This window comes from Harmonia axyridis, chromosome 1 (assembly GCF_914767665.1).
Source record: "Harmonia axyridis chromosome 1, icHarAxyr1.1, whole genome shotgun sequence".
Classification (NCBI taxonomy): Eukaryota; Metazoa; Arthropoda; class Insecta; order Coleoptera; family Coccinellidae; genus Harmonia; species Harmonia axyridis.
The window spans coordinates 50,854,155-50,998,333 of record NC_059501.1 but is presented as its reverse complement, the minus strand read 5'-3'; the positions used below and the strand labels follow the sequence as shown (position 1 = coordinate 50,998,333).

Sequence of the window (144,179 nt, the reverse complement as noted above, 5' to 3'; positions counted from 1 at the left end):
GCCATGGCCCCCCCTGCCCCCCCCCTGCGGGCGCCCATGCATAATCTGTATTTGGTTGCAAAAATGCGTCTATTAGGACGTTCTGGTTTCACCAACGACCCCTCGGTTTGCTCTGAATCGTTCGTTTATTACATCCAGATGTAGGAGGGTAAATATTCGCCGGACTCTTTGGGGGCTGGATATTTCAGTTTCAGTGCCACAGATGGATAATTGCACACACTTGCCGCATCGACAAGTTAGAGAGTATATTTTTTTCAGTTTCTTCTCGTACCGGTACCTCGTACAGTAACTACCCTACATCACAATTAGATTCGAACGCGCATTCGAATAAAATTAGTGCTTTTCGCATCCTTATTATTTTATTGTATTTCTCCTGAAAATTTTATAGTATTGGTGAGGTTTATTTTGAAGCGCTTTTCAGATACTGAGGTAAGAATAACTTTTATTTCGATTAAATATAACACTGAATAAAACCTAACTTATGGGCTTTTTCAGTTTCAAAATGAGCAAAAGACAGAGCACTCTAATAGGTTCCATCGGAACAAAGAAAACTTAAAAGCAATCCATCTGCTGCATCTTCATCCTCCGCTGTATCAGGTGAAGTAGGTGATATTCCAGGAATCGAAGTCCCCACAGCAAAAGCAAGCACTTCTTGTTGCAGTAGCACTAGCACTATGATCACCCCTGCAGAACCACTTTCGACTTTTCGATTTTTTTTTTTAGCCATAAGTTTAGGCTCATTTTAGGCTAATTTATCACCCTATTCAAAAATGTTTTGCTCCTGAATTGTCGGAGAAATCGCAGGTTATGCTAGCTTAACGTTAAGCTAGCAGAACCACCAAGCTAATCGATATCTTATGGAAAATCTGATTACACCATAATTTTAGGCTCACGTTTGAACCCATTACCAAATTTCTGAATTTAAGTTTTTTCAAAAAAACCTTGGGTTCTGCTAGCTTCACGGTTAAGCTAGCAGAACCCAATCGTAAATAAACACCTCAGAATAATTTGAATATCTTAATAATTTTATGCTCTATTCTAACCAATTAATTACCCTATTCCAAATTTTTTGCTCCTCAAATTACCGAGAACTCATAAGTACTTCTACTGCATTCATCCCATTCCGTCAGTACGTGAAAACAGCAAATCTCATATGAATATGGATAAAATGATTACGCCATGATTTTAGTCTCTATTCAAACTAATTAATTACCCTATTCCGAAATTTTTTGCTCCTCAGATTACCGAGATCTCATGAGTTCTACCACTACATTCATCCAATTCCGTCAGTACGTGAAAAATGCAAATCTCATATGAATATGGACAAAAATTATTACGGCATAATTTTAGGCTCTATTCAAACTAATTAATTACCCCATTCCGGAATTTTTTCCTCCTCAGATTACCGAGAACTGATGAGTACTTCTACTGCATTCATTCCATTCGGTCAGTACGTGAAAAGTGAAAATCTCATATGAATATGGAAAATAATTATAACGTAATAATTTTAGGATCTATTCAAACTAATTAATAACCCTATTCCGAAATTTTTTGCTCCTCAGATTACCGAGAACTCATGAGTACTTCTACTGCATTCATTCCATTCCGTCAGTACGTGAAAAGTGAAAATCTCATATGAATATGTAAACAATTATTACGGCATAATTTTGGGTTCTATTCAAACTAGGGCTATGGCCAGCATCTCCTTGAATTCTGAGACACGTAATGTTGATGTTGGACTTTATGTGGCCAACACAAGTATCAGTGAAGCCGAAACAATTATTTTGTTAAAAAACGCATGGGAGCTTCCAGATAATTTGACATATCCGTTCAGCTTTCACAGAAAAAACAACAATGTTATCTGTCAAATAAACATTTTGATCGATTTCGATGGCTTACATATTCATGTCATTTGCAGGGATTATTTTGTAAATTTTGTTTTTTATTTGCAAATCAAGGCGGTGTCTACAAACAAACAAATTTGAGCAAATTGGTTAAATCACCTTTACAGAAATATTCTAAACTTCTGGGCAAAGATGGGGATTCAGTTGAACACAATTGCCACAACTATCATAAGGAGGTAGCAGAGCAAGCGCAGTTGTTTAAAAAAAAATTAATAATCCTCAACAATCAATAGAAAATTTGTTAGATCAAAAAAGAAAACAGCAAGTTTTGGAAAATGGGGAAAGATCAAAACCTTTTATCCAGGACGTTATTTTATTAGGACAGCAAAACATTGCTTTCAGATTTCATCGCGGTGATGGTGTCCCTAGTTTAATTTTACTATTCCATATTATTCCTCTGTTTTTTGTCTCCTTGATGATAGCATAACGAGATTTCTTATTTTTGAAATTACATATTCTTTTTTTGTAATTTGGTTGTAAAAGCTATTTTCATTTTCAATTCTAAATGTTTCATGTATTAATTGTGTTATTTGTATTTTGATGTACGTATTTCGATTTCTTGATGTATTTTGATTTCTTTCTGCATTTTGATTGTGAAAAAATGTCTATTTCAAATTTTATTTGAAGGTATTGAAAAATGTTGTTTACCTGATATATTGGTTTCCCCTTTTTTGTTATCTTCTGGATAACGGGATTTTTATTTTTGACATTATTTGTTGTTTGTTACCTCGTTGTGTAAGATATTTCCATTTGTTTGTTTTTTTTACTATTATTACTATTTTTCTTATTATATTATTTACTTGTACATATTTTCTTTATCTTGCAAATTTTTTTTTAAAATTTTGAAAAAATTATGTTTCAAAATTTATCTGAGGTGATTAAATGTTGTGTACCTGATTTATTGGTTTTGAATCGTTACTACCCCCTCCATGAAAAAGAGCTATATCCGCCCTTGAGTTTGTTCATATCTTTTTGATGTCATCTGTTCATGGGTAGTTGGTCTCTCCCAACAGGGAGAGACCATCTACCCATGAAAGGAGGCTCCTTTCAAGAATTGTCTTCATCCATCAATAATCACCGCCTCTGAATATGACCTGTCCAATTCTACTTGCACTAGCTTTGCGCCTGATTGAATCGATTACTTCTGTTCTTCTTCGAATTTCAATATCCCAAACATTTATAACCTGTAATTTCCTGCTTGAGGTTTTCGTAAATGTTAAAAGATTCAGAAGATACATTAAGTCGAAACCTGGACGAGATAGTATCAAAATATAGGCAGCAACTGGCGTTAAAACCTTCTTATCTGTGTAACCTCCAAGTCTTCATTCGAAATATGGCAGATGTAGTAATAGAACGAAACCCATTTACGGAAGTTGGCGAGGTATCAAAACCGTCAACTTTTTTACAAGTGTTTCCATGACGCAATATTCATTATCTAAAAATCTTACTCTTCTCAGGACTTATCTTGTCGAAAAAACAAATTCGACTTTACACCACAGTTGAATCTTTGAATCTAGGATGTAGACCAGACAAATCTTCAATTTGTATTCACTCAAAATTTGACAATGATGATTTCTTATAAGCCAAAAAAACAATATGGTACACTTTCTTCCACTCAACATGATGATAACTGAGGTAAAAAAAACAGGAGTTAGCCATACATGATATAAGATTTTGATAATAATCTGAAGGTGATGTAGATAATGCTGATATGTTTATCAGAGAATACTCTTGCTGCAGGAAGACGCCCTGTTGCCATGTTGAGCCTACAGGATATTCGTGAACATATTGGAGGTTTTAAAATTCAGTGATCGTCTTCTCTAGCAAGGATGAACAATGCGGTATACCAATAAATTTTTTACAAAATTTCATGCAGTTAGCCTTTAGAGTTTCCGAGAACACCTCTGGACAGTTGAAGAACGAATTCGATTTTATTTAATTTTTGGATTTTACTTATTCAGATGAGTATAATTCAGAAAATTCCTCGACTACGACGAATCTTCCACCAGATATAGTCGTCCCCTGTTTTTTTGAAGTTTTACATGCTCAAAACTTAAAGTTCTTGAGATATTTCCATTTTTCATGAATTGACGGTCTTTCGAAAAACCCAATATCCTCGAAATGAATAAAATTATATTGATGAGATTTTGGAACGAATACCTACTTAAAGAGCGGAGGTAAGTATGTAATAACATATAGTTGTGAGTAGTTGAGAACAGATGTGCATCTTGCATTCTCTAGAAATTTTGGTTATCTCGACTATATAAAAACGATTTTAGCAATTGACTTTTTAGGATTTGAAACCGATTGTTGATTCCACTAATGATTTCTTAATTTCCATAATTGATCATAGACGGAACATCGGTAAATTGCAATTAGTGTTTATTCTTCATTAGTGAGAGGATTTCCATTGTCACAATACAGATAACAAACAGCTGGTTATTCCTGAAATATAAATCGAGCTGATAACTAAAGGGTTTCACACACTTCACGATAATATTGGTTCTACAAGCAAGCAATTCGGCAACTTGATAAATAATGGTGAATTAGCTAGTGAGTTAGTGAAGTTCAAGAAAGAGTATTTAATAGATATAATAATTACTAAGAAAGCTCCCGAAGGGGTGAATGTGACTCTAGGATTGCGTAAATTAATAGAAGAAAACTCCGAAGGAAATTTTTGTGAACCCACTAATAGTTGCCCGGATCCAAACAATGATGACCTCCAGTGTGAATAATCCTCGAACAATTTATATACGGGTGATAGCAGGCCATAATTGATGGAATTGGAAGTAGCATACTTGAAGAAGGTATTAAACACACAGCAACAAATGGTTAGTGACAATAAATTGATCATTGAGTTACTGAAAGAGAATCAACAGAATTTGAAAACATTTTCTCTTAATGACAAAGGCGACGTTGCCGTTGTTAACAAACAGGTGTTAGGCTTGACAAATGTCCCAGATAAGAAGAAGGGAAGCAAATAATATCGCAACAATTAAGTGACCACAAACGCAAGGAACTGACAAGCAATAAGTCTATCGAAAAGGAAGTAAATGCTGAACAACAACAAATAAAAGGGTATCTAAAAATCTAGTCTTCGTCATTCAGCGGTGCTCCAAAATATGCCGGAATACAAGTTGGCAGAGCTGGTCTGGAAACGGACGAGAACGGTGTCGAGAATCATCTGAAGTTTAAATTTCCTGATAAGAAATTTATTGGAGGAGGCTGCCACAGAGAAAAGGTGCAACTAGCCGCTATTTTTTCGAAATAAGCTTTTGCTTACAAAAAATTTTAAAAAATGTGTGTTCTCATCGTCATCTATTTTTTCATTAGAATCCCATTAACTTATGAACCGTTGAGTTCTTACCCAAGGTGTTCTGGGTGTGCTATTTGAAATAAGGAAATAGTAGTTTGTTTCCAGTATAACCGGAAGTTGTAGAGATCAAAAACTATTTCAGGGAGAAAGATCATTGTCTCAACCCTCAATATGCAAATTTTCAGCTCAAAATTATAAAAACGTCTAATAGGCAATCCCGGTGAATCACCCTGTATAACGCTCGAACATATCGGTTTTTTTGATATAATTAAATTAAACAACCGGATGATGCGAATGAACAATTATTTTAAATTCGAATTGATGTTACAGATATTCACGATGCAAAGATGTTTGAGATATGGTACTAAATTTGATTAAAAAAAGCAGTAGTGAAATTCATTCAAATCAAAGAAAATTACATAATTCGTTCTTCCAGTAATCCAGATTTCCCAGAAGAAGTGAATAATGCCGCCCCTCTACAGTGGGCCCTGCAGTTTCAGGTTCCTAGCTTAGTTTTTAGAAAAAGCTTGAAAATTTATTTTTTTTTGTTATGATTATCGAGTAAAACAATCGGATGATGCAGATGAACCATTATTCAATTCGAATGCGCCCATGCCCAACACTATTTTATTATCTGAAATAAAAAATGAAAAATATTATAATATAATGGAATGCGGTATAAAATAATGAAACTTCTTATAATTCTCAAAAAGGATCAGTTGGAGGTGATGAAATGATATCGTTCTCTCATATTTTGCATTCCATTCTGAGAAATCAACATTCTGATTAGGGAATTGAAAAGAAAATATTTCAGAACCCTAAGTGGCAATAAAATTCGGCAACGTAAAGCGAACGCCGACAAGCCTGATTAGTGCATGTGTTTTCTTTACCTTCAATAACTCGTAAACAGCACTATGAGGGGATCACGCCACATCTGGATATTTATATGTATAATGTATAATCCGGCACTTTTGATATTTTTTGATGTTAATAAAATTTGTCGGTATTCCTTCCTGTCGTTGCTGACTGAATTAAATTTCATTTGGTACTTTGAATTTCTACACATGTGATTTTTGTTGATCGAGCTTGAAATGCCGCCCTTAAATTTTGCCGTCCTAGGCGACCGCCTACCCTGCCTACCCCCTAGCGACGGCCCTGAATAAATAAATATAGTATAGTGAACATGTTACAAAAGAAAGAACCATTTTCAATAGCGAACATTTACTTGCGATCCATAAATATTAAAATTGACCTTTTCTTGAGTTTTCTCAATGATAATGAGTATGATTTGTGCTGTGTTAATGAGCATTGGGCAGATTGAGGATATTTTGAGTCGCATCAATATTGCAAATCACACAATAGCAGACTTTCATTCACGCTCAGGTGGCAACTTTAATAAAAAATACTATACATTATAATTAATTACAGAGATGAAACAGATATGCGCGAAATAGATGGTTTCAGATAGCTCAGGACCGAACAGAACAGCATGGAAGAACATGAAAGAGACCTACATCCAGGAGTGGATAAGGGAAGGCTGACGAAGAAGAAGAAGAAAACAAATGAGTATTGAAAATCATTTCGAGGTATCCGCTATAAGAATTCCTAGTAAACATTTAGTAAGTGTAACCATATACCTTCAGGCAAGTTCAATTTTTTCATATCAGGATTGTCCTCATGTTTGGATGAAATAACGAGAGGGACGTTACAGAAAATTTGTGTTGCAGTTTCAATGTTAATTTCCTGGAAGGTAATAAAAATTCAAATGAAATCTTGGAGTTGTTCGAGTCTTACGGTTTGTTTCCGGCTTTCAATGAGGCTAGCAGAGTTAATCTAAATACAGAAACGTGTATTGACAACATTTTTACGAACATATACAAGGACTCTTACAAATGTGGAACATACTACCCACACTTATCGGATCATTCAGTACAGGAATTGAAATTGATTGATGAGACACCTATAACAAAAAGGAAATATATAACTTAACAGAAAATAACGGAAGAAAATATCACTAAATTCGAAGAGAAACTGAACGATATTGACTGGGATTCTAAAAAAGTGTTGGGTATAACTGTAGATAACCGACTCACTCGGAACACCTATACAATACCACTCTTGAAAAGGCTTTCAACGGCATTTTTCACAATATGTAGTATGAGAGAGGTTCCAGTTTCTGACATATCTGTATTGACCTATTATGCCAATTTCCACCAAACGGTCACATACAGCATAATTTTATGGGGTCATAGTTCCGGCAAATAAAAAGAAGCTGTCAGAGCCATTTTTGGAGTCACAAGAACGATATCATGTTTGTCTTTTCATAGAATCCAAGCGTGGAGTAAATCACATGTAATCAGTTATATTTTCAAAGTGTTATAGAGATTTTAAGTACTCAAAGATTGGGAGTGCCAGTAGTTTTGCTTTCGGTGGTGTTGTCCTTTAGTATCTGTGAATCAGTGGATCCATAATATTTATGTTGTTCTGGTTGGTGATGAATTTTTTGATAATAATCTGAATAATGATCTTTTTCAAGCCTTCCTAGTATTGATTCTACTTCTGTAGTCTTATATGATTAGAAGGGTTGTGGAGTCGATTGTCTGGGTGTCTTAGTATTGTTATTTTTCTAAGGCAAGTTCTTGCGGCAACTTCTATTTTTTTCATTGTTGTCTTTGAGGTGTTCAAGAATGCTGTGTGTCCATACTTCAACAATGGCCAGAATATCATCTTATATATTTTGCTCGCTGTTTTGGTGCTGGAAATAGCTGTTCTCTTTCTTGTTATTAGGTGGGTTTTAAAATTAAAATATCGAGGTATTTATACATATTGTGCAATTTCCGAACAGAATCGTTTTGGAGTTGGGTTCAATTTTGTGGTAAAAAATCAAAAGTCTCGATTTCGTAGGGTTTGCTTGAATTCTCCAGCCTCTCATCCATGCTATATTGAGGTCTGTTAGTTTTTGTAGCTTTTCCATGCAGTTGTTAATCGCGGTACCATGTGTAATAAAGGTTGTATCCTCCACAAATTGCAGCATTGCTTGTTTATTGATATGGTATTCTGATTCTTGATTGTATATATCATGGCAGTACAAGTTATATAATAATGGAGAGAGTGGTGAACCTTGTGAAGTGTCTTGTAGTGGCACAAATGGAGCTGAAGTTTCTTTTTTCACTTCAACCTGAAAAGTTTTCCCGATAGAAATTTGGAAATGATTTTCAGGAGGTATATTAGGCATTGTAGTTGGCGTAGTTTGAATAAAAGTCCATTGTACCAGACACTGTCGAATGCTTTTTGGATGTAAATAAGTAGGGCTGCCGACTTTTTTTCCGTTTTTCTTATTACTTCGAATATTTGATGTTAAAATTGTTAGGGGGTGTGTTGTGGAGGTTTTTCCCAACGCTGGAAGTAATGTTATTGGTCTGTAGTTTTCTATTTTAGAGCGGTCTGTATTAGCTTTTGGTAGGGTGATGTTCCATTCATCGGGGAAATAAGAGTTGGTGATGTAGAAGCTGTAGTATATTTCAATTATATGGTTATGTATAAAGGGATTCAGTTTCCTCGATATCATTCTACATTGGTACATATTGGTACTTTGAATATGTATGGATTAAGTGTTGTCTTTCTTTTTAGGAGGTAGCTTGGGTTCTATACCTTCATTCTTCCGTTGTTTCCTTGTTACTGTTTGGAATTGATTATTTGCTTCCTCTTCCATTGCCGAAGTATCTTGTGTTGTTTCATCGCCTGTTTGTGACCTCTCCGAAGTATAGAATATCATGAAGTTGTCGGCGTTGACTGTTGGGTGATCAGAAATATTGTTTTTCGCAATTTTCAATTCACTTTCTACTCTTGAATAAATTCAATCTATACACCTAAAGCACGTGTGTGACTGTGAAATATGTATATATTTCTGTCTATATTTTTTGATACGCTTATTGGACGATGGGAGTATTCTTGTTCAATATCGTTTCTCATTTCTTTGGTTTGTGCCTCAATCTGGTCCGTTCAGTTTTTGTCCGCATTTCTTTCAAAAATGACTTCAAAGAGTCCAATAAGTGGTATCCATCTTGCAAATCCAAATAAGATGTTTGAAGTTTGGCAGAATCTTTGTCAAAGCGTTCTAGAATTGTTTCTCAAAAAACTGTGAGCATAGCTTTTTGATTAGTTTTTTGTATATTTGGCTTCCTTTCCATAATCTGTCTCTTTCATCCATGTAAATATATTTCAAAGCCTTCGAAATATTTTTATACTCAAACTTCAAAGTTTTAACAGCATCATAATAGGCACACAATCTGGTTATGCACAAAGATTTCAAGTTATATGTGAATTTGTCAATATTTTGTATTGACTCTGTCTGGTCACATATGGCACTATGGGTGTTCGCACCACACTACTTCGGCCCAGACGTATTTAAAGGGGTCGTAATCCCTCGAGAGAGGGCGCAACTACGATATTTGGCTCGGGAAAGACTCGCCAAAATTTAACCTGTGCTATTAAAAGACTGTAGTATTTAGAAATAATCTACGACTTCTTGAATCAACTCATCAGCTTCAGCTCCCACTAGGTTCAATGAATGTTCCGAACAAGGTATGAAATTTGCACAAGCTTAGCTAGACTTTAAACTATATTGCACTCCACTATAGCTGCCACTTATATTTGATGCATTGTCATAAGACATTTCTCGAATGTTCTTCATTTCCACTGTTACAGAAATTTATTGCAAACAGATAAAAAATAATGAAGACAACATACAGAAGTGGAACCTTTTTGATTTGATGTAAATTTTTTTACTGGCAGCTGAATTTTTGCTCTGGTTTTGACTGCGTTTCGTGTGATTGTGGCAATGTACACGTTATTCTTCTTTATTCAATTATTTTCTATTTTCACTTGCAGGACAAATTTTCATTGTGAAGAAAAGTTCATTCGATCGGAGGCCCCTGTGGACCACGGGGCCCTGCGTTTTAGCGTACCGGTTGATCCGATTCTGGTTCACTATTCCTATATGATTGCCCGATTTCTTTTTTTAAATATTCATAGATCGTGTTCTCGAACTCAGAGGATCAATCCAATGTGAGAACCAAAACCAATGCATAACATATTTATACGTTATGAAACTTCATTTCCATTCTGTACTTGAAGTAAAATGAGTACTTACCTGAAAGTACGCATTTTATAATAAAAAAAAAAACATTTTTTCGAAAATTGTTTTATTTCAATCCCTTCCTCAGAATTGAATTAATCGAAGAAGTTCATTGGAAAAACAACTATTGTTGATGTCTCTCATTGAATAGAAGAGGTCACTGCTCTTCGTTTTCAACCTTCAAATGTTCACTGGTCTACAATAGAAATCTAAGATCTGAGTGTACCTATTTATTTCTACCGAGCATCCTCTGACAACCAATCAGTGGAAGATGAAAAGAAACAGCAGAAGAATTGAGAAGAGAGAGAGATGACAATGAAAGTGTCGCAACATCTGCAATATACAAAATAAATGAATGAGGGGAAAGAAAAAGAAAGAACTAGGGTCCAGAAAGGCCGATCAGGTACTTATTGGCCTGTCAGGCTCCCAAACACAACTTAATCCTCACCGTCCACAAGATCTCTCAATAGCGCGCGAGCAACCGCTGAGGAAAGAGTGAACAGTGTGCTTTATCTCGATCGCAGTTACGAGAGTTATGTGTTAGTGTTTTGCGTGTCGTGAGGAATATTTAATCGACTCGACTATTCACTTGTGCTCTGTTGAACATCTCAAGGAATACTTTCTAATAACATGTAACTAGGCCTGGAAAACAAAAAAATCTAAGACGGTTCGTGTTATTTTATAATTACCTATTTTACTATACTTATGGTTTATTGTAATCTCTACAAAAATAACATTATTTTCACATCATATTAGATTATAATAATTATTTATGTAATATAGTCCTCTATTGATAATTGGCTTGCTAGGCAATACTTCTAGAGATATTTTTATTCACCGACCTAAAACTGTTATCCTGATAATTTTCATATGTGTCAAATGTTTCTAAAACATTTTGGTATTGACATTATCATTTATCACATGAAGAATAGAATCCCCGAACTCAGTTTTGCTAGAGTTAGTACCTACCTATTATATATTTATGAGATCTAAGTTTAACATGTCTTTGTTTTTGAACATCATTGAACGTACCTATTGATAATGTGGTAAGGTACAAAAATTGATATAACCCAACTGAAATTCAAGAATAAGAAGTGTGTATTCTGTATATGAGTTTTTTGTTTGGTAAAACTCCCTATACTCAGAATGCCGAACAATAGAAGGTCTCCATATAAATCTTGAAGCGCATTTGGTATATTATTCCAATAATAAATGAGTCAAGTAAAAAAAGATTTACTACCCCTGAAGTTTTCAGTTTACATTCTGGAGTGTAGAGCCGTAGAACCTAAAATAAAATTTAAAAAAATCCGTCCGTCCATCGTACGCCTTCTGCCATCTAGAGATCTAGAAATTATAGAAATTATTTGCATGAAATTTATCACAAAAATTACTAACCATAATAATAATAATAATAATAATAACTACTTTATTTCCCAAATTATCACATTAACATGACAAAGTTACGAAAATGGTCAAAATACAAAAATAACCTCCATACATAAGCTTATTGAAGAATCAAAGAAACGGACACAAGAGGCATAACTAAGTATTAACAAATTGCAAAAACTTAAAAATAAATTCATAAAGAATGCAACGAGTAACAAAAGTTTATCTTTTACAAAAATCAAAAAATTCTTCCATATTGTAAGGCTCACAATCAAGTATTAACTTATATACTAGCTTTTTAAATTCTTTATGTACACTTATTAGGTGCAAAGCTCTAGGTAAAGCATTGAACAACTTCAATGCAGCATACTCTGGATGTTTTTCAGTTAGCGATAGTGAATGTTTAGGGTAAAAATATGGTACTAGTCGTCTAGAGTTATTTGTATTCTTGTAGGAACTATAAAGATGTTGGTTTTTATCAAAAAACAAAAGTAATCTAAATATATACAGACCATAAATAGTCAGTATATTATTTTTCTTGAATATGCCTCTACAAGATTCCCTATATGCTAATCCAAACATATTCCTCAATATTCTTTTTTGTACAACGAAAATTGATCTTAGGTTAGTGCTTCCCCAGCAAATAATACCGTATGACATTATTGATTGTGCATTTGCATAATATATAATTTTGAGAATATTTTCACCTACTTGTTTTTTTACAACTTTTAAACTATAATCGACTGAGCACAGTCTCTTCAGGACATATTCTGTGTGTTCCTCCCATTTAAGCTGTGCATCCAACAATACACCCAAGAATTTGATACCACTGCTAAATTTTACTTCAACATCATTATAATGTAATCTTTGTGTGCAGCAATCCCGAGATCTAGGAGAAAACATTATGCATTCGGTTTTCTTGATGTTCAATGCTAGTTTATTGTGTGCAAACCATTGACTCACACAATTCAGAATCTCTTTGGTTGATTCGATTGACGAAGGTATATTGGCATTCTTTATCAAAATATTTGTATCATCCGCATACATTACTAGATGAGTTCGTGTAAAATCAAATACACCAGCAAAATCATTGATGTAAATAACGAATAAAAGGGGTCCAAGAATACTGCCCTGAGACACTCCCATCAGCAGTTGTCTCTCACCAGATACATATGTAGTGCCATCAATATTCAAAGTTGTTTTCTGCCTCCTACCACTCAAATAACTTCTTATCAGTTCGAGTTGATTATTCCTTATACCGCATTGTTCCATTTTACCTAGCAAAGTGGTGTGATCTACACAGTCAAAGGCTTTAGATAGATCGAGAAATAGACCTACTGGCACATAATAAAAGAGAACAAGGACAAATAAAAAAAATATCTCGGATTCTTATTTACACATACATGAAATTGAAAACTTATTTTATTCCTACAATGATGTTGAACACAATACTATTTACCGCTAGTATTAATAATTTTGGAGTTAGAAATTTTTGAATTGTTGATTCGTATTTCGAAACAATTAACCCCGGATTCAAATTCTGCCGTTGGAAAATCATTATTCATAATTATTTCATTTTTTTCTCATTGAAGGAGGAGTATTACAATTTTCTATAATTCAAGACAAAGCTGAGACTTCCTGGTTTACCTTTTTCTGGGTAGTTAAACATAAAAAATTAATAACATATATAATTCCACGTATGTACATTTCAATCCATTTATTCATTGACATTCATTGAGCCCATAATATGCAACATGCTGAAAATAACTTTCAATCAACACATTGGCTAGGTATACCTACATATAGCTCTGTTGAACTAACAATGTAAAAGTTTGATGCTGTATTTCTCCAATCTAATATTCATTATAGTATTAATTAGCCTAATTTTGTTTCAAAATACGTGTCTTGTGTTACATGCTCCTTCGCGCATTTAATATTTGCATAATTATATCCGGTAATTACTTTTTCTAATGAAACAAATATTCCTAGTTCTTCCATAAGGCAATTAATTACAAATATTTTTATAATCAGTTATATCATGATATTTAATATTTCACAATTCTAAAATTTAAAGGGGTAATGCTTTTTTGATTGAAAATCAGTTGTTCGACTGGTGGTTGACCAGTAGTGTGGTGAAATATTCAATTTTTCTGTTTAGATTATTTATATATGTAACCATTAACTTCACACCTATAAATATACTGTAATTTCGAAAAGAATTATAGGCATCTCCAGAAATTTCGGGGTTTTTATCACCAATATGAATTTCCAACATTTATATTGGTAAGCATTATGCCATTGGTACAGTTATTTCTTCCTTTTGTTAGAGATAATTTTCAACATTACAGTTTTCTATGGTATGGTATCTTTTCATTCTTAATGAAATTCCGTTGGCGAGAATGGCAAGGCTAGATTGATTGAAATCTTCTATTCTCTCTTAATTTTTCCCTTCTTTGAATCATTTTTACTAAAGTTACTGTATTGGTTCTTTGTTACGTTTTTATGGTTTCAGTGGATAGTGGATACCTATCTAATAGAATTCAATTATAACTTTGGAATACTTCAGTAATTTCTTTAATTTTTCTCATTTCAGAGTCGGTGAACAATCAAATCTATAAATTGCAATAAGTCATAGAGTGGCACCATCGCGCATCGTAAGAACAATTGTCAAGATTGATATTTATTATTTCGTTAAATGCGAGGTTAAATGTGTTTTTGAGAAGTTCTATCTTTCACCATAGTATAAGGAAGTATCCTTTCCTTATACTATGCTTTCACAATGGATTTGCTATATTCAACCATTCTCTTATTTTGTTAAACCATATATAAACGTTGAAAAATGTATTAGGTACATATTTTTTTCTTCCGAAAAATCACCAGCACTATTAAATGGACGGCTTTTATTAATAATTTTTGGTTCCTACAACAACCAAAACTTTTGCAGAAAAATGTTGTAGAACGTTATTAGTTAACCTTCAATTTCAAACGTTTATTATTGAAACTGAACAACAAACCATCCTCTCGTTGTATAATACGAAAATAAATTATATATTTGCAGATCCAAAGTAACGAGATTATGTCACCTGTAACAGTCCTTCTAATTATAAAGCTGTTGGAGTTTTTCGACCTCCAGCACGAAAATCCTATATTCAGATCTCCCGCTGGTTAACTTTACGTGTTGATCTTTTTCTTCACCGTTTTATTTTTTTGAATTTCGAACGTATTCGCTGTTCCGAGTTCGACATCCGAAATATATAGAATAAATTTTAGATGTCAACTCTAAAACTTGAAATGAGCGGAAACGGATATAATAAATTTCTGACGAAAACATTAAAATGTGTTTTTAATGGAGTTGCTCTGCTTGAAACGGATTACATTCAAAACTTTAGTTCCCATGTAGATATGTATGGTAGGTACCATTGGAGAGTTGTCAATTTTGGGATGATTTTTTCCAAATATTTTCTTGAAGTTATGGGATCTGTAGAACGCAAAAATCGAATGATGAAACTTGTTAATTTTTCCTTCGTCCGCCATTCAGATATTTTCCCAGAAACTATGAGATTTGGAAAAAATCTTATGTTATACCGGATAGGTCCTCCTAGGCAATAAAATCAAAGAATCAGAATAAGTTCACAAGCACATGAAATTTAAAATGTTTTTCACCGTACTGTTGAGGGCCGAAAGCCCGAAACGAGTGTCTACTCTTCTATTTTCTGCTTTTAAAATATTTTTCGATATTTTTCTCAGCACAGTTCTTACTCCCATCTCGACTCCCAAATCATCCAATTTTTGAATTCTCCTCTGTACATATACCAACAGGATACTTAATACGAGGAATAATATTGCAAACAAGCAGCGTCGAATCATGTTTATTCGAGTCCCGAGAGAAAATTATTTTTTTTAACTATAAAGCTTATCAGAATGCTGATTCTCCAAGAGAAGAAAATATTAAACCATGGTGTGGAATTTGCAGTGTTTTTTCTATTTGAAATATCTGGATCAGATTCAGATTATAATTTCAGAAAGAAACGTTTCAAATCTTCATAAAATCCCACATATTTTGTTTTGAAAAAAAACCGTTGGTAAAAATTTTTAAAAATCGAATCGAAAAAAATCTCTGAAAATTTCATAGTCAAAATTTTAAATGTTTATAATGTAAAACTTGAGAACTATTTGTGTGGAATTTGGTTTGAAAGGTTCCTATACTGTATCGATCTTTCAAGATCCAGAATCTCAAATATGAATTTTGAAGGTGATGATTTGTCAAATCAAAATATATTCATTTCTTGAAAACTGCACTTGGCAACATAATTCGGAATTAAAAACCCCAAGTTTGAATCGTGATAATTCGTTTTATGCATGAAATGTTTTTATCTATATATGGCACATTTCAAATCATCACTTATCAAAATATGAGGAATTGAAATTTTGATCACATTATTCATTTTAATGAATTATAATTCAAATTAGTCAACCCAAGTCACTGCAATTTCACAAAAAGGTTTGATAAAATTTCTCTTTCAAAGACCACTCGCTTATGGAACTAATCCATATTATTATACTACGAATATATCTGAATGTTTGTTACTTTTTTTCAATTAATTGGGTTATCCGATCGTCATCAAATTTACACACCTAACGGAGATAGTCATGAAGGCTGATGTTCGACTCAAAAATTTTCCCTAGAAGGATGAAAGGAGGTTGATTATTTAAAAATTTTAAGGAATTAATATTTGGTCATCTTATCAGGTGTTCAACGTACAAAGGAGTCGTCATCTTGAATAACTCAAAACTAACTATTTAGTTAGTATTGAGTTATTCAATGTCACTGCCTCGGCCACTGCATATATATGCAGTGGTCTCAAACTTCCTCCACTACTTAGCCCAAAACACCATTACTGTCTCATTGCAAACAATGCAAACTGCTGAAGAAGCTTCTTTCTTTTCAACACTAAAAACTACTAGCGTAAATATATGATAAAACTATGTTTTCGTTTGAACATTTCAAAACCTTTCAGTGTTCGAGAAATTTTAACATTTGATATAATGAAATTATGACCATAGGAATAGCTTATTTTACCTTATGTAAATTTCCACAAATTAAATTATTGTAATAAGAGGGTAAGAAAATGTTTGTTCACAAATTCACTATCGAGTTTACCATTCAATTTGTTTAGATCAGTTAGGAACATTGTATATTATAGCATTCCTCGTAGAATTCACTTATTAAATTTTTTATTCCTAAAATGTGAAAATTTTTAAGACATTGTGATTCATGGACATCCCCCTTTTTAAATGGTTTGATATTTACCATCTACATTTTAAGTTTATGTCGAAAATTTTGATTTTTTGTTATAATGCTTGATTGCGATGATCAATTAGATCGAAGACAATCTCTCGAGAAAAATGATTGTCTATTCAGAGATCAATACTTGACCGGATCTGCAGTTAAAATCTAATATTCTGTTTTTGGGGCACGATAACATGCCCTAAGAATGACACCTGAGGACTTGATCTATGCATGCGGCAATGTTCACAAACAACTACTAAATATTGCAAATGCAATACTTCGAAATTATTAATCACTAAAAATACGCATTGCATCATTGCGTTTCATGATCCTTTTTGAATATTAATAAGTATCAATTCCATTCCAATATGAGCCATCTTAATGTGGAGCTAGGAAAATGAAAATATAGTTTCCGCGAAAAAATGAATATTCAATTATGTTATTTTATTATTCATCCTGTTACCTGAATGATCTAATTCAGAACATATTATCTTCGATCCTTCCATATTTTTCTCAACAATTTCATTCTAAAATTTGAATCATAACGAAAGATTCTGAGCGTTTGTTCCCTGAACAAATTCATCATTCCTTAAAAATGTCTACTATTCAAATTTTCAACCCCAATTTTGTTTTCAATGTCCCATTCTGTTATTAGAACAGTAATTCCATGCAGAGAAAATCGAATAAAAAAAACGCCATGTTTCATATTGAAATTTTGCATATCCATGAAGAATAATAATTTCAAATTTCGTGTTCGCAGCCTCGTCAGAACCATAAAAATATTAGCAGAATATAGGAAAAAAGTTCAGGAACTTTTGAGCACTCGTCCATTAATACGCAAATTGCACCTTTGAATATACGTTTATACTGTTCTGTGGTCTCCACCATTACGCAGAAACAAGCCGTAGCTCAGAAGGTAATAATACTATTTAAGGAATAATGAGAAAATGTCAAATGATTTTCTTCATCAGTTAATTCCTCATTCTTAGCAAGAATGTTGTCTTTTCAGCATAATATGGTTATTTTTGAGTGCTCGTTTCCTGAACTGATTGCCCTATTTTTTCGATAATTATTACTGAATCCAAGAAGATTATTGAAAAATAAAAATACTCAACGTATTCATGATGACAGCTTTGAACTTCGTCCAAAATTTTGATTTTGTTGTAATATAACCATGAGAAATTCAAGCAGAAAAGCCCTGTCGTGAGGTCTTTGAGGGCTTGTTCTTCATTTTAAGATAATATGAAATTTTTACGATTCATTGACTTATTTCGAAGTGAAATCCATTGATATGAATTACCATTTCATCAACACTTCTTTTCATAATTACAATTAAAGCTTACCTTCAATTTAACATCATCGGATTGAAGCTTATCTCTCTACCAATAGCGATTTATTTGCATTTACTCTTTTTGATTTGGAACATGTTCAGTGTCACGTATACCTAAGCAAAATTCAAACAATCGAAAATCGCCAAATGCACTCCGGTAGGTAGTAGGTACGCATAGTTAAATGTTTGATAGTATAAACGTTTGGTGAATCTCGCACAGGATCTCGATTCAAATCAGTAAGTCCAATCTAGCATATGCAATTAGATAATAATCTGTTTGAATTTTCTATGGTTTTGACAACGTTTTCAAAATGAAATTCTGTTCGAACCTTGTAATTATTATTTTATACATTCACGCAAAATTTCTAACCGATCACATCTATTGTCAGGAAATATTGGTCTTTCTTTTCCAATGTTTTTATTGAATTTTCTACGTTATGCTAATGTGATCGGATTGAAATTTTGACGAAGCTTGAAAATATTATTTCATATGTAGGTACATTGAGAACTGAAATTTTTAATCTCTAATATAAAAATCGAGCTTTCTTCAAATCGGAGAATTTTAATACTACAATAAATATAATTCAGCCACAGGGTGACTCATTTCAAAAGATCCTCTGAGTCAAATTCCTAGATAAACATAATTTTTATTTTCTATTTGTCGTATGATCCAATTTGATACAGATATTCGGACCGGGCAGTATTCCATTTCACCATCTTTCAAATGCTTGCTCATGTAAAAACGTGAAATAATCGGGAAATCAATCTTTCGCGTTCTATAAGTCCGATATTTCATTAAAAATTTGGTATGAATATTCAGGTTGGGATATTGAATATTCTGAAGGAATTTCAGCCTTTTTTATGCGGTGATCGTATTTTTATTCCTATGAAGTTTCGAGTCAGACGTTCTCTCATTTATCTAGGTTAAATACCCCTCAAGATTTCTTCCTCCTTGTCGCTTGGTTTGGACAGTATTAGATTGTCTACGTATAACATATAAGAACTTAAAGTCAATCTCCCGAGTTGGTGTTTGATTTGAGTTGAGATCACTAGAATACTTTATTCGAATTCTTCTGACTTCTATGATCAAGTTCTTATTTACTTTGTATGAATTGCTCAACTCTCTACTTCTGTCCTTGTTTAAAGCTTTCATCAGGCTCAAAAAAAATATTTTCGATGATTTGCTTGATAGTGATAGTACTAGATGTGATTTTCTGTGCTTCTACGTTCAATGAATCCATTAGTTGTGATCCATCTAGGGATTTCTCCACAAATTCTCTTACTCGCTGTTCCATTACAAGTTCATAAGTCTTCAATGCAGTACTCACCAGAGTTATTCCTCAGAAATTACCGTTGTACTAATTACTACTCAATTTCTGTGAATAGGAGCAGGTGTATGCACGGTTTTCTAAGTTCGAGTATCTATTGGATGTTTCTGGAAAACTGGGCCTATTTGGAATCTGAAAATTGTGATTATGACTGAATCGATGTTCTCTACTAAGCTAAAGTATTTTTGCGGCCCAAGAAGCTTAGGTATTTGTCAACAAAACGCCGTCGGAATATTAGTCGATTTGTGTCTGTATCAACAAGTTATTCTCGATTGACCATGATTTTGAAGTCGAAGACTAGCATGGCGGTGGAAGAGAGAATGTTTTCGAAAATGCAGAATTGGAGGCATTACTTGATTAAGACTCGTGTCAAATGTAACAAAGAATTGGCAGGATCATTGGGAGTGACGCAACAAGACATTTCAAAACGCCTGAAAGTCATGAGAATGATCCAGAAACAAGTGGATTGGGTGCCGTACGAGATGCGTTTGTTTGCTTGTGAACAGCAGCTTGCAAAGCGAAGACGAAAGGGATTTCCACGTCGCATCATAACTGAAGACAAAACATGGGTTCATTACGATAATCCTAAGCGCAGAAAATCATAGAGATATCCAGGTAATGCTTCCAGGTCGACGGCCAAACCGAATATTCACAGTTCCAAGGTCATACTCAGTATTTGGTAGGACCAGCTCGGTGTAGTATAACATGAGTTTTTGAAACCGACTGAAACAATCACAGGCGATCGTTATCGAATGCAATTAATGCGTTTGAGCCGATCATTGAAAGACCAATGGCCACAATACAACGAGAGACATGATAAAGTAATTTTACAGCATGACAATGCTAAACCCCATATGGTCGAGACATACTTGGAAACGTTGAAATGGGAAGTCCTACCCCACCCGCTGTATTCTTCAGACGTTGCTCTATCAATTGTGTCGATCAGTGGCACACGGCCTGGCTGACTAGCACTTCCTGCCTTATGAGGAATTACAAAAAATTGTATCGATTCGTGGATCATCTTCAAAAGATAACTAGTTTTTTCAATGCAGGATTCATACACTGCCCGAAAGATGGGAGAAAGTATTGGCCAGCGATAGAAAATACTTTGAATAACCAGTTTTTTAGAATAAACCTTCGAATTTCGGCAAGAAACGGCGATAGCAGAGTTGTAAGCCTGTAGGTATCTATACTCATAAAGTGAACGAAAATAATTTTTCTGAAATGAAATTTTATTTCTTATTTTTTCTCTGATATGAATGATCTTCAATTCTATCTGATTTTTTGTTTCAACTGCTTCATTAGCCCGAATAGTTTTCAAGATATCGATAGATTTATTTTCAATATCCTATGCGTGAACCGCATTTCCGAAGGACCTAAAAGAATGTGGAAACGTCCTGACTCCTGAAACTTTTGAATTTAAGAAATATCCTCATAGGGTATTTCAAATATTGTATTGAAAATTGTGAAAAATATTTGACTTTACCTGTTTCTCAATCAGAACATTTTTTTCAATGATTGCATTGGATTATGCTAGGAATAGTAATATAAACCTTAAATCGAAGTTCTTCAATATGGTCTGAAATGTATTATGCGAGTGTAAATTTTGAAATCTGAGGCCCAAAATTTTGTTCATTCGAAAATGATCACTAAAAAGTTCATTAAATCATGTTTCTGCACTCATATAGTTGGTTGTTGATTCTTGAATGCTAATGGGAAAATAGGAGCTAGGTAAATCTAGATAAAAACTTCATAACGTAATCAAACACAACATATCTATTTTTGTATTTTAATTTCGATAGGTTGATTTATTCATTCGGAACTTTTATTTCTTCCATTCCAATGACATGAATAACAGAACTGCCATAAAAAACTCACAACATTGCAGTTCTATATCTCCGAAAACTAATCAATACTTTGTGATATGAAATAAATACTTCACATATTGTATTCACAATAAAAAATTTAATTCATTGTTTGAAATATCTGAATCTTATAATGCATAACAATAACTGTCATAAGTATTAGTGAGTAGGAAACATGATTGAAAAGTATAGCTTCATAATACAATTTACTTTGTATATTAGTCGTAATCTCCATGCAGCTCATATCCGTACATTGTGAATCAAATGATGAATGAATCTATTTAAAGTTATCAACTAACTCCTTCATGTCAAAATGTTGCTGAAGCTTAATTTACAATAGTATGAAAAAGAATGTTTACTATTGACATTAATTGGTACAGAAGTAAATATCTAGACGATATTATCGTTTTGATGTCCATTCACATATCGTGAGTAACTTTATAGTGTTTTTGAACCCTTTTACTCCAATGTCATCTATTTTTGAATTCTCTTCGAATGTCATGATATTCTGATATATGAATAGCGGCAGACTTGATAGGATGATGCACAAAACTCTTTTTATAGTAGGAGAGCTAGAGGCCGATTTAACTAAACAGTACACATACTGTAGGAAATACGTTACCAATCCAGTTCAGATGTGTTCAGAATGTGGTGCCCTATTTCATATCAGCTGTGTGAAAGGCGTAAAAGCCCGGGTCGTTATGAAAGATGATAAAATGTTATGTTCTGAATACCTGAACGATTACTCCGACAACTCTGATTCTGATAGAATAATCATCAATATCCTATTCGAGAGCCTGTTCAATGAATAATTTGTGTGTAAGCAAGATGACGATCTTACATCGTTGAAGGCAACACATTTTGTCTCCAAGGGCGCAATTAGTGCATAAATTAACGGACACTCAAAAACTCCTCACTTTTTTTGATATTCTACTTGAATTTTCTGTTCCGACTCCGCTAATATTGCGAAATTTGACACGAGGATATGAACGAAAAAGTGGAGAGATACTCACTGTCAGAATAATAAAAACTCCAATATTTTCATCTACAAAAAATAATCAAGAAATTGTTATTTGTTTTACCAGGAAGTAAAGAAGTAGATTGACGCGATTGATAGTTCATACTTTTCATAGCCGAGCGTAGCGAAAATCATTTTTGGGCACATATTATATTCTGTTTTCTCCCTTTTCATGAGTCATTGATTGTAACTTATTATTTATAAGCCTGAAGAAGGCCTAATATAGGCCGAAACGTTGTGAAGGAATAGAATAGATATTTTGTTTCCTGAATCAGATATTTCCCAACTTCAAATATTACTTGAAACGAGATTTTTTTACAATATTATTTTTGAATTTTATAAAGTTCTGATATGATGATCAGGTTTAAATCCTAAAATTATCATTTTTTTATCTTCATTCAAAATCAATCCGATGGAATTTTTTCGATATTATTCTTCAATTTACTCTGGTTCTGGTGACACAATCAACATCAGATGCATGGTGCTTAAAATCTTCATTTCAAATCTAAATGCTACATTTTAAACGAATCTGTTGTTTTGAAAATATCATGGAAGCAAAATACCTTGTCGGAATTTGCTCATTAACGAACCTAACCGCGGCGTTGGAGATCAGAACCATCCATGAAAATTTCAAATTTCTAGGTCCTTCCGTTCCAAGAGTAGGTATTCGCTAACAGTTATTTGAGACTATTCCTTGCTCAACATTCGAAAATTATAGACATTCTTACAAAATAAAAAATTATAGAATGATCGATTTGCAGAACGATCTCTCAAAAACAGTCAGGAATTTGAATGAGTTATATGTCTATTACATATTAAAATATCCAAATTATTCAGGGGTAGATTGAAATATAATGTCAAAATATTAATATAGCAGAGTATGATGTGATTTTGACAACTAAAATATGCCTTGATTCCTCGATCGGCGATGTCGAATAACAATTGTTTAATTACTATGATATTAAAAAGGAAATGTCTCATCTTTGGTGTTTGAAGGAAAGTGGAGGTGGGGTATGTTGAATAATAATGTTGAAGACTTGTTCGTTTCAGTTAATGGTAAACCTTGCATAATCCTTGAAACTGTTTCTATACTCCCAATTTCATGTTCTCAAAGCAGATTTCAGATTTATAAGAATCGTTGTGCCACCATAGAGCATGTTTCAGGTGATGTTGAGATTGAGCGAATTTTCATAGTTGGAGATAATAATTTGGGGAATGTCGATAGGAATGAAATGATGCCTTCTTAGGTGGCGTTTCTGACTATTGCGCTCTTGGTATTAGTGATTCTCTTAATTTTAACTACTTGCACTAGGAAAATTCAATAAAGAATGTGCATTGTCGTATGTAAGACCTTGTCATCTCTAGTGATTCCAATATAATTGCTGAACCTGCTATGGATGTTCTCTGTCGATTGAACATTTACCATTCTGCACTATGTTTACTCATTTTGTTGGCCAATTATACTAACAACTAACAAAGAAACTGCAACACCTAGAAGCAGCTGTTTAAATCTAAATTTTCTTTTGATAAAACAGAGATAGCAAGGAGTGAAGGGTTTACTATTTTTTTGATAAATTTGTTAATAATGGGTTTGTCCACCTTTATTATCTATATTATTATTTTTAAGAAATAATTAATGAATATTCATTCAGAAAACGGCATATTTTTCCAATCGTTTTTCAAATATAAACTCTCTTTTGAGAAATCTTCTATAAAAAGTTGGTTAATCGTTTGATATATACTCTAATCCAAAAGAAAATGTTATTAATAAATTTGAATTTATATGAAATAATCATAAACTTTCCTTTGACATTCTGTTTATTTTTCAGGTATGTGGTGGATCGTGATATCAGTGACCGTGATAGCAGGAGCAGTGGACGCTATGACATGCGAAGAAGCAAGAATGAAATGCGCTTACAGGGTTGGCTGCGGTAGAGCTCTGCAAATGTACGCCTTAGACTGTTCCACAGTTCTGCAAGGGCCGCAACCTGCACATTGCCCAGAGCTCTGCCAACATTCCCTTCTCGCGCTTCTATCTACGGAAGAAGGAGAGAATCTGATGACGGTGAGAATGCTCAGTTTTTCATTTACGATCTTCCTTCTAGACTCCACACAATTGTCTTCTCCACTAGATATTTACTAATATTTTAATATTTCTCTTCACACATATATACAGGATTAATCGACAGTGTTCGATCGGTGGATGAATCGATAAATTTTTGGCTAAGAGTATAATTCGAATTTTGGCGGAATGTTCTCTACTTTGCGCATAAGCAAATTAATTAAATTATTTTCGGTGATACATGATTATGTGAAAATTTCTTTCACGATCTCTGAAGTGTGGTTTTGTTGTTAACCTATGTATTTGATTGAAGAGGCTCTTTTTTGGGAATTTGAAATTTAGTTTACCCAATTTCTGCTCTTCTGTAATTAATCTTTGGATCTTTCGTGATAGGTTGGTTCTCGGGTTGGCATCAACTTGTCTTTCCAGCTGGTCATTTGAACATTGACATGCTTTTCCAAAAATCTTCTTTAATCTTCTCTTCAGGTAATCTGTGACAGTTTTCCATTATAAGACTCTGTGGATTTATTGCTTTCTTACGACGACATATCGATTGCAGCTCTTAACAATTTATTTTCTGACACTTATATCTTTATATGGCTTTAGCTAGATCCATGCTAATCATCCGTTTGTCTGTTGAAATACTGCAATTGACTTGATCATTCTTAGCTTCGTATTTGTACTTTATCTAGTGTTACACCTAGGCATTTGATTTCATTACCCCATTTAATCACTTCATAAATCCTTAGATTTGAGTTGATTTCTAGTATACTTTTCAATAGGCGAATAGTCTTACTCAAGGTGCAATTTATTTGAATCTTCCACTTATCATTCTGCAAAATGTCGTCGAACAAGAAAGTAGGTGTGAGCGAGTCTCTTCAAGTTATTATTCCCGAATGTGGTTATTGCAAGCGTACAATTGTGAAAAATAGTGCAAAGTGTAACATTTGTACTGAAGTATACCAACCTAGTTGTGCTAATTAAGCAAAAAGTGTTGTTATGAAGATATAACAGCTTCAGGAGATATATAGATTCTACTGATTTGTCCCCAATGACTGACAGTACAAATAAAAATATTAATAGTGAGTCCAACCTTCAGAAACTCTTCCTTAAAATAATCCATGAATTAAAAGTGAAAATTTCACTTCTCATGGAAAACAATTTACTGTTAAAATTCAAGATTTTCACTCTTGAATCAGAAATCATTAATAAAAATGATTCGTAATCTCACCACAAAAAAAGATGTCAACATAAATGCAAACATGCAAGTAGAATAAGTAGATAAACCGAAATTTCATAAAAATGTGAATATTAGCGTGTCAGAGGATACCACAAGTGTTGAATCTAGCGATGTTGAAAATGTTGGGGCTACTTCAACTGCCGGTCCTGTTCGGTCTGTTGTATTATAACCAGAAGAAAATCTGCTGGGGCGATGACTTTCAGCGCTCCCCTCAATAATGATGAACGTCGAACATCAGATACACCAACAAATTCAGCAAAAATCAATGAAAATAAAGAAATGGACTAGAATGTTGTTTCACGAAAGAAGTCAAATCGAAAACGAAATAGTAGATACGCTGGTCATGGGTACTAGCTCTGTGGAATCAGAATTTAAATTTTAGGGCATCCCACGTATCAAATTTAAAACCAGAACTTACTGCTGAAAATCTACAAAATTATCTCAGTAAAAATTTCAACAGCGTTAAATGTGAAAAACTAGTTTCGAGATATCCTGAGAGTTACTGTTCATGCAAGGTTCTCTTGTTGTCCAGTTCTGAGTTAAAGCCACCGACGGATCGAATTGGCCGAATAGGGCTAGTGTTCACCGTTTTTTTCGGCCGAAGCCCGTGAAGCAACCTCTCTATAAAACTAGAATATTGAGCCTAGAATGAAAAAAAAAATTAAAAGAAATGCATTTGCACGAAATTTTGTAACGATCGCTCGTTCATGGGCCAATTGTACACTTCACCACATTACAGTGCATCCCATTTTGGGTGAGACTGCCAGGTTTCTCGCTTGTTATTTAAGATAGAGCCTTGCGGTTTTCACGTTCCTTTCCTACTTTTTCGTGAAACTCAAGTTGGTCTAATCAGATTTTTCATAACTGATTCCGTTCAAGAGATACAGGGCGATTTTGGAAATTGATACTTTTCGGACCCCTCCTTTATCTCCGAAGTTATTAGAAATAATGCTGAGGTAAAAACTACGTCTGAATCAGAATTCTGCGTAGAATCCAGTGGCGTACTCAATTTTTTTTTTCGGGGTATGGTTTCGAAGATTCAACACAAACCTATATTTTTTTTAATGGAACACCCTATATATCATTACTTCGTTGAATTCGTTATTTTTTTCCCTTCAAAATGATGTATGATACTATATAGGTAGAATGGTCAGAAATGTTAAAAAAACACTAAAACATCAAATAATGATGATTTTTTGTTAATGAGCAATGGATTTCCCATATGAAAAAAAGATTCAATTGTATAATTTTAATTTGTGATTTTTATAAATGGTAGAGTAAGCAAACAAAGATAATACACTAATCACTAACATGGAAAACAAAACGTAGGTAGGTACCTACCTAATAGCAACAAATAAATAATACAAAAATTCATAAACATTGCATGATATCTTACAGTTTAAACTGTTCAAATTACTGTCCATTTTCCTCTAATACATAATTGACAAAACTTTTCAATACGCCTGAGTGCATTCAATATTATAAAAGGGCAGTTTTGTAAATCCTGGAAAACTGCCTCTCTTGATGCACGAAGTTCTTCGAGACTGTTATGTCTTTTACTGTAGTATATTATATGTATTAGGGAAAATGGACAGCAATTTGAACAGTTTAATCTGTAAGATATTATGCAATGTTTATGAATTTTTTTATTATTCATTTGTTGCTATTAGATAGGTACCTACGTTTTGTTTTTCGTATTAGTGATGAGTGTATTATATTTGTTTGCTTACTCTACTATTTATAAAAATCACAAATTAAAATTATCCAATTAATCCTTTTTTTCATATGGCAAATCCATTGCTCATTAACAAAAAATCATCATTATTTGATGTTTTAGTGTTTTTTTAACATTTCTGACCATCCTACCCATATAGTGTCATACATCATTTTGAAGGGAAAAAAATAACGAATTCAACGAAGTAATGATATATAGGGTGTTCCATTGAAAAAAATATAGGTTTATGTTGAATCTTCAAAACCATACCCCGAAAAAAAAAATTGAGTACGCCACTGGATTCTACGCAAAATTCTGATTCAGACGTAGTTTTTATCTCAGCATTATTTCCAATAACTTCGGAGATAAAGGAGGGGTCTGAAAAGTATCAATTTCCAAAATCGCCCTGTATCTCTTGAACGGAAACAGTTATGAAAAATCTGATTAGACCAACTTGAGTTTCACGAAAAAGTAGGACAGGAACGTGAAAACCGCAAGGCTCTATCTTAAATAACAAGCGAGAAACCTGGCAGTCTCACCCAAAATGGGATGCACTGTACATACTCTGTAATTTTGTAATGACAGAGGTGAGTCTTTGACTCGTTTATATACAGGGTCCGGGAAAATGTGGGAAATCTCTCGGATTCAGATAAAACATAAAAAAATAAGATGACAAGTTTCCATCATTTTTTTTTCCTAGCGGCCCTCCCTACGGAGATGCGCCCTCCTAAATGACGTCTCTAAAAATCCATTATCTGGAATAAATTTCAAACTACTTAATGTAATTTGAAGAATATTCGATATGATGAACAGTTGTAACTAGTAAGGTCCTCTTGAAATACAGCCTTAAATTTAAATTAGCTCTTTTAGTTTACCAAGATCGAACCAGGTTGTTAACTTCTTCTTCTGTGCCAAAACTGCATAGTTGAAAATCTTTGTGATTTTGTCGGATTCAATAATATAAACTAGAACTTTTTTGTTCCTTGAATAACTTTCGTATCACACTTTGTTACCGTTAATTATAATTCATGGTTCTTTTTAACAGAAAAAAAATATTATTCCTTTGTTATTTTGTTTTTCGAAAACGGTTCATTTGATCGATGATAAACAGGACCTTTTTTTAACTTAATGTTCAAGCTATCCAAATTTGTTTTTTTCTACTCTTTATCATACAGAATTTCAAGAGGTCCTTACTAGTTACTACTGTTCATCATATCGAATATTCTTCAAATTATATTAAATAGTTTGAAATTTATTCCACTAAAATGGATTTCCAGTGACATCATTTAGGAGGCCGTATCTCCGTAGGGAAGGCCGCTATGAAAAAAATGATGGGAACTTTTCATCTTATTTTTTTATGTTTTATTTGAATCCGAGAGATTTCCCACATTTTTCCAGATACCCTGTATATTTATTAACAGTAGATTCTTTAGGTCAAAAAGAAAACAAGTGAATATTCTGCTTCTTTCAACTCACTGAATTGCTTTTTCATTTGTTTTCACATCGAAAGAATTATGGCAGCTTTGAAAGTATGTCAATCATATGATACAGGGTGAGTTGATCGATTAGCAAATCTATAGGAGTAGGAGTAGGAGTCCGCTCTAGCGTTTCTGCTACCCTGGCAAAAATACAAGTCGAAGCCCTTGCAGGTTTGAGGTTTTATACTAAGCAAAAGCGGAGGGTTGATAAGTGAATTTGTATTCAGAGATTCAGTGTGGAAAATCTCATGATTTTTTCATGAAAAGTATTTTCACGAAATTAAATTAGAGAATATAAGTAATAATAAAAGAAATCTTATAATTAAGGCATAAAAAATTTGAAGGGCATACACTATTCATGTGCTCTACTGCATTCTAATGAATGAATGATGAGCTGTATCAATTGAATTTAACTTTCAGAATTATTCTGCTGACTTTCGAATATGAAACGCTGTTGGACATTCCGTTTTTTTTCAAGATGATTCAATAAAACAATCGGATGAACCATTATTCAAATGCGCTTAGACCCAACACTAAGTAAAAAAACAAACGAATACATGTTGCAGACATTCTTGATGAAAAGTATTTAAGATTAGTGAATTTGATAGAAACAATCATATGTGGAATTTGTTAATATTAATGGAAAATTATCAAATACATTCTCCTATGAATCCAGATTTCTCGGAAAAAGTAAAAAATTTCGCCCTTCAATACTTGCCGCCCTTCTAGAGAGGGTCCTGCGGTTTTAGCAGGTTTTTTTTCCTTAAAATTATTGATCAAAACAAGTAAAACAATCGGATGATGCCGATGAACCATTGTGTTGAATAATACATTATTTTAGCAATTCAGATTTATCGAAAAACATTGAAAATGATTCCCTCCAATAAGCGGGTTTGCCGGCCTCTAAGGCGGGCCCTGAATCACTTAAAATGTTTTTCAGTATATTGTAGTTGTATGTTTCAATGTAAGTTTGAATGAACTGAAAAAGAATACAGCAATGTGGGCTAAGAATATAGTAATGTGGGTTCTTCAGATCTCGTTGTCATTTCATAACAAGACTATTTTGTAAAAATTTCTTCAAACATGGGTTCGGAAGAGACCTGAATTCATCAAAAAAAAAATGTTATACTTGACATTTTGTTAGTGAGATATTGGCTAAATTGGACTATTATGCGAGAGGGGAATCATAACCAGTTGAACCATATCGACGTTTCGGACATTTATTATCTTAAATTTACATCTAAAATATTGAGGTTATCCTTAATCATGACTTAATTCAATTAAGATGCTGTTTATGTCACTCATAAAAGTGATAATGTTGTAGGTGTAATATCTGATATTAATTAACTCTAACTAACCGATCGCTAGTCTAACTGTCTTTCAAAATATCTCTCAAGTTTCACAAAATTTTTCATCACAATCAAAATTCAATCCTATGTCATACATAGGATGGATATGAAAAATCCTTCCAGTTACTGTAGAAGTAGAATTGCTTTATTCAAAAATTAGAAGAACTATTAAGATTCATATCAACTGAGTTTACACTCCAACAGATTCAATCGAAGATTAATTCAAACGTAGTACTTTCCTTCCATGGTTGCATGATGTGTAGGTACTGGTAGATCTTGATTTCCGTTTCCGTAATGAGGTGTATAATATAAATAATTCAAAACCCTCTACAGCTATTGAATTTGAAAGGAAATATATATAATTCTGGTTTTAGGTTGAATTTAAAGAGAATCGTATTGAAATCCCAAAACAATAATTCTTTTCTATTTCAATGGAAACAGAATTGAAGTGGTATAAAAAATGAACTAGTGGAACTGAAAATCTGTCAGATATGGCATTGACTGTACTAAAATTTTGCGATAAGTCCATATATCCGAAAGTTTACTTGGCACTAAATTGTATCCCTCCAATGCCTGCGAGTGTGGCGAGCTCTAAAAGAAGATTGTCAACTTCGAAAACTTGGCTCAGATCAACAATGGGTCAGGAAAGATGGGCAGGTCGTTTGGACTTATTTATCCATAAGGAAATTTAACTCGATATTGATTCTGTGATAGAAATGTTTGCCAATATGAAGAGGAGATTGTTGAAATTGGTATTATAAAAAACGCACTATATTACGAGGAAATGAGTTTATTTCCTTTCAACAACAATTTTTGCTTTTAAGTTATTAGTTTGTGGGCATGTTATAGTATTTGAGTTTCTTCAGTTTATTATAATCACAAATGACTTAAATTTTTTTATGCGAAATAAAATTTTTGGTGTCTTTGAAATATTCCTTGTTGTTTTATTTTTGATTGAATAATTGACTTGTTTCTTCAAAAAAAAAATATCTACGCTTTTGGTAATCATTCATAAATTGGTGCTCCTCTTCCAACGAATCTAACTATATTTTTTTTTTTTTCAGTGCGAATGCAGCGATGAATTCTGCGCAGATCAGAAACGTCGCACAGAGGTCTGCAAACCAATGGTTATGAGTCAAGCAAAAGAGCAAGTGCTGCCTTGTAGGGTCGCCCAGTGGATATGCGCCGCAGATGCCGAGTGTTCTATGGCTCTAGAATACTACAACCAATATTGTCGTTCGATGTTCCATGGAAAAAAGTGTACTTTGCGGTGTCATAATTCAATATCCATATTGATGAGACAAGAAAAAGCTGCAAAACTTACAAATTGTAAATGCGACGGATCCGAAGAGTACGATTGTCGCGCTATCCAAAAAAACATGCAGAGACTCTGTTTCCGTAAGCACAAACGACCTCGTCATCGTTTTAAAAATGAAAGTTCTATTATAGTACATCACCATGTTGACAATAATCATAAGGAGAAAACAGTGACTAAGCACAGGAAGACAACGACTATTTCTCCTATAGTGGTCGTGAGTGAAAAACCAAACCATTCAATGTGCTTTAACATCAACTTCTTTGTCTTATCTTTGAGTATTCTTGTTGTTTTCATGACGTGACATAGTAGTTGAAATGTTTAGAGAATTATTTAATTCATGATGGTTCCTTATTGTAACTAACCAAGGGTGAATGAGCCGGGTACAAATATTTATTAAACAGTTATATCGAGCCAAGGGTATTAGAAAATAGTTGAATATTTGAGTACTTATCTCTTTGCATTGAGTAAGTCTTTCTTCTAAGAATTATCTGTGATATAATTTCGAAAATTCAAAACTTGAGTTCTCAAATTGTCTATTCTTGCGGTTGACTGAAAATCGATCAATACAGAATTTTGTGAATTCATTCTTCATCATTTCATCCCTGTAAATAAATCTTATCAATCCAATTATACCGGGTGATTCAAAAGTACTCTGACAAACAACAGGAGGTGAATATGTCCGGAAACGCTTCGTTTACAAAATACGAGGTGTTGAAGTTTTATTTTTATTTAATTTTTTTTTCAATAACTTTCGTAATACTGCCCTTAATTAAACGAAAATTGATATTGAGAGGTTTTTTGTGGTGTCGAATTCGAACCTGATGTTATTATTGCTCTCATTCGTAGGGGCCACCTATACCTCTTTTTCTTTTATGAAGATCCATAACTTTTTTAAGCGTAACTTCTAGTACCTTTTTCAGTAAAATAATCAATTTCTCTATCATCTACATAAAAAAGCTTCACAAGTCGCTATTGGCAACCGTTTTCTAGATATTTGGACTTGAAAATTTCAAGCCTAATAATCGATGCGTGTTGAAGTTATTACCATTATTTTGCTTTTTTCACAAGAATGCTTGGGAAATGAATTTGACGTTAAAGTGAGTTGATTTTTTTGTTTTATAGGGGTCGCCACCTACCGTATCACTGTTTCCTCGATTGAAGAGGTCATTACTTTTGGATACGTCCATGTAAGACTTTAACACCTTGAATCTTGGAAACGAACATTTATTCATTTGGACAATTCGCATTAGAATATTTTGAGGAGTCGCCTCCTGAAGTTTGTACAACTACTTTTGAATCACCCTTTAGATCTTATCCATTTTCGAATCAAACAAAATAATCGCATAACTCGCCGGTATCTGGCTAAAAATAATAGATGTATATAATGAGATTTCTCCTAAGTTCACATTACTTCATTCCTATCCATGTCAACTTTAAGGTACTCAACAGATACATACCCGATGTCTCTTTGAAAACAAGCAATGGCCTATAACTTCCAAACTACGAAAAGTATTCCAAAATTCTTGAAAGGATTTCGATGTTAACGAGGGAATTTGAAATGAGGTTGATTTAATCCCTAACCTTGCAGATCCATTTATTTATATGTATATAAAAATGAACCTACCTAGCCCACAGATCTACTTTTTATTTTAAAATTTCATGAAAAACATAATATTATTCAATTTCAGAACCTATATTTTCACAAACCACGCACAGTGAAACCAAAAGAGATCTTACGCTTATCTTCGACCGAAACTCTATATACTTATCAAAATTGGATGAGAATTGAAGAGGTTGAAATTAGATGCAGATAGAGAGATAGAAAACCATAAATATCTTGATTGGTTGAAAATGAAATTTAGGAGCGAATATTTGAAATCTGATATCAAAAAATTTTGAAAATCGCTCATAATAAGGCTTCACTTCAATTTCGGTTGTCAATATTTATTGTTTAATGGAAACCGAAAGACCACACGATTATCATGTGTGAGTTGGCCAATATGAACTTTATCATTTTAAATGGAACACCCAGTATATTATTGGATATCCTGCAACGATTTTGCACGCTTCAATTCATGTTACGCTATTAGAATTTTCGAAGGCACGGTAATTTATCAATTCATCGAATGTCATTGGTCGGGATGCGGATGTGCATATCTAGAGAAGGGAACAGAGAGAATTTTCTGAAGGATTTGCAATAATTTTCGCGATTTCAGGAAAGATACATAACTTGTTTTAGATTTCAGCCATAACTAGTTTAATTTGAGATTTAGATTTTAATTTATCGGCGACAATTACAGAGAATCTTCTATACAACATGTTCCTAATGTGGAGGTACAAAGGAAAATAAGAGTTTTCTTAAAAAAAAAAAAAAATATGCAAACGCTTTGTTTTCGAGATATAGGATGTTTTTTGTAGTGGTACTTTTTTCTGATGGTTATACCCGTTTATACAATCTTCATTCATCTTCGCTACAGATGATTAATGAGTACCAAAATCTATAAATAATTAATTCATTATAGATTACTAGCTGGATATTTTTGATAATTTGGATTTTCCTGAGGATTAAGTACTTGGGAATTGTTTGGAATTTTCTATTCGAAATTGATAGCAGATAAGATAAAACTATAAGAAATCAAAAAGTGTAGTTCTGGACCGAAGTTTCTCTTTACATTTTTCTGAACTACCAGTCGTCCACCAAAAAATAGTTCTGGAGGAAAGAAGCGGGTACTGTTCCAGAAAAAACATCACCCTGTAGATTTGAATTCAAAATTAGCATTTCGCATGATGAAAACTTCAAATTGGAATATATATACCAGATTTTAGTTAAATATCTTGTGAAGGGAAAGTAATATGAGAAAAAAATTAAACTTGAACACCATGTATCTCGAAAACAAAGCGTTTGTGAGACCATGTTTATAGGACTTTTTTCCTTTATCAGGAATATGAGAGATTCCTGATAATTTCAAGGAAAATTTGCTACGTACCTCAAATTTATAATTTCATTTGTATCTATCTTGGGAGTATTTTAATGAGGAAAATGGAAGACAAATCGAAGATTACATTACGAACTGAAATTTTCCTCCTCTAACTACCCGGCGAAGACAATGATGATAATCGAAAAAAGGCCTCCCATACATACTAATTCCACCTTTCGCAGTTCCGTTTAAGCCGAAACAGCGCTCCCATTTAGCAAGAACCGCAAGACACCTTTTTGAGGAAAATCGATTTGTTCTTCAAGTTGAAGAATATTTATAAAAGAGCATCGTAACATCCCGTTTTCACCACAACGGTTTCGAGAATATCTTTTGTGGTTGTATATTTATAAAGCCCTTTGCTCGTTTTCAAATTGATACCCAATATATTCTTGTGAGACATGCGAATAACATCATTTCGCTTCTCTCTGTAATTTACTGTGGGGATGATTTGAAATAAAGGAATTTATTATTATTATAATAGATATATAAATGCCACACTCACACCTATTTGACTTTTTTAAACTTGGGCTTACAATTATCAGATATGCCGATAAATAGAGAGGGTTTCATTAAAAAATAAATTAAAACTATAAATTTTCTTCAATTCCCCCTTTATTTTTGTGAAATATATTGCATAATACTATTTTCTATGTAATATTATAACAGTACCAAAGAATGATCTTCAAGGGTATGTTCCTCCTTCGAAATTCAAGACACAAATATTTTCTCTCGTTTTTCATCAATTTCTATTCGCTCCTCATTTATAATTGTCACATTCCAGTTACAAGTTATTCAACTTGAGTACATATATAAGATCCTATGGAAATGTAAAAGATCTGAATTTTCATTATAAAAAACTGTTTCTTCTTTATGTAAAATATCTTCTGAGTATGTGAAATCATATCTACCTCGTATATAAAATGCAGTATTTATTAATTTATCGCTTTTTTCTTTTAATTCATATAATATAGCAACAATTTTTTGAATTATTAGCTTGTTTATGATGGAAGGCACATATAATTTTGAATTGAAATGGAAAGGTTATGGACCATTTCGATTCAAATTGTTTCAATAGTTTTGAGGCCATCAATGATAAAAAGGAGTGCAAGAACATGAGTGGACTATGGTATGTATTCATTATGTGTTTGAGGCAAAAAGCTCATGCTGTACCTCTCATTATAAGGTTTTAAGTTATTCAATGAGTTGCCTTCCGAACACTGCTAGTACACCAGCTACATCTTCAATTTTACCCAAATATATTTTGTAAATAATGCCATCCAGTGACTGAAAAAAATTGTTAATATTTCAAATTGTAAATATGTATCTATGATTCGTTGAGTATTATAGATATCAATAATTCATAATTAATCTCTTCGAAGTTGTATTAAATGTTGATTATTTGTATGAATTTTTATTTCATGTGTGTTCATCAATTTTGAACTTGATTTGATTTTTAATTGATTTTTTCAATGTAAAATCCTAATGTTATTTCTCATTGAATTCAATAAAATGTATTGTTGTTGAAGAAAACTGTCTCTCAATATCCAAATCTCCAGTATCAAAATGGTAAAATAAAAACTCTGCTATAGATGTAGTACAATACTTCTTCGTCCTCCTCTCGTCAATCTCCCAAGATGTTCTGATTAACGAATACAAACGCAAGCCTAGGCGAAGATGACAGCTCATCTTTCTATAGTAGTTGAACAATGAATTCCAAGTTCAACAATGAATTCGAGGAGTAGCTGTATTCCAAATATTTATATCAAACTACGGCCCAAACTGAATACCCATAATATATTCATATAAGTTTTAGTCCTCAAGTTTGTGAACACACAGGTAAACAGACACAAAAAGAAAGTTTTTCAGGTTGGTGTGAAATGCATTTAACTCGTGGAAATTTTAGATTCGAAGACCAATTTTTTTTCATCCCAAAAATGATCATAATTCTCCAACTTTATGTCATTGTTACGGCCTTCGCTCTACATCAGGCCGGAAGAATAGAACCAATTTAGACGTGTAAAGTCAAGGGCGTAGAAATGGGTGGGGTAATTAACCCCCACCATGATTTTCTATATATTAAATTTCAGAATTCTCGCAAAGATGAAGAACGAATTTTTTTTTATAAAATGAACCAATAATCATTTTCTTCGAAATCGCAGAAAAAAATCTAAACCTTTTACGATTTATGAGTTTATTACCGCTTTCAAGATTATTACTTTTATTGCATAACATGCACGTCTATGTCCGAGGTTTATTATTTTCCTTTATCCGCTTTGTCTCTTTTGCCCTCTGTGATTTCTGCTTTCGTCACCGGTATGCACTTACCCGTTGTTTTCAGTTTTTTGTATCATTTTCGTCACAAAATTACAATAGTCCTATTATCGAAGAACTTATTTGGATCGAAGAATTGTCTGTGTTGTGTTGTACAATTGAATGTGTTTCTTCACAAATTGCAATTTATTTATAAATTTTGAATGAGTTTTGAATTTACTATACAGGGTGTTACTGAATTGGAGGTATAAACGTGTCAGGTTCCTCAGATCATTTTAATAAAAAAGTCCTATGATATAGACCTGCAATCTCTTTGTTTTCGAGATACAGAGTGTAAAGGTTTGATTTTTTCAAGCTTTTTCTCATATTGCTCATCCTACAGGGTTATATTTTTTCTGGAAGAGTGCCCGCTTTTTTCCTCCAGAATTTGTTTTTCTTTTGGTGAATGGTAATTTGAAAAAATGTGTGGGTTTCTTGTAATTTTGACGTTTCTGCTACTGATTTCGAGGAAACATTTCAAACAGCTCTCTAGTAACCCTTAGGAAAAACCAATTAATTGTAAAGATCGAGTTGGTAAGGTATGATGAATAAATTGATTATAAGTTTCGGTAGCGAAGACTAATAAAAATTCGATAACTGGTATAAGCATAAAAGGACTACAACACTCTGTTACTCGAAAACGAAGCGTTTGCGGGACCATGTTTATAAGACTTTTTATTCTTGAAATTACCCAAGGAATTTCTCATTTTCGTTCGTACCTCCAATTTAGGAACACCCTGTCTAAATTAAGAATTAATACATCGTTGTGCATATGCCTTCATAATTTGTTAAGTATTGTCTTCCTAAAATTGTTTTTTCAATTTCAAATGTTAATTTTTGTATTTATATTTCACAGAGAAAATCTACGCTAGCTGAAAAAAATTTTATTGAAAAATTTCGAAACGTACGTCTGTTTTATGTTACTTTTATTATTTAATTCATCGAATTTTTCTCAATTTGTACTGTTTTGGATATTTCGATTTTTTTTCAATTGGTTATTAATATTTAGTCAATTCGGAAATGTATTTCAAGACAAAAAACGTATATATCATAAAATTATATCATATTGTGAAGGCTTGGGCACAATAATAATATAATAATAATAATAATATATAGTTTATTGAAAAAGTACAATTTGTATAAAAAATCAATAACATTTGAAATATTGTTTCAAATAAACCGCAAAAAACTCACTAAGGCAGATTGCCTGTGCGTGAGTTGTCAGGATTTAAGATATTGGCTGCTATACTAATACTAATTCTAATACAATGTTGTCGTTATCTTGATAATAATATAGAGAAAGACCTTGTTTGTAGCATAACATAGACAAGCTCGACAATGAGCATGTAAAAAAATTATGGATTATGTCCAACTATTCTTTTGACTTTCTCATACAATTTCTGTATTCTGATAAATCTGTAATTTGAAAGTTCTCTTAGCTTGAAGCGCCGTTGATTTCTCTCCGGCACATCCAATTTCGTACCCAACAACGACGTTTTTTTTCTAACTTCGTCTCTTATTTCTATTGATTCGCCAAATATGTCTCGTATGCATTTTGTAATTAACGCACAAACAACTGTCCTTGGAGTCATTTTTTAAATCAATACTAAATGACAATAATAAAATATGTATAGACACACCAACAATTGATTTCAGTTACTTGATGCAGTAACTTGCTTTAGCTACTTCACATATTTGCATTCGTCCTTAATCAAATAAAGAAAAACTTCTGTTACAATATGAATACATTCCTCGATGGATTAATGGATATCCGGATCGGGGTATGTATCGAAGATTTCTGAGTATTACATATGTCATTCGAAACCAATAGGCTACAGAATTAAAGTCCTTAAGTGCACACTTCCAAGAACTCAACCCATATCGTACATTTCAGTCTCAACAGGGGTCCCAGCTGCAAGGAATTTTAGCATCCAAAAGGGAAGAGGGGTTTTTTCATGAAATCACAGAATTGAGGAAATTTTTGAGATAACATCAAATTTCAATGAAGATTTATAAAAATCCTGGTATATACACTATTTAGATATATTTATTTGGATTTTGTTTCACATTTACTAGTCAACTATAGAAATAGCTAAGTCTTTAGCCTTAGCTAAGTGAGCAAAGAAAAAGAACCCAGCCTCGTAGTTGACAATTCTGACGATGGTGGTTTCTCAACTTCGACCTCTTTTATTTTTTCTGTCAATTTCAATAATTTTTTTTATAATATCTAATATATATATATATATATATATATATATAGATGTTATATGTAGATATTATGAAAAAAAAATATATATATATTTTTTTTTTCTTTCTTTTAATAATCACCATATAGGGTAGGAAACTCCTAGTGCCTGGCAGTTTTTTTTTCCAAAGCGCTTCAGAGGGACGTTAAGAACTTTCTCACAAGCCTCGTGTTTGCGAGGATCACTTCTTCCTGCGCTGTGCTTATAAGCTCTTTATCTAAGCCTATATATATATATATATATATATATATATATATATATATATATATATATATATATATAAGAATGTTAGGATGTTTCGATCTAGGAAATATAATTTTTTTATAATAGCTACATATAATACCTATATATCAATCTATCTATCTGTTAACCTATATACTTAGGTTAACAGGGATAGAACCTTCTGTGACTGAAACACTTTTCTAACTTTGCCAACGTTTAGTGGAAAAGGTCCTATCAACCCTGTTAACCGATATACATGTTTCACAAGGAGGACGTGAAATGTCTAATTCAAAATAAAGTATGTTCGTGTTTTTGTTTATATCTTGTTAGTGAGTAATTTGACAATTTTTGTCAATATAAGAGGTACAGGGAATTTTTGCTGTAAAATACATCAAATAGGAAATTTTTGGCATTCATTGAGGTAATTTTTATTTCAAAAGGTTGGTAACACTAAGTCTCAATCGTTTTCACAATCGTCAGCATCTTTGGTGGTCTGTGCTAAATTAAGAACGTTCAACTATTTCACACGGAAAATATAAAGCTTGACATGACCCGTCAGGGAGCGTTGAAGAAACGGTCCTGATGTCCTTCGAATTTGGCTACGTCCGGTTCAGAAAATGACGCGTAATTGTAGTAGTCTATTGTCAATTTCGGAGATTCGGTAGAAAGTTGTTCCTGCGCTATTATCAGGTTCATCCGCCAAATGGTTTTTAATGTTTTTGAGTCCCAAAATGATTGCTTCATTTTCGTCGTGCACCTATTTCCGTCCATTGATGAGGGTAAGATTCTTTCTGTTGAGGCAGCTGTCTCGAAGAGCCATTATCTTTCTAAAATCATTATTGAGATGTCAGTCACAACTGCTCTGAAATGTATATCTTATTTCAGTCCTGAAAAATTTTTCTCTAGAGCCACGTAGTTTCAAAAATGTGTATCTACTTATTGGAGAGTAGGTATTTCAAACCATTAATCTTTTTGGTTTATAATTTTAAATAATAAAATTTTGGAATAAAAAGCCTTCTTACAGTTATCGTATCGAAATGAGAAGAAGAAGGTATAACATCGAATGGGAGAAAAAATGTGCAAGTTTATGATTTGTTATATATGGTGATTGTTGCAGTAGAATGGAACACGTAGGTAGAGATTCACGACTTGACACGATATTCAAGCTAGTTAACTTGTCTCGGCATGAAATCAAGTCAAGTAGTACTTTTTCAATGTCGATTTATTTATCAAGTACTTGAAAATCAAGTAAAATCTATCAAGCTACTTGAATTTTAGGTAGCAGTTTTATTGTGTATTATGCACATCTTTAAAGAAATGATGGAATGAGAAGGAATCATACAAAAACACTTCTATTTATTCAACTTATCAATAATAATAATAATAAAGATACTACACCAAGAAATGGCAACAAAATTAACACTAATTCATTCTGAAGAAGTGCCATACTACAAGTACCGACCGGAAACCATCCTGGAAAACGAACGCTATAAACTGTACTGGGATCGTACAGTTTTGACTGATAAAGCAGTCCTTCACAACAGGCCAGATATATTGCTAGTTGATAAACATCAAAAGGCAGCAATACTCATCAACGTAGCAAAGAGGTCGAAAAAATTTCAAAATAAAGGGACCTCGAATTTCAAATAAAGCGCCAGTGGGGAATGATATCAACGAGAACTATTCCAATTATCATCTCAACAACAGGAATAGTACCCAAAAATCTCAAGAGAAATATCAAGCAACTAGGACTTAGTGAGTATATATATAATATAATGCAAAAAGCTGTTCTTTTAGGTACTGCAAGGACGGTGAGAAAATTCCTAGGAAGCGAAGGACAGGTCCAAGGATCGCGTGTAAGAGGACCAGAATTTCGACGAGAACCAGGGGGACCACAAGGATCGGACACGACCGAGCTCTACCCTTCAGATATTTTAAATATCTGGGATTGAGTGAATGTTCCTCTTGGCGAGTAGTGAGAAGCCGACGGCGAGGAGAAATCCTACGCGTATAGGCAAAAGTCGGGGATATTAATATTGTATAAAAGAACCAAAAATATCTACTATTTTGAAATAGAAACACAAATTAAATCTCTAACTCTAAATCATAACAAAATTAAGAATATAAAAAATACAAAAATAACTTTGAATATTCTCAAAAGCAGGGTATCGCTGATAAAAATGGACAACATAAAATAATGAAATACAAAATTCTTTGAACATGATTGTTCAAGGTACTAAATACAAGATACTTTTCGTAATTGCATCTGAAATACTATATAAAAAAACGTATCTCATGAATTACGGTAAAATTTTCAAAGATTTTTCGATTCTCAGAATAAGAATTGATCAATTCGATTCATGATAATCAATATTTTTGATGGTTTTTTTTATACCATTATGATTATTTCTTCAATAAAAATTCAACATTTACTCCAATAGTCCCATATTTCAAAATTATATGAGTATAAATAATTGAATTGATTGGGAATGCAAAGATATATAAAATTATCTGTAAAATACAAAAAAACGACTCTGTTATGTGAAATGAATATCTATAGCTCTGAAATATTTGGCCACTTTAATTCGTCAATGAAATTCCAGTTACATATTTCTTCACGTAATAGAATACCTGATGATGATATATTTTCAACTGCAATAATCACCATCTGTTTTTAATTAGGGGCTCTTCGTACATTTCATCACCCTTTGTATTTATTTTCAGCAGACAGCCACCAAAGTAGATTTTATTACGTTTGCGTACATTCTTCTAGAATCACGCAGAACCTCAATGAAGATGTAATTGATTCATGAGAACAGTCTAGACATCACAATTCCCAACCGTCTCTGTACGTTTCTCCGTCTCTGGAGCTGATGCCATGCTAAATTTCTAGAAATACCAAAATCCACCAAGAGATTTATGCCTAATAAAAATTCCATGGAAAACTACTAAAAAAGTCACACTGGTTATGGAGGACCGTCTAACCATTCACAATTGGGTAACCAATAAACAGTGTTGTGCCTTTATTGGTGAAGGGACTGTGTCCCTTCGCCAGCTTTGTAACTGTGTTACAAAGCTTACTCAAAATAAAACAGGTTGTTTTAATGCGTACAATCTCTCAGCTTTTGAGAGCTCTCCCAGTAGCCTTAGAAAGTCAGGAATCCCCCTTTTATCTCAAAATCAAGGGCATAGAAATGGAGGGGGGTACTGGGGGTAATTAACAACCCCCGTTTCCCTCAAGATTTTCAAATTATAAAATTTCAGAAACCACGCAGAGACGAAGAATGAATTGGCATAGATATTTCAATTTAAAGTTTTCATCATGCGATATCCTGAATTTTTTCTGGAAGGGTGCCCGCTTCTTTCCTCCAGAATTATTTTTTTGTGAACTATTGGTAATTAAGAAAAATTTAAAAAGGAACTCTGGTTCAGGACTAAACTTTTTGGTTTGTTTTAGTTTGATCGTAGCTGCAATCAATTTCGAGAAAAAAAGTCAAACAGCTCTCTATAGGAAATCTCAGGAAAATCCAAATTATTATAAAGATCCAGTTAGGTAGCTGTGATAAATAAATAAATTATAAGTTTTGGTACTTATTTACCAACTCTGTAGTGAAGATTAATAAAGATTCGATAAACTGGTTAAGCATAAAAAAAGTTGAACCACAAGAAACACCCTGTATCTCGAAAAAAAAAGCGTTGGCGGGCTCATGTTTATGGGCGTTGAATTGCCGTCGTGGTTGGGTGAAAGTCAACAAACTTTGTCGTTAGTTATCCTGTCACCACCTTATTTTGTGACCAATCGAATTTCAATAGATCAAAAAAAAACCCTTAAAATCGAAAGGATATGGGTGCCAGTTCTCAGAAACACAAAACCACCCCCTTTCAAGAGAAACCCGATCGAAGGTCAGATGAAAATTTCTGTAGCAGGAAGTAAGGAATCAAGTGCAAGTCCCGCCCACTGATCATGTGCAGGAGGTCTTCACGGACTGGTAGAGGGATCACGCAAAAAGATGAAAGAGATAATCGATTGGAAGATGGTGTCAATATCTACAAGAAGTTTCAAGAATTCTGCTTCTATGTTTTCTACTTTTCTATGCCTATTTAAGGTATACGGTTGGCATCGGTTACTCTTCTCTTTTTATCGTTTTGTTCGGTTTGTATATACTTTGTCAGTTCACGTGATATACCTTGGAAATATAGTCTTTTGTTAAAACACGTGTTCGATTATTTTGAAAACAGTTATCTTGCCATTTTGCTTCCACAAATTTTATCCACAACAGAAGAAGCGAATACATCCAAAGATTTTACAGTTTCAAAGAATAGATCGCACCTAAAATCTCGGAAAAGCATTAGCATATTTCAAAGAAACTCTCTGCACTGCCGTTACAGTCAGCAAGCGGTTTGTACTGGCATGTGAGCTAAGCTCTTCGCCAGTGTGTTATCTTTTAAAATCATCATTGTATCCCTTGGCGTACCCGCCTTGGAGCGAACAGAAAGGATGCTCACTGCGTACAGTGAGCGTCGTGGGTATGAATAGGATATTTTAGAAAAATCGAATTTTAAGAATTCAATGATTTTAGTGAACAATTTACTTTAAGAGGTAAAGACGTCTCATCCATTGCTGGGTGAGTCGCCAGGACTTTGGAACTCTTAGAAGAATGATACGGTTTGAAGTGAGCGTCTAACATTTTTGGTTTCTGACCGGAAAATCCACAACCGAATTGTCTCGCTTGGCACTTGTCTCAAGGAACTGGCTAGGTCTCGCATCGGCTGCAGGAGGATCACGTGCTGCTCTCGGTCGGCAAATCCGATTGCAGCTGCAGAGGCTTGTTGGTCTTAGATAGAAATCCTTAAACAAGTGCGTGGTTAGGCAACACTTATCGCTGGACCCATCACTGGACCAGCCTCTGTTGGGTTGTACAAGTCGTCGTAGTAAGTACCGCGGGCCCTTACGGCCCCTCGAACTCTGACAAGTAGCTGATATAGTGCAGGACACATCCCTGAATCCCGGCCATCCCCAAAACCGTTCATCAGGGGATGTGGGGAAGGCGGCACCGTTCTGTGATCCTTCCATACATGCCCTCTAGGAAAAGCAAGTACTTCCAGCAGAACGTTTTATGTGCGTTGTCCTAGAAATTGCCCCTGCCTAGAACAGGGTTTCGACAGCAATCTTCAGACGGGAAGGAGTTTGGATAATGGGTATATTAGACACTTTGACAAGACTTTATGTTTGATAAATAGAAATAAAAGATTTGACTTGACGTCTTTGTGTGTTTTAATTGCAATAATTAATTTAGTAGAATAAGGAAAGTGTGGGCCGTTCTTGGTTTGGCTGTTTCCCTCCTCCCTTTACAGTTCGGAGTTCCACAGTTACTTAAGCCCCCCCACCACGTCAAGGTGACGGCCCCAGGGGGTGCCGTTACAGTCAGTCGTCCTAACAAAGACGGACGATATCTTACCGTATCGTGAAACTGATATAAAAAAAATCGTGCATCAAGGTTAGCAGTACCCCAGCCGTTGAGGGAGAAATGAACAATGAAATCAAAAGCTACATTCTCTCATACTCCACCGATCAACCGACAATAGTCTATACAAAGCAGAAGCAATGGCTGACAACCTCAGACTTCAATGCAAACCTAAACTTTAACGATGTAGATCTAGACGATATGGATAAAGTGGGTAAATACGTGAAGATGATTCCAAGGGTACATCATAGATCTTAATACCACGAAGGAAAATCGAAACATCAGTTTGCAACTCAAAAAAAGAAAAGCCCCTGGACCCGATCCTATAAAACTTTGAAACGATTACCAGACAATGCCGTCGAAGTGTTTATAGAACTATAGCTATGTGTAATGATATAAAAAACTTTTTCCAGATAGATGGAAGAAAGCCACCGTGATTTTTATCCCGAATCCAGGAAAGGATAAGAAATCCCCGCAAAATCACTGACCGAGTAGTCTCCTGTCATTAAAAGAATCATCTACTTTCGCTTAATCGACATCATCAGGCTCAAGACCATACTCCTAGACAAATAGTTTGAATTTCGTCCCAAACATTCCATAACAGATCAGCTACTCACAGTCGTGGAAGATGCATCGACCGGTTTTGAATGGAAGGAGGTATAGTTCATTCAAAGTCACTTGGAGGAAGCCAGAATATTTCGACTTAACAAGGGTTGTCCAGGTTTCTAGAAATTCCTTTGGGGCCAGTGAATTTATCGCCTTACAATACTTTCAAATAAACCCCAGTATGTAGCGGATCGCAGTATCCACATCAAAGGGACATCTAGCCAAGCGTTTTTATGGACTAGTTCAAGTGACTTTGGATATACTATAACTGGTTCAATTTTCATCACCACATGGTATGAGTATTTCTCGTTTTCGAACTTCATAAAGCGAAAGTACCCCTTCCGATTGGTCAATTCGTCCACTTTTTTCTTCGAAATCTCACCATAAGTGGAAAAATCTCAAAAAACCCTCTGCCTATAGAGTTTTCAAAGCTAGGGTCCTCCATGATAGTGTCTGGTCTCTTCTGTATTCAGCATACATAGTCAACTTACCCATATTTGACCGAATTTTTCTAGTCCAATAAGGATATGACACCGCTATCATGGCCAGCTCAAAGCCTACCCATTAGCAAGATTCAAGACAACATAAGCAGTCTGGACGAATGGTGGAGCAAATGACTGAGAGTCAAACCGTTCGGCTACGTCCAAATAAATCGACGTGATATCTACTAGGAATCTTATCTGAAATACTTGGGAGTCATCAGAGAAATTCACGTTCAACCAGCACTGAACTATAGGTACCGTCCAAAAGCGTAAAATGAAGCATGCCAAATTTTCTTCGCTGCTCTGTAATGTGTACTTTCAAAAAGTCCACTAAAGTTGACAGCCAATCTGAATTTCCGCCATTCAACCCCTTTCAAATCGGGATAAAGCAGTCTATGACTACTAATGTACTCCAAACAAGAGTTGAGGTTTATTGAGTGAGAGTCTCACACCTTTCATAAGTTCGTCCATGAGGATTCCCCCTGCTTTAACAAAAATAAAGGTCAAACAGGTGGGACAACTAAGTGTAAGTAAAGTGAGTTGAAGCTCAAGAGTTATTAAGTTAAATTTTTAGTACTTTTCACCACTGCATTAGTATTCCCTAATCGAATAAGGCCACAATAAAATTTTTAAGTGATTATGAGTGGTATTGCGCCCCGAATCAGAAAAAGGAAAAGCAATGTAAAAATGAAGTAATCTTGAAATAATTATGGATTCAATATTTTTGATAATTCATTCTTAAAAGTCCTTTCAAACAACTTTCAGGTATCCAAGTTTTAAAAACTTCACTATTACGTTTAAAATTTGTGCAGTAAAACTGTCTGCGCGAAAATTTGAAGTACACGTCTCAGTTTAATTTTTAGTGGTGTTTCCGAATATTAAAACAGCTTTTCAACATTCCGATGTACAGGGTGTTGTTACGAGGATTCAAACGATTCATAATTTTTTGTTAACCCGGAGCTGGATTTTCGAGGCGGTTATTGCATGATACGTTTGGGCTCTCAATTAGAAATATATTTGACATATATGAAGAAAATATACCAGGTGGTTCGTTTGATATGGCCTCAGAAAGAAACGGGCAAAATTCATAAAACACCCTGTATCTCGGCTACGAAGACAGTAAGAGCCAATAAATGGGGTATCTCCAGAACCTCCTTGGTGCCAAATATGCACCTGTGAAGTATTTCCGTTTCCCAATGAAACACCCTGTATACATATAGAGGAAAGTTTTTTTTATGGGACAATCTATATATGACTTGATTATACGTACAATGAAATTAACAGAAAATTAATTAAATCTTGAAATAAAAATACATTATATTATATACAAGGTGAACTATCAAAAAATGGAGTTGAAAGGCTCAATATCTTTGAAACGGATAAAATTTTTGAAAACCCTGTAACAGGATGCTTTTCGGCAAATCTGCGGCTAAAAAACTGCGTTGGAAAATATAGGGTCCAACAAGCACCTACTCTCTTCTATATCTTTCCGGATTAAGCAATACACGTTATTAATCTTTTTTCTTCCTCCGGATTAAAATGAATGAAGAAATGATTATAGGAGGTATCATTTATACAAGATCTATATATTTCTCTCAGTCGGATGATGGCCAATATTAATGAAAAAAATTGTCAGGAAAATCCAAATTATTATAAAGATCCAGTTAGGTAGTTGTGATGAATGAATTAATTATAAGTTTCGGCACATATTTACCAACTCTGTAGCGAAGATTAATAAAGATTCGATAAACTAGTTACGCATCACAAAAAAGTATAGGACAAACAAATCGTTTGCGGGCTCATCTATGATCATGTTATTTTTAAAATTATCCAAGGGATCTTTCATTTTCCTTCGTAACTCCAATTCTGGAACACCCCGTATAAGATAAAAACAATCGAATAGGTAATAAAAAAAATTATAAAGAATAATTTGGTTCAAACTTCGTTATCAAACCTATTTTTCTCACATTATACCTAGATATGAGTAAACAATCTCGTCAAAAATTTTTTTTCGATTTCCCCCCCCCCCCCAAGAAAAAATAAGATCTACGCCCTTGTCCGAGACCTTGAGTCAGCAAAATATTTGATGATATGTTTCGAATAAGTAGAGAGCTCTCCTAACTACTACCAACGTAATGCCATACGTGACCTCAGGTCACCAGACACCCTGCATATGATAAAAATTCACTTCCGACATTTCCTTAAAACTATAAGGCCCCCAAGAACCGCCCCTGACATTGGGTGTATTTCCGGGGGCGAAGAGGACGAGGCGTAGCGCCACACACGACGCCAACTCCACGGCGGACCACCCAACTAGAACCCCAAAGCGAAGCGGGTACTCTCTAGTTCTTCGTCATTGAGGCACCGGCTATGCTTCAAGAAATCGCGAATATTCTATGTAATCACTGCTTGTGATTGTGGACTTGAACGGGCCACCCTTCTGTGATCAGCTGTTCGATCCATCCGCAACAACAAAGTAGCTGAGCTACGAGCACAGCATTGGAACTGCTGTTAGATTTGTATCAAAATACGGAGAGTAGGTACGTGTGATGACCTTTACAGGTACGGACTAGCTGTTTCCGCAGCTACGAAAATTCGAGAATATAGATCATTTAATCCTCTGAACAACAGGAAAAGAACGAATGAATAATTGAAAGTGATATTTGTAACTTGTAATGCTCTCCAAGGGCGTAGATCTTTTTTCTTTCTTGGGAGGAGTAATCGAAAAAAAATTTTTTTGATGATATGTACTCATATCTATAATGTGAGAAAAAGAGGTTTGAAGTTTGAACCAAATTACTCGAGATAATATTTTTATTATTACCGCAATTCGATTGTTCTTATCTTATACTGGGTGTTCCTGAAGTGGAGTCACGTAGGAAAATGGGGGATTTCTTGGATAATTTCAAAAATAAAATGGCCCATAAACATGAGCCCGCTAACGCTTTGTTTTCGAGATACAGGGTGTTTCTTGTAGTCCTACTTTTTTATGATGCTTCACCAGTTTATTGAATCTTTATTAATCTTTACTACACAGTTGGTAAATAAGTTCCAAAACTTATAACTGATTTATTTATCTTTTAATAATTTGGATTTTCCAGAGAATTACTATAGAGAGCTGTTTGATTTTTTTTTCTCGAAATCGATTGCAGATACGACAAAACTTCAACAAACCAAAAAGTGTAGTATGTATTGAACCAGTGTGTTTTTTTTAATTTTTCTAAATTACCAGTAATTCACAAAAAAAATAATTATGTAGGAAAAGAAGCGGATGCCCTTCCAGAAAAAATTCACCCCGAAGATTTGCATTCAAAATTAGGATATCACATGATGAAACTTTAAATTGGAATATATCTACGCCAATTAAAGTTAATTATCTTGTGAAGAAAAAGTTCTATTAGAGAAAAATTTTAACTTTAACACCTGTATCTCAAAAAAAAAGCGTTTGCGGACACATGTTCTATGCCTTTTTTTTCTTGAAATGATCCGAGAGTTCTGTCATTTCCATTTGTACCTCCAATTTAGAAACACCCAATAGATATAGTCAATTCAAAAATTCACGAATAAATTGCTATTTGAATGAATAACAATAAATTGTACAACACAGCCCAAACAATTTTTCGATGCGAATTACTCATTACAGTATTGAAATTTTGTGACGAGAATGATACAAAAAACCGGAAACAACGGGGAAGTGTATACCGATGACGAATGAAAAAATCACAGTTGGCAAATAAGGAGCGATGCCGATAAACCAGATAGATAAAGGGAAATAATACACCTCGGACAAATACGAGCTCGTAGTGCAATAAAAGTACTCATCTTGAAAGCGGTAATAAACTCATAAACCGTAAAGGTGTCCGATTTTCTACTGACGTGTCGATTTCAAAGGAAAGTAATTATTGGTTCATTTCATGGAGAAATTCTCGTTCTTCATCTTTGCGAGATTCCTGAAATTTTATAATTTGAAATTCTTGGGGGGGAGGGTTAATTACCCCCCAGTACCCTCCCCTCATTTCTACGCCCTTGATGTTCGCATTTTAGGTTTTAGAAATCATCAAAATTCAAAATTTTCATCTTCAGACATTGAAGACTTGACTTATGCAGATTCATGTAAAAGGGTTATAAAACGACAGAGAGACCTACTAAATTCGATGGAACTTTATTTTCAATCGAAATACCTAATCCCTGAGAGCAGTAGATGCAGTAGATATTCTTTATTCACTCGCAAAATCTCAACTCGATCGGATTTGTTATCACTGAAATATTGGGTTTTTGTTTCCATATTCTTCTTTAATTTTCTCCGGTTCATTAACGCGATCAACATGAAATTTAATTAATTAATTCAATATTAAAGAAAAATATCCGAACAAAAAACCCAATATTTCTATGATATCATACCGACCGAGTTGAAATTTTGCGAGTGAATATAATTATATGAATTATATTATATTATTATTCACTCGCAATATTCTTGCCAAATTCCGCTGAAATATTTTTCAGCGGAATTTTGCATGACGATTTCTAGCTATTGGAAAATTACATGTATAGTAACCACTAACCACTCTAATGTTTATGCCAAATTTCAATTGGATCCAACCTATCATCACAATTCCTAATTCAGACAACAATACATCAAAATAAATCATATCTCATACACCGTGTATACGGTGTATATGAATAGTTGCAAAAAAAAATTAGAAAACGATTTCTTGTCACGAAATAGAGTTGGTGGGTTTCTCATAAAATTTTTTTTATTTGCTTAGTTATAGCCTCCTGAAGACGGCGCTCGAAAATTAGTTTTTAATTTGTGAAAAGTATTTTTTTGTTGCATTTTTTTAATATTTGTACCAGTTCTCAATAAAAATATCGTTTTGACATCACCTATTGGATACATTTAAGGTTCAAAATAATTCCATCCTCCACAACAGAGACTACCTATTTCTAAAGTTTCTATTTTTTTGCAAATTTTTTTTTCAATATGAAAATTTGAATGTACATTATCATTCTTTTGTCCATTTCTTTTTGAGTTCTCAGTTTCAAGTGAAAATTTATTTTCAGTATTCGTAAAACAAAATCAGTTCTCTCAAAAAAATTGAGTTCACTAAAGAGTAGGGCCTCCACGAACATCAGCAATAGCCTGACAAAGCCTTCGCATTCTTTCGATCAGTTGTTGAAGTAGCGTTAATCAATTTCTCTATAGAGTTGCGGCAAAAGCCGTATGAGTTCTTGAATTGTATATAGAGGTGGTTAATGAGAATTCAAAGACTTGTTCAATGAGATTGAGATCTGACGACCGAGGGGGCAGGACTAAATGCGAAATACCATGGGTTTCCAGAGTTGCTCGCACGATGGGGTGGCGCATTATTGTACAAAAATAAAAATTTAGTTCGATAGCGACATAAAAAAAAACAAAGGAATTATATTGTCAATGACTTGCTCTATGTAAATTTTGCGCATTCATCAAGTACCGACAATTATATACGTCCATGAAACTAGTAGTGCCTCCCCAAACAGTAATTGTACCAACTCTGAACGGATGTACTTCCTTGTCCCTTCGTTAGGTCTACGATCGTAGAATATAATGACTTGTCATTAAATGACATATTGAATCGAATATTCACCGGGTTTATTGTGAATTTATTTTTGTTTATGTCTCTGCTTCAATGTTGAATCTTTTTTTTATCAAAATTTCCAAAAATCACACTGTGAAGAATAAAAACCTAAATATCCCTTTTTTCACACATTTATTGGCTTCTCGTCAATTTTGGGCAACAAACAAAAAACAATTATGAATATTTAAGAAAAAATGAATATTCTGATTTATGGACATAACAAGTAAAAAATATATTTTGTTCAATGAATAAAAAGTCATCGTGGGCATGGAAATTCCACTTGAAAATTGCTATTATTCCAAACAGTCAATACAAGTATCTACTGCATGTTCTTTGCATGCGTGTTTTCTGCATTGCACACAGATTTTTCTTGATAATTTCTTTGAGGACGTATATGACATCGTCCGACATCATTTTCTTGCCTTGGCAGATCAGGAGGAGGGTACTGTCGCATCAAGTCCAAGAAGAGTATAAGCGCTTGTTCCACGAAATAGTTTATTGCTGCATTTTTTCTCCACTCAGTTTCTTTATCTTTTTTCTATATAAGATATTATGATCACGTTCACATTGTGAAAAACCATACACTTTCATCTTCATCTTCGACTTCTTCTGAATTTGGGTTATGATTTTTTCCACTCAGTTTTTATTCTCGTCCAAGAATACATAAATATACCAAAATTTTGGGAATCATGAAATGAACTCGATTATATTTGCAATAATGCCAGAAAAACATAACTTACCAAATTTCTGACAGCACACATGCTTCCAAAAATCGTAACGTAGTTAGGCGCGTGGATTACAATGGTAGACCACTCGTATTCAGACGCTACTAAACTCCACCAAAAATATTTCTTATAGCTCATTGCATACTGAATCGTTAGAAGGAGGTATAATTGACAGCTACTGAGGGCCACGCTTATACAATGAATGAAATTAAAAAGTGGTCACTGGTCACTGTTGGAATAGTGGTGGTCTACGATCGTAGACCACGCGCCTAACAAAGGGTTAACTAATCAACGATTTCTGGACACCAAGGATGGGTCTATACCCGAAAACGCCGACTTTCCGAAAACCGTCCATATCTCTACTCATTCGTGAAGAATACAGACCTCCATTGTTAGTTCCAATTCACATGTTCATTGGCCCTTTTCAATTGAAATCGCATATGGTTAGAAGTTAGTGGAATCCTTCGCAAAAGTTGTCGAGAACGTAGACTAAAGTCTGGAAGTCTTCGACGAACTGTTTCAATCGAAACCAAAATACCAGAAGCGTTCAAAAGCCGCTGTTGTATGATTCGGCAAATACTCAAAGGTTCTCTTCGAGTAGAAATAGTCAGAAACCGACCTTGTGTAGGAGTGGTAGATCTTAGGTGTACTTTACTCGGTCTTTCGGTCCCGTTTCCAGTTTTTCTGTATTGAAGAACGAAAAGTGGAACTAAGTTTGCTCTAACTTAAGAGGAATACGTCTGATTACGTCCCACCTCGATCATAACAATAGCACTTAGTTTACGACTAGGCATTACTGGACAACAAATTTTCTGAATTTGATTGTGAGAACGTAAAACTATAACTGAATAATAATTCTTAGAAACGCAGACGGCAAAAGCTTGACTTAAACTAAAGAAATTATTGAACGAGGAGCAGAAAAGCCATTCAGATATAAGAGAGTGAACATTTGATTTCACATAAACGAACATTTGGTGGACACGAATTGGCAACTTTTGAAACACTCAAAAAATTTATGAACTTTTGTGGAGCAGTATATCAACTACTCAAACATTTCATCTTGAAAGTGAGCTATTCCCATTCGAAGGTTCGAAATTTGAAAATGAAACAATACCGACGAACCATCAAAAAGAGAAGAAAGACTTGACGACTTAATTCATTAGGAAAATCAGAAAAATGTCTGAAAACACACCTAAACAGCAAGAATATGACTTGAGCTTCAATACAAATATTTAATCCTAACATACTTTTACAGTATAATTCCATGGACATAAAGAGATATTGAAAACATGCAACGTAAAATGAGAGCTGTGATGACGAAATAAGCACCATCCGAAAAGCAATATCAAGAGGACAGTCCTTCCGAGACAGGAGTCTGCTATACAACAAGCAAACTATTGAGGAAACACCTTTTCACAGGATAGTAAACACAGAGTAGTTGAAGTAGAGGAAATTTGCCAGTGATAAACACCAAAGGAACCAATGATGAAGAAGTCAACCTAGTCCAAACTAGTAAGCGAGTGCAGAATATAAGCCAAGAACTCGATCCGTTAAAAAGTAGGTAGCATACTGTCGGTGTCGATGATATGGTGGATGCGCTTTCTGTTTGTGTTTGTCTCTATCTTATTGCATTTGTAAAAATCTGAATCAATTCAGTAGTGATTTGTAGTAAAATGAATCCATATATCCGTGACATAACTATCATTACTTTCACAATTTATTTGACCAACATTGCTTTTAATATCGATTGTGTGGTACTGACCAAGATATTTTCAATATTATAATTTGTTTCACAATGAAAATGAATTAAATCCAGATGATGATATCTTTCAATGAACAAGTCTAAAACAATTTGGAGAATTAAAAATGGATCGAGAATTAAAAAGTCAAAGAATATTACCCTACCTAGTGGTAACCCAGCAGGCAAAGCACAGAAATAAAAGTCATTTTATTGGCACACAGCCTGGAAGTGCTGAATCTCTCCCGAATAGATTTCCCAGATCGTTTTACATGTTATCGACAGATAAGGTGTTGACGGTTGTGGAACAACTAAAAAATAAGTCCTCAAGTGGATACGATGCAATCAATCAATCAATAAGTTTATTAAGACAATTGTCAATAAACATACAATTCGTTACAGAGGATTCCTAATGAATCCTGTGAGTAACATAAAAATGAAAAATTTCCTCAATTACTCCCCGCAAAAATTAAAGTACTTATGACCTATAACTATTCTATAATTTTCAACATTCACTAACTTAACCTTAACTCTAATATACACATTATGTGTAATCTCATTCCCCACAACTGTCGCAGCAGAGATCCCGCACCAGAGATGTTTGTACCTTCCGTATTTATTTTTTCGTTCATCATGTCTTTTTCCACTGTATTCATCCATCCAGTATACCTTTATGTTTTCTTAGATTTGTCGCTATCATTATCTTGTGTTCGTAATTAATCATTCCATCCTATTAGTCCATCGAGAATATGTTTGAGTGTCCCTTCGTTTTCAGGATCTTTTAACCATTCAGAAACTTTTTTTTTGAACGCTGAACAATTAATTGTGTATCTCAGATTACTCGGTACAACGGCAAAAATTCTAGGTGCCAAGTAAGAAGCAGATCTTTGACCAATTCTTTTATTAGATCTAATGGTTTTGTAGGCCTGATCTTTTTGGCGTGTGTTATGTAGGTAATCGACTTTATTTAATTTGATCTTGGAAGCATGCACATTGGTTAAAATCTTTAATACGTATAATTGTCTTATATCTAAGACTTGAGACAACTGGAACAGCTGATCAGACGGGTACGTTCTTTTTTTTTGTTATGAATAATCTTGAGGATCCATTTTTGTATGACGTTCAGATTTCTAATATGTCGTTCATATGCACCACCCCATCCTATGATACCGTAACGGATCTGAGACTGAACCAACGCATAATATATTATTTTAAGATACTTCCTATCTTTCAAATATGTTTCCAGTATTCTGAACTTATGAATAATACCTGTCAACATTATAAAAAAATCCATTCATACAATAGTCCAACCTCTTACTAACATCATCAACAGATGCTTCGCGGATGGCATATTTCCAAATTCATTCAAGCTGGCAGTCGTGAAGCCTATACATAATAAGGGTGAAGCAGATAACTGTGACAACTACAGACCAATAAGCATCCTCCCAGATTTTTCAAAGATTTTGAAAACATTTTAGCTAACAGGTTACTGAAGTTCTTCAGAAAAAGTTAATTTCTGAAGCTTAACATGTCCTTCTGCGAAGTAGATGTACGGACACTGCAATCTATGAGCTTATCAGGAAGATATTAATATTAATAATAATAATAATAATAATATATTGCTTGGGAATATTCCTCGACATGTCCAAGACCTTTGATTGCGTGGATCACGAGGCTCTCCTGCGGAAACTCGAACGATATGGCATTCAAAATGATCAGCTGATAAGAAACTACTGAACTGGTCGTAGGCAGAGAGTGGAGATAGCAGTGGATGGGGTAACCTCTGCTTCCACTGAGGTAATCATTACATGGGGTGTCCCTCAGGGAAGTATATTAGATCCCCTCCTATTTTTTATGTTTATTAATGATCTCCCGAAGGACGCCGGTAAGGTTAGCTCCCGGCCGGCCAGCTCCACGGGCACCATTCATTCCCCCACGGTCAAACACACTTTCGTCATTTTCGATATTTGAATTGAATTTCTAGATGCGTGAATGTAATAAATTTAGGTTCATCTTATAGAAAAATGAAAGATCTAGCGAGTAGTAATTTTTCGTTTACATAAGCTACATCTAGGGATCAATTTCAGGATGGAATTGAAGAATTTCATGCCGGCCGAAGAGATTTTCGTGATTTTTATATTTTCCGAATGAGCGGCCAAAGATGAAATTTAATCCATGTTATAAGGGATTGAAAAAGCCATAAATATTGAAATTTTCATTCACTTTGGTTACCCCTAAGGGCCCAGCTCCAAGACCTGAATAGTATGATATCGGGCCGGCCGGATAGTTTTTCGTGTTTTTCATGTTTTTCGAATATGTGGCCAAAGAAAAAATTTAGTCCATGGTATGAAGGATTGAAAAAGCCAAAAATATTGTTTTTTTCGTTCACATTGGGTACCTCTAAAGGCCCAGCTCTACGACTTGAATTGTATGATATCATGCCGGCCGGATAGTTTTTCGTGTTTTTCATGTTTTTCGAATGAGCGGCCAAAGATGAAATTTAGTCCATGTTATGAAGGATTGAAAAAGCCATAAATATCGAAATTTTCATTCACTTTGGTTGCCCCTAAGGGGCAGCTCCAAGACCTGAATAGTATGATATCGTGCCGGCCGGATAGTTTTTCGTGTTTTTTATTTTCTTCGAATATGCGACCAAAGATAAAATTTAGTCCATGGTATGAAGGATTGAAAAATCCATAAATATTGTTTTTTTGGTTCACAGTGGGTACCTCTAAAGGACCAGCTCCACGACTTGAATTGTATGATATCATGCCGGCCGGATAGTTTTTCGTGTTTTTCATGTTTTTCGAATGAGCGGCCAAAGATGAAATTTAGTCCATGGTATGAAGGATTGAGAAAGCCATAATTACTGTTTTTTTCGTTCACATTGGGTACCTCTAAAGGCCCAGCTCCACGACTTGAATTGTATGATATCATGCCGGCCGGATAGTTTTTCGTGTTTTTCATGTTTTTCGAATGAGCGGCCAGAGATGAAATTTAGTCCATGGTATGAAGGATTGAGAAAGCCATAATTATTGTTTTTTTCGTTCACATTGGGTACCTCTAAAGGCCCAGCTCCACGACTTGAATTGTATGATATCGTGCCGGCCGGATAGTTTTTCGTGTTTTTTATTTTCTTCGAATATGCGGCCAAAGATAAAATTTAGTCCATGGTATGAAGGATTGAAAAATCCATAAATATTGTTTTTTTGGTTCACAGTGGGTACCTCTAAAGGCCCAGCTCCACGACTTGAATTGTATGATATCATGCCGGCCGGATAGTTTTTCGTGTTCTTTATGTTCTTCGAATAAGCGGCCAAAAATGAAATTTAGGCCGTGTTATGAGGGATTGAAAAAGCCATAAATATTGTTTTTTCGTTCACATTGGGTACCTCTAAATGCCCAGCTCCACGACTTGAATTGTATGATATCATAACGGCCGGATAGTTTTTCGTGTTTTTCATGTTCTTCGAATAAGCGGCCAAAGATGAAATTTACTCCATGTTATGTAGGATTGAAAAAGCCATAAATATTGAAATTTTCGTTCACATTGGTTATCTCTAAAGGTCCAGCTCCACGACTTGAATTGTATGCTATCATGCCGGTCGGATAGTTTATCGTGTTTTTCATGTTTTTCGAATGAGCGGCCAAAGATGAAATTTAGTCTATGTTATGAAGGATTGAAAAAGCCATAACTATTGAAATTTTCATTCACTTTGGTTACCCCAAACGGCCCAGCTCCACGACCTGAATAGTATGATATCGTGCCGGCCGGATAGTTTTTCGTGTTTTTTATTTTCTTCGAATATGCGGCCAAAGATAAAATTCAATACTTATGGCTTTTTCAATCATTCATAACATGGACTAAATTTCATCTTTGGCTTCTCATTCGAAAAACATGAAAAACACGAAAAACTATCCGGCGGCGCGATATCATACTATTCAGGTCGTGGAGCTGGGGCCTTAGGGGTACCCAATGTGAACGAAAATTTCGATATTTATGGCTTTTACAATCCTTCATACCATGGATTAAATTTCATTTTTGGCCGCTTATTCGAAGAACATAAAAAACACGAAAGACTATCCGGCAGGCACGATATCATACTATTCAGGTCGTAGAGCTGGGGCCATAGGGTTAACCAATGCGAACGAAAATTTCAATATTTATGGCTTTTTCAATCCTTCATACCATGGACTAAATTTCATCTGTGGCCGCTCATTCGGAAAATATAAAAATTATGGAAATCTCTTCGGCCGGCATGAAATTCTTCAATTCCATCCTGAAATTGATCCCTATATGTAGCTTATGTAAACGAAAAATTACTACTCGCTAGATCTTTCATTTCTCTATAAGATGAACCTCAATTTATTATATTCACGCATCTAGAAATTCAATTCAAATATCGAAAATGACGAAAGTGTGTTTGACCGTGGTGGAATGAATGGTGCCCGTGGAGCTGGCCGGCCGGGAGCTAACCTTACCGGCGTTCCCGAAGGTATTACATAACAGCAACTAGCATGGAATCATGTATGCAGATGACACCAACATAGTCATAGATGCTTCAACTGTTCTGGTCTAAGCTGATGCTTTGTCCATGGTCAAAATATGTTGCAGGAAAAACGGCCTGCTACTTAATTAGAACAAAACGGAATATCTATCGTTTCGTACTGAACGATCTAGGCAACCCTTCCCCGATGTAATGAGATTAGATAGCACTGATACCTGCAGGAGAAAATCGAGATAACATCGAAATCATGGCGAATCAAAGAACTCGCATTCAGGTGAAATCTGTGGACCATTAAAAGAAAGTAACTACACAACTCGAAGCCATTAACGGTCATAAAAAAATTCGATATAAATAACGAGCTTTGGACGCTTATATATGGTTGAAGTTTGATCGTAGTCGAGGGATTCTCACTTCCACGATGACAGTCACTCATTATTCTCACCGTTTAACACTATCAGTTCGGGATGAAGGAACCTATGATACGTATATTCAAAACAAGTCAGGTTTAGGCATCTTTTTAACCATTTCAACATAGTTTTGAGCTTTATGTTGCCTAAAAAATTTTATACAACTGGAACAAATGATGTTCAAGCTTCTCGTTCAACTTGATTCATTGAATTTATGAAGGCAGGATCCTTAATTAATTGTCTAATTGGTGGGCCGTCAAATATCCCTGCTCTGAGTTTTTCTGTGCTCAACTGATGCATTTTTACCCTTATATATGCAAAACATGACCCATTCTTATCAAGACTCTTTACAAATTGCTTCATTAAGCTCAACTTTATATGTAACGGAGGAAGTATGATTTTTTCCCTTCCAACCAAAGCGTCGTTAATGACATTGCTTTCCCCAACGTCCATGTTTTCTCTCCGAGGCCAATATTTTCTAACTCAGCGGTGTGTTTTGTCCCTACTGTCCCAGAGGCACAAGAAACACGGATATTTCGTATAACCACTTTGCTGCCCAAGAAGAAAGTTTACCATTTTTGAGTCTACACAAATCATCCATTGATGTTCATTTTAGATATTTATTGCTTACCTTGTTATCAAGCTACTTGATATTACTTGAGCTTGATATGCACGCATATCTATATTTCTGCAATATCGTGTGCGCAAATAGACTAAATAAGGGGATTCCCCGAGCGTCGAGAGACTGAACCATTTGCCAGTGTGACTAATTTCTCACATTACTATAAAATAAATTAAAATTAAATGTTTAAAAAACCATTAAAATTAATGAGTTTTTTTTCAATATAAAAAAAAATCGGAAAAAAGAAGAAGAAAATTCGGAAAATATTACACACTTATATGTATTTAAATAAAAACTAAATGAATGGAGTTTTTCTCAGGAAAGAACAAGACGAATTTCGCCGAAGCGGCAAATATTGGAGGGCGGCATTTTTCACTTTTTCCGAAAAATCCGAATTCAATCCGAATTCCTAGAAGTACTTTTGTATTGAATAAATTTATTTCATTTCAAAGAAATTACCATATGATTTTTTATATCAAATAACTAGGGTTGGACATGGGCGCATTCGAATTTAAAATACGGTCTACTCAATCATCTTAAAGGAAACAAAACAGAATGTTCAAGCGTTTTATAAAATAAAAAAAAAAGCGGAAGAACGGCCGCTGAGCCCCCTCTAGAGAAGCGGCAAATATTGGAGGGTGACTTTTTCTACTTTTTCCTAGAAATCGGAATTCCTAGAAGAATGGATTGGAAAAATAGCTATACGTTTCACATATAGCCAAGTGTTTTATTTCGTTGATCAATATTGGAACTTTTTTAATTTCAACGAATTTCCCACACGATTTTTTGATCAAATTATTAACTAGTGTTGGCTGTGGACGCATTCGAATTCAATATAATGGTTCATCCGCATCAACCGATTGTTTTACGCTGTCAAAAAAAAGAACAAAATGTTCAAGCGTTTTATAAAGTAGAACCTAAGCAGAAGAACTTGAAACCGCAGGTTTTGCTCTAGAGGGGCGGCAAATATTAGAGAGAGGCATTATTATCTACTTTTGCCGAGAAATCGGGATTACTAATAATTGTATTAAATAATTTTTTCAGCGAATTTCACACATGATTTTCTCAATAAGTTTTATGGATCAATATATTATTTTTATTTTGTTATGATTTATAGTGATTCAATTTATGTTTCTAATTCGAAAAAGGTGATATGTTCGGTTCTTTTATACAAAAAATTTAATAAATAAAAGTGTTTTTTGCAAGGTTCCTTCTAATTTCATCATTTTTTATTGATGTGACACTACACAATAAAACGGCTAAAAATCCAGTAGCTTGATATGATTCAATTACTTGATAAATGAATACTTGACTCTACTTGAGATTGAAAAACTACTACACATAATTTGATTGATTACATTAGCTTCATTTTAATCGGACCAAGTGATGATCGTACCAATTATCACCCATTGATGATCACATGATCAGGAACATCCTGATTTCAACCAGGAAGAGTCACCCAGCGATTCCAATCATCGCACCAGGAATTGGTTTATTTTTCCTCAATAATATTTCTAACTTAGATATATTTCGAACTCTGTTCCACAAATCTCATCTCGACCTCCAGTTTTTTTGCACGTGTTTCAATTTGATAAAGTTCTGGAAGTGATGAGAAAGAAAATTGATTTTTTTTAATATAAATTTTGAATTAGATCATTTTTACAGGAAGAAAGTGGCAGACTTGTGCTGGACTTGATTTCAAGTCAAGTCAAGCCAAGTAACTTGAAAATCAAGCCAAGCCGTGAATCCCTATTTATGATACTTCTTCTCCAAGACTATGTGGTATTATATTCTTCTTTCATTTTCGTTGAGTGGGCTAGTGATATTGAACCGTATTTACTCAATTACAGATACAGACTGACAATAAAATCATTGTACCCAAATTAGTGAATAATTTTAGAACTCTCATATATACTCAAATACTCTCAAATATACTGAATGAAACCCACATTGGTAGATAACTTGATGTATCTAAAAAAGTAGAGCTGATAGAAAAAATGTAAAGATTTATCGTCCCAAATATAGTTGAAATCAACTCTAAAATCCCAGGCACCAAAAAAAAATTATTTTTGTTGCCCTGTCTTATTGATGAGCTTTGGAGCTCAGTTTCAGTGAATAGATGCCCAATTCATGAATACAGATGGCATTACAATAAATTTTTGTAATAGCTGACTATACCTTCGTGTTCAATATATCTAAATAATTTTGTTGATGAATATAACGGAATTTAATGAATGTATGAATAATAACAAATAAATATGTTTATTTCAATGACAATGGTAAAAACAAATACTCATTTTACGACTTTATTTCTAGACTTGTCATGAAGACAGATATGAATCTTTCGTATTGATGTCTTCTATATGATTTTTGATTATTTATTGAGAGTTTTTGTTTTGAGAAGGCAACTTTAATAAATCAGTTCCCAACAGAGGACAGATTTTTCCACATTAGTTTTTTGAATACTAGAATATTCAAAAATACAATGTTGAATCCAACGCAATATTGTCGCCAACAGTTCCTAGGTTTATTTAAGAAATTTATCCACTCAGGAAAAGCTTGAAATTGGATTGTAGTAGGTATATAGAGGTGAAGAAGATCATCGTCCGAAAATGAAGACATCAAGAAAGACAGGTGTTTGCCTGAGGCGGTTCAAGTCCCGTATCGAAGCAAATAGCAGTCGGAAGTTACCATTGGCGTGCAATAGCATTTTTCTTGTAGTCCATTTTCTACATTCTCAGGCTCAAAAAATTCGAGAAATTAATTATATAATATAATGGAGCATAGTGTTTGTTATAATGAAAAGTGGTTTAGCTCGAAAAAGTATAATAATTCAACTCCCAAAAGGTTGAAGATGTTTTGTTAGAATGTAGTGTGTTTAGTATAGAGGTCGTTAATGTTGATATCCAGCTTTCTTAACAGTAGAGAGTTATTGCAACGCACAAATAAGCGATCTTTTATTACAGGATCTCTTATTTTGACATGTACTCATGCGCATTGAGTCAGATATTAAGGATTGTTTAAATCTAAATACAGGCCTCCCTTACTTTATTTAAATACAGGCGACCAACTTTTATTTAAGGATCTTTTATTTTGATAGATATCTGTTTATGCCGAATATTTACCGTCGTTATTCAGCAAGAACTAACCTATAAATATTTGTAGCTGTTTAGGTAAACAAAGTAATGAAGTGAACTTTTTGAGAAATTTGCATTTTATTTCTTGATTTTGGGCATCTGTGGAAATTTCATTCGAGAAAAAAAATGTGCTCTCAATAACGAATTTTTCAAGAACTTATACGATTCTCAACGAAACATATTTAATTTGAACCTACATACTAAAAGAATTAAAAATAATACTGATAAATCCTGAATTTTATTAGAAATAAGAATTTTCCTATATGTGTAATGTAGTATTGTTAAAGCATAGTATAAGGAATTCCTTCTACTATGGTTAAAGAATGCTACTGCATACTGAATATTATTTTTTTTATATTGAATATAAATAATTCATTCTGTAATATGGACACACCAATGGGATTGTTTTGAAAGAAAAATAATAAACTTGTTACCTAAGTACTTTTTTATATATTGAATAAACATAGCATAAAAAAAGCAAATCACAATGCAAAACCAAATTAATTATCAGTAATGTTATTATAAAATTATACGTTACGTACACTTTTTTCAAAATTATTGTAGGAAAAAGTACAAAAATACATAACATAATTCTGTTAAACAAAATAATCTTCCAATACTGGTGGTTTCACATAAAAAGAAATACTTGATTGACTTCCATTCAAACTTGATGATACTTCGTCAACAAATTTCTCTAATAGTTCCATCGATAAAACCCCAGTAGTTTGGTACAGCTCCTCCCATATTACGAATTGGTAGACTAAAAACGAATTAAGGTAATATAATATATAATAATTTAAGTTTAATTCAGCTAATACCTGTACATATAGCTGATAACTATTTCTATAAAGCCACTTATGTGCATTCAAATTATCTTAGAAGTGTCCATGATTTTCCACAATGAAGATTGCAGTTATAAAAATAAACTTCGATAATGATTGCGATACTTGTAGTAAAAATTTTCCAAGTCAACTAGTCGATTTGTTTGAATTGGTTTTGATATATTTTCTACACCAACTGTATCTATTATGAAAAATCAATTCCTCAATAATGGTCCCAGCTAAAATTGCTAACGCTATTTGTTCTTTCATTTTCGATTTTGAACTTTTACCAAATGAATTATTTTATTTATCAGAATACAAAATAAAGGTGACAAAATATAAATATGTCAAATTTAAAGATCTGTCACTTTACTGACTTTCGTTAAAAGCACCTTGCAATAGTTCACTTTTAACGTCCACGATAGAGGATCCTTTATTACAGGATCCTTTAATAAAAGATCGCTTATTTGTGCGTTGCAATAACTCTCTATTTGACTCAATAAACCAACGTGGCGACAAACGTGGTCTCGTTTTTGATTGGCTGAGCCTAAATATGGCGACTTCTTCTTTACATTCTCCGATTACCTGATTTATGGTATTTATTCAAAATGTTAGGCCCATTTTATTAAGTCACTGTAGTATTCTTCAGTTGAATAAATCTAAGTATATATAAAACCGCTTGCACATATACGTCAAACTTTAAACGTAAAATCACAGCCCAAACGGGACCATCTAGAGCAAAAATGACAAGAATAAGACCCCCCTCGAAATCGTCTGGAGATCCCGGGAAAAATCCCAAACCTTCGACTCTCCCCGCGGTTTTCGAGTATACGGGGTGTTTCGGATCATTTTGACATTTCAAGTCCCATATTTCTGTGGTATCTGTGGACAATTTGGCTGTCAGTGTCATGTTAATAATAAATATTCCATTTCGATATATGAAAGTTCTTGAAAAAGTTTGCAGTTTCCAAAATTGTTATTCAATATTTAAATAAATGCCGACAGATAAAATGCAAAGTCTTCGGCGAATCGAAAATTCGATAGATATTTGTCAAAATTTGGAAATGAACATTTATAACATCGAATGCATTTTCCTCAATTCAGGTTTGTTTGAAGAGTTTGTATTATTTGGAATTAATTGGATGAATGTTACTTTATTTCAGGAATTTTTCGTTTATTTTCCACAATCTATAAAACTACATTCCCTTTCGTGAGAATTTGAATTTATTGCGACAGAAGATGGAACTACCAAAGAGAATAGAAGCTTCATTCATCAATTCAGTCTTGGATTGGAGTAAAAGTTATGCTACTATGAAACAGTATTAAACAGATAGAAAGACTCCTTATAGATAATTCACAATTGGCTTTATTACTGGAAAAAAAGAGCCAAGTTAGTCAGATAACAGTCAAAAGTTTCCATGAGTTTTTTGAATATCTAAAATATATCTAAGTATATATAAAACCGCTTGCACATATACGTCAAACTTTAAACGTAAAATCACAGCCCAAACGGGACCATCTAGAGCAAAAATGACAAGAATAAGACCCCCCTCAAAATCGTCTGGAGATCCCGGGAAAAATACCAAACCTTCGACTCTCCCCGCGGTTTTCGAGTATACGGGGTGTTTCGGATCATTTTGACATTTCAAGTCCCATATTTCTGTGGTATCTGTGGACAATTTGGCTGTCAGTGTCATGTTAATAATAAATATTCCATTTCGATATATGAAAGTTCTTGAAAAAGTTTGCAGTTTCCAAAATTGTTATTCAATATTTAAATAAATGCCGACAGATAAAATGCAAAGTCTTCGGCGAATCGAAAATTCGATAGATATTTGTCAAAATTTGGAAATGAACATTTATAACATCGAATGCATTTTCCTCAATTCAGGTTTGTTTGAAGAGTTTGTATTATTTGGAATTAATTGGATGAATGTTACTTTATTTCAGGAATTTTTCGTTTATTTTTCACAATCTATAAAACTACATTCCCTTTCGTGAGAATTTGAATTTATTGCGACAGAAGATGGAACTACCAAAGAGAATAGAAGCTTCATTCATCAATTCAGTCTTGGATTAGAGTAAAAGTTATGCTACTATGAAACAGTATTAAACAGATAGAAAGACTCCTTATAGATAATTCACAATTGGCTTTATTACTGGAAAAAAAGAGCCAAGTTAGTCAGATAACAGTCAAAAGTTTCCATGAGTTTTTTGAATATCTAAAATATACACTTTTACGACAGAGGAGTGCAAAAATATAAGTGACCACTCCGTTTTTGAAGAATTTGAGTGCAGTGCTGTTGAATTTATAATGAATAAGTCAAATCTTTCATACTAATAATTTCAATTATATATAGGTACCCTGTTATATTATTTTCCACTCAACTGAAACATGTATTAATAAGCCTTGGAAATTAGAGACTCTCAAACTTATAACCTGATTTCTCAAAAAGGTTTCACCAAGATAAGATATTGTAGGTAATTGCTTATGAGGTAACATAGGCCATGGGTATTTGAAAGGCAAGTCTATTCATTATGTCTCTTTTTAGTTGGTTTATTATAGCTATACTGAATATTTCTAAAAATAACATTCACTTCAGATGTGAATTAATTAAATTTGGACTTATGCATCATATCATATATGACTATGAAATTGAGAAAGACATATTCTTCTAAATTCCATTATAAGTCTTTCGAATAGTACTTTGAAGATATTGATTTCAATGACGTATGGAATATATCAGTTGAAATTCTAGTCAAAATGTTACGACAGAAATAAATTTTGAAGGATCATTCAGTATATGAAGAATTTTAACATGGCAGTCACTTTTGAAATTGGTATCAATTTTCCAGCAATTCAATGAAGGTATAAAATACTTTAAAAAGCAACTATTTATTGAAAATTTCCATGTCATGAATGAATGATCAAATTTGTATAAAAATGTAGATACCTACCTATTTGTTCACTAAAGTTTCCAATTTTTTAATCGTTATAGGAATAGGTGCTATATGGCCATTTCAAAAATGCTATCCTACTGATTTATTCATTGCTTTTCATTTTGGTAAGAATTAAATTATTCATTGATTCAGATCCAAAGTTAACATTTGAAAAAATCAAGTCAATGTAGTTATTCGAACCCACTAATATGGGTCAATAGTATTGGCCGATACAATTTTAGTACCGATTTCAAATACTCAGTTCCTTTTGACTGAAGTAAAAATTGAACAATGATCTTTGTATCTTGAAATGAGTTTTGCACTTTTCCAGTGTTCAACAATGAGATAATTATTAAATTGACTCAAGAAATTAACAGAGTATGCTATATCAGGACTAGTTAATACTGCTGAAGATATTAATAAACCTATTAATTTCTTATATGGTTCATCATTACAACTCTCTTTTGTTGAATCAAAATTCAATTTAGTTTTCACATGTTCACAATCAGACATGTTGAATTATTGCAATACATATTTGAAGAATATAATCGATAGCTTTACTACCTTTTCCATAATTTCTAGTAATATTCATCCCTAATCATTTTTTAGCTTCCCCTAATTTCTTTATCATAAAATTTTCTATCAGAAAATTCATTCAGAATTAACATTAGTTAAAACAAAAAAGTCATCCATGTACAATGCAACAATAGTAAGCCAGTTATTTTTTGATTTATGTAAATACTATGATCAATTGTTGATCTTTTGAAACTTTTATCTATCAAAATTTTATTTACTATATAGGACATAAATTGCCCTGTTTAATTCACCCAGAGCCACAAGTCTCGTTCTATAACATAGCATCAATACAATCTTCAGATACTAAAAAACTCCTTAGTTCGTCAGGAATTTTCAATAGGTCCTTCAAATTGTTGCAATTATATTGTATTTCTTCACAAAATATGGAATAGAAGAATAATTTGCTGCTCAACTGAAAAATGTATTGATAAACCTTGGAAATGAGGGACTTCTTATAACCTGATTTCTCAGATATGGGTATCCGAAAGGTAGATCTATTATTCATTCTGCCTCTTTTCAGTTTGTTCATTACAGCTATACTGAATATTCCTAAAAGAAAAATCTCACTGTAGGTCTTTTCATAGATCTTATCGACCGATTATGTAAATTCCATATTTGTCAAAACTGAAAATAAACATTGAATGCAATTTCTTTATTTCAGGTAGTATTTCTATTAATGAGTCAATTGAATAAATGTAACTTCATTTTAGGGCCCACAAGTAAATATCCAATGGAATGATAGCCCTTAAAATATATCTATTATTCATTTTGAATTGACTTACAAGAATATCAATATTTTCATCGGCAAGACATAAAACGACAAATTTTCTTTCAAAGTTGAAATTCAGAGAAAAATATGCTAATAATTGTCTATTGTAACTATCAAATAAACAAAAAAAAGGACCATAAAAAGGATTACAACTTAACTAACAAACATAAACTTTTTTTGTCAATTTTTCCCACCCAATCATCAATTAAATTTGGACTTATGCATCATACATGTCTCTATAAAGAAGAAATGTGCTAATTTAAAATCTTAATGTTGGGATTATATTATTATTCAATATTCTCTAAAAATTTTTTACAAACCTATACGCATGAATAACTTTCTTGAAAGACTGACGCTCACATTTTGATTATTCATTTCTCCCAAATTCTTCAAAGAAAGAAATTGCCATTTCTGGAAAAATGAGATCTGAGAATTTGGTTGATATCGGTTATTTTTTATTCATTATTAAAGAATACAATAAACGATTTATATTTCAACAAAATTTTAAGACATGCGTGTGACTGACAATTATGATCATAGAGAAATCTTTGTTTATGGTTATGACTGCGTTCGGCAAATCCATACTAGGGATGGGCAAAGGTCAGAAAACTATCGATATCTATATATTGTATCGATATTTTCTTACACTATCGAAATGTGTCGAAATATGTAAGAGTAAAATATCGATATATATCGCTGTGATATTTTGGTGTGAGAAATTCTTTGATTTGAATAAAGTTTTTCTATCATAGAGGATAATAATAATATTCAGATGACAAGATTCAGTGGAAAACGACATATTTAGTAGTTTGCTTCCATTTTTATGGAGTATTTTGTCCTCCTGAACATTTATAGGGACATTGATGTTGACGAGGACGCTGTGATTACAAGGTTTTCAAAGGGTTCAAAGTTTTAAAGACCAAATTAGATTTTGTGATGTAGTTGCCAATTGTCTTCTTTCTTTCATATCAAACAATCTAATTTTTTTTTAATTTCTACCTGAATGGTTAAAACCCTGATTAGTAAATAATGGTATTATAATACAACAAATACATAAGGGTACAACTTTTTCTGCGAAATTCGAGGCTTTATTGTAAAAAACTGGTTATACATTTATAATTCAAAGTATTGCCCATCGCTGGTCACTACTTTCTCCCATCTTTCGGACAGCGTACGAATTGAAAAAACTGGTCACCTTTTGAAGCGATCCACGAATCGATTCAAGTTTTTACTTCTTCATAAGATCGGAAGTGTTGGTCAGCCAGGCCGTGTGTTATTAATTGAAACAAGTGATAGTCCGTGGGAGCAACGTCTGGAGAATACGTCGGGTAGGGTTGTGGGGTAGGAATTCCCATTTTAACGTTTCCAAGTATATCTTGACTACTTTCGCAACATGGGGTCGAGCATTGTCATGCAGTAAAATCAATTCATCTTCTCTCTCGTTGTATTGCGGCGGTTTGTTTTTCAATGCTCGGTACAAACGCATTAATTGCGTTCGATAACGATCGCCTGTGATTCTTTCAGTCATAATACACTACGCCGAGCTGGTCCCACCAAATACTGAGCATGACCTTAGAACCGTGAATATTCGGTTTGGCCGTCGATGTGGAAGCATTGTCAGGATATCCTCATGATTTTATGCGCTTGGGATTATCGTAATGAATCCATTTTTCGTCTCCAGTCCCAATCCGATGCAGAAACCCCTTCCGTCTTTGTCTTACAAGCAGCTGTTCACAAGTAAATAAACGTCGTTCAAACACCTCGCGGCTTTAACTCGTACCGCACCCAATTTCCTTGTTTCTGAGTCATTCCTATGACTTTCAGGCGTTTTGAAATGGCTTTTAGTGACACTCCTATTGATCCTACAATTATTGTTGCGTTTGACATGAGTCTTGATCGATTATTGCCTCCAATTCTGCATCTTCAAAAAACTTCTCTCTTTCACCGCGATGCTGGTCTTCGACATCAAAATCACCATTCTTGAAGCGTTGAAACCACTCATCTATTTCTTTATTTATTTAATCAAACGGAACAAGCCATTTTACTGATGTACCAGAAAATAACTAAACCTAGACATAAACAATATCGTTGGTACGTTCTTCCACCAATATCGTTCTCACTATATATTTTAGTAGAAAATTGAAACCTCCCGCAAATGACGAGAATTTGGCTCGTAAGCTAACATGGTTGATCGTGAATAACTTTATGATGCAGACACAAATCGACTAACATGTCAATGGCGTTATGTTCACAAATACCTAAACTTATTGTATGACATCTACGATATATTTATTTCTACTACCACTTACCGTTACAGCCATCTATTGCAAAACGGCGGACGCAAAGTTGTACGCCTTATATAAATATTCATATGAATATCTAAATATAAATATTTTTGAGAGGTAAGGCTTGATATCGGTATAATCTGGGATTTGGTCCCATAGAAATACTCGAAGCTCATAACGGCGAACCCCCTCAAAATTTAAGGCTAGGACCGCCCTTGATATGTCGTCATGGAAAGTTATTTGCATCAAATATTTTCATGTGAGCAAGGGCCAAACGGTATGTTCTAGGAAAAAAAATCATATAGAATTCCACCCTAGAATCAGCATAGTATACCGAGTGAATCGTCTGAAATCAGCTAACGATACAAGGTTTCTGAAAAAAATCTTTTATTTTCTAGAGGGGTACCCAGTGAAGGATCTACCGGCATAGTGACGGGGTCCAAGGGGCGGAGCCCCTTCGGCGAGCAGAGCGAGTCTTACATATATAAAACCGCTTGTGACAGTTCGGCAAATTTTAAACGTAAAATCACTGCCCAAACGGGACCATCTAGAGCAAAAATGACAAGAATCAAAATCATCTCGAGATCCCAGGAAAAATCCAAAACCTTCGATTCTCCTCGCGGTTTTCGAGTATACGGGGTGTTTCGGATTATTTTGACATTTCAAGTCCCATATTTCTGTGGTATCTGTGGACAATTTGACTGTCAGTGTCATGTTAATAATAAATATTCCATTTCGATATATGAAAGTTCTTGAAAAAGTTTGCAGTTTCCAAAATTGTTATTCAATATTTAAATAATCTTTACTTTAACGCCCCCTCCCCAATTTTGATAATTTTTCGTATAGTGATTCGTTATGATGTTTTCATGCTATATTTCCAATAAGAGCACTGGCAAATAAATAGTTTCCGAGATAATCGATGAAGAAAATTGCTATTTCTAACACTTACTCAATACGGGCCTGATAATTTCTTTTTATGTTTCTATGAATATCTATGTTCATACTTTTCTCCATCAAATTTAGCACATAATACACATTCTAATTTGATAAATTCCTACGGTTTCAACACATTTTCACAAGAGAATCACCTTCAAACTACCAAAAAATCATCTCTCTTAAGATATTTTTTTCTCGGACAGTTTCGGCGACTTTATCTTATCAATCGTGGTGAAAGACTTCGATGTTAATTCAGGAAATTCAGGAGTCTCGGTACAAATCCTTCGTTGTTTTAGGGAATTCCTCAATCCGTTGTCCTGGCTTGACGGATTGAGTATTAGCGCTTATGCAAACAAGTGCCTTCGGTTGAAAGGATCCTGCATATATCAATGGTGTCTTTCTTGGGCGACACTTATAGGAATATATATATCTTCATTGGATATCCTTGAAATGTGATAGCAGATATGAAACCATGACTGTATGTCTTCCAACGTAATTTCAAAAAATTGGGATTTCAATTTCGGCTTTCATTTTGACATTATAGCTTTTATTGGTTATGGGTTGATGTTATTCTATGAATATATATATAAAGGAAAAGATATTGAGTTGGCCATCGCTTAATATTATCATTGCCTGGAAACGTTCTTTTGCTAGTAGCCATTTTAAAAAATGGGCTGAAATATATTCACAAGCAAACAAGATTTGTGTTTTTGAAGCTATTATTTGAAATGTAAGTAACTTACGAACATTTCTAACTTGAAATATTGTTCTTTCGGAAAAGTTCGCTTGAATTTTTTTTCAAATCATTTGCAGATTACAATGATTGATCTCCAGCCAGTAGTAAAGAGTTGTGGCTATAACGTCTGCAAAGAGAGTTCTTTCACACGAATATTGAGTTTAACCAGATGATTTTGAATAAAGTTGTGCAGCGGCAATTCCTTATAGCTCATGGGCTGTTGTCGTGTCACGCTTTTTGCGAAAAATGCCGGTCAAGAGTATCTGCGGACTTTGAAATCTTTTTAGATGCCGCTATTATTTAAAATGTAAGTAACTTACGAACTTTTATAACTTGAAATATTGTTCTTTCGGAAAAGTTCGCTTGGATTTTTTTTTCAATTCATTTGCAGATTACAATGGTTGATCTCCTGCCAGTAGTTAAGACTTGTGGCTATAACGTCTGCAAAGAGAGTTCTTTCACGAATATTGAGTTTAACCAGATGATTTTGAATAAAGTTGTGGAGCGGCAATTCCTTATAGCTCATGGGCTGTTGTCGTGTCACGCTTTTTGCGAAAAATGCCGGTCAAGAGTATCTGCGGAATTTGAAATCTTTTTAGATGCTGCAAAGTGATTTTTATGTCAGAGCATCTTTTGACATAAGGTATTAATTTTTTTTCATTTTGCTTAATTTATTTGTTTGGGAAAAAGAGTAATTTGCTCGTATAGAATGAATTGTTTTTGAGAATGTCATCAAACTCTACATGTTAGATATTTTTAAGAGTAAACGTGCTTTATAACGTTTCTTCAAAAATTCTTACCCATCCAGCTCCCCTGTTCACTCCCTATTCCGTACAACAAATCAGCAAAAATACTTGTTTTCTATCATTGATATTGTATTGGTGCTGGACGGTGAACTCATGTTGTGAGCTTCTTTTATTTTGTTGCTGAATTAAGGTTTAGGAATTATTTTGTGATGGTTATTAATGATTGCGAACTAGTTTTTATGCTGAATAACATTTACTTTAGATATTTTTTTCTTCAAATTTTTGAATTATTTCGTTTCTGAGAACAACGTCATCAAACTGCAGAATTACAGGTGTGTAGTTATATAAGGTTATGTTAGGTTACGTTCAAAACTTTTTGAATAAAATTGTAGAATTTTTTAAAATTGTTTTTGATAATGACGTCATCAATTTGCAGAATCACAGGTGTGCAGTTAAATAAGGTTTGGTTATGGCTATGTTAGGTTATGGTTATGTTAGGTTATGGTTATGTTAGGTTAAGGTTATGTTAGGTTATGGTTATGTTAGGTTATGGTTATGTTAGGTTACGTTTAAATATTTTTGAATAAAATTTTTAAAATTTTTTGAATTGTTTTTAAGAATGACGTCATCAAAATTTACATGTCAGATATTTTTAAGAGTAAACGTGCATAGAAATCACCATTTTCATAACGTTTCTTCAAAAATTCTTTCCCACCCAGCACCCCTGTTCACTCCATATCCCGTTCAACAAATCAGCAAAAATACTTACTTGCCATCATCGAAAACCATCAAGAATCATTGTAAAATGCACATTTTCAATGAAAAATAACAAAAAAGTGAAAAATACGAGGGGGCGTTAAAGTAAAGAATTACCATTATTTTTTATTCATTATTAAATAATACAATATACGATTTATATTTCAACAAAATTTTAAGACATGCGTCTGACTGACGATTATGATCATAAAGAAATCTTTGTTTATGGTTATGATGAAACCGTTACGCTTACTGACTGCGTTCGGAAAATCCACACTAGGGATGGGCAAAGGTCAGAAAACTATCGATATCTATATATTGTATCGATATTTTCTGACACTATCGAAATGAATCGAAATATGTAAGAGTAAAATATCGATATATATCGCTGTGATATTTTGGTGTGAGAAAATTCTGTTGATTTGAATAAAGTTTTTCTATCATAGAGGAGAATAATAAGATTCAGATGACAAGATTCAGTGGAAAACGACATATTTAGTAGTTTGCTTCTATTTTTATGGAGTATTTTGTCCTCCTGAACATTCATAGGGACATTGATGTTGACGAGGACGCTGTGATTACAAGGTTTTCAAAGGGTTCAAAGTTTTAAAGACCAAATTAGATTTTGTGATGTAGTTGCCAATTGTCTTCTTTCTTTCATATCAAACAATCTAATTTTTTTTTAATTTCTACCTGAATGGTTAAAACCCTGATTAGTAAATAATGGTATTATAATACAACAAATACATAAGGGTACAACTTTTTCTGCGAAATTCGAGGCTTTATTGTAAAAAACTGGTTATACATTTATAATTCAAAGTATTGCCCATCGCTGGTCACTACTTTCTCCCATCTTTCGGACAGCGTACGAATTGAAAAAACTGGTCACCTTTTGAAGCGATCCACGAATCGATTCAAGTTTTTACTTCTTCATAAGATCGGAAGTGTTGGTCAGCCAGGCCGTGTGTTATTAATTGAAACAAGTGATAGTCCGTGGGAGCAACGTCTGGAGAATACGTCGGGTAGGGTTGTGGGGTAGGAATTCCCATTTTAACGTTTCCAAGTATATCTTGACTACTTTCGCAACATGGGGTCGAGCATTGTCATGCAGTAAAATCAATTCATCTTCTCTCTCGTTGTATTGCGGCGGTTTGTTTTTCAATGCTCGGTACAAACGCATTAATTGCGTTCGATAACGATCGCCTGTGATTCTTTCAGTCATAATACACTACGCCGAGCTGGTCCCACCAAATACTGAGCATGACCTTAGAACCGTGAATATTCGGTTTGGCCGTCGATGTGGAAGCATGGTCGGGATATCCTCATGATTTTATGCGCTTGGGATTATCGTAATGAACCCATTTTTCGTCTCAAGTCTCAATCCGATGCAGAAAACCCTTCCGTCTTTGTCTTGCAAGCAGCTGTTCACAAGTAAATAAACGCCGTTCAAACACCTCGCGGCTTCAACTCGTACCGCACCCAATTTCCTTGTTTCTGAGACATTCCTATGACTTTCAGGCATTTTGAAATGGCTTTTAGTGTCACTCCTATTGATCCTACAATTATTGTTGCGTTTGACATGAGTCTTGATAAATTATTGCCTCCAATTCTGCATCTTCAAAAAACTTCTCTCTTCCACCGCGATGCTGGTCTTCGACATCAAAATCACCATTCTTGAAGCGTTGAAACCACTCTTCTATTTATTTATTTATTTAATCCAACGGAACAAGCCATTTTACAGATGTACCAGAAAATAACTAAACCTAGACATAAACAATATCGTTGGTACGTTCTTCCACCAATATCGTTCTCACTATATATATTTGAAAGCATTCGATGAACCTCAGCCGCGGATTTCTTCATATTTTAGTAGAAAATTGAAACCTCCCGCAAATGACGAGAATTTGGCTCGTAAGCTAACATAGTTAATCGTGAATAACTTTATGATGCAGACACAAATCGACTAACATGTCAATGGCGTTATGTTCACAAATACCTAAACTTATTGTATGACATCTAAGATATATTTATTTCTACTACCACTTACCGTTACAGCCATCAATTGCAAAACGGCGGACGCAAAGTTGTACGCCTTATATAAATATTCATATGAATATCTAAATATAAATATTTTTGCAAGGTAAGGCTTGATATCGGTATAATTTGGGATTTTGTCACATAGAAATACTCGAAGCCCATAACGGCGAACCCCCTCAAAATTTAAGGCTAGGACCGCCCTTGATTTGTCGTCATGGAAAGTTATTTGCATCAAATATTTTCATGTGAGCAAGGGCCAAACGGTTTGTTCTAGGAAAAAAATCATATAGAATTCCACCCTAGTATCAGCATAGTATACCGAGTGAATCGTCTGAAATCAGCTAACGATACAAGGTAAAAATCTTTTATTTTCAAGACGGATACCCAGTGAAGGATCTATCGGCATAGTGACGGGGTCCAAGGGGCGGAGCCCCTTCGGCGAGCAGAGCGAGTTTTTTCCTTATACAATCAAATACTATCAGACCCAATAATTTCAATTTTGACAGTGTCAGTTCAGTGCAGTCAATTGTAATCTCAATTTCTATGGTTGAGCCATATGGTTCGCCCTTTTTAGGCTCAATTTGAACGAATTGTAGCCAGTTAGATTTAAGTCACTGTAGCTCTCCTCTTATACAGTGACTTCATAAAACACAGTGGCGACAATACGTTCAAATTGAGCCTAAACGTTTTAGTGAAATACAAAAATTGCCAAACGCCAATTTTATTGAAATCGAATAGTCGCTTTCAATTAGTTATGAAAATACAAATAGGTTCTGAAATGTACCTTAAAAACTGCAATATTCTATATGCATTATGTTAATAATTGATTTCTCAGAATAAACTATTATTATTATAGCATTTTCAAACCATTCAGGGCGTTCTTTGAAAAAATCGACAAAATCTCCTTTGATAAAAAAAATCTGATGAGGTGATTTTTAGTTCTCAAATACGATTGCATATGCAACTGAAATGATGCCTGAAAGGAATATCAGAGGCTCCTCCAAAGAAAATCAGATAAGTTAGGCAAAACAGAGCGGCGAATTTTTTTGCCAGGACGCCAAAATTTCTGACGGTGGGCCTGCTCTGGGGTTGCATAAATTGACTTTTGAAATCATTATTTTTCATTCGGCCTTTTCAACAGATTAACATATCTTGAGAAAATAATTAGTATAGTACATAGCAAGAATTGTAAGGAGCATATTACGCACGACTGGAAAAAACATTCTAGACATCATACCACTTGCTCATGGGCAAATAAAATGCTTGCGAACATACTTCAAAGACAAAGCAAGTACGTCAGAGGTATACCAAACATTGTGTGAAGCAAACGAATCAACATCTTTACAACTGCACAAGGAGCAAGTTTCATACAACCACCAGACAATCAAAGACAAACTTCAAAGATGGAGAGAGAAGCCCCTAGATGGATGACATTTCAACGAGGTGAACCACTATCATGTCGATATTGAAACGTCAAACTATTGGCTCACATCAGGTGCGATGTACCCATAAACGGAAGGTTTTCTTTTAGACATCCAAGATCAAGTGATCTCAACGAGAAATCATTGCAAGCATATCATAAAGGATGGAACTAATACTGACGATAGATACCGTTTCCAACGAATGAGACAATCCAGCATATTCCAGGTAGATGTCGAATGTTCGCAGGAAATGAATACTCTACCAAGAATTGGCAACCACATTAGAACTAATTCATTCGTAAAAAGTGCCATACTACAAGTACCAACCAGAGACTATCCTAGAAAACAAACGCTATAAACTGTAATGGGATCGTACTGTTTTAACTCATAAAACATTTCCTTACAACAGGCCAGATAATACCAAACAATACCAACATGCGTCAAAAAGAGGCCCATAAAATTTCAGAATACAGGGAAGTCAAGTTTCCAATAAAGGATCATTGGGGAATGATATCAACTAGAACTATTCCAATTCTCATCTTAACCACTGGAATAGTATCCAAAAATTTCAAAATTTCATAAAGCAACTAGAACTGAGTGAGTATATATGTAATATAATGCAAAAAGCTGTTGTTTTAGGTACTACAAGGACGGTGAAGAAATTTCAAGGAGGCGACAGACAGGTCCAAGAATCGGCGGAATCCTTAGAAAGAGGACCAAAAGCTCGACGAGGACCAGGGGTAGGATTCTGTAACTTTCGTTATCATAGCAAACGAAAGCGATAACGTTACGAAGCGAAGCTAAGCGGAGCGAATGCGGTATTCTGTAAGCGTCTTTTTCTTTATCGTTTCGTTATCTTTACGCTTTTAGTTTCGTTGTCGGAGCTTACCGACTTCACACGAAGGAACATTGGCAACGTTGCAAATAAGTAGATATTTCAGCTACTGTAGGATTCTGCAGGTTTTGACATATGAGGTACCTGAGATAATCTCTAATAAGAGCAATGAGATAAGAGTTCCTTTTATGGACTCTAGCTGTAATGTCCTTTGAATAATCCACAGTATTTAACTTGAGTATTGTCAGAAATTATATTTTGATTTATGACTCTCATTGGAAGTTACTTAACAAAGGGTTTCATACCATTTTAAACTGTTTAGTTTATCATTAAGAATGAATTAGCTAATTGAATACAGCACCTGAATGCAAATATTGAGTATTACAAAGTCTTATTTGAGCACTGGAAGAAATTCGAAATGGAACCTCGTTCAATGGATTATAATTTAAAACCTTCATTCTTATTCCAGTTACAAAACCTACCCATACTACAAAATAAGTTCGGGGAGTCAACTAATAGTGTGTATAGGTATAAAGAAATATTCATCATGTTTTCAATGATTCTGATCATCGACGAGGAAATCTCAAGAAGAGTTCGTCTAACTCTTACAAGAGAGGAGAATAGATTTCTTCGAGATAGAAATGATCCATTTAACTTAACGGATGAGAGATTCATATACGTTTTCCGTTTGTCGAAACATTTAGTTCACGTTCTATTCGATGAATTGAAACCATTTATGGATAATTATTGGAGGAACACGAGAACGCCATTTGAACAGCGAATATTGATAACTCTGATAACTTGATATCACTCAATTAATGTGCAGTTGATTTGCAATTCTAATATATATTGTGAAGCAAAACATTCAAAATTATAACCTCGAAATCGAAATCATCCAAGTGTCATAATATGACGCTTAAGACTTGGTCACGTGGTAAAAGTAAACCAATCAAAAACGTCGTCGGACTTTTCGTAATGACAACGAACCCTAAAATGTTTCGTTATCGTCATGAGGTCGTTCTTTGCTTCGGCAAACACGACTATTGCCGAATCCCTTTACAGAATACCGAACCGAGCAAAACTGTCGTTTCGTCACGTTTTCGCTTCGCTTTGCCGTTACAGAATCCCACCACAGAGGGACTACAAAGACCGGACACGGCCGAGCTCTATCCTTCTGATATTTTGGATATTCGGGATTGAGTGAATGTCCTCTTAGGCCCAGTTTCACCAAATGCTTTAATCTTGACTTGGCTCTTAAGTGGGGCCTTAGATCACGATTAATGTAATGTAGCGTTTCACCACACTCCAAAGCGCCATTTAATCGACCAATCGCGATTTAGCACTAATCGGCGGCACTAATTTTTGGAGGATTATAACCTTTCAAGTTGAGATTAATAATTATTTATCAGTATGGAACTCTTGTCTATGTAATTATTTTTCCGGAAATTTCTAATTTTTGGGTCAATTTTATCAAAATATGGCTATATACTATATGTATAGGCTCAATATTTCCCATTTAAAATACACGTAAACTTTGTTTTTGTGTTTTATGAAATTTATTGCAAAGAATGATTTATTGATATGTTTGATTGAAATATTATTTATGAAGCAGTTCAACTTGTTAATAAAAATAGATAAGTTAATAAAATTACTTATAAAGTTTTTTTCCAGAATGTGTGGTTTTGTGAAATGGGATAATTTCTTTTTAACTTCTGCAAGTTTTCGACATTTCGAAGCACATCACTCGACATTTTCGGCAAAAATTAACTTTGTTTTTTGTTTACAAGATGACAAATGATTTGAAATGTTATGAGTTATGAATGAATGACACCTGACACCTAGCGCCAATGGTGGTCATCACTGCTAATACGATACAGAACACTATATAACCCTTCGTTCACAACGTTGCCAAATTGTTAGACTATTTAATCGCGATTTGGTTAATCGCGATCATCTTCGGACGGGTTGATGCATGGTGAAACAGAAAACACTGTTAAGCCTGCTTTAGTAACAAGCGGAGTTTAATCAATCTGGGATCAAGTGCTGTTTGGTGAAACTGGGCCTTAGCGGGGAGAGAGAAAGCTTACTGCGAGGGAAGTTTTCTCTCATACGCGCAGAGGATACAATCGGGGAAAATAATAATAGGTCTTTATTTGAAAATAATGATCACTGTTCTTTCTTTTTCTGTAGTTTAAGATTAATTCCCATTCTTTCACTTTCATTCTAACAACACATATTTCATGTTAGATTCAAATAAAACACATATTGCTTTTCAGCGTTTTTATTATTATTTTCCTAAATTATATATACAAGAATATTTACAAGGAGAAATATACAGGATAGATAAATTTAAATTTTTTATTTACAAATTAGTACCTGATCTCTGGGATCGCACCTAATGTTTTTATATAAATTATAATGTATGAACAATATTGGGTGGTTAGTATAATTTTTTCCTAGAGGTATGTTGGGTCAAATAAAACACATATTCGCCTCAGGTGGGATACATTATTTCAGGATTTCTTACGTTAGAGTAATGTGATGTATCAATTTATGTCGTATTCTAATATATTCTACTGACTGACTGGATCGACTGGTACCTGAGTTTAAGTGTATTCACAAGTGACAAAGTGCAGAGTGTTAAAAGTGTTAAAAGACTTCAACAACATAGAGGAGTTATCCTCGACCTTAAAAATCGCCTGCAGCGGTTTAAGGACATGGATGTTGTAAAAAATTTCCAAGAATCAATGGCTTCCACATCCACGTGGAGTGAAGAAATGGACTGTGAAACGTTCATTTCTCCCAAAAAAACATCCAAGGCGCCAATCGTCAAGACTTACCCACCTAAAATTTCAAATTCTTTCGGAGTACTCGAGACCGAAAAAAATACCCACTCGAAAACCTCGAGCCCAACACCTACAATAACGAGCCCAACTAATGGACAAAAAAGATGCCTTCCCGTGATAATCACACAAAAAATAGGATCGTATACCCAGTTCCATCAAAAATTAAAAACTATTATTAAAAGCAGATATCTGATAAAATATACCAAAGAGGATATAAAAATCACTACAATGGAAATGAGTGATTATAAAGCTCTGATATCTGCTCTCAAAAAGGAAAATATACAGTATTTCTCTCATGTTAGATTATTTTGGATTTAAAGTATTATTTTAGAAAGAACGGTAGTAATGTGGAGATGCGCTGCCTCGACGCCATCTCTTGAGCATGCAAAGAGTCACTACAATACCATCAGTAATGGTAGTAGTTATATTTCTAAGTAGTACCTCTTGATGATGCATCAGCATCTCTTCTTCGACCTCTTTACAGCACTTTTCAATTTCTCAATTTGCGTTTTGGATTCCTATATCTGTGAAATTTTGTCACAAATTCCACTATTTCGAAATATAGCACTACAGTTAATAGAGGCTTATTACCTATTGATGAAATCACAGAATTAGTTGGAAATGGTTTTATTCAACGAAAAAATTCTAAGCTGACCAAATGACTGCACATAAAAAGTCAATAAGACAAGATGTGACAGTTGAAAAAAAATTAAACATTGATATCTTCCCTATTGAACTAATCTGAATAAAATTTTCCTCTCCAACATTTTCACTTTTTTATTATGAATGTTTTTTAAGTAACGTAATTCCTTTGAAAAGTGAAAAGTTGGAGTTGTTTGGAGCAACATATGTTAAAAATAGTGTTTATCTTATAAAGAAATATTCTGTATTTATAGTGAATTGTGTTGTCTACTATTGTGTTTTGTACGCAGGACCACCTGGTTAGAATACAGTCCAATTTACATCAACATCAGCCATCAAAGCACAATTATAAATAATATGGTTTATTCTGTGAGCTACAGGGTATAAACGTATAATCACAGAGGCGTGAGCCTGTACGTGACTTCTAAATAAACAAAATATAATACAATAACCGGTATTCAAATAACTCCACAAATCAAAATCAAATTCCAATAAAATATTTCAACAAAAGATATAAAAATTAACAAAAACTTAAGATCATCCTCAGTAATGATCACTGATGAGTGCAAATTTTATACATATAATTAATTATATTAATGGAATAAATTCATCAAAACCCACTACAGATCTCACAATTCGTAGAATATGTTTTTTATTGGAAATAACTTCTAAACTCAATAATAGAAAATAACCAGATGAGTATGGGGAATCATTCAATTTCATCTCAGTTTTCGTCAAGAAGTGATGTTATATCTGGTTTTCTATGTTTAATGCAACGTAGGTCTTCAAATTTAACTTTCTTGTAATTAGCAAATATCAGTTCTCTCAATTCCAAGCTATGAGCATAGTCTCTTGTTTCACACACAACCTTCACCTGAAACAAAACATTGTGTTCAATAAACTGTAAAACATTCAATTAATATTATTCAGATCACTTCATCCTTAGAAGCACCATTTACGAGAAAATGGCGAAAAATTTAAATTATGGAGTTTTTTTCAAATGGTAATTGATGAAAAAACTAGACATATTGGCTATTTCTATCCAGAAAAAAATTTCAACTCTGGATTATACAGATTGACAATAATTGATAATTAACCACAAATAATAGCCAACAACTCACTTATTTAAAATGACACACCCAGTATCTCTATATTTTATTGAATGTTGAAATTAATTTCGAAACTATTTTTATTAGGATTTCCTACACCTAAGCCTTACAGTTTTTCAGCAATTTCCGAAAAAAATAATGTGGGAATGGGGGGGACCCACATAGGAATCCTTCACATGAAACATGACTAGGACTCCGCGACTACAGATCTGGGGGCCCCGATATTTGGAGGCACCAAGAATAGGGGCACACACTTAGGCCTCCTTCACATGAAACATGACTAGGACTCCGCGACTACAGATCTGGGGGCCCCGATATTAGGAGGCACCAAGAATAGGGGCACACACATAGGCCTCCTTCACATGAAACATGACTAGGACTCCGCGACTACAGATCTGGGGGCCCCGATATTAGGAGGCACCAAGAATAGGGGCACACACATAGGCCTCCTTCACATGAAACAGGACCAGGACTCCGCGACTACAGATCTGGGGGCCCCGATATTAGGAGCCACCAAGAATAGGGGCACACACATAGGCCTCCTTCACATTAAACATGACTAGGACTCCGCGACTACAGATCTGGGGGCCCCGATATTAGGAGGCACCAAGAATAGGGACACACACACATAGGCCTCCTTCACATGAAACATGACTAGGACTTCGCGACTACAGATCTGGGGGCCCTGATATTCGGAGGCCCAAAAATAGGGGCATACACATAGGCCTCGTCCACATGAAACATGACTACAGGACTGCGCGACAACATATCTGTGGGCCCGATAATACGAATAGGGCTCCGAAATGTTGGGGCACAAGAAATGGTGCCCAAGAATACCATCACCTCGTTCACATGAAACATGACCAGGAATCCGCGATTACCGATCTGGGTGCGCCAAAATGGTAGTCAATATGGGGGTACACACAGGGCTCCAATATCAGAGGGCATAGGAAACGGGGCCCAAGAATACCACCCACAAATATGACTAAGACTCCGCATGAGGGCCAAGATGGGGGTACACATAGCTACCGGAACTCTAAACTTTACCCCCAGGCCTATTGACACACCCTGCACGGCTCGAGGATGAAAATTGAAGTCAAAAAGGGAGGATGAACTCTCATACATTAACTACTAACGTGAAAAATTTTGTGAAACGTGATTTTTTTTCGCTGTAGATATATAAAAAGTATGTTTTTCGATTTATGAAAAAATTTTTCCTCAGAAATTTTTTGAAAATTGAGATGATTCAGAAAATAAAATTCAATTTGACAACCGAGAGAAAAAACCTCGAAAGTTGCAGGTTTTCCGCAATTTTGATTTTTTTCAGAGTTCTTCATCTTTTCTATATTGAATATTGCATATACCTCAAGTCCCTCGTTTTCTAAGCAGTTCGTCCCACAGGCAGCAGTATGGGACGAGAATTATCCTGCATTAGGGCGAAATTTTGCACCAACTGCACCAGTAAATAAAGGCGCAAAGGGTTGAAGAATATCATCCATATATTGCTGACCTGTCAGAAAACCATTTGGTAAACGAGGTCGGTTCTGCCGTCTATTATTTTTCCGGTCCATACCATTACGGTACCGCCTCTATATGCGTGAACTTCCATTTTCTAAACGTTCCACATTCCCGGATGAAATTTGTGATTTTAAATTAATCAATGAAATTTCTGTAGGTAGAATATAATAATTATGATTGTTATTCTCAAAAATTAGATATTCAAATAACTTTGCACAGGTATCTTGTTTATTATGAATGCCGGCTTTCATTTATATTTATATCTACAGTTGAAATCAAATGTTATTGAAGTTAACGTGGAATCCCAATATCGAATAAAATTTAATATTTGTGCATAAACCAACTATTCATAGAAGAATAAAAAATCAAATTGTGTTGGCAATGTATCGTGGGGACAAATAAACTACCCAATGATCTAAAAAATTTAAAGGCAGAACCTATTAAATGAGAGAACTAAATTGATACATTGAATAAAAACCCAACTTAAATCAGCCTGATTTAAAGAAAAAAATTTTAATTATCATTTTATACATTAATATAACAATATAGGTGTATATGCAAAAATGTTTAGCATGTAAGCAGAGCACTGGTCAATAAATGTGCGAGTTGCGTTAGCCACATAGGGAACGAAGTTGTCTCGCTAGTCTCCGTTCCCTAATGGATTAGAGCAACTGGTTGCGCTAGCCACATAGGAAACGGAAAAATGCTTCCCGGATCGCCTCCAAACTCAGTGAATCATCTGCATTCCAATTTTATTGATTTTCGCACCAGTCTGCTCTGGCACCGCGAATGCCTTTAGAAAAAGGTGGACATCTAATTTTTTAGTCGTGAAGACCATTTCTTTGAGTAACTCGTCCAATGATTATGTTATGTGCTCGCTGCAATTCTATAATTCAATTCAGGTGTAATTGTACGTTGTCTTCTAACACATACAGAAAATTATATATGTAATTATCTCTGTGACTTGTTTTTGTTTATTTCAATGAGAACGAATAAACATATATATCTATCTATCTATTTATCTATCTACCTAGCAATGAAAATCTTTCCTGACTTGTCATTGTACAGCGTCTACGTCCTAGGTGTTGTTCAGCCGGACTCGCAGTTTCCCTGAAACGCCTCCATAAATGACTTATGGCAGTTTGGGAGACACCCATCCACTCAGATGCTTCGACTTGGCGCTTAAAAAAGGCCTACTGCTCGATTCGTCTCGTCTTAAGACAAATGTCGTCGTTCCATAGTAAAACACAATATTTTCAATGTAACCAGACTGAATTGAATTGAAATACTGAAAACTTATAGGATTTACTTTTTCCATCTATCGTGTTTGCCAAGTTTTTTCATTGTATTTTCTTACAACTGCTATGAAAAGTAGCGTATTTTTCATAGCTTACTCAATTTCAAAACTATGTATTGCGGCACTTTGCCCACACCTAGCTTGCAAGACCAATGAAATTGGGCTTTTGAGTCGTTTCTATGGAAACGCAATAAATTAGCACATACTGTCAACGAAGGCCATTTTGATTTGAATCAAGTCCATTACTTGAATTGAATTATTGAAATTTGTGCAGTTGAAGGAAAAGTATAGTGTGCAACATGTGGAGAAAGTCCTTTTCTCGCTCGTGGTTTGCGACACTCGCCTTACAGGCTCGTGCCACAAACTTCCACACTCGCGAGAAAAGTTGGACTTTCCCCACTTATTGCACAATATACTATTTCAGATGTTTTCCAAACGAAAAGCATATTTAAACGAAGCAAATGAACTGTTAAAAGAACAGTTCAAACGATACAAAAGTTGATTTTGGGGCTTGCATGATTTTTACAAACATTCCTATGACTTTTCCGTTGTGTATATTTCAATACTTACTTCAACACTGAAAACATCGGAAGTTACCCAAGCTCTCTCATGTATTACATCTTTTATTGATACTCCTATGTTTCCAATAAGTTTACACAATTCAGAAATTCCTCCAGGTCTGTCACTGACTGTAGCTTTGAATTTCACTAACCGACCATCAGCAGCAAGACCCCTCTCCAAACATCGTCCTAAAATTGTTGTATCAATATTGCCTCCACTGAGTATCAAGACAACTCGTTTTCCCTTAAATTCGTCTAGTTGGCCAGCTAGTATTGCTGCAAGTCCACAAGCTCCCGCTCCTTCCACAATGCATTTTTCCATCTCAACCAATCTCAGGATCGCAACAGCTATCCATTCTTCCTGAACTGTCACCATTTTATCAACATTGTCTTTGGCTAATGCCCAAGCATTATAACCAACCATAGGAACAGCCAAACCATCTGCCAAGGTACCTTCGATTTTTGTTTCAATTGGTTGACCACACTCCAGTGCCTTGGAAAAACTTGCACATCGATCGGATTCCACACCCTATTCAAAATGAGTTTTTCTTAATTTTCATTCCGAAAAATATAATTCAAACATTACAATTATTTTTATTTTAGAACTTAGGGCTTTTATCGCCACTATAACACCGGCTAATAGTCCTCCACCTCCAGTAGGAACTACTATAGCGTCTATCTGGTCTACTTGTTCTAGAATCTCCAAAGCTATGGTTCCTTGGCCAGCTATTATATGAGGATGATCGTATCTGCAAATGAATTCTTCAATCAGACAAATTCAATAGCGACTTTTATAAGTGATATAGGTATGAAGTTTTATCTTCGTATATAAAAGGTGATTCACCGGGATGGCCTATTAGACGTTCATGGAAAACTATTTATAATTTTGAGCTTAAAATTTGCATATTGGGGTTTAGAACAATGATCTTTTAGATCTCTACAACTTCCGGTTATACCGGAAACAGACTACTACTTCCTCATTTCAAATGGCACACCCGCAGTATATTATTGCAACACTAGATAACTTTTTTGACGACAATTTCGGGAATATGTCATACCTTGGGTAAAAAAACTCAACGGTTCATGAATTCATGAAATTCTTATGAAAAAAATAGTAGCGATGAGGACCCACATTTTCTTGAATATTTCGGTAGAAAAAGAAAAAGCGTTTTCAGAAAACATTTTTTTTCTTTTCCGATTCTACAAATACGTAGTATTAAGACTGTTTGCGGTTTGGACCAAAAATGAACAGGGTGTTCATAAGAAGATCATGAACTTGGACAACTCAAATTCATCAAAACTCAAGATTTTCAAGTTAGAACCTATATTTTTTTTATTTCGATCGATTCTACGTACAAAAATAGTGGGGGTTTCTCAAGCAAATCCTATACCTAAAATGAATAATTCAAGAGTTATGGAGGAGGAACTTTAAAGTAGGTAAAACCGCAATTCTTCACTGTGTGGAGTTGTCTGTGACTAGGAAACTAAAATTCAATGTTTGGATAACTAAATTTCACATTTCATGAATTATAATTAGTTTGTCGTTGGAACTGTTGAGAAATCCATTAACCAATACAATTTTCAAATACGAATCATTACAATTTTTTTAATGTCAAATGTAGTTATCCAAACATCGAATTTTAGTATCTTTCTGTGTTTTCCGGAAGTCACAAGCCACTCCACATAGGTTAAGAGCACGTTCACATGACAAACGGTCTACGCGCGGTTGAATGAGCGGTTGATAATTGGATACCGTTCACATGGAACGCGGTTGCCAAGCGGTGACCGCTCGTTTCAGTAACGGCCCGTATTCAGTTTGAATTCTACATTTCGGTTTGAATCTGGATTCAGTATCAGATTTAGGTGAAAATTAAACTTTTTTAAGTTTTGATAGGTAATTATAGATCGAATAGTTTCTATTATTCATCAATTAAAACTGATCCTACTTAAATCATCTTCGAATTTGCCGATGACATCGTCCTAATAAGTAGCAACATGCAGGAATTGAGCGAGATGTTAAAACAACTTATTGATGCTCTGAAAAAAGTCGGTTTGAAAATTAATGTTTCGAAGACCAAACTTATCAATAACATCACAGAACACATAAACATTGACGGCACACAACTTGAAAATGTAGAAGAATATATATATTTAAGACACTCAATAAGAATCGGCAAAGAAAATCAAACAGCAGAGATAAAAAGAAGAATCAGGCTAACTTGGATGGCTTCTGGAAAGATGAAATATATATTCAGGAATAACGACATCCCAATAAACCTTAAAAGGAAAGTTTTCGATGCCTGCATATTACCGGTAGCGACATATGGCCTGGAAACTATGGCAATAACTAAAAAGACCGCAAACCAGCTGAGGGTGATGCAGAGAGCGATGGAAAGGACTATGCTCAATGTCAGTCTTAGAGACAGAAAAAGGAATGAAGAAATCCGACGAAGAACTAGAGTCGTAGATATTATAGCGCGTATTGCAGAATTGAAGTGGCAGTGGGCAGGACACGTGGCTCGACAGGACAAATCGAGATGGACATATAAAGTAACACACTGGCGACCAAGAACAACGAAACGCAGTGTAGGTAGACCACAGAGAAGATGGCTTGATTATATAAAGCAATATGCGGGAAATAGATGGTTTCAGATAGCTCAGGACAGGAAAGCATGGAGGAACATGAAAGAGGCCTACATCCATGAGTGGATAAGGGAAGTCTGACGAAGAAGAAGAAAAAAATTGAAGAACTGGCTTTTTACTGAGCCGTATTTTAAAAACAATTGAAAACATGTATTTCATTAACAAAACATTCACATGGTGCTCGTTGCCAAGCGCTGAATGCGCGTTGCCGTGACCGCCCGTATTCAGTTTGAATTCTACAATTGTCAAAGATGGAAGTAGAAACAGTTTTAACGGTGATTTTATACCGACGGCAGCAACGACGAGACAGAAGACGTAGATATTGGGTCCACCCAATTTTTTCATACAGGCTGACTGAAAGCCAGTACCTACTATTTATGCGAAAAAATAAATGTTTTCTCCTATCATATCAGAATATCAAAATAAATATAACACAAGTACAATATCATTATTTTCCAAAATGTAAATTAAATTCAACACAAACAGCAGCTAGAATACAGTTGTTCAAAGTTTTTCAATAGACTGCCTAATGAAATCAAAGAAATAAATAATTATAAACCATTTAAGAATATAATATTTAAGTTATTGTTGAGAAATTATAATTAGAACCATATACCTAGTATAGTAGATTTCTGCTGTTAAGTGGTAGGTGAATGTTATTTTGATACTATTTCTCTTCATTTGTATTTGTTCTACGTGTATCTCATGATTTCTAAATAAAGAGCTATTATCATTTTTATGTGGTCACATAATACATTTTTTTTCTTCATTAGCATCTCCTTCACAGGATATGATGACGAGTTCTTCCCAAGCCCGTCTCCTTGAGTTTTTATCCGAATAAACACTACTTGTTATGTCGCATATTACAGTAAAATTCTCAATTTCATCTATGAATAATTTAGGAGCGTCCGGTTCCATTTTGAAATATTTCTGACCGAACGGATCGAAGGAAAATACATAAATACGTCTCTGGCATCTATCAGCGCGTGCCCGCGCGGTCATCTGAACGGTTACATTAGAAACCTATGATCTCAAACCGCGCGCCGACGCGCGGTTACTACGGGCAAGCTCTAGAACCGCGCTCTACGCGCGGTCCATAAAACCGCGCGGAGGCATGTGTACGCTTCGAAGAAAATTCATGTACTTGTAAACGCACGGTTTCAAACCGCGCGGAAACCGCTCGTCATGTGAACGGGCTCTAAATTGCGGTTTCTCCTCTTTAAAGTTCTTCTTCTATAACTCTTAAAAGTATTCATTTTAGGTAAAGGGTTTGCTTTGGTGAGGCCCGGTATTTTTGTACATAGAATCGACTGAAATAATAAAAAATATAGGTTTTAATTTGAAAGTCTTGAGTTTTGGTGAATTTGATTTGTCCAAGTTCATACATTTTTGGTCCAAACCGCAAACAGTCTTATAATACTACGTATTTGCAGAATCGAAAATGAAAAAGGTTTTTTCCAGAGATATTAAAAAAAAATGTAATGTTCGTCGCCACCATTTTTTTCATAAGAATCCCATTAACTCATGAGCCATTGAGTTTTTACCCAATGTATGACATATTGCGGAAATTGCCGTCAAAAAAGCTATCTAATGATGCAACAATATACTGGGTGTGCCGTTTGAAATAAGGAAGTAGCAGTCTGTTTCCGGTATAACCGGAAGTTGTAGAGATCTGAAAATATTTTAGGGAGAAAGATCATTGTCTCAAACCCCAATGTGCAAATTTTCAGCTCAAAATTATGATTAGTTTTCCATAAACGTCTAATAGGCCATCTCGATGAACCACCCTGTATAAGTGGAAAGCTAGTCCATGAACTCAAATACCTGTATTGATTTGTTTAATTAGTTATGATCAATGATTAAGTTGAAATTTTGAATAAGAACAATTTTATATTATTACTGTACAGGGTGTCCCAAATTCGATGTTCACTGAAAGCATCTCGAGAACCAGAAGACTTAGAGAAAGAATGTTCAGAGTTCCCAGAGCTCTTTTTTCGATCGCAGCTTATTGTCCTCATATTTATCGACAAGCATCCCGTTATCAGTTTTTGAAAAATGATATCCGTTTCAAATATATCAATATATAGTTTTTCAGAAACCACCTGTAACTTGAGAACGAATCAAGATATACTAACTGACAAAGAAACTGCAACACCCAGAAAGAGCTGTTCAAATTTATTTTTTTTTGGCAAACAAAGAAAGTAGAGCAAGGAGTAAATGATTGAAATTTTGAGAAAAAAACGAAGGGTTTACAATTTTTTCAATAAATTTGTTAATAATGTGTTTGTCCACCGCTATTATCTATACACCCAACAACCAATAATGCGATAAGATGGTCTATTTCTTCGTGAGGGATACTATCCCAAGCTTCATGTCGCAGAGCCGCCAAACTGCGTGGGGGCTGGGGTAAATTTCTAAGCCTTCTACCCATGATGTCCCAAACATGCTCGATGGGCGAAGGATCGGGGGATCTGGGCGGCCATGGCAAATGATTCACATTGGTCCCTTTGAAAAAGTCGGGCATTATCTTGTTGAAATATTGGATTCTCGAGCCGGTTTAGGTAAAGGAGAACATGTGTGCAAACAAAAGTTTGTTTACCTATCAATTGCATTGTAACCATAGATCAACGAAGTATTGTAATTGCTAACATAGTTTATATCCTGTAATTTCAATAACTTATACAACATCGAAAATGCCTTCGTTCTGTTCAATTGTGAAATGGTCTATGCGAGCTGAAAGGTACAAGGTATCATTCTTCAGATTTCTGCAGTTTTAAAAAATCGAGGAGATTATTTGATGGAATTATCTAGTTAAACATTCACCAAGTGTGAGCGTATACGGGTCAATGTTATTTATTATTTCAATTTTTTCAAACATCCAGCAAGGATATTTCCCGATAACGTTGCAAAAAATTTCATACGCGACAGCGACATTTAAATGAGAAGTCTCTTTCTGTTATCACTAGACCCTATAAAATATGGATATGAATACTTTTCTCGCAAACTATAGCACACGAGGCAGAAAACATGGCTGACCTGTCAAAGTCAGGTGTTCTGGAATGGTCTATCTACAGGGTGAGTCTTTGACTTGTACATATATTTTAACCGAAGATTCTTGAGGTCAAAAGAAACACTTTTTTCATTTACCATTTTTTCCGATTCGGCCCTGTTAAAAAGATATAGCCATTTTAAATTTTCATAATGAGCTAATTCACCCCTGGTAACCGGAACACTGAAGTTTTCGCAAGTATAAGATATACAATTTGAACCTTGGAAATAAGCTACTAGATTGGAAAAAACATCATAAACTCACTTTTAACATTCCATTTGTTGAACAAAGTAGTATTCATAATACAATTATCCCAATTTCATCGACGATAAAGATTAAATATTTTTCTCTTCATTTTCTGTTTCATTTTCGATAATCATAACGAATTGAGCTCGCTACCACCCATATTAGCTTAGCTCTGATAGTCATACTTCATATCCATTCATTTATTATATCGCATTTATAATATATCGTTGTTTATTTCATTTCGTACAATTAACCTCACATTCTCAAATAAATCTGTATAAGTTCTAAGTTCTAACACAGACTAGTTGTCTGTGGTTTTAAGTTTGAACCTTAAATTTCGAGTGTTGCAAATTTAAACACAGTAGTTCGAATGATCTATGTTCTAACCTAAAATATTCATTCACACTATTTACAGATTACACTGTTGTTGTTATTATGATATTTGATATTATGATTATTATGTTAACTTGCAATGAAAATCATCGAAGATTTGAAGAATCCCAACAGAATATTGAAGTTCCATACATATTTTCGAGAAATTTAAAAACAATTACCAAAATAATTGTGTGGATACAAAATAAATAAGTATGCATTCTGATAGAAAGTAATTCCTTTATGAAATGAAGCATTTGATTTGTTCCAACTATCTCATAAAAATAATGATCTGCATCAATATTTTTGAAGCCACCAGTGTGAAAATATGGAAATGAAGTTTTATGGCTCTGTAATCAATGGAAAATCTTAGACTCCACTTGTAATCAAATTTGTTCTATAATATGTACCTACATTATTGCCAACTCTACTACTTGATGCATCTTGATTTTGCCATTGAAAATAAATGAGAAGTATTCAATATAAATATCCACAGTTGAATATCCTGTTTCTTTCAACTCACCTATTTGTTTTCATATTCAAACAATTATGGCACTCTTGGAAGTATGTCAATCATATGCTCTAGGATGAATTTATGGAATATCAAAAGAATAAAAGTATTTAATCTCAATCACATGAAAATTTGTCTAGTATGTACTTAGTGGTATGTTTCGATGACCCTCGAAGAATACAGTATTGTTCGATAGCAGCAGTCTTTAGTGGGATATTGACTGGTGTCATTATAATGGGACTATTTTGTGAAATCTGGAGTTTTCAAAATAGAATGTTGATTTTAATGAAGTATCTTCTTATTATAAGAGCTGTGTCAAAGCTCAGTAATTTGTAATCAAATAGAAGAGTTCTTCTTCTTCTTTATCTCAATGCTATAGCTTCCTCGTTAGCAGCCCCCAAACTAAGGATACTTAGCACCATGGAACAGCCCGCAGGCTATGCTTCCAATCTCTTTGTGGACGGAGAATTGTCAATCCGGTTCCCAGGGCTGTAGGAGTCTAGAACTAATCTATACCGGACTGAGACTTTGAATACGGATTATTGTAAACGTTTAGATTGTTCAACTTGACAAATAGGCTGACTTGTAGCTTAACCCCGTGGAGAACACAGGATGAAACACAAACACTAGGAAAAATCTGAAAGGATAAAGGATATTATAATGCTGAACTGTTAACGTACTATATGACTCCAAAATCTACAAGCTATACATGCAAATTCGAGCATCTAAGAAATTCCAATAATAAGCTCGTTATCTCTTCTCTATGGGAGAAGATAGCCTCATAGATGTTAATGGGCAAACTAAGACCAAGTGAGGATAACCCCTCATATAATATTTCCACGTTGTATCTGTTTCCATCGCAGGAAAGAAACAGGTGCATCATGTTTCCCACCTCCCCACAGCTGCATAAAGGGGAATCAACCACACCAATTCTGGCCAAATGATCTGGGATTGAGCAGTGACCCGATCTCAAGCGCGTTAAAGAAGTTATTGACTTCCTTGAAGTCGATCAACTCTGTCCTGTCTCAACAGAGAATAACCGGACAAGGAAACATCTATGTATGAGCGCAAAAAGGTCTCACTTAAAGCTATTATATCCGGATTCAATTCCTTAATAAGGATCTTCAGATCATTAAAGTTCAATACGAAAGATCTAATGTTCCACTGAAGAACTTTAATTTCCATTAAAGGGATTATGAAAAAAAATCTAAATGTAAACTTAAAGAAAAAACAAAAAAAGGAAAATTGAACCGGAAAAGGTCTATAAGTAAATAAAAAAAAAACACTAAAATATGTATAAATCAACTTAAGACAACGAGGACGCACCGTATTGCAGGTAGTCCTCGTTATATGTGATTATTTGTCTAGGGTAAATCGAGTTATCTTCTAATGTAAACTGTTCGTTCTGGCTGTAGTCGTATGAACTAGCCTGAGAAAAGGATTGAAGTTGAGAAAAACCTTTTGATTTGATTGGGGAGGATGAGGAGAATTTGCTAGGGCCAGCCTCCTGATGGGAGGAAGAAATACATTCAGAAGCAAAAGAAGGTCTTTGATCGAATAAGCAAGCATTATGAGCCTCCTTATCATATCCTAGCTGAGACGCAGCTTTCCTCTTGGGACGTTGTCTGGGATTATTGAGTTGAGAGTTCTGAACTGAAGGGGATTTGGGACGAGCAGCAATATTGGCGTAGGAGAGGTCGACTCGCCCGGAGGAATCCGGACTCCTTTCAAAGGATTTCTTATGAAAAGAAGGAAAATCGGAAGGGGAGGGGGCAACCTGTCTCTTACAAGCTTTATCTGCTTCATATAATGACACATTATGTAACGCCATAATTTCTCTCATTTTAGTTTGACGCAAGTATTCCGGGCATTTTCTATCGGAAGCTAAATGATCCTGTTGACAAAAAATGCATTTAGGTTCAGAATCGCATGGTTTCTCATCATCGTGATGAGAACCACATTTAGAACATCTAAATTTACCCCTACATAAATTTCTCACATGCCCGTAACGCCAGCATTTGTTACACTGTACTACTGGAGGGATATAAAGTTCTACAGGCAACCTGATTGAGTATAGTTCGAAGAATTTGGGTAGAGTGGTACCCTCAAAAGTAATAACACAAGTATTAGTTTTTACGTAACTGATACCATTTTCTGTAGTCTTTCTTCTATTAAACCGTCTCACCCTTATAACTTGAACACCTGGATTTACACCCTTACCCATTGAGATAATTTCTTCATCAGAAATATCTTGTCCCACATCCCGAACAATTCCCATCACAGTGACAAACCTCCCAGGAATGTAAACTTCAAAAACTGTTGGGTTAAAATCATTGTATTTAACGAAGTTGTTAGCTTGATCAGCGGAAGCAAATCTAACTCCGACCCTTCTCAGACCTTTACGATTTATATTGAGAATATTGAAGTCACTGTAATTAGAATTATTGTAGATGATTTTCCCTATATTAAGAGGATTTAAATCTTTGATTTCATTACTAGAACTTTCGATCACTACCTCGAAAGGACCTTTGTCCTTACAAGAGTAGAAGCAGTGAGTTTTGCGAATTTTTGAGGTACCTTCACTTATTTTATTAAGAACTTCGTCTATCTTGTTAACTAGATCGGATTTGTCACGTCGAAGGGCTTCAACCCTGACAGTTGTTAATTCTTCCTTTAACAAACTAACATTAATGGAATTCCAGATTTCTTTATTCAGCTGAGAAAAGGCCAGGTTAGCCCTGGGGGATAATACAGACAGAACCCGAGGCCAAGCCTCGGGATCCGTTTCATCCATGTTTGCGAAAAAAAAAAGAGATTAGTATAACGAGCTTATCTTAAAACTACTGAAAAAAAAAAAAGTAGAAAAAAAGAGAAGAGGTTATAAGGAAAATACGACCCCTAGGATCGTAGCAAAATAAAGCTCAGCACTATATAAAGGAAGGTAAATAACTCACCGGAAAGAAAAACAGATCACAACGGCACAATCAAGGAAAAATATCCGGTTTCAATCTCCACAAAACCCAAATATGTTGCCCTGTCAATAGCCTATGCGCGAATCCAAATAGAAGAGTTGAGGTGAGCTTATTCAAATAACTTCATTTTCAAACTGAGTTGGCTAGTACTTCAATTCTAAAATCTGAGACATGACATCATAGTAAATATTCATTTCTGTGGATTTTTTTCCACAACAGAACAGAGTTGCATTTAGCCAAAGTACCCAATTTTTCGAATTTCACAGATAATTTTTTTTTTTAAGATCAAGTTACTCGAAAACGGCGCTTTGTAGGAGAAAATATGAAGAATACTTTTATTTTTCAAATTAGCCAAATATTGTTCAATGAACGTTCAAATTACTTTTAAAAGTTGGGTTCTTCGAATTTCTGGTATTTTTATGTGATGTAATGTTCATAATGAAGAAACTGAAAGAAGTGTAGGGAATCTTGTGTTCGGAGAAGATGTATCACATCAAGGAAAAGCTATATTCCAAAAATCATTTCCTTCAATAGAACCATTTACGAGATATAGCTGAAAATCACATTTTTTTATCGATTTTCAACAGCCTGTATCTTTGTAACCGGGCCGAATCGAAAAAAATGGTAAATGAAAAAAGTGTTTCTTTTGACCTCAGGAATCTTCGGTTGAAATATATGTACAAGTCAAAGACTCACCCTGTATAGAAGAGTCATAGGCTCTTTTACCTCAATTTGAAGGGGGAAATTCGTATTACCTGTGTCCTTTCGTGGAATTCAGAAAGGATAAATTGGCTGAACGGGTCTTCTGTGTGGAGGTGCACTGATGCTCATCGCAAGATTCGCAAGATTCGATTTGGAGTACAAGCGTTGGACGCTTATGGAAAATTCATCGTAGTATCTGTTGCGGGATTACGATTTGTTTACCAATAGATCATGTTGCCTGCTTAAGTCATTTATCAAAAAAGAATCAGTGTTTGACTGGTAGGGAGCACAGATAGAAGGGACACACTGTTTACGTTTCGTACTTTGAAGGATATTTATCCATCAAAATACGAAATTCAAAAATTCAATTCAAAGTACGAAATTTCGGCATTTTGTTGGTGTACTATTCACTGAAGGAACGTGAGAAACTTTTTCGACATCGCAGATATAAAATACGAAGAATTTAGTCGTATTCTTAAAGAGAAAATCCCTACTAAAATATAAATATGCCGGCAACTCACCACTAACAAATAATGAACTAATATTGAATCAATTAACTTTTTTTTACCCATTTATGTATGTCAATCCTTCCTGTTCTGCTAATTCGATTGCTAATTTTCTTGCTTCAGCCATGTCATTTCCCTCAATTATGACATTGGCTTTCAATTCCCTGCATTTTTGAATTTTCATTATTGGTGCTATGCGGGGCATAACAACTGTAACTGGGATGTTAAGCTGCAATCCATGGTAACTTATAGCTTGCGCATGATTTCCAAGGGAAGCTGCAATGATGCCTTTCTCTCTTTTCTCTTTAGATAACATCAATAAAGCATACCTAGCTCCCCTTTCTTTGAAGCTGAAATCATAAATTCGTTGATTTAAATTTTTTTTTCTCATTGTTGGCACTGTACATTCACCTTCCTGTATTTTGAAGAAAATCCTTTTTGAGGTATATATCCATTCCTGTCATGTCCGAAAGATGAGATTTCTGTAATTGAGTTGAAATAATGCAAAATCAATATGGGTCAACAAAATGAAAACACTGCTGATTCGAAACTATTGTTTATTATTTCTTCTTAAATTATCACAAATGATTGAAAAGAACGGTTCACGAAATGAATGGAATAGATATGAGTTCACGATACATTCGAAGCCATGTTCTCTGGGTCATAGTTTATCGACTGAACTACCGCTTTTTGTAGGTAATTGGGTGGTTATGATAATCATATTATTGAAAAAATATATTCGAAAATCTATATATCCGGAACTAAACCGAAGTGTTAGGATTTTCTCGTGAAAAATATTTGTATCCAGTATTATCGTGGCAATATAAGTTCTTGAATTTCATGTTCTTGTGTTATTTCTTTCAATATTGTTTCCTTGATTTTCTTGAGCAAAGAGGGTAATGACTTATTATATTCAATATGTCGTTGCCGAATGAAGACGTACTAGAGAATCGCTCCGCGATTTCTCGTAAGAATGTAGATCAAGTGGATAAATTGTGTAATTTTTGTAATAGAAAGGTGATTGATTTCGTTCGATGTTCAAAATGTATCGAAATTTTTCATCCGTCCTGCCTAGTTAGAGATGCAAACAGAGGATCAACTGTGTGCCAACACGAAGTCATTAGATCCGAAGAAATGTTTATTCCCGAAGATTTACGCATGGAAAATAAACTACTAAAACAACAGGTAGAATATTTGAATGAAAAGAATAAAATTCTATATGAAAACAATAAATTGTTGCATAGTGTTATAGAGAATTTCATTAACAGCAATATAAAAAATAATGATAAACAACAAAAAAAGACGAATAACATAAACAACAAAGAGGTCATTTCCTACGCCGACAAAGTATCAGGTGAAGGAAAGAGAGCTGAATTCAAGAAAGACGCAGAAGTCACAGAAAGTCGTAAAATGACACATTTCAATTTGAGGTTAAACAAACAACAACAAACAGTTAACGTGAATGTAAACAAAGAAATGGAACAAGATGAAAATTTTAGTGGAGTGAATGGAGAAGAATGGAAGCAAATAACATATCAAAAGAAAAAAATCAGACCGTCTAACCCTATGAAGTTGAAGAATGAATTAGTCTGCAATGGATCAAAAACAAATAATCAAGAAAATACGATTTCAGGTGCTACAAAAAGGAAATGGCTTTATGTTGGAAGATTTGCAGGAAAAGATGTAAAGGAAGAAGATGTGGAAAAGTTCTTGAAGAATACTGATGGACTAGGAGATATAATAGTGAAAAAACTTGAAACAAAAGGTTCAAATTCTGCATTCAGTGTAGGTTTAACAAAAGATGAAGATTATAAAACGGTATACAATAAGGATTTCTGGCCAGCAGGTGTAATACTGAGAGAATTCTCATTTAAAAATTTTTTTTTCAAACAGAAAGGGAGCAAATTCAGGCAAGTAATAGATTCCCAAAAAATTTCTGTATAATCCAACAAAATGTTCAAGCCTTAAGTACAGCTTTCAATAAATTTAATTTAGTAATAAATAAAGAAAAACCTGATCTATTCGGAATCACGGAACATTGGCAAGATATTAATGAACTTACAGCATTCCATTTTGAAGAATATGAATTGGCTTCAAGCTTTTGTAGAGAGAAAGGTAAACATGGGGGTACACAACTCCTGCACTTTTAATGAGAGAATCGATATAACAACAATCAGTGTTTCCAATATTTTTGAGTGTTCAGCAATCCAATTCAACTTAGGATCAACTAGAATTATTGCAGTTTGTATTTACAGGTCTCCTCAAGCTGATGTTAACATATTCTTTGAGAAAATAACAACCATTCTTCAGAAATGTTTACAGAAAAAAGCAGAAATTCTAATAATGGGAGATTTCAATATAGATATACTTTCTGATAACAATGAAACACGTGAGTTTATTTCTATTGCAGAATATTTCAGTTTAAAGTTCACTATCAAAGAGCCTACACGTTTAGTCTCAAGATCATGTTTGGATAATTTCATAACGAATATAGAGGGAGATACAAAAGTAACTGAAAATCATATATCGGATCACTCTACCTGTGTTTTCAGGTTTGCTCAAGATGTAAATGAAGGTATTAGCAAGACAAAATACTTCAATCGAAAAATAAATGAAGAAACAACAGCAAAATTTCTAAATTGCCTCTCAGAACAAAATTGGCAAGATATTTTTGAATTTGAAACACATGAGGTGAATGAGATGTGGAACAATTTTGAAAATAAATTCAAAATTTTATTTAATGAATGTTTTCCTTTAGTGAAAAGAACTATAATATCAAAATCTAACAAATTTATAGAAACTCCAGATTTAAAAAAAATGAAAAATGTTTTAGATTATTTACTGATTGCATCAACAACGAGACAGGATTTGAAGAGCAGGTACAACAGAATGAAGAAGAAATATGATAGGGCTATCTCAGAAGCAAAACGTGCTCATACAGGCAAAATGATAGCAACATCAGACAATAAAAGTAGGGCAACATGGAGATTAGTAAATTCATTAACAGGAAAAAAACATAAGAACAATGAATGTCCCATAAAAACAAATAATCCTAAACAATTGGCAGAGGAATTCAATGAATTTTTCGCTAATGCTGCACCATCGTTAGTTGAAAATCTCCCGATGAAACCACCACATAAAAATAAAAAACAGAAAACCATAAAAACTCCTTTATTGTCTTTGACATTACAAATGCAGAGGTGATGTCAGCCTTAAAGAAATTGAAGAACACTAATACATGTGGTTATGATGAAATTCCAGTTAGCTTGTTAAAAAATTGCATCTCTCAGATAGTATCTCCATTAACACATATCTTGAACTGTATTTTTAAGGAAGGAATTTTTCCAGATGCTCTCAAGGTAGCTATTGTGAGACCTCTATTCAAGAAAGGAAAGGAAGATGAATTTGGGAATTACAGACCAATAAGTCTACTTAGTCCCTTTTCAAAGATCATTGAAAAGGTTATAGCAACCCGTTTAATAAAATTTTTCAGGAAATTCAATATAATTTCAAACTGTCAACATGGCTATATGAGAAATAAAAACGCAGAAACGGCCATGTATGAGCTAACATTGGCAATATTAGATGCCTTGGAAGGGGGAGACATTACCTTGGGCTTGTTTCTGGATCTATCGAAGGCCTTTGATTGCGTTGACCATCGAAAACTTTTGGACAAGCTTGAAATGTCTGGTATTAGAGATGAACAACTTAACCTAATGAGAAGTTATTTACGAAACAGGATACAGAGAGTGGTTATATCTAAAGATGGTGAGAAGTATTCCTCAGAAGGCATTGATGTGAATGTGGGCATCCCACAGGGCAGCATACTGGGACCACTACTTTTTCTAATATACGCTAATGACATAGGCCTAGTACTACCTGAAAATTGTGAACTCGTAAATTTTGCAGATGATACTAACATCTTGCTGAGGTGTAACAACCTCCAAATATCAATGGACTTATTCAGTTCGGTGATGGATGAGATAAGCAGCTGGTGTTGTGAAAACAAGCTAATCTTGAATATGCATAAGACTGTTTGCACCTACTTCTGTACGAATAGATGTACACAAGTATTTCCTAACACTCTGAGTTGCAAAGATGGTGATGTCAACGTCAAGGAGGTGGTGTCTTTCTTGGGTATTGCAGTTGATAAAAATTTGAAATGGAAGGATCATGTCGAACAGCTAGGTAAAAAGTTGAACTCAGTGATTTATACACTGAATTTTTTGAAGAGAATGGTTGATGATGATGTGCTGAGGACGATATACTTTGCCAATTTTCAGTCGTTATCAACATACAGCATCTTATTTTGGGGTAGTTCCAGTATCATGAATGGAATCTTCTTGAAACAAAAATGGGCGATCAGAGTAATTACTGGTAAAAAATATCGAGAGAGTTGTAGAACTCTTTTCAAGAAGAACAAAATATTAACAATTCCTGGTCTATATATATCGATTAATGTTATTCTTTCATAAGCATAATGACTATTTTTTCAAGTACAAAAATCACAATAATACAAGACGTATGTTTCCTTGGTTCTTTCCTGATCATACTTTAACTTGTTTTGAGAAGCATCCATTATATATGGCAATAAAAGTTTTTAACGTGTTACCAAAAAAATTGCAAAATATTCAGGTTTATAATGTATTCAGAAAGGAGATATATAAACTTATAATGAATTGTGAACCTTATGATATTGAAGAATTTTTTAATTTTTGTAGTTAGCTGAGGGTAATTTGACTTGTTTCATTTTTGTAACATGAAGTTGTTTTCAATTATTGAAATAAATATATCTATCTATCTATCTATCTATCTATCCTGTACTTCATCCATAGTTGATGGTTTGTTCGTCTTGTAAACTTGAAGACACTCGCATCCGTAAACGACCCATTTCTAGAGTTGTGAATTTCTAGGATTCCAGGTTTATTTCGTGCCATTTTACCTTGAATATAGGAAGGAATCAAATTGATGTGAAAGACGCTCAGGGTCAGATCTTTCGATCGTAAGTCGCGGAAAGTAAGTCGATTCCAGTTAGCACTACATCTGTCTTAGTCTTCAACATGAAATATGTTTGACTCCTTTCTATATTCAATATACATATAATCTGAAATCTAAAATATTGACAATTTTAGAAATGAGGAGGTTATTTTATGGATGCGAGCTTAGTGCTTCACAATACGAACAAACCTTTAACTATGAATAAAGTTCAGGTCAAATTATGACATCGATGAAGACGAAATCGAAGATCCAGCTAAAGGTTTTTACTGTACCTATAAAACAGGAGCCTGAACTTTGGGAACCTGCGCTCATATCGCAAGTATTTTATAATTTTTGAGATACGCGCGTCATCAACTGAACACAGTAATGCTTTGCTGTCGACAAAATCGTCCATCAGAGCAGTTAATTCGATTAACCATGGAACGTTTTCGCACCACGTTTACTCTTATTGATAACTCGCATCCTCAGAGACGCCGTACGGTGCGTACAGAAGAAGCTATTGCTGCTGTAGAGCGTAGCATTGAGGAAGACCCGAATGAGTCTATCCGCAATCGAGCACAGGAATTGGATCTGTGTCCATCCACTTTATGGAAGATTTTGCGGAAGGATCTTGGTTTGCGTGCTCACAAAATCCAACTCATGCAAGAATTGAAGCCAAACGATCATCAAGTAAGGTAGATTCGTCGACTAGGCCCAAAATGAGATTGCCGTTGTTCCCGATTTTCATAAGCGAATTTTGTTTAGCGATGAAGCGCACTTCTGGTTGAATGGCTACGTCAACAAACAAAACTGCTGCATTTGGAGTGAAGCTAATCCTCAAGTGTCGAAATGTCGAAACACCGTTACATCCAGAGAAACTAACTGTTTGGTGCGCTTTATGAGCTGGTGGAATCATTGTTCCGTACTTCTTCAAAAACGATGATGGCCCGAACGTTACAGTCAATGGTGATCGGTATAGAGCCATGATTACTAACTTTTTCATTCCTGAATTGAGCAACCATGATGTCCAGGAGCTGTGGTTCCAACAAGACGGCACAACATGTCACACAGCTCGATTAATTGAAAGACACGTTTGGTGACCGCCTAATTTCACGTTTTGGACCTGTGACTTGGCCTCCAAGATCTTGTGATTTAACACCGCTAGACTACTTTCTGTGGGGCTATGTAAAGTAATTGGTCTATGCTGATAAGCCACAAACCCTTGACCATTTGGAAGACAACATTCGCCGCGTTATTGCCGATATACGGCCACAAATGTTGGAAAAAGTCATCGAAAATTGGACGTCCAGATCGGACTACATCCGAGCCAGCCGTGGCGGTCATATGCCAGAAATCATATTTAAAATGTAACGCCACAAGATTATCTTGCGGACTAATAAAATTCATGTCAATCGAATAATCCATCGTTGTTTTATTGCAATTTAAAGTTCTATAGCTCTAAAAAAAACACCCTTCACAAAAATATCGAGTGTAGCTATGCAAATTTGAACTTCCTTTTTATTCTCTGTTTGAGTAGGCTAGTGCCAGAATTGTCAAATAATTTGTTACTTTGTTCAGTTGTTATGTAAATTGATCACATGAAACCTGAATCCCGTGTTATAAGTAACGTCCTATTAATTACATAATCATGCTGGTTCAGTATGAAAAGAAATATCTACATATAATAAAGAAATATAGGAAATTTTGAAAAGAAGAAAATTTGATCGATGGAATTAAGTGACAGTTGTTCCATAGTACATAGAAAAAAATAGCATCATGGAAGGCGAAAGGCAAAATTAAAATCGACGAGAGTGGGGAGAAACTTTAGGGTGCAGACATTAAGAGGGAATGGTACCACGTGCGTTCGGGCGCATCTGTCAAAGTTTACCTATTCAGCTCCCCCCAGCCCCTCTGAGAAGCCCTCACTTTTCAGGATGAGTGGAGCAATCTCAAACGTTCTTCTGATTTTCCGTCCTTTTCTACCACATGTAAGAATTCAGATACGTTTGACGGCATTCAATTCTTACACGCCAGCCAATGAAATCCCAGCGATGGCAATGCAGCAACTTCGAGCTCGATACAAGTAGCTTTCTACGGCGGACTGACCAGATGTTTCGAAAGAAATAAGTCCCTTTTTATGATAGGCAATAAAACCGATTTTAGAGAGGAATGCGAAGTTGTGAGAAATATCAGTTAGGATCGACTATTATCAGATGGGTTCGAGAAAAAATATATTTATGGAAAAAAGAATTCAGTCTCAAATTAAGAAATGACAAACGAGCTCAGATATTCTACGAAAAATTGACAAAAAAACGCAAAAAAAGCAAAAACGAAAAATGGACTTCAAGATATTCAATCGGTATTTGGATAATCTTGTTTAAGCAAAAGGGTATTCCGGATGATGAAACTAAGACGCAACTGTGTTGATCCTGCATAATATAATGGAACTCATAAAAAAAAAATTCGATGAAACTTAAACCAAGAACTTTGAAATAAATGGTAATGAGTATATTTAATGTTGTTGTTCTTCAAGAAGATATAATTCTAAATATGAATCTCAAGATTTTCGTTTTGACTGAAATCCATCCCAAATCACAAAATTAAAAAAAAAAACAAATAATTGAATTATTATTTCAATTATAGATTTAATATTTATTGAAACAATTCCAGTATACATATAGGTATATACCGCGATAACTTATCAAATCGAACTTGGAGAAATATTAAGTAATGAATGATTGTTTACTGAGCCCTCAGACGCTAAAAACATTTTTTTTTCTGGTAAACAACAAAACATATCAATTGAATAGCAGGTATCTACACGAGTTTTTTAGGATTATTAAGCTTGTCGGCATTATCTCTAATTGTCACCAGACGATTGGTTAATTGGTCGGCTTCTTTTGGTGTGGGATACCTACTCCCAAGGCGGTTTCTTTCATATTTCATTTTTTTCAAAAATGAAATATCATTGTCCATTCCCCAATCACGATATCTGTTTTTTCTAAGTATCATCAAAATTTCAATTTTTTATGTTCATGTGATTATATAATAATAATAATTAATATGAATATTTACCTCCTGTCAAAAATTCTATGTATATGGAGAACAATTATCGAAAATTACAGCGAATATTTCCCTCCTGTCAAAAATTCTATGTAAATGGAATGCAATCATCGAAAATTACAGCGATAATTGCATTGTAGGAAGCGAAACTGCACTGCGATAATTGTTCTGTTCATAGAAGCATAGTTTCTATGAATCTTACACAGTTCGAAGCTATGGCATCTATGGAATCTATGTCACTTTGACAAGTTAACAGTTTATTCGGGAAATATTCCCCCGAATTACACTCGTGCATCAAAATGATCGGATAATTTCGCATTCCAGCGTGTTTTTTCTGAAAAACTGCATTCGGTCATTTTCATTTTTGGAGAAGAGAGAAAACTGCATGAGTTCATTTTCATTTTTGGAGAAAGAGCCCTCCACCTTCGGTGTCGGGCTCTTTCTCCAAAAATGAAAATGAACTCATGCAGTTTTTATGACAACACGCTGTCATGCAAAATTATCGGTAATTTTGATGCACTTGTGCAATTACTTACGAATATTGCCCTCATGTCAAAAATTCTATGTATCTGGAGAACAATTATCGAAAATTACAGCGATAATTGCATTGTAGGAAGCGAAACTGCACTGCGATAATTGTTCTGTTCATAGATGCATAGTTTCTATGCATCTTACGCAGTTCGTATCTATGGCAATTCTATTCTACATCAGTTTGACAAGTAATGTAACAGTTTATTCGGGAAATATTCCCCCGAATTACACTCGTGCATCAAAATGACCGGATAATTTCGCATTCCAGCGTGTTTTCTTTGAAAAACTGCATTCGGTCATTTTCATTTTTGGAGAAAGAGCCCTCCACCTTCGGTGTCGGGCTCTTTCTCCAAAAATGAAAATGAACTCATGCAGTTTTTATGACAACACGCTGTCATGCAAAATTATCGGTAGGCGAATGCTTGCCGAAACGTCGGAAACATCCAACCGCACACATGATGGAAACAGCCCAAATAACTATCTAACATATAGTCCATCATCAATATCAAGACAACAATTAGCACTGCGATAATTGTTCTGTTCATAGATGCATAGTTTCTATGCATCTTACACAGTTCGAATCTATGACAATTCATCCATTTCACATCAGTTTGACAAGTGATGAGCCTTCTATTTCTTGTGGTTCTGCAAATACCAATAGAGATATTGAGACCAAGTCGAATGTTGAATCGTTGTCGTAGCCTATATCAAAACAGAATTGATGCTGCTTTGTCAGATGAAACTGAGATAGCAAATTATATCAATATAATTGATATTTCAGATTTAACAAGATATTATATAATAAAGAATGCCATTATTCCTGGAAGGGATTTCAAATATCCTTATCCAGTGCATCGAAAGATTAACAAGAATTCTTTTTCGTGATTGAATTATTAAAAATTGTTTGTATTTTTCGTAAATCATGTACTTTATTGAATATATTTATTGAATATGGAAGTAGGTATTTAAAAGGCCACGTCTGCTAAAAAACTTATGTGTAAGGCCAATACAGAAGTATTTGAAGCTTTTCCGGTAAAGGTGGATATCTGTCAGTTCCTAATAACTCAAATTATCAGAAGGAAGCAATGCATTCTTCTGACTGTTTCATGAAATCTCATGAAAACCGTGAAATAAATATTATTAAAATGCTTCTTTTTTCTGGTTATTGTGATCGCAAATGTATTGAATGTTTTCTCACAAAAAAGTTTGATGTTGTTTTTAAAATATTCCTTGTTGTGTATATACGTTTCATAAGTATTTATCTTTAATAAATTAATTGATGTGTCCCTGACGGAATTTTTCTTCGATTATCCCCTCCAAGATAAAAAAAAGATCTAGTGACCTTGGAAGAGAAACTATGAAAAGTCATTCCCCAAAATGAAATATCCTATATTTTCAAAGGTTTCAAAATTATAATATTTAATACAATAATCTTGATATTCACTTCCGGATAGTATTTATATTTAGATACAACCAATTTAATACATAAATTAAAAATGCGACTATAGTTACAGTTTCTTGAAACATCATTTTTTGAACATATGCCATCCTCTATACATATATTTTTTAGAAGCAGTGTTCAGTCTAAACGATATGGTGGAATAACTTTATATCTCTAATTCTGTGGTTTTTCCGTTCATTCTTCCACATCTTGTAGAACAAAATCGTGCGAGAATATATCAGAAACGCACAGTTTTCATGGTTATATTTTATTATTCTATGTTGGTACTCTGAACTTTCCGCCACGGCTTTATCTGTCAATTCATCAATTTGCCTTAAAGAAATCAGTTCTGCCAACCAACATTTTTCAATGCAAAAATCACTAAAATATATTCATGGAAATATTTCATTAATTTCAATGAAAATGCAATGAATTAGAGAAAATAATGTATAATACTCGTACAGAAGGCTCATTCTACCACTCGTTCATTCCAAAACTCACCACTTCGTGGCTCGTTTTTGAATTTTGAACTCGTGGAAGAATATCAATGCCTTCTGCACTTGTATTATAAATAACTATTCCGACCCAGTATAAATAATACATCGCGAAACCTCTGCACGGGTCATAGGTATGGCGCCATATGGGGCTGGACAAAGATAATCAGACAGAATACAATAATGCTTTTCGCTGTGCTAATTATTAATTCCGCTAAATATAATCTAGTTTATAAGTTACTTTAATTCTAATATTTCAAAGTGCAAACTAAATTGAAGTGTCGCCGATCAATCGTATCGTAGTGAGAACTGGTGGTCGACGGATGAGTGGTGAACCACGGGTGCAGGCCTCTGGTGAAATCAGCCCCAACAAAACATTCTACAATCCACTAAAATAACCGAACAAGTAGACTAACCACCATGACGTTTCATAGTATTCATACTGACTCCAGCTTCAACCAGAATAGTAGGTAGTTGATATTCTATGCAGACATATTTTTCAGGATGTCACAAATACAGATATGTATCTTACATGGATTTTGCCAAATATATTTGTTCCAGTTGGTTGTATGGTACAGGGTTATTCATTATAAATTACCCACCCCTTATCATCGTTATATTTGCTTATAGAAAAAAATGTTAAATATTAAAGTTGTGTGCTTATGACTAAATTTTGATAAAATGCTATCAACAACCCAGTGGCGTGCAGATTTCAGTGGATACAAATTTTTTTATACCGTTTTCAAATGGAACACCCTGTTTATCATTGAATTTTTGGAATGGTCTTTTTTTCCTGATTTCAAAAATATACCATATGTTACCCCTATCTTATACCGTTTTCGAGTTAGTAGACGTCGATTAATGGCGAATTTTTATTTATTTATACGGACAGGCTATTTTACATTATAATAAAAAAATACTATTCAAAACGTAATATCAAAAATAAACATAAATTTCCAAAATTCTAGTCACTCAGTCTTAACATAACTTAATCATAAACTTAAAATGAAACTATATTATTACTTGCTTATCATCCATTGTTATTTAATATAAAGAAAATATTGGGAATATTGGACACAATTTTATTCTATTGTTTAATTTGTAACAACGCCGACATTTCGAAACAGTTCGTTTTTTTTTCCAAGGCTAAAAAATAAATAAATATATAAGGCATACAATATGACATAATATGATAACACATTACCTAGTTACGACAAACAATATTGTACGCTTATTAAAATCAAAAAGACAATTTTCCATGAATCGAAATTCTTTCACACCTCAGATAATCAACATCAACATCCATTAAGTTATTTTCAATATGACAATGACATAAACATACGATTACGATAAAATATTAAATGGACTTAACACTATTGTCGTGGCCAGCACTCATCTTCTAATTATATTGTAACTGTAATATAAGCGAAATGATTAATATAAAAGTAAATAACACAGTTAATCATAGAGAAGATGTACAACACCTAAGCACGATTTATAACAATATAATTAGAAGATGAGTGCTGGCCACGACAATAGTGTTAAGTCCATTTAATATTTTTATCGTTATCGTATGTTTATATCATTGTCATATTGAAAATAACTTAATGGATGTTGATGTTGATTATCTGAGATGTGAAAGAATTTCGATTCCCTGAAAATTGTCTTTATGATTTTAATAAGCGTACAATATTGTTTGTCGTAACTAGGTAATGTGTTATCATATTATGTCATATTGTATGCCTTATATATTTATTTATTTTTTAGCCTTGAAAAAGAAACGAACTGTTTCGAAACGTCGGCGTTGTTACAAATTAAACAATAGAATAAAATTCTGTTCAATATTCCCAATATTTTCTTATTTATTAAAATGAAACTATAATTTTTATGGTAATGTTCATGTACGCGTCTTAAGGACTCAAGAGTGATTTGAAAAAGTAATAAGTTGGCTAACTTTCAATTCTTCGTGCAAATCAGGTTCTGCGCATGTTCATAAGACATCTAAATGAAAACGAAAAATAAAAAATATACCATATGTTAGGTAAGGAAGAAAAAGTTCAAATATTGAAAAATAGAAAAAAAAATATATTGAGGAAATTTAAATAATATGAAGAGAAAAAAAATCAATGTGCCCACCATTATTCTATAAAAATATTTTCTACTTCTGGCAAGTAGTATCAAGTATCTCTTGACAGTTAACTCCTGTTTATATATAATCATAAAATATTGGGCCAACAATTTTATTTCAGAAAATTTCGCACCTGACGCTAACACTTTTTCTTCCTGGTTTCTTTATTCGACATTTCCAGTTGACAATTTATGACGAAGGCGGTTCTTTCTACCATGTTCCTCTATCTAATAATCGTTTTATTTTTCGTCTTCGTTAAGATGTCTAATGAACATGCGCAGAACCTGATTTGCACGAAGAATTGAATGTTGGTCAACTTATGACTTTCTTAAATTACTCTTAAGTCCTTAAGTCGCGTGCATGAACATTACCATAAAAATTATAGTTTCATCTTAAGTTTATGATTAAGTTATGTTAAGACTAAGTGAATTCGCCATTAATCGACGCCTAATAACTCGAAAACGGTATAAGATAGGGGTAACATATGGTAGTTATATTTTTGATATCAGGAAAAAAAAGACCATTCCAAAAATTCAATAATATACAGGATGTTCCATTTGAAAAAAGTATGGAAAAACTTGTATCCCCTGAAACGCCACTGGGTTTTTGATAGCATTTTATCAAAATTTAGTCACAAGCACACAACTTTCATATTCAACTTTTTTTTCTTTAGGCAACAAAAACGCTGATAAGGGGTGGGTAATTTATAGTGAATAATCCTGTACAACGGCCCCATCCGTAAGTCAGAAAAAAACTTATTTCTGGACAATCCCAAGGGTCGAACAGACATGTATTTTCCTATCACGTTTAAAATATTCATTTCGTCCTCTTTGATGATTGTGAAAACGAGCTTTTATCGATTTGTGGTCTCTTGTTGTTACTTTCACCAAACAAAGTTCTTGCCGTCGGCATACAGCGAATATTAATACCAATTTGTAGATTAAAATAGTCTCGATAGTCGATAGGTTCCTCATTGATTGAATCAGAACATCTTCTCTACCCAGAACTTTTATGGCTGATATATTAATAATAATAATATTGTTTATTTCCAGAATTATCAGCATACAGACAATAGAATGGAAACAAGTCATATTGGCACATTAGTGCCTAAAATCATTATGTATGTATCACAGAATACCTTGAATTCATAGATAGAATAAGGTTCACATTTCAATATAAATTGAGATAGGGCCTTTCGAAAGGCTTTGATATCTTTAAAGGAAGATAACTAAATAATTTAATTCCCATATACATTGCACTGCGTTCAGTGAGTGAGTATTTATGCGCAGGAAAAAATATGAGAACATTCTTCTAGTATTATTGCAATTCCTGTATGCATCCCCGTAATTATTATTTTTGATGAAGAATAACAAAATTCTGAATATATAAAGTCCTGGGAGTTTCATTATGTAATTGCTCCTAAATATGCCCCTGCATGTAGACCTGAATTTCATTCCAAACATAGTTCTTAATGTTAACTTCTGAACAATAAATATACCTTCTGCTTGTGAGCTACCACCCCAGAATATAATTACGTAGGACATCAGTGATCGGAAATTCGAATAATATAAGGTTGTTAATGTCGTAGTGTCAATTTGATATTTCAGGACTTTAAGAGAGTAAATCGCGATATTAAGTCTTTTTATAAGGGCATCACAGTGTGGACTCCAATTGAGGTTTTTATCAATCATAATGCCCAGTACTCTTGTTTGTGGGCTTACTTGTATAGTCTGATCGTGGTGAAATATATTATTCGGACAAACCATGTTCGATCGTATGTTGTTGAAAAACACGATATTAGTTTTCGATGTATTGAGCACAAGATTATTGTCAGAGCACCAGTTCTCTATCCCACTCATGGTCTTCGTGATTTTGTTAGATACACTCACTACGTCATTTCCACTTACTATGACGTTAGTATAATCTGCTTATATGTAGGATTCAATTACACCCCTAGCTAATCCGTCATTCTCGACATGTTCCCCCAATTCCTGAAAAATATCCGATAGAAACTTTGAATTTACCCCATCCAACATCATTCTTTGCTTTCTATCAGATAAATAGCTTTTCAATAAATCCAGTGTTGTTCCCCTAATTCCACATTTATTCAGTTTCAATATTAAAGTTTTATGGTCTACTCTATCGAAAGCTTTAGGAAGATCTACAAAAAGCCCAGCGGGTATCTTATCATTTTCGATTGAATCAATGATCATCTGTAATAACTCAAATACTGCTGTTTCTGTGCTACGACCGAGAATGAAACCGTGTTGTCTGCACGAAAGTAACTTAAACTTGGTGAAAAACTTTATTAGACAATTCGCTAAGATTTTTCCGAATATCTTAGCGAAAGCTGTTATCACACTAATTGGTCTATAGCTTGAAAAATCGTCAATATCTCCCTTTTTAAAACATGGCTTTACTATGTCAAGTTTCAACATGTCCGGAAAAATTCCAGTTTTAAAAGCACTATTAATAATATAACATATTGAATGGACTATTTTTGTTATATGCTTTTTAATAACTTTGATGGGAATGTCGTCGTGTCCGCATGAATTCTTATTTATCAATCTACCAACAACCGAGACAATCTCCGCTTCCGAAACCTCAAACAAGTAGAAGGATTTAGTGGAAATTTTCAAATTTTCCTGGCTCGTATTACTAGATTTTGCAAGGTTTCCTGTTGCAATATTTGCGAAAAAACAATTGAAATCATCTGCCAATTAGCACATTTCATATTGGTCAGAGTCGTCCCCGAATTTTGTAGGCAGTTTTCTTCTGGGATCCATGTTATTTCCTGATAATTGACCAATTATTCTCCAAGTTACTGCCGATTTATTTTCCGCCTTATCTATGATCGTTCTATAAAAAGCTTGTTTACCCGAAATTAGGGCAGAATCATTACGTCGTTTAACATCATTATAAATTTTACAGAATTCAGGTCTACATCTAGAGACAACAAATAATGAACCTAAATATTTTTTTTTAAATTTTCGATTTCAGGGGATGAATTAATTTTACGTTTTTTAGCTACATTCAAATTTTGAATTGGAAAAGCCGAATTGAAACATAAGTCAATATTCTTATAAAAAAACACCCACATATCATTAACCCTATTTTCAGGAATATCAAAAATAACAGACCAATCAACATTATCGAGCAAATTTTCGAATAGTTGATGATTACTCTCGTTATATATTCTAACATTTCTAATTAATCTAGATTATATTATGTATATATTGTTCATAGGTACTTCGACCAACTTATGGGAATGTTAATATTCTTGTTCAACATCAAAGTTTTCTTCACGAAACTTACGTAGGTGGCGCTATATATATTTAAATTTGAAATAAATATATTTCCATGGAGATGAAATTAGAATTTTATATGGAAACCAATGAAAAAAATGAGGTATGGATTGACGTGAGGTCATGAAATTTTTGGCCCTCATCAATTTATACTCTTAATGCGCTCTTGGAGACAACATCTATTTTTATACGTTTCTTTGATCCCCAACAGCGCAACTGTTTCTTTAATGAGCGAGCGCTCAAAGCTTCTGGCTTCACGTCAGAACTTTAATTACGTATACGAGTTCGAATGGTTTTTTAAATGAAGGGAGAAATTAAAACAATCAACCTCTGCGTGAAATTCGTAACACTTTATTACAAGCAAACTAAACATTTCGAAGGAAATCAGCATTATCAAAAAAAATTATCACAAGAATTTTACTCACTGAACATTCAGTTAAATTTATTCCACTTCGTATTTTATAGGCTGCTGAAGTTATATCTTCAAAACTTATCGTAGTATGTTGATCTGAATATTCTCCGATATCCATTTTCTGCCACTAGTTATTATAAATTTACCGCTTCACTCGTTTAGCACACAAAAACCCGGTCAATTATGAGATATTAAATAAAACACTTTTTCAGTATATATTCAATAACTATTGAATCATTCTACAAATTCCACAATTTTGTACTGAAGTTAGATACGATATAAGTATTCTGATAACAAATAGTTTTCGATTATTCACTCTGCTCAAACTCATTTAAATCCAATCACGTGACTAAGTTCATATTTAAATAAAATTTGTCACATTTAACCTTCCATACTTATCAATATTTACTTCATTGCAGACAGAAGATAACTCATCTTTCTGAATAATTATTCTCCTGCACTGAAGGATATTTTCTTAATCGACATAATCAACTAATTAACAATATGAACATTATATTCGTTGGTATATAATGATTCCGTTCCTAAGTTCTAGGTTAATCATAGAATATAATTGAATGTATTCTTCAGATTTTCTATAATTTAAAATAGGTAGAAAATTCATGAAAACTAAAAGGCACCTAAGATTTACTGGTAAATTATTGAAAAGTGCAATTTCCAAACTTTCGGAAGATATGAAACAACGGTTTTTTTTTTTGTTAAAGCAGGGGATCCTCATAGAGAAACTACCTTGTTGATCAGGTTGATCAGTGTGAGACTTTTGCTCACTAAACCTAACCTGCTATTTGGAATATGCGAGTCTTATGGCCAGTTGCATCGTTTGCCTAAACATTGATTAAAAATTCAAACATTGATTACTTTCTGATTTTTTAAGAGGGGTTCACTTAGGTGAGTTGAATCGACTCTTCCCCACCGCAGATTCCAGGTGCTTTCTGACCCGGTAAGCTGAAACCTGTCGAAGGCTCCCTGTCCAGGGTAACGGACGAAACAGTGTGGAAAGCAACTCAAGGATTCTTCCACCGTAACTCTGCACATCGTAAAAAGCGATCAAAGACCGTCTCCTCCACGAGACGGAGGAACCCATGTGAATTTAAGGAATAGAAATGAAGAGCCGCTGCCTGAGGTTCGTACGGAGTGTCTGGAGCGGGCGCTGGACATGACAGTGTTCGGGACGTCGGAGGCAGAGAGCTAAGGCGACAGGCCTACGCCTACACAATCTTAACATTCTAGGAGAAGAATATTACGAGTTTCTCCGACTGCTGAATTTGCTGCGCAGGATCCTCAACCAGCACTCACCCAATCAGGTTTACCAAGAAGACGCTTGAAATGGACTATAAATGAAACGATCGTGCACATATATGAAGTGACAAAAATGGAACAGGATAAAATAGGCTAACGGCAAAAGTTGTTTGCAGAATTCAAAGAAACTATCCGGAACTCCAAGTTTCTGAGCTGAGAATAGCGGGTCATATTGAGAAATGAACTTGTACCCGATGAAAGACTGAACATCATAAGAAATAAAGTCCAGCTGAGGCTTCAAAACAGGAACTTCACTTATAACAAAGTGAGAATTGAAGAAAACCAGGATCATGATGAAAACCAACACAACACCAACACAAATAATAAATACTGAGGAACAAAACAACGCACATGCGATACCAATAAGAAAGAGATGCGCAATGACGGTTTATATATACTGCAGCCGCCGAAAAAAAAGGCCGAAGAGATCTATTGGAGCGATTATCTGCTCCAATGAATAGATATTTCCTAGCATTAAAAGGGTACTGATCCCCTTAAACGACCTATTCTTCCTAGACCGAAGACATCGAAAAAATTCTCACGTATTCTGCATATGATGAACAGGCAGATAATTCCAAATTTTTTCCGAAAGGACAAAACCTCGAGACATGCATCTTATTACTTACTGTGCAGCCTCCACAATATCAGCTGTGCTCGGCGTGAAGCCAAAACCTAGAAGTGACCAACTAGCCCAGTAAACACACCATAACAAACCACATCGGCAAATAAGGCTAGAACCCAAAATGCATAGCTTCCGACAAGATATAGGAAGGTTAACACAATTTGCAAAAGGTTCTCCGTCAAGAAAACTTCAAAAGATAGTGGATTGAATTATGGATCGCCATAGGCAACATGCAAACTATGATGCCAACAATGAAAGTGATCAAGAAACATCAGACAAACCCAAACAAAAATTGAATGCATACTCTGAACGACTGAGAAGATATAACAAGAATTATAAAAGAAAACATGACAATATGATTTTTGAAATCTCCGAAAAGAAATTTTATAGGATGATGAATGAACAAACTTCAACGGAATCAGGGAGTCATCCAAGCGACGAAGGTGTAGAGAAATGGAACAGCTGTCAATACCGACCCCTTGTAACTTCCGAGCGAATTGGATAGAGGAGAGGAGAAATCATGTGAGACCATAGATAATATGCCGCATAGTGTAGTAACGTCTGTAGAACTACAAGAAATATTGAAGAGCACTCACAACTGAAAATCCCCAGGCCCAGATGGAATTCACAACTTCTGATTGAAGAAGTTTTGCTGTCTGCAGAGGAGACTAGTAGAATCCATAAATAGCATAATTATTGTAAATGTATACCAAATGTTTAAAGAAGAACTATCCATTATATGTTTCAACTTGTTTTTATGTTCTAAATTTAATGTCTACACTAAGCATCAGTTAGTCTCTCTGTTTCCACTTGTAAGTTTTTTTCATTTTGTATATATTTTATGAGTCAGTCGATATACCTTGTAAATATAGTCTTTAGTTATAACACGTGTTCGTTTATTTTCCTAACAGAGTTATCTTATAATTGAACTTCCACCAATTTTATAAACGACAATAATTCACAATCCAAGGTATATGATAAAGTTTTTGACAACAGGTATCACAAACCTCATACCAAAGGTTTTCAAAACACAATGCATCTTTGTAATTTTGTCGGGTTCAAAAACATAAACTACAACTTTTTTGTTCCTCGAATAACTTTCGTATCACACTATGTTGCCGACAAATAAATTAGAATTCATGGTCCTTTTTAATAGAAAAAAAATTAATTGCTTTGTAATTTTGTTTTTCGAAAACGGTTCATTTTATCGACGATAAAAGAGTACCTTTTTTTAGCTTAATGTTCAAGCTGAACAAATTTGATTTTTCTATTCCTTATCATACAGGGTGTTGAAAATGTAAACATTAAAATGTACAACCTAGTCCGCCCCTGGTAAACTGAAAGAGCTAATTCAAATTTAAGGGCAAAATTGTAAGAGGTCCTCACTACTATTCATCATATCAAATTTTCATTAAAATTATATTAAGTAGTTTGAAATTTATTCCACTAAAATGGATTTCCAGTGACGCCATTTAGGAGGCCGTATCTCCGTAGGGAGGGCCACTAGGAAAAAAAATTATGGGAATTGTCTCTCTACTATACTCGAGATGAGTACCTTCATTAAAAGTGCAAGTGTTTACCTACATTGATATTCTAATTTAGAATGTTTTTACTTTTGTAACGAACTGCTCAGCAGTGAGCAGAGAGGTCATTTTCAGCTTTGAAGCGAATTTGATCGTATTTGCGATCTAGCAGGTCTCAAGAGGGTTTGAAGTTTCTTGCCGTTTTGTGCATTGAAGCTGAGTTTTGTAGAAAATTAGACTTCGAAGTAGTGTTGCAAAGAAAAAAAATATAACCTCGAAAATGTGAGAATAGGCGGAGTCCAGTAATGCACCTAAGTACATCTCCTGTTCAACTCAACCTAATCATGAATTATTTTCTTGTGGTTACGAAAACAAACAAAAATCATATTGTTCACGTACAAGGTGATCTAATAGTAATGAAAATAGAAGAAGTCTAAAATTTTCCTAGTCCGGATCTAATTTATTCGATTTTAGAAATATTGAGAGAATGTGCCAAGCAGAGATTAAGAATTTTAATTATGAATTGAATTTTTTTGCTCACGAAAATGAAAAACAAATCTTAATGTCATACATGAGGTGAAGAAGATAATGTTCCTAATATATATATATATATATATATATATATATATATATATATATATATATATATATATATATATATATATATATATATATATATATTCTTTTGAGAAAGAGCAATACAAAATATTAATTTCAAACAATCAAGCATATGTGTCGATGAATCTCAGTATTAGCAGAGTAAATGTAACGGGGCATCATACATTTCAACGTATGATACTTTGTGATAACGGTTGAGGCTGATCTCCGCAATCGTAGTGAAATGATTGGCAAAGATATTTCCTACTACCATAATATAAGGACTCCACTTTGGGTAGTCAATAGTGTTAAATATATGCAACCCGTAATACGAAAGATCCAACTACAGTAGCGACCCCTGGTGAAAAGTTCCTTGCCGTCAAACGGCGGTTGGCTTACTATCCACTTCTTATACTATGCTAGTACCTACTCTAGGTTCATCATAGAAACACCGATAAAAAAAACAATCTTTATGGATTTATGCTTACTATTTTTTACTATTTATTACTCCTCTACCAGAGTAGCAATAAAACAAATACTCAATGTCAAACGTTTAATTAAAATTAAAATTTCTGCAGTGGTTGATAAAAAAAAAATTATGAAAAAGAATTCTCTTAGTTACCCAAAAGCTAGAAGAGCTTCCCAAAAACTTAACCTAACACTAACAAATGCCAGAAGGGCTACCTATAAACTATAACAACACCTAATGCCAGAAGAGCTCCCTAAAAACTATAATACCTAACCTAATCCTGAAAACAGAATCCTTATATCAGCCTACACCCGGCTCAGGTTAAACCTAAAACTTCAGTACCAAAACTAAACCTAAACGGAGTTCAACAAACTCCAATTTTACCAGATAATAAACAAGAACAATAACCAAGTTAAACAGGAAGATTGACCTCAACCACAGATCCTGAAGGAATACACAAATACAGTGGTTTTAATAACTGGCTGGTATATAATAGCTGGTTGAATAAAGTAATAATAAATTCCAGTCACAAATCCTGAAGGGATACACAAGTATTCTAGTTGTTAAAATAAATGGCCAGTTGGTGAAGTGCACCTCACCGCAAACTGTTTACAATTTCGACAGTATATAATAAGGATGAAACAATCTTTATTCAATATATTTTATAACTTCAATATAGCTATCAATGGACAGAAAATTAATAATAAAAACCGTTAACTGCTATTCAAATGACTGATTTACTATCAGTACTCCAAATCGTTACTTCCAAAATTAAATCCCAGTACAATATTCACTAAAGCCAGTGCAAGCACCGGTTACCTGATACAAAATCAATATTGGAGGTTGACAGCAAATCTAACGGTGAGATCTCTTTACGTAGAATGTACCATCTACTCGAGCTACACCATATGCCAACAATATACTATGTACTCGAATTGTACCATTCATCAGAACTGCACCAGAAATTCACCACCATATACCAGAAAATAAATACCATTAACTCCAACCGTACTATACACCAGACACCAGAATTCCTGGCACTAGGATTCTCAATCCAACCAGGCACTAGGATTCTTCAAATTCAACCAGGCACTAGGACCCTAATATATGACAATAAGATATTGTTCACAAAATGAAAAGGAATTAGAGGAAAATACCTCTCAGTTGTTGTTCGAGGGAAAAGGATCTTCTTGCTATTCCTCGTTTAAGTTCAACAGTTGTTCGAACTAATCGGCGGGAAGCGAATCCTCTCAGATCTTCAGAGTAAATTCAATACAGGAGATGGGCCTTGTAGAAGAAAATTTTCATAATCACGTATAAAACGTATTTCCCAGAAATATTCACAATACCATAAACCAAACAGGGAATTACCCAAATTGAAGAAATAATCGCCTATAACAAGGATGATTCGAGATCATATATTCTCCAATTCAAGTCAAATTCTCTTCCAAAAAAAAATCTCTTTCAAAATTATCTCAAATCGCCGATAACCTCATTTTGACAATCCATTCCTAACCACAGACTATACCAGTTGTCAAACGAAACTTCCCACACAGAAGAAAATGAATAACAAGAAATCCAGAAATTATGAAATATTTCCCCACGGTAATGATATTCGATCTCAGTAATACGGAAATAAGTGTTCTATAATAAATTCAGATTTATATTAGTACGGAATATTCTAAGCTGAATCCACAATCAACCTCCAGAGGGCGCATTATCAACCGAAACATCAAGTGGTGTAAAATTTAACCGTTACAAGGTTATCGGTCTATAATTGTCAGATATCGTTGGGTCTCCTTTTTTAGGTATCATATAGGTAACTCCATGGGTAAAGTGTTTGGGAATGCTATTTGGGTTCTCCAGTGCTTCATTGATGAGTCGAGCCAGTGCTGTGTGGGTGGACGGCAGTGATTTCCACCAATAATTATGTACACTATCTATTCCAGCCGCCGTCCAATTTTTCATTCTCTTAATCGTCGCAATGACATCATCCTCCGTAACAATGATGGAAAGCATTTCGGGATAGATTATAGTGTTCTTTTTTCTCCCCTTCTATCCAATTGGCTTTGCTGTTGTGACTCTTTTCCTCTGGCCATATCTTTGACCAATGGCGTACAAATTTTTCGGATTCATATTCTAGAACATCATCCATTGCTCTTGATCGCATTCGGCCATTATCCACCATGTTGATAGCGAGGGTTCAATGATCACGCAATCTTTGAACAATCCTTACGAAAGTTCTCTCATTTGGCTGTCTCCTATTTGGAAACAGCCTTCCATAAGCTTCTTTAGCTCTTCTCGCTATTTTTCCATTTGTAAAATATCATTCCAACATATCTACCATCTCCTGGTTAGAATACATTCTGCTAATTTCCACTTAACACACTAAAAGAACTTCACAAACACTTTACACTAAACAAACACCTTACACTAAACATATCACATATTAGTAAGATACAGCCTAGTGCCGTCTACCCAGTCCTCTTCTCCAAGCCTCGCGATCCTGTGTCAGTTCCACTTTCAACTGTCTGTTCCATAGATTGGTGCACTTCCTCACTCCAAGAGCGTCTCGGTCTACCTCTTTTCCTTCGTCCTGGCGGGACCCATTCAAATAACCGCCTAGGCCATCGATATTCAGGCATTTTCATTAAGTGTCCAAACCATCTTAGACTTTTGGTTTCGATTCGGTCAATTACTGTTTCTCTGGCCTGTAACCGATCTCTTATGCTATCATTGGTGACATGTTGTAGCCTTGATGTTCTTGCACTCCGTCTCAGATAGTCCATCTCAACTGCGTTCAGTCTACGTTTTAGGTCAGCGTTAATGGTCCATATTCCACTGCCATAACACAGAGTTGATTCTACCATCGCTCTTCCTACCCGTATCTTCGTACGATTGAAGATTCCTCTATCCCACCACAAAGAGTTTAGGCAACCAATAATCTTTCTTGCCCCCTGAATTCTCTGCTTTATCTCGACTCTGCCAATGCCATTTCTGTCAACGACCCCACCTAAGTATTTGAACTGATCTACTTGTTGTATTTTCATGTCTTCGTCGATGAGCACCTCAAAACTTGCTTCACTGTTTACAACCAGATATTCGGTCTTCTTCAGATTCACGCTCAAGCCCCATTGTTCATATTCCGTGTATAATTTTCTGATCATATATTCAATATCAAAAGAATCCTGTGCCAAGATGACCTGATCGTCTGCAAAGTTCAACGAGAATAACTTGTGGTCCCCCACAGGAATGCCCCTCTCTCCGCAGCTCCTTCTCCACCTAGCCAACACCACCTCGACATAAAGGTTAAACAACAGAGGCGACAAACTACATCCCTGCCTCAGCCCCTTTGACATATTAATTGGCTTTGATAACTGTTTGCCAATTCTGATAGAGGCAGTATTATCCCTGTACATTTCTTGGATAATCAACAGCATTCGTTTATTGATCTTCAATATTTTCAATGCTTCCCAGAGTTTCTGACGGGGAATAGTATCGTAAGCCTTTCCCAAATCTTCGAAGACCATGTGTACCTCTTCTCCTGTCGATATTCTTTTCTCTGCCAGTTGTTGTAGCACAAACAGGTTGTCCACACATGAGCGTCCCATTCTAATTCCAGATTGTTGTTCACTTATGCTACTGTCCATCTCTTTACTGAGTTTAGAGCTTAAAATTTTACCATAAAGGCGGCTCAAGCTGCTGGTAATACTGAGGCCTCTGTAGCAATTGGGATCCCTCCGGTCTCCTTTTTTAAAAATCGAAACTAGGTAGGCATGTTTCCATTCTTTTGGGGTTGTTATCGTACTACAGCATATATTCAAAAAAGTCGTCAGTCTTTTGACTATTTCGGTACCTCCATATTTGACCAACTCTATCGGTATATCTCCAGGGCCGGGAGATCTTCCATTCTTCATTCTCTTCATTTGTTTATTTATTTTATTTATTTGTCTCGTTGGTTTTGAGTGATCTAATTGTTCTCCATTTTTCCGCTGATTGTGCTCCACCTATATAGTTCTCGATTTGGTAACACTTTTCCTCCCAGAATCGGTCCTTAGTTTGATTTTCAGTTCTCTATTCTTGCTCTTATATCTGTCTCGACTGTTTTGATCTTTATTTGATAACCAGTTATTAAATAAGTTGTTTTTATCCTCTATTAGTTTTTTTATTTCTTCTTTAAACCATGGAGGTTTTCTTATCATTTTTCTGGCTGGAATTGGACCCAGAGCTTGCATTGCAGCTGAGTGTAGTGCTGCTTTTATGTTTTCATATTCAGTTTCCACGGTCTAGCTCTAAGCTCTTCTGATAGTCGACTTTGATATAGGGTTCTTATACTTTCCTGCTGTAATAGGTATAGATTCAATCTCTGTTCTTCAGGTAGTTTCTGTTGTTCTTCATTGTCCGGATGTTTACTCAGTTGTTTCCTAATAAAAGGACATACTATCTTAGCCTCCACCATGTAATGATCGGATCCACAGTTTGGACCTCTTTTCACTCTGCAATCTTGCCATTTGAATCGACTTTTCTGTTTACATATGAAATAATCCAGAACAGATTTCTGATGTAGAGATGGCCTCTCCCAAGTGTATCTCTGTATTTTTTTATGTTCAAAGAACCCATTCAGGATTTTCAAAAAGTTTTGAGTACAGAAGTCCATAAGCGTTTCTCCAGAGTTGTTAACACATAACTCACCGAACTGCCCCACCACATCATGGTCGAACCTTGATCCGACTCTTGCGTTTCGGTCACCAGTTAGAATAACCTCCTGGTGGCGAGGAAGAGCATTTAAAATCCCCGATAAATCAGCATAGAATTCGTCCTTGAGTTGTTGTGTAGAATCATTCGTGGGTGCATACACTGCTATCACTGTGGTATCGTAACCATATATAGCAAGCGTCAAGGTCATGATTCTTTCCGACTTGTATTCATATGTCTTGATATATTTCTTGTGGCGTTTGTTGATGAGGATAGAGACTCCAGCCGCTGCTCTCCGCGATTTGTCCACGCCTGACCATAGATGTATGTAGTTGTCTAGGTCCTCATTGCCTTTACCTTTTTTCTTAGTTTCTGTTAGAACAGCAAGGTCTGTACTATTCTCATCCAAGGCCAACAAAATTTTATGCATCTTGTTTGATATTCCCTGCACGTTCCAAGTTATCATTTGCATAGTCCGTTTTCTCGCCAGTCGTCGCTGTATGATTCCATTCCCATTCCGAGGCTTGTTGAATGTAAAAGTAGCATAATTAATGATTTTACTGATGTTGGGTAGCTGGCCCAACGCCCAAACCCCCATTCTTGGAGGACCAGGCTTTTCTGTTGGGATGTGCTCCCTTAGTCGATATGTTCCAGTTTTCAGGCGCCGCAGGCGCAGGTATTAGATATTAGATTAAAAAGAAGACTTATGTATTTCTATGGTCTAGGACGCACAAGAATGTCAATGCGTCACTGGCGTAGTTAGTTTTAAGGTTATGGTCAAGGAACCAAAAAGACGAATGGAGATTGAGTATTTTGTTTAAATAAAGTAATATTCAGAAATATCCAATCAATCTTGTTTTATTAGCAAGCATGGTGTCAGGTCGATTGGAGTCGTATAGTGACAACGGAAATTTTAGTATCGACGAGGCTGGAAGATTTTGAATAAGAGGAAAAGCATGGAGTCAATGTTCAGACCGCCCAAACCTCTCGTGTTGGATGGAAATGTTGCAGAAAATTGGAAGCTGTTCGAGCAGACATTTGATAATTTTTTGACTGTAACAGAGCTCTCAAAAAAGGACGAATAAACTAAAGTTGCTGTTTTTCTCAACCTTATAGGTGATGATGGCTTGGAATTATTCTACACCTTCGATATGACGAGTGATCAGAAAAAGTCTCTACAGCAGGTAAAGCTATGATTTGAAAATCACTGTTCACCGAAGAAAAATGTTATATTTGAAAGATTTGTATTTAATAGTATCAGTCAAAAAGAAGGGCAGACATTCGACTCGTTCTTGACTGAACTATTATTATTATTATTATTATTTGAACTGGGGTCGTTTTGCTTCGGTAAGCCCTCCGGGAACTGCGACCATGCAGATCTTTTGTTCACTACCCTACTCATTCATAGAAACCCAGGGAGGTCGTCAACGACGTTAATAAAATTGGCAACCTCCCTAGGGGCCTTGGCCATTACCTCTCTGGTATCCAGGACCGGCTTGCCCATGTGAATGGTTCTTAGGCCAGCCAGCTCTGGACACTTGCATATCAAGTGTTCAGAAGTTTCTACTTCCGATCCACAGAGCCTGCAAATCTCGTCTGCTGACTTACCCATACGGTACAAATGATGTTTGTACCGACAGTGCCCCGTCAGCAGTCCCACCATCACCCGAAGCTCCGCTCGTGACAGCTTCAGGAGTTTTCTGGTGTAAGTAGGTGAAATCTTTACGAATTTCTTTGCCTGAGCAAGTCTAGGAGTGTTAGTCCAGTGGATTATCCTACTGTTCAACTCCCATAGCTGGACCGCAGCTTTGTATTGGTCTTTTCCTATCCCACAGAAAGGCTCAGGTCCAGCAGGTTCTTGACTGAACTAAGAAAAGCAGTCAAATCCACAAGTTACAAGGATAAGGACGATATGGTAAGAGACAGGATCGTCATGGGTATCTTTAGCAAAGATACCCAGGAGAGATTGCTCAGAGCTTCGGACCTTACACTGGAGATGGCTATAAACCATTGCAGAGCCTTTGAAGTGAGCAAGAGTCAGTCCAAAGTTCTACAAAATGAAGTTGCGGTAAATTAACTGAAAAGGAAAAACAAGCATGACAAAAAGGAATCTAACTGTGCTTGCAAGTATTGTGGCACTATCCATACCAAAGGCAAATGCCCGGCTTATGGAAAGAAATGTTGTCAGCGACTTCACCTTTTCGCAACAGTCTGCAGATCCAAGGAAAGCAAAGAGGTTCGAGATTACAAGAAGAAGAAGAATGTACATGAGGTGGCACATGAAGAAGATTCTGGAAGCGAAGGAGACCAGTTCTTTGTAAGTGCGGTTGTGAACAAGTGCGACAAGTCAAAGAAGGCAGCAATGTGGCTCAAAAGCATAAATGTACACGGTAAGACAATAGAGTTCAAGCTGGATACATGAGCAGAAGTGAGTGTTTTACATTTTGTAACCAATTAAGTGTTTCTCCTCTCTTCAGAGATCTGTTACTTACTAGCTTCAGTCGGAGAGGTGGTCGGGGTTAATAGGTTGTAGCTAGCCCGGAACCTATTTTCAAAAAAAAAAAGAAAGCAATTTCGAAGGCTTTGGTTCCCACACAAAAACAAACCCATCCACTTTCAGAGATTTATTAATAAGATGAAATGATCCACTAAATTGATCAAATTGTAATGAAAAGTTAAGAGTGAAATATTGAAAAATAGCTGCTTACAATTGAATCTCAACAATGAAAATTATTATGAATAGCTTCGAAGCGAAATGTCTCAAATGAAAAATGAAATAGAGCATACGAAATTATATAAATTGGATATCAAATGAAATTACAAAATACATAGCAGAATACTTCCATTAGCATTTAAAATCCAGGTGAAGTGCTCCCATGCACGAAGAACCATCTGATTTGGTACGATACTGTCACAGCACCATATAAGGATTTCCAGGTTCTTATGACCACAGTTTTCAGGTGTGATGGACCCTTCGAAGTTGGATGTTGGTCAACGAAGTTCAATCTTGGAAATATATGTTCAAAATCGAAATTCAGGGCTTCACCCAAAAACTCAATTTTTAATTGAGTTTCACTAAACCAATAGAAACTATGAAATATTAACTGAATCTCAAAATTTAAAACAAAAAAAAATATCTATATCAAGAACTCAACTCTGATGACTTATTTCATTCACCAGACAAAGCAGAAAAGAAAGAATAAAATCTTCGAATAACCGATTAATATCTTATCAGATTGAAAACATGCGCCCATCTGCAAATCTGAATTCTTCGATACACGTACAAATGCAGTGGCGGTACAACCAATATGTAATGAATAAATTTAAATTTTGAAAAGAAAGAAAGTTGTAACGATCGTATCGTTACACATCTCCTCTACCCACCAAAAAAAAAAAAAAAAAAAAAATGAGTGCATAAAACCCTGAAAGTGGCAAAAATTTTAATGTTTAAATATTGAAATAGAAATTAATCATATTCGAAACAAGTACCCATCAAAAATAGAAAGGAGACATGGTATGCTAGATGGTCAGCAAACCTATTGGACAGTGCGCTACAGGAAGTTTGTGTCTGTACCCTCTTCAGTCCAATAAAACAAAAAAAAATATTACTAATAGACATTACTATATATGAAAGATATTTGTCCCCACATCAGATTTCTAAACAAAACATACAATTATAATTACGAATCACAAATAATTCAAGGTTATTTCATGATGCTCTCAATGATATGAGTAGCTAAAAAGAGAACAGTTCTACGGTTCTTCTTTAATTTGGTTTGAAAAGTTCTAAAATAAACCACTCAGTGAACAGTTCAAGGTTGGCAGTATATAGCTTCAAGAAACTATACACAACCAATCTGACTCTCCTCCCTACCACCCTTTTCATAATATAATTTATAACCCACGACAAAATAGGAGATCAAATCAGAACGACATTAAAAGATAGAAAGAACAACAAAAAACCAAAGTTGGGCGCCAGTGAGATACTATCTCACACTCAAAATACTACACAAGGTAAAATTATTGGTGCTAATCTATTCGAATCAATTACAAAAAGAGAAAATCTGAAAATATTGTGAATCTAAACAAAAGCAGTTGAAAAATCTATCCAAAAATTAGTTTCACTGAATAGTAACCAATCGCTTCTGACAAATTTCGGACAGACAGAATATTTATGCAAACTTACATACCCAATGTACGTTTGTAGAATCTGTCTACGAGTGTCTAGATAGCAACTTTTGTGTAGCGGGATTGTTTTTTGATCTCTCCTGTGCTTTCGACACACTTTCCTTTCAGTTCATTCTAGACAAATGTTATAGTTTAGGATTCAGGGGGATATTTTTGGAATGGCTCAGAAGTTTTCTAGACGGGAGAGTCATGTCAGTTAGAGTGGATAATCGTTTTTCGGAAGAGTATGGTGTGGACCTTGGCGTCCCCCAGGGCTCCGTGCTGGGACCGTTAATATTTCTGTTATTTATAAATGATTTGCCTCATCATTTAACGTGCCTGTTGTTGACACTGTTCGCAGATGACACTTCGGTTGTTATTTCGGCCCGGAGCTGTGGGGAATTACAAGTAGCTTGTGAGACCCTTGTTACACAATTTGTGAATTGGTGTCACTCGAATAGGTTGATGTTGAATGTGGATAAGACGGTATGTGTTTACTTTGGCCTTAGAAATTTCGAGAGGGGTAATTTGAGAATTCGTTATATGGAGGACACCATTGTTCCAAGTGAATTTACCAAATTCCTGGGTGTCTATATAGACAGAAATCTAAGCTGGACTACCCATGTTGATTATCTCTGCAAAAAACACCACTTTTTTTGCAATATTAAGAGTTAAAAATGTACTTCCTGTTGGTTCACTATTAGACATTTATTATAGCCTGGTTTATTGCCATTTAACTTACAATATTATTCTGTGGGGCAGCTGTGTGGATATCTCAAGAATCTTCATCGCACAGAAAAGAATAATAAGAACAATATTTAATTTGAGTCCTCGAACAAGTTGTCGGCCAGTATTTAATGCGAATAGGTTATTGCCCTTACCTTGCATTTATATTTTGAAATGTCTTGTGTATGCAAAGGAAAATGAGAAAAACTGGAAAAAACTATCCAGCAACCATGACTACAAGACCAGAAATTCACAGATTCTTTTAGTGCCTAAGCACCGAACTCACAAATTTGAATGCTCTCCTCTTTATCAGAGCATCAAGTTATTCAATCACTTACCATCTTCTGTGAAATTACTGGATTTACGTAAATTCAAACTTGAAGTTAAGGAAATTTTGTTGAAAAAATGTTATTATTCAATTAGGGAATATTGTATTGATAATTGGTCTTAGATTTAAGCTTCTATATGTGTTTATATATTTTTTTTGCTGACTTATCCTATATACCTTTTGTATGGTGTCTTAAAGGATGAATAAACTTATTCTATTCTATATTCTATTCCAATGCATAATCTCTATGCCAAAATAACCAAAAATATGGGAATTCAATATTCATAACTGAAAGCCCCAGCTAAAAGCTGTCTGTCCAAGTTTATCAATTGAGAAAATTCAAAAATAAAAAAAAAAAAAACTAAGCTGAAAATCAAATAAATGACCTCAACATACAAAAAAAAATGTGAATTAATAAAAAAAATGAAAATTATATTTGGTACTAATAATTGTCGTTCTGATCATCAGTGCCACTATCACTAATATCCAACTTCAAATGGCTAACATGAAAATTACCCAGGTCATTTCCATTGAGATCCCTCAAATTGTATACCAAGGGTGAAAGAACTCTATGAATAACACAAGGAATATACTTAGGTGCTAACTTAGAGGAAAAATCATTAGCTGCATTGGATAACATAAAATTCTTCTTCCAAACCCTGTCTCCCACTCGAAATCTGACATCCCTACGTCTTAAATTATATCGACCCTTATTTAATTCATGCGAATGCAACAACCGCTTTCTGACATCCTCGAATAGTTCAGGGACTTTAAGCTGAACTTCGGGGTCTAATACATTCCCAGAAATATCTACAAAATTATTATCTCTTTCCGAAATCTTTCCATAAAATGAACCATCAGTTGGGACGTTCCTCATAAAACATAAATATGAAGGGGATAACTTAGTGACCTCATGTTTAGCTAGGCGAATAGCTTGTGCTATTTGATGGATATTTTCATCCCAGAGTTTGTGATCATCCTGTATATAAGATCTTATAGCAGTTACAATAGTCTTATTGACTCTTTCAGTTGGGTTTGCCTGTGGAAAATATCGAGCATTGAACCAAATTTTCTGTACTTTATATTTATTCATCAAATTTTTGAATTCACTAGAAATAAACTGAGGTCCATTATCGGCAACGAAAATTTGAGGTACTCCGAATATCAAAAATACATTATATTCTAGGAATTTCACGATAGACTTACTAGTTGCTTTCGCTAAGGGATGTATGAAGACAAATTTGGTGAACCAGTCAGTTACTACTAAAAGATATCTATTGCCGCTTTTCGATCTAGGATAAGGTCCTAATAAATCAGCCGATATTAATTGAAATGGAAAACGTATGTCTCTATTTTTGCCCATAAGTCCTGCCTGAGGAAGATTACTACTTTTACAAGAAGCACAGACTTTACAGTTCAAAATATAGTTTCTCACCTGTTTCCTCATTTTTGGCCAATAATATAGTTGTGATATACGTGACAATGTTTTATAAATACCCAAATGAGCAGCAAGAGGATCATCATGATACATTTTCATGACTTCTTTCCTATGAGGACATGGAATGACAATTTTCCATTCTGGAGAATCGTCACAAAGTCTAGATTGAGGAAGTATATGCTTGTACAAAACTTCACCTTCTACTTTGAAATCGGGATACTTTTGAGGATTTTTCTGTACTTCACACAGCATACGTCGATACCAAGTGTCAGTTTTCATATCCTTCAGATCAAGCACAGCAATCTCGTCTTTATGGCTTTCCGGAATTCTGGATAGAGAATCTGCCACTTTATTGAGAGAACCGCTTCTATGGACGATGTCAAACTTATATTGTGACAACTTTGTTATCCATCTGGCTAAACGTGGAGATGGATCCTTCATCGAATTCAACCACTTTAAGGATGAATGATCAGTGATAACAGTAAATTCAGTACCTTCAATGTAAGGTCTGAATTTATCGATAGAGAAAACTATAGCCAATAGTTCCTTCTCTGTAGTGGTATAATTTTTTTGGCATTTGTTAAGGGACTTACTGCAGTAAGCTATAGGATGCTCAAAGCCATTTTCTTCCTGGAATAAAACTCCTCCTACTCCATAATTACTAGCATCAGCAGCAACGAAGAAACGTTTTGAGAAGTCAGGACTGGCAAGTATTGGTGCAGTAGTCAACATTTTCTTAATGTTTGTGAATGCTTCATCAGCCTCCGTTGTCCAAACGATAGGTTGCCCCTTCTTTCTTCCTTTGAGAAGATCGGTGATAGGAGCACAGATTGTTGAGCTATTCTCCAAAAATCTCCTGTAATATCCAATTAAACCAATTAATCGTCTGACTTGAGTAGTATTTGTAGGAGTGGGATATTCTAATACTGCCTGAACTTTATCGGGGTCTGTTCTCAGCCCATCCTTATCCACAACAAAACCAAGAAAATTCAATGAAGACCGACAAAATTTACATTTATCGAAATTAACAGTCAAGTTAGCGTTATTAAGTTTTGAGTAAAGTTCCTTCAACACACGTATATGAGTTTCAAAATCTGGGGTTACTACAACAATATCATCAATATAATAAAATACCCAAGGTTCCAATGAAGGACCTATAACTCTATCCATTAACCTACACATAGCTTGGGCGCTATTATTCAAACCAAAAGGTACAACTTTAAAGCAGAAGAGACCTCTACCAGGAATAGCAAAAGTTGTTTTTAATTGAGATTCTTTGTCTAAAGGAATTTGAAAGAAGGCTTGTTTCAAATCTAATGAGGAAAGATATTGTGCATCTCGAACTTTGCTGATAATAGAATCTATTAAGGGCATAGGATAACTATCCGGTAACGTGATAGAATTTAGCTTCCGACCGTCGAAGCACACCCTATATGAACCGTCCTTCTTTTTGACTAACCACAAAGGACTTAACCACGGAGAACATTCAGTTACCGGTCTGATTATGTCCAATTTCAACATTTCGTCTACCTCATTATTTAAAATCTTCAACATAGCCGGAGACAAAGGATATTGCCTCTGCTTTATTGGTTTCGAACCCTGGGTGTCTATGTGATGGGTGTATAAATTAGTTTTACCAATTTTATCTTTAGGGCTGATATTCTCGAACGAATTGACAACACTATCGAGTTGAGCTTTTTGCTCTTTAGTCAGAGATTCAGGGCCATGTATAGCACGAATCGCAGAAATATTCAACATTTCTGAATTGAATGAATTATCCCATCGGATAAAGTCCATCCCCAAAATTAATTTGTGCGCAATAGAAGGAACAACCAAAAGTTTTATTGTTTTTGATGTACCCTCTAAACAAATAGGAACATGAATAAAACCTAGTGTGTTCTGCTCTTGTCCATCTGCTGTCGAGACCTGAACAGATACATTATAATTCAAGGACAAATTATATTTCTTCAACAAAAAGAGAGCCGAATTACCCATGATTGAAACGTTGCTCCCACTGTCCAACAAAGCTGTTACCGAATCATTGAATACTTTAACCGATATGTAAGGACGATTATCACTAAATTTATTAGCTAAAATTGGACTCATCTCAACAGGATGATATTTTGAAGACTTCAAGTCCGAAAGAGATGGTTTTGTGGGTATAACTTTGTTACCATAAAAATTTTTAACTGTGATGAGCCATTCACGCCATCTTCTCTTTTCAGACTCAAAATCTATATGAATTACTTGTTCCCGTTGTGAACCTTGTTGGCAGGCTTTGCTTGTTCTCCCGAAGGTCCTGCAACGTCTGCCTGATTGCAGTACCTGCTCGCGTTTTTTGAACAGTTAGGGCAGTTACGTTTGGTAAAATCAACTTTTCCGCACAAATAGCAAAACTTCCTCATTGCCTTTTGACAATCCGAAAAAACATGCCCTGACATATTACAATTCCAACATTTTACATTAGAAGAAATTGCGGAGACAATAGTCCCTCTAGGACCCGAAGAAAGATTGAGTGACAGAACATCTTCAACTTTTTTACAAAGGGAAGTTAAATCCGTAATAGTCTCAACATCCTGAAAAACTAAAGCCTTCATATAATCGGGTAATAAATTATTTTTTATGATTCCAACAATCTCCTTTTCAGAAGGTGAAGAATTTAATCTATTGAATTGACATTCCATATCTGTGATGAACATAGTTACTGATTCTCTAATTGATTGCTTTCTTGACTTGATCTCGGCTAACTTAATTTCATCATGACTACTATGAAGAAAAGTCGATTTTAGTTTAGAAACTAGATCAGACCAATCACTAAATCTATTTTTCAGAAAGTTATTATGCCACCACGTCCAAGCATTGCCTTCAAAAAGATCGGCAGCTGAATCAAAAAGATCGGCATTATCACAACCCCTTGAAAATTTTAACGAGTCAATCAATTCTAAAAAAGATAATAAATCTTCTTTTCCAGAAAATTTCTTTATACCCCATTTATAAACTGGGACCTTTTTAGTAGGCACCGAAAAACCTGCTGCACTATGATGAGTTGGAGTTGATGATTGTAATGGATTGTTATTTTGTGATGAATGAGATGGCGATTGAACAATTGGATTTCTATTAACATGCCTATCCGAAAAATCCGCTTCCAAAATTAATACTCTTTTCAAAAGTTCTTGTTTAACATTGTTTTCAAATTCTGATTGGGCGAACAACCTCGAAATTCGCCCTGTGGCGTGAGTTATTCTAGACTCCAACTTTTTTTCATCATCAGAAGATTCATCACTAAGATGTTGCAGTAAAGCCTCAATGTCATCTAAGGTATCACCAATTTCTTTAACATTCTCATCAAACTTATATGTGTCCGATATTTCAACAAAACTCCTGTCGGAATTTTCCTGAGATAAAAGACCTCTTAAAACTTTCCGTTTTTCCTGAACAGTAGTGGGGGGAACAATACCCCTTATTGATATTTCATAGGTTAGTTCGAAACTTCTCAAATAATTTGGATTCAATTTAACCATAATGAAGATTAAAGTGAAAAATGTTGTGGAGACAAATACCAGTTGAGACAATTACTTGTCGTGCTATACTTTGTAATGTGAAGAAGATATCTATGAATATGTGATCGTGTGAGGAGCCTTCAAAATTGCAAAAATTTTAACAAAGGATGCAAAATACGAAAAATTCGCCCCAAACGTTGGGCGCCAAAATTGTGTAACCAATTAAGTGTTTCTCCTCTCTTCAGAGATCTGTTACTTACTAGCTTCAGTCGGAGAGGTGGTCGGGGTTAATAGGTTGTAGCTAGCCCGGAACCTATTTTCAAAAAAAAAAAGAAAGCAATTTCGAAGGCTTTGGTTCCCACACAAAAACAAACCCATCCACTTTCAGAGATTTATTAATAAGATGAAATGATCCACTAAATTGATCAAATTGTAATGAAAAGTTAAGAGTGAAATATTGAAAAATAGCTGCTTACAATTGAATCTCAACAATGAAAATTATTATGAATAGCTTCGAAGCGAAATGTCTCAAATGAAAAATGAAATAGAGCATACGAAATTATATAAATTGGATATCAAATGAAATTACAAAATACATAGCAGAATACTTCCATTAGCATTTAAAATCCAGGTGAAGTGCTCCCATGCACGAAGAACCATCTGATTTGGTACGATACTGTCACAGCACCATATAAGGATTTCCAGGTTCTTATGACCACAGTTTTCAGGTGTGATGGACCCTTCGAAGTTGGATGTTGGTCAACGAAGTTCAATCTTGGAAATATATGTTCAAAATCGAAATTCAGGGCTTCACCCAAAAACTCAATTTTTAATTGAGTTTCACTAAACCAATAGAAACTATGAAATATTAACTGAATCTCAAAATTTAAAACAAAAAAAAATATCTATATCAAGAACTCAACTCTGATGACTTATTTCATTCACCAGACAAAGCAGAAAAGAAAGAATAAAATCTTCGAATAACCGATTAATATCTTATCAGATTGAAAACATGCGCCCATCTGCAAATCTGAATTCTTCGATACACGTACAAATGCAGTGGCGGTACAACCAATATGTAATGAATAAATTTAAATTTTGAAAAGAAAGAAAGTTGTAACGATCGTATCGTTACAATTTACACTTTTTAAATGGACTAGATTTTAAGAAAAATTTGAAGAAAACCAATGTAACTCTTGTTTCATATGGCAGTGGTGAATTTACCATAATACCTATTGGTGAGATTACCTTAGAATGCAATGTAGATGGCAAAACAGCCAAGATATCTTTTATTATTGTTGATAGTAAAGGTCAGTTACCTCTTCTAGGACTAAATGGTTGTGTAGAGTTAAATTTAGTTGAACGAACTGATTTCTTGAAGATTAATAAATTTGAAAAGCTTGAAGATGTTATATCAAGTTACCCGATGGTTTTTGAGGGTTTAGGAGAGTTTCCAACTCCACATAAAATTGTATTGAAAGAGGATGCTGTTTCTCACGTGCAGCCCATAAGGAGAATTCCCCAAGCATTGCATTCCCGGGTAAAGCTCAAGTTAGACCAGCTAGAAAAAGATGGAATTATTGAAAAAGTTGATAAACCAACTGAGTGGCTTAACCCATTGGTTATAGTAGAAAAGAAAATCATTTAGATCCTAAATTTTCAAATGAAGCCATTAGCCGTGAGCATTTTCTCATTCCCACTGTGAATAAAAAGCTTGCATGTTATCAAACAAATCCTATCTTTCTGTTTTGGATATGGAAGATGGCTACTTTCAGGTTAAGATTACTGATGAGAGTTCAGATTTTTGTTGTTTCGGAACACCATTTGGAAGGTATCGGTTTTTAAAGCTACCATTCGGCATACGCTCAGCTCCTGAAGTGTTTCAGAAAAAAAAATTATGAATTGTTCGGGGATATTAAAGGAATAGGCATTTATTTTGATGACTTGATAATAACTGGGGAGACTGAGCAGGAACATGATGACAATTTGAGGTTAGTTCTTGAGCGAGCAAAGAAATATAACATTAAATTCAATAAAAGTAAAATTCTATTTAAGTCTAGACAAGTTAAGTTTATGGGACAGTTATTTTCAGGCAATGGAATAGAACCTTGTGAGTCTTATGTGAAGGCCATTTTAGATATGCCACGGCCACAACAAAAAAGTGATTTATTGCGATTTTTAGGAATGTTAAAATTTTTGGGCAAATTTATTCCCAATTTGGCAAAAATTTCGGCCCCTTTACGAAATCTTACAAGATTAGATGTTGAATGGTCTTGGAAAAAAAACATGATAATTCTCTAGTTGAGCTCAAGCATTTGTTGTCTTATGCACCTGTTTTCGCGTTCTTTAATCCGTACATAGACGTAGAAGTTGAAACTGATGCTTCCAAATATGGTCTAGGTGCCTGTCTTCTACAAAATGGGCATCCTATAGCTTTTAGTTCTCGCAGTCTTTCAAAGAGTGAATTAAATTATGCTCAAATTAAAAAAGAAGCTTTAGCTATAGATTTTGCATGCCAAAAATTTCATTATTTAATTGATGGTGTAAAAATGTTGTAGTACACACGGATCACAAACCGCTTGTGTCCATATTTCAAAAAGAATAATACAATGTAACTCCTAGACTACAAATATTAAGACTGAGATTACTTAAATATGACCTAAAGGTAACATATAAGCCAGGAAAATATTTGTATATCGAAGACACTCTGTCTCGAGCTTATTTGATCACTCCTGATTTTGAAGACTCTGAAATGAATATAGCAGTTCATTCGTTAGTAAATTATCTTCCTATGTCTGAAGAAAAGAAACATGAACTAAGACAAGCCACAAAAGATGACCTTGATTTGAGTGAAATTGTTAAATATTTAAAATTTGGTTGGCCTGATAGAAATAGAATTCCCTTGCATCTTCATCATTATCTTAAAATAAAAGATGATCTCTTGGTCTGTGATGGACTTTTGTTTCTTGGTAATAAACTTAAAGTTCCGAAAAAATTACGACTGTTAATGCTTCAGAAATTGCATGAAGGCCATATTGGTATGGATAAAGTGAAATTAAAAGCGAGACAGATATTTTACTGGCCATATATGAGCTTAGATATAGAAAATGTGACGAAAAATGTAAAATATGTGAAAAATTTGCAAGAAAGAATATCAAGCAATCTTTAAAACCATACAAATGGACTAGTTTAGTGATGTTGATAATACTATATTTGACAAGATAGAATTAAAATATAGAGCAAAACTGATAAATCAGTGAAAAAATTTTGAAAATCCATCAATAAATGAGTAAGAAATAGATTATTTAAATTTACGTATTTTAGCGCGGCACGTCTTTGGACTCCGACTCGTCTGTGACGTCACGCTACTTGCCTGTAATAGCTACACCATAAATTACGTTTAAATACACTGCTCAACAATTGATAGGGATCACTTACTTGTTCTAAATTTGTTTCTGAAATATTCGCTCCAAGATTATAAATTTAGTCAGATATCAGAGTATGTTCAGTTGATAATATGGTTCACTTGAGAAAAGAATGAAAAAATGGAAAGTTGGAGAGAAAAAAAGACTTCATTAGGAACACTCAAAATTCTGTGTTTGAATAACATAAAAATTTTATAATGAAACCACAAGAAGGCTGAAGTTTTGGATAAGCTAGTACCTAGTTGGTCCCCCACGAGCTCGTCTCAAGCATTCTACCCTACGAGGCATACTTTCGATCAAACGATTTATAAAATTTTGGGGCAAATTCGTCCAAATATCCCGTAAAGCGTTAGAAAGGTCCTCCAGGTTATTGATCGGTTGTTCTAAAGTTGACAATTGTCTAGACATCTCAGACCAGACATGTTCGATGCAATTCATGTCTGGAGAGCGAGCTGGCCAGTCCATCCTATCAATAGCATGAGTTTCTAGCGCTTCATTAACCAGACGACTACGGTGTGGACGGGCATTATCGTCAATTAAAATGAAATTCTCGCCCACGGCAGCCGCAAACGGAACAATTATGGGTTCAATAATCATATCGTGATATCTCTGGCTGGTCATGGTGGTGTTCTGCAGAACAACCAACTCTGTGCGTTGGTTCAAACAAATGCCTCCCCATACACATATAGAACCTCCGCCAAAAGCTGTTGTGGGTACCATAAACTGTTCCGCATACCTTCGACCTCTTTCCCTCCAAGCAAGAATACGTCCATCGGAGTTGACCAAATGAAATCTAGACTCATCCGTAAATAAACATCGGCTCCAATCTTCAAGTGTCCAATTGCGGTGCTCCTCAGCCCATTGCCGTCGATGAACCCGGTGTTCCCTATTCAAACGGGGATGTTGTACCCTCCTACGTGCTCTCAAACCACGAACATGTAGTCGTCGTCTTACAGTCTGGTTCGAAATTAGAACTCCTGTTGCAACTCTCAGTGATCTATTGAGCCGCGACGCCGGGTAAGTGGGATTTCTCCTAGCATTGAGGATCAAAAGACGATCTTGGGCAGCTGTTGTACTGCGCTGCCGACCTCCCCCATGAACATAAGCTACTGAGTCGTTTTGGATGAACCTATTCCAAGCCCGACTCACGACACTTTGCGAAACATTCAACCGCCGGGACACTTCTCGCTGGAACAAACCTTCCTGTATCCACCGTATGATTTGGTCCAGTTGCACAGGAGCCAAACGTCTTCTCGGCATGACTGATAAGCTGATATTGTTCTCATTTCTTTAATTATTGTCACCTTATGTGTTTGAACGAGAGAAAAAAACAGATTTAATAACAAATACCACATTGCTTTTCACTCCACCTGTAACAGCCTTCAGATAATAATCGATTTTGTGAACAAGAGCCGATGAAGTGAGGAAGACTTTGATATAATCAACTCAAAACATCTTACTTTTTCCTTAGAGAACATATAATGTACAGATATTCAAGAGATAACTTGAAAAAATACAAATAAAGAGAAGTTCATAAGTGATCCCTAGCAATTGTTGATCAGTGTACTTGGCCGCGCCAAGGCTCTCGCGCCGTTTGTAGTTTAGTTGTACAGTGTAGTTTTAACTCGAGTTTTGTTTTTATGTCACCATAATGGAAGAAGGCTTCGTGAAAGGACAAAGTGACAATTTGCCTAAAATAGATATATTTGCAGTGATGGAGTTTTTTTCTTCAAATCCATCTTATGTCATTCTGCACAATGCACATGTCGTTCGAGTGAGAACAGTCGTCTACTTGTGCTCTTCATTTGTTTTTATTTTCTAAGTTATCCTCAAAATAGTAATAGTAATTCACTGATATTTGTGAGGTCGAATCTAAGAGTGTTTTTTGGTGAAATATTTGTAATCATTTTGGTTCAAATGGCTAAACCAGCTGCGAATATTAGAGAGTTGAACGTTCGCATTGACAAATTGTCAGAAGAATTCAAAAAGGGAATTGATGAATTTCTGAAATAGCAGTCTACTACTAACGTTCACTAACACTGATGTGAGTCCCTTGGATCTCCTGAAGACATTTGAAAATAGGATCAATGATGCTATTAATGAGATCAAGGTCGACATAGATTCACTCAAAAATAATGTCAACACGGTGAAGAGAAAGCAACATAATTTGGAGATGAAATATAATATTAATTTACTACTTGTACATGGAATTTATAAATCGGAAAAGGATTTATTTGAAAGTGTGGTTAAAATTTGTAATAATAAAATTGAGGTACAGGTGAAAAAGGACGATTTAAATCAGTTTTATCGAGTAGGGAAGGAAAAACTAGACTCTGATAAGCCTAGACCGGTTGCAGTACAGTTTCTTAGAAGATGGAATCGCGATGCCGTATTTGTAAATAAACGTAAACTCAAAGGAACTAAATTACTTGTTACTGAATTCTTATCGTTGGAAAATTTGATATTGTTCAAACAGGCTCGAAAAATATTTGGAAAATCTGTTTGGACACATAATGGTAAAGTTTATCGTGATGTGAAAGGTCAAAAGACGGTAATAAACTGTGAACAGGAACTGAAAAATGTTCCGGTTTTGTTGGGTTGACTCTTTTCATTTCCATTGTTGATAATTCATTAAAGATTGAAAATTGAATTACTAATTTATAAATTTAATTTGTGATTATTATTTGTTTTGTTTGAGGATCATGATTGGCAAGCGTAAGTTGAATCATTTCTCAAATTTTTAATATATTTAATGATCAAGTGTGAATTTTGTTGAGCACTATGACTGCTAATAGATTTGTGCATTATGATGATTTTTTTTTGTTTTTTACTTGCCTGCCCTTTGAGCCTCTCTACCTCATTGGTTTATTTTTGTTTTGTTTTGGGTTGAAATATATATCTTGTTTTTTTTTTTCTGTTTTCATTATTGAAATAACGAGCACTCGTATATAGAGAATAGTACCTCTATTTTTTCTCGCAGCATGTAGTAACTAATGTATATATTTTTATTTCACTGCTCGCATTTTTTTTTCTTTTCTTTATTTATTTGTTAACTTTTAATTATATTTCAATTCTATTATTTTTGTAGAAATGAAATTTGCACATCTAAATGCCAGATCTGTTTTAAATAGTTTAAGTGAGATATCAACGCTTATTTTGACTCATGACTTTGATGTCTTAACTTTGACTGAAACTTGGCTCTCTTCTGGGCTCAATAGTGATATTCTGCATATACCAGGTTATGTCTTCATGAGGAGGGATAGAGAGGGAAGGGGAGGTGGAGTTGCAGCTTATATAAGGCAAACTTTTAAACATCAAATAATTTCTATTGGACAGCAGGTGAGTGCAGATACTGAGTATCTAATTATAGAGTTAAAAGTTGGGTCTCGTAAGATAGTTATTGCTACCTTTTATCGTCCTCATTTTAATTTGAATAGTTTTGAGTTTTGTGAATGACGTTGACATCATATTTGATAGTATTTCACCAGCTGCGGACGAGATATTGTGTCTCGGTGATATGAATGTTGATATTTTGGCACCAGAAGGTCCTTTGACGACTTGCCTGGGTTCTTATGGCTTGAGGCAGTTTTTGAATGAACCAACAAGAATAACTCGGTCTACTTCAAGCTTAATTGATCCGATATTTTTTACTAGAGAGGATTTGGTCACTGAGATTGGTACAGTGGATACATCTGATATTTCTGATCACCGGTTGGTTTACGTTAAATTGAATTTAAAATGTGTAAAAATGAAGCCTAAATTTATAAAATACCGTGACTTTCGTGGTTTTGATCTGATTGATTTTCGTAGAAATCTGAAAAATCTTCCTTGGCATCGTTTGATAGCTGAGGATGATATTGATAAGAAGGTCGACATTTTTAATTGCTTAATTCTAGAAATTTTTGATAAACATGCACCACTTATTGAGAGAAGAGTGACTAAACCTCCGGCACCATGGCTGACATATAATCTCAAATTATGAATGAAGCAGAGAGACACAGCGCTTCTAAAGTTCAAAAGAACACGTTCGTCAGGTGATTGGGAACTATACAAACAAATTCGTAATTGCACAGTTTCTATGATCAGAAATGAGAAAAAAAAATTTGAATTGATCAGCGCTCAGCACAATCCCTCAAAATCTTGGAAAGCTTTACGTGATCTCAAAGTTTGTTCATTGAATATCACTAATTTACCAACATCTCTTTCTGATCCGGATGCTATAGGAAACCATTTTTCATCACTTTCACATGCTAATAATCATTGTTGTACTTCAAAGATTCAATTCTATAATGAACACTCACACTCCTCTAACACCTATAGCTTCTCTCACTACAGTTGAACAGATTGAAAATATCTTGAATGGGATGCGAAGAAACGCCGTTGGAGTTGATGAAATTTCACTGCAGATGATTCAATATTGTGGACCATTTATTGTTAAATATATTGTGCATATCATAAATGTGTGCATTGAATCTTGCTATTTTCCTCATTTGTGGAAGGTTTCCCTGGGTAAACCCATTCCGAAGGTAGGGAACCTCTCGTCTTTTTCTGATCTAAGAATTATCAGTATACTGCCATTCTTGTCGAAGATTTTTGAGAAAGTACTCCATAATCAAATGATTAATCATCTGAGATCAAGCAATATATTACCAGACTCACAATGTGGTTTCAGAAAAAACTATAGCACTGCTACTGCACTTGCTCCTGTGACCGGTGATATCATGGAGGCCTATGATGAGGGCTTGTCCAGTATCCTCGTGCTGCTAGACTACTCAAAGGCTTTTGACACAATCAACCTTGAATTGTTGATGCTAAAATGAAATATTACGGCTTTGATCTTACGTCGTTGCAATTGATCAGATCTTACTTAGGTAACAGAACTCAGTATATATCCAGTAATAATATTTTGAGCGCAGTATTAATTTATTATTGTGTGGGTGGAAATACAAAATATTCGTCAGCTTAAACTCAATTATCTTCTAGTAATAAGAGTGACATACATCATACAAGTATTTCAAGCGGGAACAACTCTTCTACTTGTCATACATGTCATATATGAAAAACATAGAATAATACTATCATATAACAATATATAACTCATTCATTTTAGCGAAGTCTCAACACCCCCCCCCTCGCTAAAATCCTTTAAAGATAACATTTCTCTAAATTTCACAAATGAACCTGTACACAATCCTTTAGTCAGAGTGTCAGCTTGTTGATTGATGAATCAACGTAAATTACTTCTATTTTTCCATTTTTAACATTTTCTGATACAAAATGAAATTTCAAATCCAAATGTTCAACCCTTCTATTGTTAGCAGGATTTTTAATTAATGCTAGACATCCTTGATTATCTTCATAAAATGTGACTAAATCAAAAACAACTCTTAAATCTAAAAACAGTTTCTTTAGCCATAAATCCTCAGAAACAGATGCACACAATGCTACTAATTCTGCCTCTGTTGTGGAAAGTGCGACACTAGTTTGCTTTTTGGTGGTCCAACACAAAGTATTGCCAAATAATTTAAAAACATATCCAGTGACGGATTTTCTATCTAGTGTGTCACCTCCCCAATCTGAATCTACAAAGCAACAAATTTCATTGTTATAATTTCTTTTATATTCTGATCCTATAGACATTGTCATTTTTAAATATCTTAAAATTCGTTTCAAGTGGTTGCATGCTTCATCTGTACCCTTATCTTGAAACCTACTAAAATAATTGACAGCAAAACATATATCAATTCTAGTTCCTAACATTAATTACATAAGACAACCTACTAATTCCCTAAATGGTTTTGATGTCTTATTTCCATTATTACTAAATTCAATCTTCAGATCTTTTTCTATTGGTGTTAAACTTCCCTTACAATTTTCTATATTAAATTTTTTCAAAAGTCTTTTAATATATTTTTCTTGACTTATTTTCAAAATCCCCTTCTGCTTATCATAATCTATCTCTAATCCAAGAAAATATTTCAAACATCCCTTATCTTTCATTTGAAACTTATTCATTAATTTCAATTTTATATCATTTAATTGGCTCATACTCGATCCAAATAAAATTATGTCATCTACATAAATTAATTGATAAATCTTATTTCCATCTTTTCTATACAAAGTATAAAGGCAAAAACCGTTTTCTGATCGACAAAAACCAATATCCAACAAAAATCTATTAATTTCATCATTCCAACATTTAGAAGATTGTTTTAGTCCGTATAAAGATTTTCTCAATTTTAGAATTTTATTTTCAGGTAAGCTTATTCCTTTTGGAGGATAAATATATATATCTTCATTCAAGACTCCATTTAAAAATGCTGTTTTCCATCTAATTGCAAAAAAGAATAATTAAACTGATTTCCTAAAATCAGTAGTGCTCTAATAGATGTCATTCTTGCTACTGGTGAATACATTTCATCATATGCTCCTTGTGCAAAAGCTCTTACTACCAATCGTGCCTTGAATTTATCTGACTCATTCTCTTCCATTGATTTAAGGGAAAACACCCATTTAGTGTCTAAAATTTGAATATTATTTGGTTTATCAACTACTTGCCACGTCTCATTCATTTCTATTGACTTCAGTTCTCTTTCTACAGCTCCTAACCAAATTATCCTATCAGTTCTATTTTTTAATTCCTCAAAACTTGTTGGTACATCATCAACAAAACTGCATGCATCAAATGCCATATACAGGGTGCCATTTGAAAACGAAACAGACGAGATTACAGACGAAATAAAGTTTTTCGATAGAAATGCATCTTCCCTATTCAAAATTTGGGGGTGAGGGTTGTAGTAGTAAGGGTTGAAGCGCTATGCGTCCGTAACCTACATCTTAAGTTGTCCCCCTCGAAACAGAAATCGACCTGTCCGAGCATTTCTATCGAAAAACTTTATTTCGTCTGTAATCTCGTCTGTTTCGTTTTCAAATGGCCACCCTGTATAACTCATAATCATTAAACCTTTCAAGAATTTTAACCTGTCTCTTATTTTCTGATCTTTTCACAGTTTCTCTATCATTTTCATTCTCATCACTCTCTCTATACACTTGATCATTTATTTCCTCATTCATCTCACTCTTATCAAAATACTCACTATTACTCATACATTCATTCCTTTTATACCCAAATTCATCTTCATTGAACTTTACATCCCTAGCAACAATCAATTTTTGATTCTCTAAATCCCATAATCGATATCCCGTTTGAGCATAACCCATCATTATACACTTCTTTACTTTTGAATCGAACTTACTTCTCTAGTATTAATCGCGATAGAATACAAAGAGTGCAGAAATGGTGTTTCAGGTTGATACATGGTGTTAGGAAGTATGATCCTATTAGTTATAAAATCAGGGAGGATGAGAGTCTTTTTATTGAATCGAGGAGGAATTATCACCTAGGTACTTTCTAGTTATTTTTTTTTTACTCATAGGCTTCTTTGTAATGCCGAGGCTCCACCTTTCCTCAGGAACAGATTCGTTCGTCATAGTAACGTTCATTCGAGAGTTACAAGATTTCAGGATAAATTTGTAGTGGCGAGACATAAAACAGCTTTATTTCAGAGAAGTTTTATCTTTCAGTCAATAACATTTTACAACTCCCTACTGAACGAGTATAAGTTGTTGAATATCAATAAGTTCAAGTATAAAGTTAAAAAGTATTTGTTGTGTGAGCAATAGTCGATGTATGTTATTTCAAGGGTGTGTATAAATGTAATCTTCATGCTGTGGGATTCGGGTGCTCATTGGGTATACATTTCATATTTTGTTATATATGTAGATATATATTACTGACTTGTTAATTATTATTGTACTTGTTGGATGCTAGCTCATTGCCGGTTTGGGGAGGGTTGAGTTTGAATAGCAGTCTGCTAGACTTCGCCTTCCGCTGCTAGGTGATGGGTTCATGTATTTCTCTATTTTCTTTTGTGAAAAAAGACGTCATTTATTTATTCATTTATTTTTATTTAAATAAAAGGAGTTAAACTTTTCAAGTAAGTATCTACTTTTGAGTTTGCTTCATCATGGTTTAACTTTATAACGATGATTTATTTATTATTATTCATAAACAGTTTGTAGTTGAGTACTGATTGTTGAAGTCTATCCATTATCAATGGCAAAACATATTTGTGTGAGGAGTAAAAAGTAAAAAGAGAAAAAAGTAATGTTTACTGCCCGTATAAAACCCGGTATGAATCAATTCTATCTAAGTGGACTTGATATTGACGGGCGTCATATCGTCTTGTTTATGTTTTAAAATATGAGGGAGATATTTCGCAATGTCAGTGGTGTAGTATGTTGTTTTTTGTGTGTGAATTTAAAGATTTCAATATTGTCGTTAAGGGTTCGGAACGATCTAAATAGGTGTCTTTCCTGAAAAAACGCGATTTT

The 144,179-nt window shown here is 34.5% G+C and overlaps 3 protein-coding genes and 3 long non-coding RNA genes across 7 annotated transcripts; 2 read left to right on the top strand and 4 right to left on the bottom strand.

The window, feature by feature from the left end:
• Positions 1-10,804: 10,804 nt before the first annotated feature.
• Positions 10,805-35,795, top strand: LOC123686618 (growth arrest-specific protein 1-like). Of its 2 annotated transcripts, none has more exons than XM_045626853.1 (3): positions 10,805-11,024; positions 24,404-24,639; positions 31,482-35,795. In XM_045626853.1, exons 2-3 carry the CDS (start codon positions 24,406-24,408, stop codon positions 32,034-32,036), a joined length of 789 nt encoding a protein of 262 aa, XP_045482809.1. In that variant the 5' UTR covers positions 10,805-11,024; positions 24,404-24,405; the 3' UTR covers positions 32,037-35,795. The 2 variants fall into 2 exon arrangements, with proteins under 2 accessions (XP_045482809.1, XP_045482812.1); XM_045626856.1 differs by lacking the exon at positions 10,805-11,024 and adding an exon at positions 18,491-18,600.
• A 35,973-nt stretch (positions 35,796-71,768) lies between these two features.
• LOC123689077 lies at positions 71,769-72,531 on the top strand. Its single transcript, XR_006750166.1, has 3 exons — positions 71,769-71,853; positions 71,937-72,166; positions 72,251-72,531. It is a non-coding gene; the product is annotated as an uncharacterized LOC123689077 (long non-coding RNA).
• An 8,957-nt stretch (positions 72,532-81,488) lies between these two features.
• Positions 81,489-113,377, bottom strand: LOC123682496 (L-threonine ammonia-lyase). Its single transcript, XM_045621138.1, has 6 exons — positions 112,992-113,377; positions 97,039-97,109; positions 96,690-96,977; positions 86,213-86,375; positions 85,637-86,155; positions 81,489-82,016 (listed from the first exon to the last, which is right to left on the bottom strand). The coding sequence occupies exons 1-6, from the start codon at positions 113,094-113,096 to the stop codon at positions 81,867-81,869; spliced, it is 1,296 nt and encodes a 431-aa protein (XP_045477094.1). The 5' UTR covers positions 113,097-113,377; the 3' UTR covers positions 81,489-81,866.
• Positions 82,499-85,215, bottom strand: LOC123682502. Its single transcript, XR_006747825.1, has 2 exons — positions 83,133-85,215; positions 82,499-83,094 (listed from the first exon to the last, which is right to left on the bottom strand). It is a non-coding gene; the product is annotated as an uncharacterized LOC123682502 (long non-coding RNA).
• An 8,387-nt stretch (positions 113,378-121,764) lies between the features above and the next one.
• LOC123671631 (craniofacial development protein 2-like) lies at positions 121,765-122,673 on the bottom strand. The gene has a single exon (XM_045605601.1). It carries the CDS (start codon positions 122,671-122,673, stop codon positions 121,765-121,767), a length of 909 nt encoding a protein of 302 aa, XP_045461557.1.
• Positions 122,674-140,195: 17,522 nt separating this feature from the next.
• On the bottom strand, positions 140,196-142,525 carry LOC123670777. Its single transcript, XR_006745985.1, has 2 exons — positions 140,653-142,525; positions 140,196-140,596 (listed from the first exon to the last, which is right to left on the bottom strand). It is a non-coding gene; the product is annotated as an uncharacterized LOC123670777 (long non-coding RNA).
• Positions 142,526-144,179: the final 1,654 nt, after the last annotated feature.

Coding starts and splice junctions, on each gene's coding strand:
- LOC123682496 (XM_045621138.1), bottom strand. CDS start 113,096: ATGGATATCGGAGAATATTCAGATCAACATACTACGATAAGTTTTGAA. Junction 96,978..97,038: donor TTTCTTCAAAATACAGGAAG/GTGAATGTACAG, acceptor TTATGATTTCAG/CTTCAAAGAAAGGGGAGCTA. Junction 86,376..96,689: donor GGATTGACATACATAAATGG/GTAAAAAAAAGT, acceptor ATTCATTTGCAG/ATACGATCATCCTCATATAA.
- LOC123671631 (XM_045605601.1), bottom strand. CDS start 122,673: ATGCAAATGATAACTTGGAACGTGCAGGGAATATCAAACAAGATGCAT.
- LOC123686618 (XM_045626853.1), top strand. CDS start 24,406: ATGTGGTGGATCGTGATATCAGTGACCGTGATAGCAGGAGCAGTGGAC. Junction 24,640..31,481: donor AAGGAGAGAATCTGATGACG/GTGAGAATGCTC, acceptor TTTTTTTTTCAG/TGCGAATGCAGCGATGAATT.